This window comes from Lissotriton helveticus, chromosome 11 (assembly GCF_964261635.1).
Source record: "Lissotriton helveticus chromosome 11, aLisHel1.1, whole genome shotgun sequence".
NCBI lineage: Eukaryota > Metazoa > Chordata > Amphibia > Caudata > Salamandridae > Lissotriton > Lissotriton helveticus.
Genome location: NC_136072.1, coordinates 757,674,227 through 757,818,405, shown reverse-complemented (window position 1 = coordinate 757,818,405; position 144,179 = coordinate 757,674,227).

Here is a 144,179-nt window from a genome sequence, read left to right as displayed (position 1 = left end):
TGAAGATGAAGTGAGCCAGTGGTTGGTGTGAGGCGCTGGCCCTGTTTTTTTTTTTTGGTACCGGCACTTGTTTTTTCAATATCTGACATTGACCTAGAGCAAGAAAGAGAACGCAGAAAAGAGGGAGGAAAAGAGAAAGAACAAAGAGAGCTAGCACAAACAACAAGCATTGGCATAGCCAATAGTTCTCGCCTTTGGCACCTTATAAGTATTTAATTCAGCAGCGCAATATCCTTGGTGCAACATCAACTGTTGCACACCTAAACACTTATAATGTCCCAAAGGTGAGACCTCTTGGCTATGCCAATGCTTGTTTACCAAAAGGTGTGAAATCACATCATAAAGCAGAGAAAGAAACTCCTTTAATACTTAAGGCTGGGCGGTCTGGTTTTGTTAAAACCTGCGCACGTACACACAGACGCACACACAACACAACACACATATGCATTAAGAAATTACAGACGAGCGATATCATGCAAAGAAATAACAAATTCCAAAGGAACAAAACATTTTAATTAGTCAAAGGGGGCATTCGTGAACAGCCTGTCATGCGAGCAAGAGTCCTTCTGGGTAAACAGCCAGTGAGAAAGAAGCGCGCTACCCCTCTGTGCAGACAGCCCTGCGCGGAGCCATTCTCCTCACACCTCTCTTGGGGTGAAGGAGGGGATCGGGGGGACGGATGGGAGGGAGGGGGCTCCATTAATGCTTGTTACTGGAGCATACAACAGCAATCACAATAACCACTCACTGATGTGCTGAGTATATTACTGTCCCATTCTCACTGGTATTTTTAAGATAATAAGCGTTAAATTCTTTACCTACCAGTCAAGCGTGTCAGACCCTTTGCTGTAAGACACACCACAATTTGTAATGGTAATAAACCAGGGAACAAGTCCTAAATGAGACATATTGGTTATGCCAATGCTTGTTTGTGGTAGTATGGACAAGCAGTTTAGGCTTATCAAAGGGTAGTGTTAACTATTTGTTGAACACAGGAGTATTAATATGATTACTCACACTTAAAAGAATGATGCTATGCCAAAGAAACCTTGTGACTAAACCATGGATAAAGTTTGCCATCAGAAGTGGCACTGTAAAGCCTGAAATATATCGAATAATGTTCAACAATGAATGGTGCTCTGCAGAGAGCCCCTTGAAAAGAAAAAGAAGAGCAAAAGTGTTTTTGTAATAAAGCAAATGCGGAGAAAGAAACATCGGGTGGGGAGCAGAAAACATTGGGTGTGCTGAGGCGTATCAAAGGGATGCTCATCTTTGCACCTATGTGCCCTTACGTTGCCTCGCGCATAACAATAACTGGTACAACATGGACACTGCAAGCTGAATACAACTACTGAATACTCCCCAAAAATCATGTGAAGGCCGAAATGTGACAGCAGGGTTTCGGGTGGTGCAATACGCAGGACTAAAGGACCGAATATCTGCACTGCGTGCTTGAAAGTGCACAGACTTCCATACTGCTGCGGCATTCTTTCCAGTCTGGCCCCCATTTCATAGCAGGAGAACACCATCACAATGACTGTCCCCTAGCAGCATGTCATGGCAAAACAGAAAGCGATCCGGCGTTTGTAGCAGTGTGTATTAAGGAATGGGATGTTTAAAGCAGACTCTCGGTGTGAGCTACGTCCTTTGTGATAAGAGACTGTTACTCAGCTGAGAGACACCAGACAGAGGGGAGTAGCAGCTGGTCTGTGCGGACATATCCAGCCAGGGGACACGGCTGTTACTGAAGCCAGCTTCTAGCAACAGTCTATAAAAGAAAAATACCATAAAACGAAGCAAAGTAAATTGCACACTGGGGGGCATGGTGGCTAAGTGAAAGCATATGCAGAGTCGCGCGCGCGCCAAAAGTAAAAGCAGATGCAGCATCTGCTTGTAAGCGCGTGCCCGCACGTGTAACAGCAAGCAAGCCATTTTCGGAAGCCCTACTAGAGTCTCGCCAGAGCAGCGCATACACGCTGACTCAGCGAGACCTAAAAAGGAACCTGCAAGTATGATCAAATGGGCACAAAGTTATAATAATATTAATTATATTATTTATAATAATAATAAGAAGAAATGCTGGTGCCCAACCAGAGCCGGTGGTTGCCGAATGGGGGCACTGTCACTTATTTTTGGGTAGTGGCACTTAATTTCGACATCAGACATTTCCTGAGACCAACAGAGGAAAAAATAAACAAAACACAAAGATAGAGGAAAAGAAATGCATTAAATCCGTCACCCAGGGAGCAAGAAGAAATTCGAAAGAGGGCCTGGCAGCGAATTAAAGAGGCCTGAGGCATACTCAGCACTGTGCACCATTGCTGTTCATGCTCTGACATGTCATAGCATCAGCAGTGTATGTCTGAGTAGCACTTTGGGCACCAGCACTTATTATTGTACAAATAAATCACTGTACCCAACATTTTTCTAAAGAGGATACAAGCAAACAAGCTGTCCTCTATCACTCACTCACTCACATTATCCATTCTCTGCTTTTTTGGCTGAACTCTCCCTTTCCAGGTCAAACTACACAATCCATCCCCTGTGGTGTAGGAAGGGGGGTACCCATGGTGTCATCACTGAGGGGTGTGACAAAATGTTAAAAATGTGTGTTTTTAACACACGTTTTTGCCATTTTGTCAAGCCGGGGTGACAAGTGTGATCACTGAGGGGGGTGACAAAATGTCAAAAATATGTGCTTTAAACACATATTTTACCATTTTGTCAAGCTCCGCACCGGGTGCCACCTGACCTTGCTATGCCACTGTCTATCCAGAGTCCCTCGATGACCATCCAGCTACATTAGAAGTCATTTTCACATCATAAAGCTTTTAAAGTCATCAGCATCATTTACAAACCTTGGCTGATGACTTGTGGATGACTTGGAAATAAGTGCATAATTGCTGCACAAGACAGGATTGTTTGTGAAGGTTTGAGGATAATTTAAAACTGACTATTTGTTTACTTCACAAGCACTTACTAGCAAGGGAAAACTTTCCTGGTGATTTGAGGGTGAATTACTGTAAGAGCATGTCCTCATTTTGGTTTCACTTTTGTTAGAAAGGGGGAACTGCTAGGATGATTTCAGCGATTATTTGCGGGATACTGCTGAATGCAAATCTTTAAGATTTAAGATTTCTTACAGAAACCTGGATGAACGCCTCATCAACGCCCGACATCGCCATAGCCATCCCGGACGGCTACAAGATCATCCGAAAGGACCGCATCAACCAAACAGGAGGAGGCATCGCCATCGTCCATAAGAACACCATCCGCATCACAACCAGTTCCGACGATAACCTCGCAGCCGCCGAACACCTTCACTTCCAGATCCACACCGACCCCAAGACCACACTCAGAGGCACCCTCATCTACAGACCACCAGGACCCCGCTCACAATTCAGCGAAGACATCACTGACTTCATCAGCCCACACGCCCTCCCCCCCCAACACTACATTCTACTGGGAGACCTCAACTTCCACCTGGAAAAGAACAACGACAGCAACACCACCACCCTTCTGGACAACCTCGCCAATCTCGGACTCAAACAACTTGTTGACACCCCACCCACTATGCCGGGCACACGCTCGACCCAATCTTCACCTCCAGCAAGCACATCTCCTTCAATCACACCACAGCTCTCCATTGGACGGACCACAGCTGCGTTCACTTCAACTACAAAAAAACTACGCTACCACAACCACCCACAACCAATTCCCCGCAGAAACTGGAACAAAATCACCACCGACCAGCTCTTCACATTGCTCCACCAAAACCCTCCTACCAAATCATCGGACCCAAACCTAGCAGCCACCAACCTCACACAATGGATCACCCACAGCGCTGACGAATTAGCACCCTTGAAAAACCATCAAATCAAGCAAAGTAGCAAAAAAGCCCCCTGGTTCAATGATGACCTTAAGAAATCCAAGAAGATCTGTCGCACCCTCGAGAAAGCCTGGCGAAAAAACCCAACCACTGACAACCTAGCTACCTTCAAGAACGCCACCCGCAAACACCACCAACTGAACCGATCCACCAAGAAATCAGCATTCAAGGATCGACTCGACAACAACGCCCACAACAGCAAGGAATTATTCAACATCGTCAAAGAGCTCATCAACCCCACCGCCGGCACCAACGACATCACTCCCTCCCAAGACCTCTGCGACTCTCTAGCCTCGTTCTTCCACAACAAAATCGCTGACATACATAACAGCTTTGGAGACCAGTCCGGAGACCAGTCCACCCCACCCACCTCCGAACTAAAAACCCCCTCCAACTACCTTTGCGCCTGGAACCCAATCACCTCTGAAGATACCATCCACCTGATGAACTCCATCCACTCAGAATCGCCAACCGACCCATGTCCCCACCACATTTTCAACAAAGCAGACTCCACTATCGCACCCCATCTCCGAGACGCCATCAACTGTTCCCTCAACTCCGCTACCTTCCCGGATAGCTGGAAACATGCCGAACTCAGCGCCCTCCTGAAGAAACCCACAGCAGACCCCACTGAACTTAAAAACTACCGCCCCATTTTGCTCCTCCCATTCCCTGCCAAAGTCATTGAGAAAGCCGTCAACAGTCAGCTCGCCGCCTTCCTCGAATCCAACAAATCCCTCGACCCTTCACAGTCCGGCATCCGAGCCAAACACAGCACAGAGACCGCACTCATCGCAGCAACAGACGACATTCGAATTCTACTAGACAACGGAGAAACAGCTGCCCTCATCCTACTTGACCTCTCCGCAGCCTTCGACACAGTCTGTCATAGCACCCTCATACAACGCCTCAGCAACGTCGGAATACAAAGAAAAGCATTGGACTGGATCATCTCGTTCCTCACGGGAGAACCCAGAGAGTCCGCCTCCCCCCTTTTAAATCGGAAGGCACTGAAGTCATCTGCGGCGTTCCACAAGGATCATCACTCAGTCCCACCCTCTTCAACGTATACATGAGTCCCCTTGCATCCATCGCGCGCCAACACAACCTCAACATTATCTCCTACGCAGACGACACCCAGCTGATCCTCTCCCTCACCAAAGACCCAAACACCGCCAAAACTAACCTACACGAAGGAATGAAAGAAGTAGCTGAGTGGATGAAGAACAGCCGTCTAAAACTGAACTCGGACAAAACGGAGGTCCTCATCTTGGGATTATCCCCCTCTGCCTGGGACGACTCATGGTGGCCACCGGCCCTGGGAACCGCACCCATACCAACAGACCACGCACGTAACCTGGGCTTCATCCTGGACTCCTCCCACTCAATGACCAGACAAGTCAACGCCGTCTCATCATCATGCTTCAACATCCTACGTATGCTCAAAAAAATCTTCAGTTGGATCCCCACCGAAACAAGAAAGACGGTCACCCATGCACTGGTCACAAGCCAACTGGACTACGGAAACACCCTTTACGCCGGAACCACAGCCAAAATACAGAAAAAACTCCAACGCATCCAAAACGCATCAGACAGACTCATCCTAGACATCCCCCGCCAAGCTCACATTTCCGGCCACCTGAAAGATCTCCACTGGCTCCCCGTCAACAAGAGAATAACGTTCCGTCTCCTCACCCATGCACACAAAGCCCTCTACGACCTAGGTCCCGAATACCTCAACACGCGCCTGTCCTTTTACACCCCCACCCGCCAACTACGATCGTCCAATCAAGCCCTCGCCGCAATTCCTCGCATCCAAAGATCCACCATGGGGGGAAGATCCTTCTCCTACTTAGCGGCCAAGACCTGGAATTCTCTCCCCATCCACCTCCGCCTTACACAGAACCACCTCTCCTTCAGAAAACAACTAAAAACTTGGATATTCGATAAGTAAAGTACCTCCCCTCCCTCAAGCGCCTTGAGACCCTCTGGGTGAGTAGTGCGCTATACAAATTCTAAACTTGAACTTGAAGATATTCTATATATTTTCTGCTGTATACAGAAACAGCCTGACCTATGCTTGATACATGTATATGTAAGGTTAATGTTTTGATTGTCTTTTGAGTTTGTAATCATTTTTTAATCGAGCATCCCATGCTAAAATGATCAATACGTAATATTGATGAAATACATTAGGCATTAAAGGCAAGGCTACAGGAATTAATCATCAGCGGAGTATGCATGATATCCTGCAATTGAAAATCCGCTCAGTGTGTAGACTTCAGGTTCGAAAAGTTAGTCTAAGTTTAACTTCGATAGGTGCCATTTGAGGACAAAGGCGCCCTTGACCTGCTCCGAGATGTAAAACACAAGAAATTGGTGAAGAAAACCTCCTAACAGCTTCTAATCAAAATACTATTTACCAACAAGTACTGAACTTGTTTTACAGGAAGAAAAATTAAATTAGTTTGTCTGAATCATATATAAACATGCACTCAACATATAGCAATCCAACACATGCACACATTTGTTTGGGTGCTGGGGTAGTCAGTGGTTAATGTTGGTGCTGTCGTTTGCCACTGGTTTTCCGTGCCCGCAGGTGCTGGGCACTCCAATTGAATAATGTAGTGGGAAATTAATTGCGGAACAGTCATTAAGCTACGTTTTACCTCAAGGTATTATAATTTCGCCACCGTTTAAAATATGCATGCAGAAACCTAGTATACATTCACATTTTGAGTGAAACATGTGATTTCCAAACTGGGTGCCAATAGTGTTTGTGCCCAATTTAAAGCAAGGCTGTAGCTCTTTTTAAATACATCCTTCTGAGTAGCTCAGTAAACTGAATGCCAGCTGCAGAAAACTGTGAGTAACTGCAGACTACTTTGCATCTCAGCATGGTAAGGAGCCTTTTATTTGCTACTGCACAAGGTGGATAAAACCAGAACTTCTTAACTAACCTGGGCCACTGAAATTATACGGCTATGGGGTACTAAACTATGTAGCAGAGTTCAGTGAATCATGCATTATGCATTGTGCAGTGCATTTTTTGGCTGTCACTGTTTTGACATTGAAACTCAAATTGATACAGAAGGGATGCCAACACTACAGTAAACACACAGGAGCATAAATATTTAGCAGACCACATTCAAAATGTTATTTACCAACAAATAATGATTTTGTTTTGAATAGAAGTACCAACACACCCCTTATTTACACCCTGATTTTAACTCCTAGGATACAGGTGTTTCTATAAAACATACAGTGTTGCAGAAAACAAAGTTACAGGTACACGCTGACTGTAAATAAAGGTGCAGATTTTATCCGCATACCCACGTTTCAATAAATTGAAGTTCAATTACTAGTGTATTTGTGTCCATGATATACACCCCTGGAAGCATATTATTTCATTAAGAAAGAATCATGCAGGACAATACTATACAGCACATATGTATAATGTATAATTCTTCTGGAAGCAGAATTCAGATCGCCCCAAACTTTACCTCAGCCTGTTCTTCTCCAGGTTGATCTTGTGTAAACGTCACACGAACAAGCCCTCCTGGTTGACCTGTCAGCCTTAGGGTGGTCTTCCCTCCAAATGTTTTGCCCTACCCCTCCATTTTTGCTGCTCTCGTTTTTGTTTGCTTAGGACACTGCATTTTAACACTGCTAAACAGCACTAACGTGCATGTGCTATCGCCTTTAAACATGGTCACATTGGTTAACACTCAATTGGTACATTTAGTTTACTTTTAAGTCCCTATTAAATTGGTGGTATGTGCACACAGGGCCAGTAAATTAAACACTACTGGGGGGTCGGTGTCACTATTTCTGCCACCCTCTTAAATAGGCTGTCATTGCACCCTATGTTTTCGGTTTTAAGCTGCCATGTTGACATAGCAAAATAAACCTTTCGCCATGCCTAAACCTTCCTTTTTAATACATACTAGGTAACCTAGGGTAGACCCTAAATAGCACATGAGTCCTCCTTCTTCCGTAGGATATCATTGGATTGGCTTGCTACATTTAATAAATGATGACTTTCAATTTGAAGCAGTTACGAATGTCGAGTATGCTGTCTAAAGAATTGGAATTCAAAACAATATTCCTTAGTAGAGTCGGATTTGAAATCACAATTCTAAAAGTGCCACTTTTAAAAAGTTTATGAAAGAACCGAGCACTGTCTTTGTACTCTTGGCCTCGTGCACTGCGGTGAGTGGGAACAGCTCCATCTAATAAATCATATTCCTTCGAGTATTCCACTGTAATCTATTAAACAGTTCGATTTTCTTCCTCCTTATTGCTTTTTAATTCTAAGTTTCCTTTACCACAACGGAGACAGTGAGATACAATCTGTAGTCTTTATTAGACATTTTGAAATATATACTGGTGCCATTCCAAGCTTCGTACAGTAGTACACACAAAGTGATCTGTGTATAAAAATGAGCATGATATAAATTATCACAATGCATTTCGATCCTCTTAGGCCCTACGTCAGGGGAATCTGGAACGTAAACTAAAACAGTGTCACATGATTATGCCGTTCTAATTCATAATGAAATACAACTGCGAACTACTTCATCAATCATGCCCTCTCCCTTCATAAATCAAGCCTCCTCCTATCGTCAATAATTGTGAAAAGAACCATGGTATTAACTATGTGCAACTCAAATAAGATCTCTGGTGTCCTCCCATCTAGTCCTTACATACCCTCTTCTGTTTCAAAGCATCCTGGAAATACTCATCCTAACCACTTCTTTATTCCTACCCTGCTCCCTTCATCAAGTCATTTTTGGAAAAAGAACCGTGTCCTCCCACCTTAACCAAACATTGATTTACTGCCAGTAGAGACTTCATTGCCTTTCCGATGTTCACCCGCTTTCACTCATAGCTAACTCTTACTCTCAACTAGGGGTGGGCGGAGAACTACGCTCCGTTTGCGGAGTTTACGAAGTTTTGGCAACTTCGCGCTTCGTGGGGAGCGCGAAGCTGTCGTCTACTTCGCAATCTACAGCGTCGCGTAGTAGTTTTTCTTCCTCGCGCGCTTAATAGCATTCTCGCGTGCGCGGTAAAGACTTACCGTGGTTCTGCGTTCGCTTTCTCGCTTTTCTCTCCCGGTCGCGTTCGCTACGATGTTTGGAATCCGGCCGCACAATCCAACCCGACTGTGAGAACGCGGTGACGTCATTCGGACGCGCGACCACGTCATTAGGACGCGCGATCTTCTTACAGCGCTATAAACAGGATTTAGGTAGTAGTGATCCAAAAGGAAACGTCCGCACTATTCTTTATAATATTGTTGATCACTACATGTAGTACACGATATGTAACAAGCATTTGTTAGACGAATAAGTCATATAACGGGTGCTACAGAAGCTCAAGACACCTACTACCCCAAGGTGTGATATACATACACAAAAAGTGAATGTCACAAAGTCAATTGAAAATTTGAGATTCTACTTACAGCACTCCAAACAGTCACCCTATATTCAGTCAGGGCCTAAATATGAAGCCCTCAGCCTAAACGTTTTGCCTGTGAATAAATATTGAAGTAAAGAATAACAGACAATATTTCAATCTGTGACAAGGATCCAAACAATCCAAAATGAGTCCAATCAAAGTCCACTGCAATTTTCTTCAAAAAAACTTTTTTTCTTTTATTGATATTCAGATTTCATAAAAAGGCTTTATCCAGCATATACAGTGCCAACACGTGTTTTGTCCTACACAAGGACTTCATCAAGGCTGGAAATATTAAATAGATGCAAAAAATAGAATTACAATAACATATATACATATTTCATGATTCATACATTTATACAGTGCACGTGAACCCAAGTGACAATATAGACATACAAAAAACAGACTCAAATCAAATGTGTGTAGTAAAAACACTCCATATATAAACTAAAAAGAGGAAAAAGAAACATAACATGGAAATTAATCTGGCGATATCCCTAATATCCAACAATGGGGACATAGTCATAATAATAGTGTATATACATTAATGTGCTCACAGAATACATCAGGCTATTTACACACAGTACAGTTGACATTATTTACATAATAAAGGAAGTTTACCCACCACGGGTATCGTGGAAGGATATCTTGGTCATTAGCCGAATTAGCCGACAGTAATTCGCAATCTATACAAAGCACAACTAGGAGGAAGAGACACAGTTTTACTGATTAATTCATAGTCAATTACATAGAAATGTTAAAAAGACAATGTACTAAGGCGGTACTCATAATATGTGGATCGCATTTATCAAAGCAGTGTTGTAACCATCAAAACCTGACAGGTGGATAGGTATGCTATAGGTGTTATTCACAACCGAAAACCATACTAGATGCCCCTAGTTGGAGTAACTAAATGGCCAAAGGATATTATATCAAATAGATCGAGTAACAGTATAGTCGTATTATGCTTAAAAAATCTCATAGTCAAGGGGACAAAGAACTCACCACTAATATGTGCAGAAACATGAAGATCAGCGTACAAAGCATCCGGGTTTTAATGTAATGAATTAGTGACGTCACAAGCTGTTCTAATATGGTGATGTGATCACACTGATAACAAGTAATAGAATAAAATAAAAGTAATATCAATAAAGGGTCATACTAATGTGTGTGACATGACATAGCAAATAGCACTGCACTTAAATTAAAAGTGCTCGACAAATTATCACCATGGTAATAAGTATAATGGTGCTATCAAGAGTAAGCAACATAGTTTAGATATACATTAGTTCCATGTTATCATAATGTAATGTGGAAGGACTCACCCATAATATTTATGATGAGTGTAGATCAATAAATATACCAAGTCGGTTAACAGCGTGAGAGCACCCGACAGCACAGAATTGATTCAGTGTCGTGACCAACTAACAAAGTAAAGGCAGAGGGAAAAACAGAAAGGACGAATCCTCTTACAGCGCTATGTTAGTAAGATCGCGTTTCCGAACACGCAGAAACTGCAATCTGGCACAGAATATCTCTCGACCATGTTAAAATTTTCTCTAAAATGTTCATTTAACCCCTCAGATTGTGATTTGGCTGTTTTTTTTGGGCTAGGAGTCCTCTTTTTGTTTCTATTCTTTTTTTCAAGAGAAAGGAAGTGCCCCTGAATCTCCAACTTCCTGTTCCTGTCCACCAGGCTCCTCCCTGTGCTTTGTCCATGTGGTTTTCACTTTCATTTGGAATTGGAGCTGGAAGGATCACTCTTTGTGTCTGCTGCATCATAGCATTTAATTGGATGTATTGAGGAATTTTGGATTTGAACTTTTCTTTCACAAGTAAGTTTGAGAATTGGTGTACTGTATAAATGTTTTTTTTTTAACTACAGTTTTCTGTGCTTCTTAATCTTTCCTAAATATTATGATTGGGGGAGGCCTGTACTGTTTTGGTATGTTTGCACAGTGCTGCAACGCGACCTTATAGTTTTTGTCATCTTCGCGCTCTCAATGTGCGTGCTCGGGGGCGCGATCACGACGTTTTGTTCAGTTCGCGCCGCCGAACATGCCGAATTTGCATTCTCGCGAGCAATATCTCTCGAGTTGCCTAAAAAGTTCCCGAAAATGTAGATGCTGTTCATTTTTCTAATAGAAACTCCTCAGGTTGTCATTTGCTCGTAGTTTTTGGAGCATGGACCACTCACTTTTTCTGTCCTCTATGTACCTTGTTGTTTGAGGGTGGCCTGACCATGTGGGCGGCTTGGTGGCGGCCATGTTGTCAAGTCAAGCATTGTCCTTTTGCCATAGGAATGTATTGTCTATTTGTCTGTCTTCTTTTTCTTTTCCTGTTTTTGGGGGTGGCACTGGCCCGGCCATTCGGGGGCGGCCATTTTGTGTGACCTTCCATCCTGGTTGCCGCAGGCCTCCAAAGTTGTGTGATTTTTTTCTGCCAGTAGGCCTAGAGTCCCAGAGATAGTCAGCTGGGATGCTTGGTGTAGCGGTTTCCATTTTGTCTGTTGAATTTAACATCATTTAGGGCATGGGTGGCAATGCATTGAATTTTCAGATGTGGTGTTTGGGGTGTAGTTAACTAGTTAACTCTTTGGGGGAAAACTCCAAAATGCCTTTGTTGTTTGTGTTGATGTGTAACTTTCAAACCTTGTAGCCATGGGGATTTTTTTTTGCATTAAGCTGTGATGTATGCATCCTCCTTTTTCTGGCCATATAGGGAGGGATATAGGCCTGGTTGAGTTTATTTTTTTTGGCCTTTGCCCTTTGCCCTTTACCCATGTACCTGTGATGTGATGAGTGCCCAATGTGGAGCTGTTGTGGTAGTAGTAGTAGTAGTGTGCCGTTTTGTTTTTGAGAAATTGGCCTGTGTCTTGCCATTGTTCCTGTTGGCTTACTACTGTTCACATCCCCATTGCTATCTGCTGCAGGTCACTGATGCTGCATCCTTGATGCACAAATTATGGATAAACAAGTTCCACTTCCACTACATTTGCATTTTAATTCTTTTCTATTCTTACTCTTACTGGATGTACTAATACTTCTAGTAGTAATTAAAGCTAAAATAAATCCATATTCGACTGATGTTGTTCTGCCTTCTTTGCTTGTAGGTGCACAAAAGACTGGAGGAGGTGTCTGTCATCATTCATCGCCTGTTCTACTGCCAGACGGACGTCCTTTTGTACTACGTCACGTGTGGTGTGAGTGACTAACCTGACCAGACATCATTCTGAGCAACTTGTGCAACTGAGTGCTGCTGCTGACATCTGAAGAAGATGGGCCCAAAGAAAGCAGGTACCAGGTCCTCCAAAATAGTTGCTGAGAAGAAGGAAGAGCAGAAGAAGGAAGTGACACTTAAGTCTGGTGTTGACTCAAAAACCTTTTTTGGGAAAAAAAAGTACGCCTGCAGCAGCAGTGACCGGGGTCCAAGCTGGGGCCAGCACCTCCGCATCAGTGGGCCCAAGCCACCACCCCAGACCCAAGCAGATGAGTGGGGAAGAGGTAGCCAGCCTAATCTTGGAAAGCAGTGATACTGAGCATCACCTGAACTTATTGCAAAGTAGTACACATTCCACGCAAGAGGGAACACAGCAGAAAAGTGGTGAACAACAACTAGCGCCTGCAATAGTAGATGCTCAACGAAAAGAACAACCACCACCTGTAATAGTAGTTCCACAACCACCAGCCGCAATAGTAGATGTTCAACAAAAACAACTACCACAGCCACCGCCTGCAATAGTTTTTCAAGAACCACCACTGGCAATAGTAGTTGTTGTTCCTCCCGAAGTCGGGGCAGTTCAGGAAATTGAGCCTGATGCAGAGCAAGAAGAGGTAGCACATCCTGCAGGAGATCTATTGGGTTCCAAATCCCCACTAAGGAAAAGGAGGGTTAGTCCATTGAGTTCTTCGCCAAGCATCCCTTCTGATGATCTTGATCTCAATTGGGAGCCAGAACGATCTGAGCATGAGAGGGAGAGACATCCCAAGAAGACCAGGCTAGGGAAAAGGAAGGTTCCAGGAAGCCTACCACTTATGGAGTGCAATGTTCAGCAGCCGGATAATGATAATGATGGTGATGATGAGTCAGACCCAGACATCACAAGCATTACGCCTGGCCCTGAGGACATGGAGACCAACATTTTTACCCTATCAAGAATGGCTGCGACTAGGGATGTAGTAGCACGCATACCACCAACACAGGCCACACCAAAACTACCTCCAGCTTCCATTTTTACATTTGCACACAGCCGGCAGCGTCCTACATCCAGCACAAGTTCCACCTCAGCAGTAGGAGGTAGTAGTACTACTGCGCAGCCACATAGTGCAGTTCATCACACAAACTCCAGTTCATCCGGCATTGGAAGTGGCACCTCTAGCAGGAGACAAAAATTAAGCTCCCCAGTGTGGGACTTCTTTACAGTTAGCGCAAATGAGGACAACATTGCTATATGCTCCATTTGTCATTCCTCTGTTCGTCGTGGTAAGCTTGGCACAAACTATGGTACCGGAGGCCAAATGACCCATTTGAAAAAACACCACGCAATCAAGTGGGAGGACCACCTACGTATCATGAAAACTGGAACCATTAATGTTGGTGGGGAAGCAGTAGAAGGTCCACGGAACACACAGGAAGGAGAGGGAGACATTCTATCGGTTAGTGGTACACTAAGTACCCCTGTCCCACTCCCCAGCACTGCAGTGGTAGAACCCAGATCCTCCGGATCAGCAATATCTCTGTGGCACCAGAGTACGAGTAGCCCGGAGACACCAAGGAGTACGGGTGCGAAGTCTGCGACACGAAGTACTGCATTGGGCATATCTGAAAGAAATACCAAGCAGCAGCGTACCATTCTTAGCATGTTTAGGCAGGAGGGAAAGTACGAGCGCAACCACCCAATAGCACGTTTATACAATGCTAAGCTTGCTAAAATGCTAGCACTGGACCTTCTCCCATTTTCTTTTGTTGAAGGGATGGGTTTCCTGGAATTTGTGTCAACCCTCTGCCCAAAATGGAATGTTCCCAGCCGCTACTATTTTGCCAGAGTTGCTGTTCCAGCACTACATCACGACGTGCTGGAATTGCTTGGAAAAACCTTGCAGCAGAGTGCAGTGCATAGTATCCACCTGACAACAGACATGTGGAGCAGTACCCAAGCCACAGATTACATGTGCATCACTGCACACTGGATCTCTTTTTCAGGTGTTAGAGACAAGATATCTACAGGCATTGACATTAATGAAATTTTTAATGATACTCGCAAACATGCAACTGTAGCCATGTTTGCTATGGAGAAATCGCATACTGCTGCAAACATGTTGGATGAGTTCAACAGCAAGGTCTTTGAATGGCTGCGACCAAGAGGCCTCAATATTGGTTTTGTTGCCACCGACAATGGCAGTAATGTACTTAAGGCCATGGAAGATGGTGGCTATTTCAGGGTCCCGTGTTTGGCACACTGCATCAACATTGTGGTTCAAGACTTTCTGAAAAGTGAAAGCAAAGTCAGCAACTTACTGACCATTTGCAGAAGAATCTGCACGCATTTCAATCATTCTTTTAAAGCCCGGAAGCAGCTACGGGTCATTCAACGTGATTATAAAATGCCAGTCAAAGCACTCATTCAGTAGGTACCAACACGTTGGAACTCGACGTATTACATGCTCGAACGGCTGTTTGAGCAGTACATACCACTCAATGCATATGTCATGACAAGATCAGGGGACAATGCTGTTAAAAACATGACCGTTGAGATGTGGCAATGGGACCTCATTAAATGCCTGACTGAGATGCTACTTCCTTTTGAGGTCTTCACACGTGCAGTCAGCAGGGAGGACTGTACTATGAGCCAAGCAATCCCACTGTTGTACATGCTTGAGCAAGAGCTGAAGGAGGTGTCTGAAACGTACGAAGGTATGGAAGGAAAACGTGAAGCATTTAATTTTGCGAAGTCCTTAGCAAGGCGCTTATCTCAGAATACAAGGATTCAAAATAAGATTTTGTCACATGAACATTACATTACTGCCACAATTTTGGATCCAGGGTACAAATTATTTGTGAATAGTAATGCATTAATTCCTTTTTCTAAAGAGGATGTTTCCAAGTACAAAACTGTAATAGCCAAGGAAGCCACTGATTTAGAAAACGAACAGCTCTCAATTAGAGGCCTGCCAGTGCCAGCCCAGGACAGTGCAAGTACTACTGAGCATCCTACAGAGTCAAGGTCTTCTTCACAGCATGCGAGCATTGCGTTTGCTTCTCAGCAGTCACCAACACAAACAATAACACCAACCACACCAACAGGATCTGATTCATCAGACACAAGCAAAAAAATAGCTGCTTGGTTTCTACAGAAAGGGATGGGGAAGTCCGTTGCTGCCGCAAAGCAAAAAGAGGACGAGCAAACCAGAGCACCAATGAACATTGAGCGGATGGTCCAGGCCTATCTGGATGACACAACAGAGGTGTTCATGGAGCAAAGCCCATTGGTGTATTGGTATAGAACAAGAAGCCAATGCCACTGCTTAGCAGGCTGGCGATAAAGTATCTAGCTTGCCCTGTTGCAAGTGTCTCTTCTGAGCGTGTGTTCAGTGCTGCTGGTGCCATTGTGACTGTGAGAAGGACCAGTCTCTCGCCCAAAAGCATGGAGCGGTTAACCATGATAAAAATGAACCAGCACTTGATACCACCAGACTACAAAGTCCGTGAATCAGAGCTGGAAGAGGAGAGCGAGTTGGAAGAAATAAGTATTGGGTTACAGGACCTACTTCTGTCAGAAGAACCACCAGGGTTTGAGGACGAGCTCCTCTTCCCTGACAACTAGCCCTTGCGGTGCCAAACGTCATCAACATCAACCACAGGTAAGAAGAGAAGTTTGCTGGGAGGTATACTGGAGGAGACGCTGGTAGTACTAATAGGACAAATATAGCTTTCAGTGAGGGGCACAGCATCTATCTGTTTGCATGTTACACATGTGGTCAGTTAATAAAGTATTTAAATCAAACACTGGCCGCTGCCCTGCATCTAGAGTAAACCTTGTGACGTACAACAGTAACCCCACCACAAAACAACATCATATCATATCTGTATAAGTTGAAAATAAATAACTTTTATTCATGTATAAAAATAATATCCTCCTATCCCCACCCTAACCCCAACCAATGTCCAAGTCCAAAGAATGTCCCACAAAAATAACCCCAACACCCAATTCCCACCCACCCACAAAAGTATTAAAAAAGGGGCAAATCAACAGGGTCCGGGTCCATTACAGTTGGCGGGCTTTAAGGTGATTTTTACGCGCTCCTATAATTGGTCCTCCAGCTGGGCCATCCGGAGGAGAGGTTTTTGCCGAAAAGCACGGCACCTGCATTTGCATCCATTGTGTGTTGGGATGGCAGATGTTACAAACCGGCGGTGAGCGGCTGCCTGGCCATGGCGCCGTACTCCTGCAGGTGGAGCCTTGCTGGGGCCAGACGCATTGCAAGAGGCAGCAGCTGCTGCTGCCGCCGCCTCCTCCTCCTCCTCAGCCTCAGCCACCAGCTTGCGGTACTCCTCCACAATGGCCTGCAGTTTCCTTTGCCGGGCCCTGGCTGCCAACTCCTTCCGCGATGGTTTTGAGGAAGGAGTATGAGTATCTATAAAAAAAGAATCAGAATTGTAACTGAAACTCTTCATAATTAATTCAACAGAACATTGTGGCATAGTAGCACTACCAAGCGCAGTACATACAATTGGTGTCTACTTTTAGTATCTATCTAATCTGTCCTCCTGCTTCCCCTGCCTGTAGCATTTGTTGAAGTTTTTTCCAGCATTATACTTGCCCTAGTACTGGGTGGCCTTGAGTACACATAAGAAGAACAAAAGTCTTTTTTGTATCCTTTTGTTATGTTATGTTATGTTAAGGCCGTACTTTTAGAGCGCACGGCTACCCCAGGGGGTGTCCCGGCGCTTTGGCAAAGGGGCCTGAAGTCCAAAAAACACAAAGGCAGAACCGCTACCGTCACAGTGATTACACGGAAAAGAGCATGGTCTTCAGCTCTTTCCTAAAAGCTAGGAGGCTATTAGCTTTGCGGAGGGAAAGAGGGAGTTCATTCCAAAGGCACGCTGCCATATATTGGAAGGACCGTCCTCCCATCCGAACTCGTTTGACAGTGGGCACCTCCATTTTAGCCAAATCGGCTGACCGCAACATCCTCCGTGGCGCATAGAAAGCAATACGCTTTCTAATATAGTTAGGGCCCACATAGTGAAGGGCTTTGAACGCCAACGTAAGAATTTTAAACCTAATTCTTTTAGAAATAGGTAGTCAGTGCAACTTGTTTAAAAGCAGAGAAGCACTGGCTCTCCTTGGCAGGCCAAATATGGCTCTGGCCGCCGAGTTTTGGACAATTTGCAGTCTAGCCAGAAGATACTTGGGCAGACCTGCAAAAAGCGCGTTTGCGTAATCTAACCGTGACCCTACTAGCGCCTGGACTACAGTCTTTCGATATTGCAGGGAAAGCAGTGGAAGAAATTTCCTCAGCATTTTAAGAATGCCGAAGCATTTCCCTGCTAGCCCCACAATATGGGGTCGGAAGGATAGGTCTTCATCAAATATCACTCCAAGATTTTTCACTTGGGAGGATGACCTCTCAGGAGGGAACATGTCCTGGGGCCACCACGACTTCCAGCTCGGATCGGGAGCACAGCCAAAGAAAAGCAACTCAGACTTATCCGAGTTGCATTTCAGGCTGTGCTGCTGAAACCACGCAAAGACTGCACTCAGACAGTCTTTGATCCTGTCGCCGTCGAAGACCTCTCCTTTGCTGCACGTGAACAAGAGCTGGGTGTCATCAGCGTATGAGATGACCCGGGCCCCATAAGCCTCCGCTACCATCGCCAGAGGGGCCATATATTTATTTATTTATTTATATTATGCGATTTTTAGAGCGCGCAAATACCCGTGAGGGTGTCTCTGCGCTAGTGCTACTGAACTCACTCTAGAGGTAAAGGACGGGTTTAGGATGTAAACAGCCAAGTTTTAAGGTTCTTTCTGAAATATAGTAGCGAAGGGGCAGTTTTAATGTGGAATGGTAGTGTGTTCCACAGTTTAGCAGTTCCTATGGTAAAACATCTGTCTATATAGATGTTAAAAATGGTGGGGCTCAGGATGGACCCTTGAGGAACCCCTACCTCTAGCGATGGCATTTCCGCGGAGAACGGTGGAGCCCAGATCACCTGTCGGCAGCCCGATAGAAAGGATTGAAACCAATCCAACACCGTCCCCCGCAGTCCGATCTCCCTGAGTCTTAAAAGGAGACCATCATGAGGGACGGTTTTTCAAAGTAAGACTCTGCTTCCAGTGACAGTCTTCACCTATGATGAATGTACAAATACATTTAGGTGGCATCCACCCATTAAAAGTCAATGTCTATCATTCTTTATTATCGGCTTACCTGGTTTCATTTTCACCAGCAACCACCCATGCGTCCACTCCTTCCTTGCCTTGGGTTTCATTGACAAAAACTCCGCTCTTGATTGTTGCTATCCACTGTATCCATGCACCCATATTCTTTTGCCCAACCAGGCCTGCATTTTCTTTGACCTTGCAGTTCTACCCATCCTTTAACAACCCATGTATCCGATTTATATCAGCCATGTGAATGAACCTTACAAAGTATCCTTCTATGGTAGTTTGTCTTATTATTACATCTCTTTAGTCCTTCCTCCTTCCACCCTAGTTCACTTATTTCCCTTTTTGTTCAACACATCCCTCAGGTCATCTGATCTGACTTTTAGTCTACTCCAAAAGTTACACAGCTGAGTTGGAGTCTGATGGAAGAGGCCTTGTTTACTCAACTCAAACTGGAAATGCTACAAAGGGTGTCTTCTTCAACCATTGTATTTTGTCCAGTACAACTTCAAATTCATAGTTTCCTAATAAGTCTCATAGCACAGTGAGGAAAAAAATGTCCCCCATCCACCTAGTAATGCAAATAAGTTATGAATATAACTTACCACCGCCCACCGCTGAACTTTCCTCCCCCACTGATGCTCCTGCAGGTGCCGCGTCCTCTGTCCCCTCCTGGATGGCAATCTCTTCGCTGCTGGCCCCGTCAGCACTGGTGGTTAGTATTGATTGTGCACCTGTAAAAACAAGTACACCTTTTTAGATGCCTGCACACCTCCCCCTATTTTACTAGTTGTCCTTTTTTCACCAGGAAGGAAGATTGAAAAAACAGTTACGTACAACAACAATCGTTGTGACAGTGTAACTTGTCCAAATTGCGTCCAATGTACAGCAGTCACATTAGACAGAGTTTTGTTTTAATTTATTAGATGGTCCCTAGGGTCATCTAATCTACTCCTACTATAGTCTTTGGAAAGTTAGCCTGAGCCATATAACCAATTTTTGATCCGCGTCTACTGCTTTGCCCATGTTACCTTGCAGCTTGTTGCACAGTAAGAAAGACACCATTGAGGCCACATGAGTCTGGCATACAATTGACAAACCAGTATTGTTAGTCCATAATGTTACACTTGTTGCCATGTGATGACTGCTAAAAACTGGTATAGTTGTATTCACTGTCTAACGTGCAACATTTTTCTTATAGGCAGATGAGAAGAGAAGATTGCCTTCTACGAAACAAGGGATTTGCAGAGCTTTCGAAAGATGTCTCCCACAATTCACACATTTCTCTATCGTGCACTAGATGTACAAAATGTACAGTATTTAATCTTCTTCATTTTGCATGGTGGAGCAGGATGTTTCTCATTGAAATACTTCCAAGTTACAACAATACAAAGCTTGTTAATTATTACAAAAAATAAAGTTTTTGAACTTGCACGTAGACTCTGTGGTATATTTTCAGTGTCTGGGGTGCTGGGGACTGAAACGAGTGAGTGAGCGAAAGGGTCTTCTACTCTTCTTCTTCTGTTCTGGCGTGGGTTGTGTATTAAAATCATTGGGTATATCTAACTATCTTCGTGTGGGGGTCGGGAGTGGGACAATTGGCTATGACCGAGACACTTAGGTAGGTAGACTAGACGGTCATTGGATTATGGGTTCTTCTGACTGAGTTCTGTGACCAGGGTGTAAGGTCCAACCTCCCTATCACCAACATCAACAACATCCTATTTTCTTCTTGTACATAGTTGTGTATGTGCAGAGAGAGAATAATAATAACCACAACAGTAGTAAAAGTATACTAACTGAACAAAAATTAGTAGGCAAACATCTGGTTGTGCATTTTTGTTGGTGGGAATTGAGAGACTGGAGATTACAGAGGACAACGCAAAAGACAGGAGTGGACCCAATGGCTACAGCTATTCTATCACAGCTTTATTCAAAAGAATACCTTAACTAAAGAGTGGCCAACAGGGCAAGCTTATCTACACACAGTCTAATAATAGTAGCACAGAGACTCTAGGGGCAGAGGCAGTTTGAAGGAACTGAAAGTCAGGGATGGCATTGCATAGTTACGCAAAATTTGGAAAACAAATGTAAGACTAAAGAAGGTTTTGCTAACATTGAATTACGAAGGAGGATTAATAGGTTGAAATAAATAAGGTGCGTTAAAAAGTTAGGGAAATATAATTGTTAATAATATAAGCACTGTAGGACTGACTGGGGCCAGCAGTAGGATCCGCGGTAGAGGAGCGCTCCTCCTGTGGTTGTCCCGCCAACTCGGACCCCGTCTTCTTGCCCTTGGGTGGTGCTGATCATCATGTAAGAAATAATAAAGAAAGAGAAGCATTAAGTGCTGTGAAACAAAGACCTCATTCAAAAATCCTCTCAAACATTTTAGGGAACAGCAATTCCAATAAAATTGACTTCGAAGTATAAATGACTACTGGCTTGCAAGATCCACAGACCGTCTACTTATAGAACACTAATCAAATGTGCCATAAACATTCTGATTGCAGAATACTAACGAAGCCAGTACCACCTGGCCTACACCACCTATTCAAGAATCTAGATGGGCCAATTGGTCAGTAAGTCGGCATTTCAATTTTATTTTTACCCGCAAACATGCATAGATGATGAGATGGAGGACACATGCATAAATTTGTACATACACATAATTGTTGGTTGCTTGCGTCAGAACTGCTACTGACTCACCTGACCATGCTATTGCTGTGCTAAGCCTACCACTCAGTAAACAAACTCAAACCGGTTCTATGGAGGGGTGGGGTAAATAAGAACTAACTAAGCATTCAGTGACAGAGGAGGCGTCATGCAGACCGTTAAAAAATATGAAGCAAGTAATACTATCCATCCACCACTATTTCACTAAAGGACAATGGGACTCACTAGACTCTAGCAATAGCATCAACTAACTTCAGTTCTCTAAAAACTCTAACATCAATAATCAGCAGCCCAAGCTAGCACTAAGTTACAAACCAGTAAGAGAAGTGGCGAGCAGCACCTGTGTCATACAATAACAGAAGAATTTGAGACTGAATTCATCGGCAATGTAAAAAAGCGCACCAGTAACCGTGTTACTTATTCATCCAAGAATTATACACAATACTTGTACTACTATAATATATATTAAATTATTATTATTACTAGCTACTCACCAATCCCCACGACTTCAACACCTATCAGGTCCAACAGGTCCTGCTCCCTGTCTAGAATGTCTGCCCACCGGTGGGCCAGCTGCTGGTGGGTGCGCCGGATTTCTGAGCGACGGTAGACTGCCCGGCGCACCTTCGCCCACCGGCGGTGACGCTCCTCTGGCAGGTAACCAGACCCTGGCCTGCCGCCTGCTGCCAAGGTCAAGGGGAGGTGGCGCTGGATGAAAAAAACCAGGGCGGCCACCTCCGCCTCCCCGAAAAGATTCCGGGCCTTCACCCCTGAAGGGCGCATTCTGCCGCAAGGCAGCCGGCTCTTGGGCGCAGGCGCCTTGCCCTTCGAGCCGGTTCTGCTGCTCCCCTTTGCCATGGTTCTGGGGTGGAGGTGGAGGTGGAAAAGAAAGTTAGGGGGAAGAAGTAGGAGCTTAAATAAAGAAATAAAATAAAACAGTAAAAAAGTGGAAAAGTAGAAATAAAATGCAAAATATAAACTTAGGGACAGAGAGAGATAGATGATAAGTAAAAAAAGTAAGAAAAACTGTGAAAAGAGGTAAGGATTGAAGAGATATAAAGTGGATAGAAAACTAGGCCCAGAACCATAGCATAGAGTGTGAAAAACAAGATGGCCGCGCCCATCGCGACCACGTGGGTAAGTTCGCGCGAGATTTCACGCGAACACGCACTTTGTCAGTGTAAACAAGTAGTTGTGTTCCCGAACAAGACGTGCACCGCGCGAACGCGTTATTCGCAACCCGGAAGAGGAAATAGGGGGTGCGGGCGGGCGGGACAATTGAGAAAACAAGATGGCCGCGCCCATAGCCCAACCACATGGGTAAGGTCGCACGCTACAATCCCCCGAACACACAGACAGCGCCCCGACCACGCACTACGCGCTCCCGAGCAAGAAACACGGCTCGCGAACGGGACCAGCAAGCTACTACGCATGCTCGCGAAGCTACGCGAAGCTCGCGTAGTGCGAGAACGTCTTCGCGTAGTTTCGCGTAGCATGACTACGCCTACTACGCCCACTCCTACTCTCAACCAACCTTTGCAGCACTCCTTTCCATCCGGTCATACTGGCTTGCCGATTGTTCCTCACTCATAATTTCAAAGTGGTGCCTTTCTTCCTTCTTATCCCTCGCTGTACAGTTTAAGTGCCCTTATTCCATGCCTCACCCTGTTTTTTTCTATTCACGATCTGCATCTAGTCACTTGAAACAGCCTGCACCTGCTTTCTCTCCTTTCCGTGAAAGAGGAACGTCCTCATGCTTGCTGTTAGTTTAATCAATTCATGCACTCTCGCGTCCTCTTAAATAGCTATAAAAACCTTTACCTAATTGCATGCCCATGACTCCCGCCCACATCCTTCACTCGATGTTATCACAAACTACTCCTCTACTCTCCACCTTAACAACTGCAACTCCCAAAATGCTCTCTTCTTCCTTCAAAAAGGACCTAACACGCTACGTGTCATTAGGTTGCTAACTCCCAAATGTCGTGCTTAAAGTATAAAGTGAAATAAACATTAAAACAAATAATTTGGTGACATACTATACTTTCTTGCATAGCCTTTGAGTCACTATAACTAAAGTCGAAATAAATATGCCTAAACAGATGAAAAAATATTTTCCAGGAAAAATTGAAATTACAGGGTCATGTCCATAAAAATACAATTTTTACCAAACACTTTTTTGAACCCAAAAGGTGGTATACAAACAAATTGTGATAAGATGCTGCATTAATCAAAATGGCCTGTTCATATCAACTGTCAATGATGTTACTGTTCCACTCTGTCCATTTGTACGCTGTCTCCGTGGTGACAAACACAATTCATGATAATCTCATTTTTTCTCACATGTGCTTAATACCCGGGGTGCAAGGCTCGTTGAGGCGATAAATTCAGAGCAGAAAAGACATAAAGAGTCTGCACTCATTCTCTTGTTTGAATAACTCCATCCTTAAATGTTCTCGTGTGATTGCGTACCACCAGTAGTATGCGGATCGCCCCGAACCAAAAAGGTAACATATTTATGAAAGAACCGAGCACTGTCCTTGTACTCTTGGCCTGGTGCACTGTGCTGAGTGGGAACAACTCCCTCCAATAGATCATATTCCTCCGAGTACTCCACTGTAACCTATTAAACAAATATGCCAATCATGGATAACCAATCATGATAACAATTTACACAGAGAGCATATGCACTTAGCATTGAATAGCAGTGGTAAAGTGCCCAGAGTCCTATAGCCAAAAAGCACAGGTCAGGAAGAAATAAAAGGAAGAAGCAAAACGTTTGGGGATAACCCTGCAAAAAGGTCCAAATCCAACAGTGATGGAATAGAAGGTGCACACCCAGTTTGCCAAAGCCAACATTTTAGAGGGAGACATATATTGAGGACAAAATATTGAAACCAAAATATTGAAAGTTAAGTAAGTATAGATTTTCTATATTAACTCCTCATACATCTATATACCCCCATGATATATATATATCTTCAAGGTTCAATAGAAGTGGAGTTAGGAACAGTTAATCTATACTTCTGCAACGTGCACTTACCTTTCAATATTTTGATCTTCAATATCAAGTTCACAATATTTTGTACCATGATATTCAACGGCTTATTATTCAATAGTACAATCATTTAGATATGTACTAAAAGCATATTAAAATCATCCAGGTGCAATCCTTAATCATCCTGGAGTTGGTATAGTTTCATCCCAGGGTAGACCCATCCTAAAGTTGTCATATCATCATCCTACAGCAATCAAGGTTCTCCTTTAAGTTGTCCTAGAATCAACTTGAAGTAATCAACACTCCTCCTGAATTGGTGATAAGATTATCCTGGAGGTTTCTGTGCTCTTCTAAAGTTTTCATTTATTCATCCCGGAGCAGTCTGCACTCATCCTGAAGTTTTCATAAAGTCATTGAAGAGTAGTCAACACTCATGCTCAAGTTGTCTTAGAATTATTGTGTATTAACCCCTCCCATGCTGATGACGAGCTGAGCTCGTCATCAGCCATGGTGCTTGTGTGCTGATGACGAGCTGAGCTCGTCATGGTCGTTAGAATGCTCACACGCGGGGACAATTCCCCTACTGTGCTGAGCGTTCTAAGGAACGGGCGTGGCCGTGACGAGCTCAGCTCGCCATCAGCACATGAGCACTGTGACTGATGACGAGCTGAACTCGTCATCAGCACCGGGCGCTGTGCACGCCCCCCGGCCTCCCAGCACAGCGGGGGAATTACCGCCGCAGAGAAGGGGTTAATCTGAACTCATCCTACAGTTTCTGATTGGCTAGGTCATGCGCCTAAGCCAGGCTGAACCCACCACTCTAGTCACGGCAAGGGAGTAACATGCTGAAGATAACCCCTGCTCACCCCCTAGGTAGCTTGGCAGTTTGAAAGAGCAGTCAGGGTTATCCCAGAGGCAATGTGTACAGCGTCTGTGCAGCACACTCACACAGCAGCAACACACTAGGTACACCACAAAAGAAACTCCACATAAGGTTATAAAAAAAATATCCTTTGTATTACGCACAAAAACACATTTGAACACAATTACATATACATCGCTGTGCACTAGGCACTTGTCATGACTTCACAGGGATTACATGGAACTGGTGATAGGTAACCCCCCTCATCCACAAGACACAGTACTATATGCATACTACTCCTCCCTCCTCTGGTGATAGGGCATCTCACTTCAGTGCCTCCATTAGGGAACATGGTACTTTTCATTAGGGGCCTCTGTCGAGGTCTCACTTTCCTCTCGTGCTCAACACTGCCAGCAAGGGGGGTGGGGTGCAACTCACCCTGTCTCCTTCAATGAGGAATGCCCCCAGTGCCGTAGATGAGAATGCAGCTGCCTGCGACTATGTGGTGCAGCTGCGACAATGCCAGGGAAGTAAACAAGGATCCTCGGGCTGGACTGTTCCCATGAGGCACAGGGTCAAGACTGATTTGCATATGGCCAGGTCTAAACTGGGGTGGCATGGTGAGCAAAAGAATGATGGTTTTAACCCAGAACTCTTGATGAGGCTGATTGTTTTGATTTGTTCCGCATTCCGTCCTTCAATTGTGTGTCTTTTGCTTTCTCGTCCTAAATGTGCCAGGTATACGCAGACGTGGGTCCTGGGCTCACTGTGCCATTGAAATCAAGCTTTCCTGGCTGAAGAGGAACAAAACCCTGAAACCGGTCCTAGGATGCTTGTTTCCAGTTCCGGGAGGACCTGGCTTGGCAGTTCGGGCTGGACTGTTCCCATGAGACACAGGGTCAAGACTGATTTGCATATGGCCATGTCTAAACTGGGGTGGCATGGTGAGCAAAAGAATGATGGAATTAACCCGGATCGCTTGACTGGGGGCGAATGTTTTGATTTGTTCTGCATTCCCTCCATCAATTGTGTGCTAATATTTCTAGTTAGAAATCATGTGATTTACATGTATCTAAATGTAATACATCAATTACTAGCAGGGGCATAACTTTAGGGACGGTTTTTGGGGTGTTAACCCTCCTACTAAATGTATTTTGTGATATATAGTTGGGTACAGGTACTTTCAATTGGGTAGGGTGAGGTGTCTGTTGGATTTCACCAGGAATTTTTACACACTCAGCACACCCAGAGATAGACACACTGACACTCTCTCCCTTTCTCTGTTTGGAAACAGTTAAAAAATGTTGGTTTGTTAGTTCACAAAATAACGTGCTTCTCTCACTTTCTACCCCTACCAATCTGCATCTCTCTCCCATACCTCCACCCCTTAAGCCTCTCTCGTGCACCATGCTCATTGGATAATGTTTTTTAACATCATGTGTCAGCGTGATTCTTGGGTATTCTGAAGCTCACACACCAACAGTCACACTGCCCAACCTATGCCCCGATTACGATCGCATAATTAAAACCGGAAAGGGAATAGTACCAACTAGGTTCATTAGTCAGAATGCCCACAAACTGATGGGTACCTGCATCATTTTGAAATACTATTAAACATAAGAAAATAGAAAAACTTCTAATTATGCACATCACAGGCACAGAAAAGTTCTCATCAGTAGAAGTTTCCACATGAGCAGTAGCACAGTATATTGATCTTCAGTGTGAAATCCAGACAAGTAAAACAGCTGGTGGGATTTCTTTGAACTCCATGCATCCAGGGCCGGACTGGGAACCGAAACCTGCCCTTGCAAACTGCTTGGCCCAGCCCGGCTTGGGGGCGTTTTGATTTGAGGGGGTGCGGCTGAGCTGTTTGCGAGATCCGATTTTGGTAATTTGTTTTAAAGGGGGCCTATATTGCCGGCCCTGTAACAAAAACTGCCTCCCAGCGGCCCAAAACAGGCCCCCATCCTGACTGCCCACCGGGAAAACACCCTGTGCCCGCTACGGCCAGTCCAGCCCTGCATGCAACTTGCAGACCTCATGAAGAAGTTTTAACAAGTTATACTCAGTCTTTCACTCTTATGAGGTACCTATCAGCAGGGTGAAAGTACTAGTAATATCTGCAATCATTGCTTTAATATTTGAGTTACCACGCCATAAGTCAATTGCTCTTGCATCGCTTCGGATTAAGCAAATGTGCAACTGCATAATTATTTCACTGATAGGTCTCCAAGTCAGTTTCTGCTAATTGTCAGTATGGGGTTCATGCTGACAGTCCAACAGAAGAAAAACTGAAGACAAGCTAACATAACCATTTGCACAGTCAACAGGCCTGACATTGGCTGCCAGCCTTTTGTATTTGTCAGTGCTTATGGAGTCATAGTTTTTGCAAAACGTTATTTCTGGGGAAGTTTCCAGGCTCAATTTTAATGCTAATGTAAAAAAAAATTGTCTCAAAGCAAAAATATTTGTATTCTCAAAAAGTACACATTCATAGAATTGAAGTGAACTACTTCGTATGTGGATGTAAAATTGTCAAAATAATATCACTCACAGTGAAGTAAATGAATGAAGGGTACTGACCCACTCCCCCATTCTGCATGCTGTATTCGGTGGGAAAAATGTGAATGACACATTAGCAACCTAATGGAGGAAGATAGCTAGCTGAATGTAAGTATGTTTATTATACATACAATTTAAGTGGCATTAAAATGGTTGTATAGCGCTGAATAAAATATCGCCGACTTTTGTGTCCCGGCCATGCAATTTCATACCTGCCAACTCACACGGTGGCACCGTGTGACACACGATATTGAGTCCCATTACACGGTCACCCAGTGAGGAGCTGATATCACACAGTGGCAAGGAAAACGAGCTGAAAACCACTGTAAGTAGTAGTTTTTCAACTCAATTTACGAGGTTTTTAACTGCTGACATGCATTAAGGGATATGCAAACACCCCAGGATAATGGCACCAGCCTTAGCATGATTTTTTTTTTGGGGGGGGGCTTTGGTGTGGGGTGGGGTTCAAGAGTGCCTCAAAGGTACTTCTCAGCACGAGGCTGCCCCCTCCCCTCACACACAGTGAGTTTGTTCTGCAAGTTAGCAGGTATGCAATTTGTCCTCTTCCTCCTGGGCTGTGTGCAGCCAATGATCGAGTGCAGATTCAGCCTTCGACATCCTGTTACCTTGGTGTTGAATTTCTTAAAAGTGTTGCTTTTAATACTGTTTAACTGGTATAAAGCTACCAGTGATGCTTCAAGCAATAGATTTATTGCTGAAAACACATGAGATTGGTCTTTAAATTAACTGCACAGGAACAGTAATTAACCCAAGTATCCTCTGTTTAACAATCTTCCTGGAGCTAATTTGGATGTTAAAAGTTCCTTGAAAACGGTTGCTCACACAAATTCTTTGTAAAACATTAAAATGCATGAATCCATTCAGCACATGACTGTAAGAAACAGGAAAAAATATTGACTATGTCAAAAAGGCATTACGCTTTGAACTAAACTGCTTTTGTTCCGGCAGCATGGTGTCAGTAAGAGCCTTATTTTCTTCTCTTAGCAGCCTTGTTAATCCACAGGGTGCTGACTGCTGTATATTTTTCCAGTCCACTAAACCCTCGACAAGCAACAGTCAAGAACAAATATAACCCTCAATCTCATTCAATAATGTCTCTAAACCATTTTAGGTTTGGCCTAGAGACAGTTCTAGCTGTCTGCCAAACTCTTGTAATGTACAAATATAAAACATACATCAACAGATAATAATCATCCGCATTATTTAAGAGCAAGCCAGGCTTTACAGCTGCAGCCCCTGGTTGCCTTTTGCGATCCTGGCACTGCCTTTACGACCCCTGGACTCAAAGTTGGCAAAGTTGGCAAAATCAGCTCCAAGGTTGGGGCAGCTATCCTTGGGAATGTCGGTGCACTGTTTTCCTTGTATTCAATGCAGTTCCATATTTTACTAACCCCAGAATAAATTTTAATTCCACAAGCAGATTAGGAGAATTTTGGCAATTCCAAGTTACTCTGGTAGCACGGAGTTCCTGCCAAAATCCGTCAATCTCTGCTTGGGGGTATTATTCCCATTTGAGCAACGCGATGACAGCGTCACATTGCGAGTCTTCAGGATGTCAACTGGAATTCCCTGAGCACGATTTCCCCTAGTGTGATATTCAGTCACTTGTGGGACTTCCAGCGAGTGTTTTATGAACTCCAGCAGTGGCGATCGGTTGCGGTCAGAGGGCTGCTTCCCAAGTAGATTTTCTACTCGAACGGCAGCTAAATCAACTCAAAAATAGTTTTTGGAGTAGGTAATCTACCTGAACGGATGGTTCAGGAAGATTTGTTTAGTTCAAAATGCATTTTTTTCTTAATTTTTTGAACAAGAAGGAAGTGCTACTGAGACGCCAACTTCCTGTCCAGAAGGCTCCTGCCACTACTTTGCCTATTCCTTGGTCACTTTTCATTTTGATTTGGAGGAAAAGGATCACTGTATATATGCCATTGGATTTTAAGTGTTTTTGTGAAACATCTAGTAGATTAAAGAACTTTTGAATAAGTTTGTTGTTTGATGGAGGGCATGCACTAGTATTTTATTTACCTTTTTTGCTTTTTCTTACATTTTTAAATTTGATTGTGGGTGACCTGGAATTGCAGTAGGCGCCTATTTGCATTAACATTTTGGGTTTTTTAAGGACAAAATGTGCACATTTTTGGGAGGGCTGGAGGCCTGGTTTCAAAATACTTTTTCTCCATTTTTCTGTGTGGTGTTCAGAGCACGAGCAGCGCAACATACATTTTTCGCCTGGTGGTGGAGCTCCACTGAATCTCGCCAAGCTTGATTATGTGGAGTGAAATTCAGCTAGTTCCACCCAGGCCTACTACTAGTGACTAATACTCTATTATTCACTGCCAGTGTAATTAAACAATGAATCACAATTAAATAGAATAATACCTTTGCTAGCATCTTAGGAAAGTAAAAAAAGATATTTTGAAATGCACATTTTGGGGCCAATTCCGATCCGGTAAAATCCCCTACGAATCGCAGTACGGTCCGTTTTTCCCATACGATTCGTACACCTACACCATCCACATACGTACGATGAAGTACAATCATAACCCAAAGCATTTCAACATACGATTTGTACCAAACACCGTACGAATCAAAAATACATACGATACATATCCGAGTTACGCTGTATGTGCCGTCCGTATGTAAACAGGCAGCAGTTTCCGGCCCAGCAAGTACGATTCGTCTCGGCGACACTCCGTACGACCCTATTGCTACGGGAGCTGAAAACTACCGTAAAAGCTGAGTCCGGTCAAAACCGCACCCCGGTACGCGACAGACACGCCACGAACCCTATCGGCCGTGTCATCCTAGTCCTGTACGCCTACAACCTGGTGCACAGAAACCGACGACGGCGCAGACGGTGAGTACAACGTTCCGCAACAACGGAAGTGTACATGTACGGTGCGTCACACACTCGTGTATATCACCATTGCAATAGTGATACGAGCCGCACACACGCCATTAATGTTGGGGGACGGTGCGTCACACGCTCACGTATGTCACCATTGCAATAGTGATACGAGTCGCACAGATGCCGTTAAATTTGGGGTACGGTGCGTCACATGCTGGCGTATATCACCATTGCAATAGTGATATGAGCCACACACACACCATTAAAGTTGGGGTACGGTGCGTTACACGCTCACGTATATCACTATTGCAATAGTGATACGAGCCGCACACACGCCATTAAAGTTGAAGTACGGTGCGTTACATGCTCGCGTATGTCACCATTGCAATAGTGATACGAACCGCACACACGCCATTAATGTTGGGGTACGTTGCTCACATCTGAGGGATGTGTAGATAGGGTTCCCAGCAGTGCCCAGACATAGGAGGGGTGGCTAGATAGGACTCCCAGCAGTGACCAGACATAGGAGGAAGGTGTTTGTAGGACTCCCAGCAGTGCCCAGACATAGGAGGGGGGTGTAGATAGGACTCCCAGCAGTGCCCAGACATTGGAGGAGGGTGTGTGTAGATCTCCCAGCAGTGCCCAGACATAGGAGGAGGGTGTGCGTAGGACTCCCAGCAGTGCCCAGACATAGGAGGGGGGTGTAGATAGGACTCCCAGCAGTGGGCAGACAAAGGAGGGGTGGCTGGATAGGACTCCCAGCAGTGCCCAGACATAGGAGGAGGGTGTGCTTAGCACTCCCAGCAGTGCCCAGACATAGGAGGAGGGTGTGCGTAGGACTCCCAGCAGTGACCAGACATAGGAGGGGCGTGTGCATAGGACTCCCAGCAGTGCCCAGACATAGGAGGGGTGGCTGGATAGGACTCCCAGCAGTGCCTAGACATAGGAGGATTGTGTGTGTAGGACTCCCAGCAGTGCCCAGACATAGGAGGGGGTGTAGATAGGACTCCCAGCAGTGCCCAGACATAGGAGGAGGGTGTGCGTAGGACTCCCAGCAGTGCCCAGACATAGGAAGGGGGTATGCGTAGGACTCCCAGCAGTGCCCAGACATAGGAGGGGGATGTGCACAGGACTCCCAGCAGTGGCCAGACATTGGAGGAGGGTGTAGATAGGACTCCCAGCAGTGCCCAGACATAGGACGGGGGTATAGATAGGACTCCCAGCAGTGCCCAGACATAGGAGGAGGGTGTGCGTAGGACTCCCAGCAGTGCCCAGACATAGGAAGGGGGTGTAGATAGGACTCCCAGCAGTGCCCAGATATAGGAGGGGGGTGTAGATAGGATTCCCAGCAGTGCCCAGACATAGGAGGAGGGTGTGCGTAGGACTCCCAGCAGTGCCTATACATAGGAGGGGGTGTAGATAGGACTCCCAGCAGTGCCCAGACATAGGAGGGGGGTGTGCGTAGGACTCCCAGCATTGCCCAGACATAGGAGGGGGTGTGCGTAGGACTCCCAGCAGTACCCAGACATAGGAGGGATGGCTGGATAGGACTCCCAGCAGTGCCCAGACTTAGGAGAAGGGTGTGCGTAGGACTCCCAGCAGTGCCCAGACATAGGAGGGAGGTGTAGATAGGACTCCCAGCAGTGCCCAGACATAGGAGGAGGATGTGCGTAGGACTCCCCGCAGTCCCCAGACATAGGAGGGGGGTGTGCGTAGGACTCCCAGCATTGCCCAGACATAGGAGGGGGGTGTGCGTAGGACTCCCAGCATTGCCCAGACATAGGAGGGGTGTGTGCGCAGGATTCCCAGCAGTGCCCAGATATAGGAGGGGGGTGTGCGTAGGACTCCCAGTAGTGCCCAGACATAAGAGGGGGGTGTAGATAGGACTCCCAGCAGTGCCCAGACATAGGAAGGGGGTGTAGATAGGACTTCCAGCAGTGCTCAGTCATAGGGGTGTGCATTTCCACCATCATCCAACAACTACATGCCTGTATGTGTACATCCCCAACCTGTTACACTCATGATAGTTGCACATCAACACATCACTCACAGCACTGACCTACTCCACGGAGGGTGGTATCCTGTCACACACTGCGTGACACCATATGTGGGTGTTTTGTCAGATCCCACATGCATATCCACCCATGGAGGTTTCAGGCACCCACACACCCCTCCATCATTACTCAATTGTGTCTCGTCATGTAACAGCCCGCCAAACAAATAAAGCACAAATGGACTAATGAAGTGTCATGTACATCCCGGCCATGATGTGAATGTCCAGGTGATGAAACATGTACTCCCTCATGGAAGGAACAGGGTTGAAAACCCTTAGATACAAAGCACCTAAATATGAGGCGTGTGCACAAATTCCCGGCATTACAATTAGAAACATAAAGTCAAGGCTGACAACATTTTCATGCATAGTGTGAAAAAGTATGATTGTTTCCCTGAAGGCATTACTACATACTACAAACCCAAGCACAGTGAGTAGCATGGATGGCACAGACCAATGATCAGAACTCATTTGTGAGCAGGCAGGGCCATGGCTGAAGGGAATGTACAAATATATAGGAAATCTACACAAAAGTCACCACAACAATTGTGCAACTGTCTGTAGTGAAGATCTCATGTGTCACTGAGGAAGGGACACTCTTTGGGACTATGTCTGTACACAAACTGAACACACACAAACAAAGAGTTATTGCTGCAACATTGTGATGGCATAGATACCATGGTCCAAATCATCACCATCATGAAATTGACATATTTCACAATCCATACACATTAACGTGACAACAACTCCTAGACACCCAGCACCTAAAGCAAGTACCTGAAATGCAAATTTTCTGAAAGAAAAATAAAATGCTTTATTCAGCTCCAAAGCAAAAAGATGATGCAAATTAGTCCCGGATGTAACAAGGCCAATGGCCAGTCCACCAATGAAATCTTGTTTGGGGACATAGTGGAGTATCACAACCCCAAACTTGCCTGCACACGGATGAATCAAAGGGTTGGTGACCCATGGGGGGCATCATCAGGGACAGTGTCCAGCACCACAGGGACAGTAGAGGGAAGGGTAGGTGTTGTGGGTGCAAGGGGGGAGGAATCATCCTCAGTGGGGAGTACGAAGGTTTTAGGTGTTGTCCCCTGACACCGCTGGGCCTTAAATACCCCAGTCCTTCAGTTGGCGCCCAACGTGGGGCGACATCGGCGGTACCGGTCCAAAGCCTGACGATTGTGAGGAACTTCGTGTGAAATCTCCGAGGAAAAGGTGCACCCCGCTTTATCGATCCTGTTGTCGAAATAAGTGGTCCGAAGATTTTTCCCGCGAAGATTCCCGCCTCCTGTCGGCTGCGACGGACCGATGCCCTGACTGTCGACCTGTTTTCGACGCCTGGCGTAGACCTTTCGTACAGCGAGATGATAGATGGGCCTTCCTGGTGACGCCATTGAAGCCCTCAGTTAAGTATTTGTGGGTCGCTCCCAGTCCTTAGTTGTTGTTACAGCTTGTTGAAGCTTTGTTGTCTGCATAATTCCAGTGCATTTGTGGTTCTTAGTTGTTGGTTCTTAGTTGTTATTTGACAATTGCAATTGCCAAAAACCGAGGGTTTTGTCTTTCACGAAGATTCAGTACTTCGGTAACCCTTGAAGTTTGATACTAGGTTAGTGTGCACGATGCCTAGCCATAGTGGTTTTCTTGGTTTCTTTAAATGTTGCAACAAGGATTCCCGTTTGGAGGACTCGTGTCCGATACCTCCAGTTGGAACTCCGATATATGAGCTCTATAGTCGACATGGTGTGGGCCCTATTATATATAATAAATATTGGGTCCGTTACACGAAAAAAGATGGTATCCTTAGTTGGCCACCGCACGGAAGTTTTGAACTTGCGATTTTAGATAATCTTGAAGCGAAATTGTTTAAAAAGAAAGCTAGGCCAGCTATGTTTGATTCCTTTCGGTTGTGGCGTAAAGAGGCCAAGCAGAAAGAAATCAAACAGTCTAAAAAGAATCGAAGAGACGGTATGGTCCCGATAATGCAAGTTGTACAACAATGTCAGCGAGATAAAGAAGAAAAAGAAATAGAAGTTTCTACTAGATTACATCATATGAGGATAGACAAATGTTATCCGGTTTTACCAACTAGTCAGGATAAGAAAGAAGAGGATTCAAAGGAGGATCCCTTGTTAGCATATTGGATGAAATCGCCGCCCCCTTATGCACAGGGTGCTACGGCCCCTGTAGTTCCTCCTGTAGTTCCGCCTGTTGTTCCTCCTGTTGTCCCTCCCGTTGTTCCAGCGGCTGCGGGTCAGCCCGTTGTTGGTCCTACGTTTGTCCCACCACCTGTCTCTATTCCTACTGCTCCTTTGCCTGTACCTTCTCAGCCTCTTGTCCCTGCCACCCCGACTATCTTGCCTGCTTCTGCTGTGTCTGCCTTCACTTCTAACGTTGTGGCTCCTGCTCTTCTTTCTCCTTCTGTTCGTAATCGTATCCCTAACACTGTTGCTACCCTTTATTCACCGCTTTCTGGTCAGTTATTTCCATCCGATACTTCTGAAACTCCCCAAAGACGGTGTCAGATCCCTAGTGGAAGGGAGAAAGAGACGTTAGTGACAATGGCACATAGATGGATAAGACATCCTGCCAACTACCCTCCACGCATGGTTTTTGAGACGTTTTCTCAGTTTAATGAGCCGACACAGAGATTAGTGTTCGAAGAAATGTGTAACTTTTTGAGGGAACAATGGTATAATGACACGGTATGATTGTAGGTGGCGATGTACGACGTGCCTTAGGGCGATTGTTATCCTTTAGATCCACAGTGCCTTCTCGTGTGTCATTTAATGATGACGACTTAGAAACTTGGAAAGCGGCTCCTGGTCAGTATCCTATGAGAGAAGTTCCGCCAATATGGATGCCAGGTGATCCTAATGCTAATCCTGTGATTCTTCCACATTTCCAAAGAGTTTGGATACACCTCCCATGGAAGCGATCAGAAGTCTTGCAGGTGAAACAATCTTTGCCTGATCCGCGTAAGAATCCAGCAGGTTATTATAAGGAGTTGCCCCAATTGGTAGATGCTACTATTATGAACCTTGCCGACATTGACATGCTGTTCGGTAATGTTGTACCGCAACCGGTTTGGGCGAAAATTCGCCAGGAAAATCATGCGAATGAGTTAGGTGGTGACTGGGCTGCACTAATAGCAGCTGATGGCCGACAAGTTGGTGGGGCTAAGCCTGAGCAGTTAATTATGGATCTACCTCAGAGAATAGTTACACTTATGAAAACTCTCATGCCAGCGATGAGGGTGAACTGGGATAAATTAGCAGCTTGTAAGCAAAAGAAAGACGAGAGTGTCTCGGACTTCTTTACTAGGTTCGAGGAAGCATTTGTCGATCATAGTGGTCAGGATATGAGCACTGAGGGAGGTCAGCGGTTATTTGTTGATAAGTTCGTGTTAAATTTGTTACCTGAACTATGCAACAAATTGAAGAATTCAGAAAGTGCATGGGCTGTTTCAACCACTGCACAGATATTAGCGACGGCTCAATATTATGAGAATAGGGAAAAAGAAGAAAGTGATCGTGTAGATAAGAAAACGAAGGAGCTGAAAATGAAGGTTTTGTTGCAGCAAGCGTATCCTCCGCGTTCAAATAACACTGATTTGCAACAGCAATATAGACCACAATCACAATCCTCCAGAATACAGTCACGTCCTGACTCCTCTGACTTTAGATCTATGCTTGGGTATAACCAGTGTGCATATTGTAGAAGAGAGGAACATATAAAATATGATTGTCCCGCTTTGCGTGACCGCCTTAATGGTGTGTCGGCACGAGGGGGTCGTGGTGGTCCTCAACAAGCATCTCAAGGTAGAGGTCGCGGTGCCTTTCAAAATCAGGCTGAGCACCCTAGTACGTCCTCGGACGCGAATAATTGTTTTGACCAGCGAAATGTAAGGTCCGATAAATCAGCGCAGTATTACGCGGACGACTATTACGTTGAACATGAGACTGTTGTAAACGATCGTTACTAGGACAGCCACCGACAGAGAGAGGGAGTAGTATCAGTTCCGGTTGATCAGCGTGGGCCTTACGTCGCAGTTGCTACATATGGCGTAGTTGAGCCTTTTCTGCTAGACACTGGTGCGACGAAAAGTTCCATCATGCATTCGAAACTCCCTGGCGCACCTTTGTCCGGCTTAACAAATGTTTCCTTTGGATTCTCTGGCGCCCCTGTTAGCAATCCTGTTTCTAGCCCTTTGCCCCTTGCCATTGGCCCTCGTGAGCTAGAGGCTCCATTGATTCTATCTACTGGTTGTGGTGAGAATCTTTTGGGTCTGGATTTGCTGAAACGGTTATACGCGACTTTGTATTGCTCTCCTGAAGGAGTGGAGCTTACATTAGGCCGGAGAGTAATCTCTCCTATGTACTTGTCGATCGATAAACTCCCACCGGAATTGAGCTCCCTTCCTGCGTCTCTATGGGCCACAGGTCCCAATGATGTGGGTCTCTTGGACATCCCACCTTATATGATCAAGCTGAAACCAAATGTGCGATTGCCACGTATACCACAGTATCGTATCTCCATTGAGTGAGAACGGGCGCTATTAACGATTGTACACGATCTGATCGAAAAGGATGTCGTTGAAGAAACTCGGGGAAATGTGTGTAATAGTCCTGTGTTACCCATTTTAAAACGAACTGATCCATCAAACCCTCCTGTGTACCGTTTCATAATCGATTTGAGAGAAGTGAATAAAATCGTGATCCCACAGTTCCCCGTGGTCCCTGATATCACGACTTTGTTGACCTGATTCCAGCGTCTGCCTCCTGGTTCACAGTAATTGACCTAAAGAATGCTTTCTTTAGTATCCCGATTGCTGAGGAAAGCAGAGACCTATTCGGATTCTCATTAGGTGGTCGCAGTTTTAGACTGAAACGCGCACCACAGGGCTATTGTGAGAGCCGTCGATCTACAGTCAAGCCCTTAAAAGTCAACTTGATTCATTTGCATTACCGGCAGGTGCAGCCTTGATTCAGTACGTTGACGACCTGTTGGTAGCTGCTGATACCGAAGATATTTGTAGAACTGCTACAGTATCGTTGTTGCGGCATTTATGTGACTTACATCACAAGGTGTCACCTTCCAAGCTGCAATATTGTTGCCAAGAAGTAACCTACTTAGGTCACTTATTGTCAAAAGAAGGGAGAAGGTTGACCCCAGAGAGAATTGCAGGGATTACCCGAATGACTGTGCCAAAAACTCAGAGAGATGTACGTGCCTTTCTAGGTATCACGTCATACTGCAGACAATGGATCCCAAATTTTTCACTATTGGCAAAACCACTGTTAGCTCTCACGTGCAAGAATGTTCCGACTCCTTTGCCATGGACTGAAGAGTGTCAAAAAGGTTTTTCTGAATTACGTGATGCGTTGTGTTCGGCTCCCGTGTTAGGTACTCCTGATTACAGTAAGCCGTTTACACTGTACGTTCACGAGAGGGATGGTTGTGCGTTGAGTGTTCTGGCGCAACAATTTGGTGACAAACAGCGTCCCTGCGCATATTTTTCTTCGACCTTAGACCCAGTAGCTAGAGCTTTGCCGAGTTGTTTAAGAGCAACAGCGGCAGCTGCGGCGTCCATTCGACAGTCCGCAGGTCTGGTCATGGATAATATGCTTACGGTGATGGTTCCGCATGCAGTTGACACTCTCTTGAACCGAACGAAAACTCAACATTTGACGAGCGCAAGGTTGTCTGGGTATGAGCTGACGTTACTGGCTAGTCACATACGGATAAAAAGGTGTAATGTGTTGAATCCAGCAACATTATTGCCGATCAACACGGAGTCAAGTGATGTAGCACCACATGACTGTTATCTGAGAACTGAAGAAGAAACGAAGGGTCGTATTGACCTAAAAGATACTCCATTGGTAGATCCCGATGGTACTTTGTATGTTGACGGTTCCTGTTTTAAGTTACCGAATGGTGATGTGACGACTGCGTATGCTGTAGTGACGTTGAGTACGATTGTGGAAACTGCGAGATTGAGTCAGAATTCGGCTCAGGCAGCTGAATTGATTGCCTTGTCGAGAGCGTGTGTGTTGTCTAGAGGAAAGCGGGTGAATGTGTTTACAGACAGTCAGTATGCTTTTGGTGTGGCGCATAGTTTTGGGCAATTGTGGAGAGAAAGAGGATTTTTTACGTCGCATGGTACAAAGATTCAACATGGACAGCTTGTGAATGACCTTTTAGATGCACTTACATTGCCTAAGCAGGTGGCCATAATTAAATGTAGTGCGCATCGAAAAGTGACAGATGATGTTGGTCATGGTAATGTGTTTGCAGACGAAACTGCTAAAGAGACAGCTAGAGATCTGACAAATCGAATGTACGTTGCGAATTCAGTAATATGGCCAGCAGAGACTAGCATGTGTGAGGACACGGTTGAAAGTGTGAAGGAAATACAGAGTGAAGCTACTGAAATGGAAAAGACGCAGTGGAAAGAAAGCATGGGAAAGTTAGACGAGAATGGATGTTGGGTTGACTTGTCAGAGAAACAGAGATGGATGTTACCGGATGCATATGTGCTTGCTGTTGTTACAATGGCCCATGGCACAGCACATATTAACTCGAAGGGCATATGCAAGTTGTTGTCTCCTGTATGGAAGAATGATGAGATTACTAAATGTGCAGAGAGAGTGGTTAAGAATTGCATGGTATGTTTGATGCATAATCCCGGTAAGGGCACCCCCACTCCACCTGGTCATTTTGCCCCTCCTACATGTCCTTTCGAAGTTATCCAATTGGACTTCATCCATATGGAGAGATGCAACAATTTGAAGTATGTTTTGGTCGTAGTATGCGCATTCTCCAGATGGATTGAGGCTTACCCTCTTAAGGATGATACTGCCCTATCCACAGCTAAAATTCTGCTCAAAGAGTATTTCCCCAGGTACGGCATGCCTCGGATTGTATGGTCGGACAACCGAAGTGAGTTTGTGGGAAGCGTGATGAAGAGTGTGTGTCGTGGTTTAGGAATATCCCAGAAAATCCATAGTGCTAATCATCCTCAGTCAGCGGGTTTGGTGGAAGGATACAATGGCACCCTGAAACTAAAACTTGCTAAAATTCAGGCAACAACTGGTTTATCATGGCCCGACGCTTTGCCTCTAGCTCTCTTATCGACCAGGGCTACTGTACACTCACGAGTAGGGCTTAGCCCCTATGAGATTGTGTTTGGCCGTCCTGCGAACATTTGGGGGGTTCCGAGGCCTAAAGAGTTTAACAGACTTGAATATCCAATGTTGATTGATTATCTATATGATCTGACTGCTAAATTGAGTTTGATTCATCAACAGGTCTTGAGGCTCTGCCGTCACAAACAGAGGGTCCTGGTCATCGGCTCCAACCAGGGGACTGGGTCCTCACCCGTAATTTCGGACGAAAACGTCACCTTGAGCCAAGATTTGTGGGACCCTTCCAGGTGCTACTAGCCACGAGGACGGCGGTTCGGCTGGAGGGACGAAAACACTGGGTGCATGCCACCCACACCAAGAAGGTTCCGCTTCCTCTGCCGGCAGACACATGGATACGTAAAGGTTTTTCCTCGTCTGAAACTGACGTTCCCCAGCGCTTTGTCCCATTTAGCGAAGCTCAGCCCATAGGGAACACTTCAGTTTTATCTGACACCCCTGTTGATTCCTCTCAAACAACTTCCTTTCCTTCAACATTGGAGAATTCAAGTGCTGAACAATTGCCTGAACGATCGAACACTCTTTCGCCATCCAATCCACTGTTTGAAGATCAGACTCGACCCGGAAGAAGCCGATACTTTCTTCGTACACGCAATAAAGATGAATACATTTTTATTATTTTTGGATTTCAAAATACCCCCTCACAATTTGCCTTGACCATTGTGGACATTTTATTATGTATGTATTTCTTTTCCAGAACAGCTAGAAGACGTATATAAAATTGATTATTTAACTGATTAAAACCCGCCATCTGGGTTGGCCGTAGGGCCGCGCGGGTACTTCTTTCTGTTTAGCAGTTATTGACATTAGGTCAATTTCTTTTGTCGATTTCTGGGAACTCCTGGGAATTGATAATCGCTACTCAGAACGAAGTGCGTCAAGAACGTTGCGGACGGTTGTTAGAGGATGGAGTTCTCCAAGCTGTCGAAGCTAGAGGAAAAGACGGCGCAAAGATCTAAATTGTACAGCACATTTCGAACAAAATGTTTTTTATTACAGGTTTTCATGTTGTTCCTAACTGTTTCTATGCTGCTGGTGGGTGGAGTATATTTTGGTTTTCAATCATTACTGCCTTCTGCCTTACCTACCTCTCCTTCTCATGATCTAAATTTCGTCTCCACTGTTTCTCCACATTCTTTTCACCTACTGCCTCAACATGAACAAGTCAGACGTGCGGAATTTAGAAACAATTCCTTTGTGCAACTTTTGCATCAGCATCAGTTGGTGGTAAATACTACAAACTGTTGGGTGTGTGGGCTAATGCCGCATACCATGGACAGGGGTATCCCATATTCGGTTCTTCCGTACAGCCCTCAAGGGTCAGCTCGGGCATTCCAAATCATGTTCCGTAGTGCACTAGATTCCTACCCCTGTGGAAAAGTAAATTTTGCCATGTTCTGTGTCCCTACGTGTCATCCATCATATGTTATGTGTGCATGATTAAATATGCATATGCATTCCCCATGTTCGATTAATGACGCAATTATAGTTGTGTCCATCTCTAATATGCCAGTTTCTAGTCCTCGTGAATACTACGGATATCAGGCCTATGTAAAGTTACGTTGCCACGTTTCTCAGTGTGCACGTTATTTCATTGTAAAGTCCCCGTTTCTAGGCCTCAAAAGGGCCCGGACATCAGATTCAGCTCCTGTCTCCTAAAGCCTCGCTGAGGAGCGATACAGCCCCCACCTGTATCCTCGACCCTTCACTTACTTCCTGCCTCACAGTGCCCGGTTCAGCCTGGCTCTGCCTCTGAGTCTGCCAAAAGTATGTTATAGTTCCAGTTATCAGTTCAGTCCTCCTTCTCTGCATTCCTAAGCTACTGAATCGCATCAATAGTTTCCGTCATTGTCTAGCCTTCACGTCTCCACGTTAGAGAAATACTGCATTTAATGGTCATTTAATATTCTTCATCACATACTACATGTAGAATAATGCATGGTCCAGTCTTAGAATCAAGTCAGCCTTTCCCCTCCTGACTTCTAGTTTATATCAACATGTTCTCTAAACATCAGATACTAGATACTGCTTAGGTACATGTCGCCCTGACTCTCCAGACTTCAGTCTCTGCTCCTAGCACAGAGTTCATAGCCCCCAGCTTCTCCTAGTAACACGTCATTGCTAGTTTGCGCGCACCATCAGGTTAGAGGTCCCGGCTCCTCAGGTAGCCCCCTCCATGGTTCCCGCCCCATTCATGACATATTCTGTTACGTTTGCATCACATGTCTATGTATACGCCCTGTTACACCTCTTTTCACCCTTATCTTTCGCGTCACACCTTCTGCTCCACCCACTGCTACGCCTATTGCAATGTAATGCTATGTGTTTGCGTTATGTATATATGCTCATGCACTGTTATTAAAAAAAAGTCATCCTTTTCCTTGTCCCGATCCTGACACCAGCAGCGCTGCTGGGCCCTGCCATCCTATTCCTATGCAGGTTGTCCTGTTCCTGTCCTTTATGCTGTAATAAACCTGCGAAACTCCTACTACCTCGAATTTTGACTCTTATTTATTGAGCTATCTGTTATTCATTTATACATTCAAAAATAGGGTATTATTTATTTATTTACCACATAATGGTGCCCGAATAGGGACTTGCCCTTTCCCCACGCGTCGGTGAAGCCACGCCGACCCCCTGACCCTCTGCAGTCGTGACGGAACTCTTCTGCGCACCGGCAGATATTTCTGCTTCAAGTATCCCTCAGGCCCACGGAGGAGACGGAGGAGGCGGTCCAGCATCCAGACGAGACGGTGGAGGAACGCGGCGAGTCCCGACCAGAGCCCAAGCCGAGAGTCCAAGGTCCGAGGTATCCGGAGGCCCACCCGTAACTGAAGTCCGAAGTTCGTCGTCCGTCGTCCAAGCAGTCCAGTCCAGTCTGAGGCTTTCCGTTCTTGCTGCCCGGTGAGTACCGTTACTGGGGTAGTATCTAGACAGGGTCAATCTAATTGACTCTGGTCCGTGGGTTGGTGGTACACAGACCCACAAACTAAGTGTCCACTTCGGTGGATGCGGGTCCTGACGTGTCTCTTTATGGGACCGGTAAGTCTCGTACTGTTTCAGCAGTGCATCTAGTTCCTGTTCTAGTCAGTTCTGTTCTCGAGAAAATTCATGTATTCTGTGTTCCGTATTCCAGGTAGTATTCTGTTCGAACTGTTATTTTTAAATGTTCTTCATGTATTTTAATGTCGTGGTATGAATGGGGAATAAGTATCGTGTTCATTGTGTATTGTATTGTGTCTAGATTACAGTCCAGTCATGCCCTTGTTTTCGAAATTACGTCAGTTAAAAACCAGAAAGGGTCTGCTGGAAGCAGCAGTTCCAGTTCCGCCTAGGGACAGTCCAGGTCATTTTATGTATCAGAAGCATGGCATAAGCGCCATATTGTATCTAGATTTATGGGTAGAGTATACCAAACAGTTAGAAGAAAAGTATAGATGGCCCGTATCGGGTACATGGGATGCCGAATGCATCATGCGAGTAGAAGAAGCATTATGGAAAAAGAAAGCCAGACAGTCACAGAAAGATGCCATCGAGTTATGGCGCAAAGAAGCTCATAAAAGAACTGAAAAGGAAATCAGAAAGTCAGAATTAAGTAGAGAATCCTTAGAACGAGCACAAGAAAAAGAACTAATCGAGATAGGTGAACAAGTCAAAGCCGAACAGTCAGACAGACAGAGGCATGCCCTTATTAGGGGTATGTATCCTCTCCTTGCCGAGGGCTTGCCAAAAGCGACCCCAGAGGCATCCAGTAATTTCCCGCCACCATTAGTTCCGACCAAGCTACGTCACAAACAGACCGCAGCTGATATTTTTATGTCGTCCTATTTGGACGACACAGTCCCAGAATATGCAAATCCTGTTCGCGCTCCGCCAGTCCCTGTAAATCAGGCACTTCCCGCTCCTCCAGACACCGGAGTACCTGTTACGGTACCCCCGGTCCAGCCCGCCATACAAGTCCAGCCTGCATTTCCATTTCCCACTCTGCCAGGACGAAGAGCCTCGGTAGACGACTCTAGTTTAGGGGCCGCAGGGGGAGGTACCCCTCAAACCCCGCCGCCACACAAGCGTTTAACGACAGCCGAATTACATGCACAAGCGTCACAGCGTACGCCCAGACATCAGACTGTAGCAGAAATAAGAAAATCCCTTGCCGAATGCGGCTATGATCCAGTCCCAGGCGAGGATAATATGGTTTTATATTCATTCCGCGTAAGAAAGGTGGCCGAGTATCTAGTCACCTTACCGAATATGAAAGAAGATCTAGACAGAATATATCGTTTCATCCGTACAGGGGATGATCCAGAAAGCATTAGCGAGGCCATGTCTCAAAGGAAAGCCGAGATCCAGCTCATGATATTAAAGTTTCTGATTAACTGTCTAATAAGAGAACAAGATTACCCGTCTAAAGATCAAGCCGAAATGAAAACCCTGACAAGGTGGAGTGATAATATAGCCGAGGGTAAGCACAAGACCGTCGGTGCTATGGAGAGTATGTACAAGAAAATCCGTAAGGAAATAATAAGGATACACGAACAACGTAAAGCAGCACAAGTAAGCGAGAAAGAAAGTAACTCTGATCCTGAAGAGGTAGAGGACGAGAATCCCGCCAGAATAGCGTATGTAGGAAAATCTAGATTTCCAGATCGCCATTTACGCCTAGAACACAAGTCTATTTTTCATTCTCCAGCACCAGAACAAGGTTCTCTAGAACAAGTATTCCAAGCTACCGATCACATTCTGAAATCACGAATCGGTTACAGTGAGTTAAGTACCATGCATGAACAAGAACTAGCCCGATCAGCAGTCCGATGGATTACTGATTCTACCACTTTTCCAGACGAAATAGTGGCACAGATGTTTCTGAAAATGCCCCCAGCCGAACAACGACTGGCGGGTATGTATATGATTCAGCACCTCATTACATTGTATGAGGGTCAGCACTCTGATCCAGGCCCGTTACATGATGTCCTGAACGAGTTACTCCAGTATAGATGGAAAGGTCTAGGTACCGATTTAATTAGTGTCATTCTAGAACAGCGTCACAAATATAGAACGTTTTTGAATCCGCATTTTGTTCCTGCCTCACCCCCAGAAGGTAAACCATTTTACATGGAGAGACAGAATCCGTTACGAGAAGTCCACCCAGTCAGAGGAACGGGTGGCGAACTAGAACGAGTGTTTGTTTACACTCCGATTACAAAGATGGAACTCCTCGAGATGAAGAAATTAATTCCCTGTCATGACAAAGATCCAGCAGGGTTCCATAGAGAATTAAAAGACATGCTCCGTATGGGAGAATACACGTATCCAGATATAATTAAAATGTTAAAGGTTCTGCTGCCCGCAGGGGTGTATGAAAAGCTCAAGGAAAAAGAATGGGAGGTGGGGGAGAAAAAGATCGATTGGGCAGTTCTAGAAGCTGAAGATAAGGCACGAGTACCAGGTACCGGTCTTGGAGATAAATGTAAAGAATTACCGGAATTATTAATACAAGTTTTACCCAGATTATTGACAACTAGAAAAGAAGACTGGGATGCAATCTCAGCCTGTAAACAGAAACAAGACGAAGATATTAGTGATTTTTATTCTAGATTTGAAAAATGTTTTAGCATCAACAGTGGCCTCAAGACAAGTAGTGAGTCATACCCTCACCTTTTTGTTACTAAATTAGTCGAGAATTCAAGCCCACAAATTAAAAATCGAGTTTTGAAAGTCGAAAGTACCTGGCAAGCTAATACCCCGTCCCAGATGTTGCAGATGCTTCAATACCACCAGAATAGAATCAGAGAAGAACAAGAACACGAAAGAAAACGTATGAAAGACACGAAAATGAAAGTACTAGTTGCACAATCTGTTCCTCAAGACAGTCAGAAGAGGGGTCCGAATCAAGTCAGTCATCCTGCAGCTCCCGTTAAAGGGAACTGCAATTATTGTAAACAGCCAGGTCATTTTATAAACGAGTGTGCAGTTCTGAAACACAACATAGCTACTGGTAAGACTAAAGAAAGACCACGTCCGCCTAGACAAGAACAAGTTTCACAGACTTCTCAGCCACAGAATGCACAACAGACAGTTACAACACCGCAGCCTATTGCTGCAACACAGCACGTTACACAGCAGATGTACCAGTATGCACAGTCTGAGTATCCAGAGTACCAGCAGTATTCATGAAACAGCCTAGAGAGGGAGGTAGGCTTGCCTCTCATCGAGATACCTGTAGATCAAGAAGGTCCCTATGTTCACAGTCAAGTATTAGGGAAAGACAGAAAGTTTTTGATTGATACAGGGGCAAGTAGGACCACAATTAGTCACGCCGAAGTTCCAGGGGCTCCGCTCTCAGGCTCAAGAAATGTTTCCCTTGGATTTTCAGGAAAGCCTATCGTAAATGAGATTTCAAAGCCAGTTGCTCTAGAAGTAGGTCCATTGTCCCGCACTACTGATCTGTTACTTACTAAGTCATGTCCAGAAAATCTATTAGGCATTAAGACACTGAAAGAGTTAGGTGCAGTTATATGCTGTTCCCCAGAGGGAATACGATTGTTCCTACGTGACTTTAAGGGTCACTATGTATTACGAGATTTTGATCCAAGACTGTCTAATGTCCCGCAGCACTTATGGGCGCAAGGTCCAACTGATGTAGGTTACATGCAAATCACACCCTATCGTGTGACTCTCAAGCCAGGTGTAGTGTTACCACGAATCAGACAGTACAGATTGCCACCTGAGGCTGTAGCAGCCTTATCCAAAATTATTGACGAGCTCATGGCTCAAGGAGTGGTTGTAGAAACTGACTCCAATGTATGTAATTCTCCGATCATTCCAGTCATGAAACGTACTGATCCAAATGCACCCCCAGTATATCGATTAGTGATTGACCTACGAGAGCTTAATAAGTGTATTATTCCTCAGTACCCAGTTGTCCCAGACATCTCTTCCCTATTAACGGCCATTGATTCCGAAGCCACGTTCTTCACTGTCATAGACCTCAAGAACGCATTTTTCAGTGTCCCTATTCATCCAGACAGCCAGTTCCTTTTCGGATTTTGTTTAAATGGAAGGAGCTATATGTTCACACGCGCTCCTCAAGGTTTCACAGAAAGTCCTAGTATTTACAGTCAAGCACTCAAGAGACAACTAGACAACATTCACATGCCAACTGACACTGCCCTGCTCCAGTATGTCGATGATCTACTGATCACAGCCCGTTCTGAACGTGCTTGCGAGCGAGCATCACTGACAGTTCTGTATTTCCTAGCCGAGATGGGGCACAAGGTGTCCCCTTCTAAGCTTCAATTCTGTGTCCAGCAAGTGGTCTACTTAGGACACTTACTGTCCAAGAGGGGTAGACAGTTGACACCAGACCGTATCCAGTTAATAGCGAGTCTTCCTCAGCCCAAGACCCAGAAGGAGGTACGTGCTTTTATTGGCCTTACTTCTTATTGCAGACAATGGATTCCTCAGTATGCATTTCTAGCCAAGCCACTGATACAGTTAACGACACAGGAGGCAGCCGTATCGACTGTCCTCCCTTGGACATCTGAACATACACTTAGTTTCAATGAGCTAAAGAAAGCCCTATGCCAAGCTCCAGTTCTAGCGACACCGGACTACAGTAAGCCTTTTACACTTTTCGTTACTGAACGCGAAGGTACAGCATTATCTGTTCTCACACAAGATCAAGCAGGACAATACAAGCCCTGTGCTTATTTTTCGAGCACATTAGATCCTGTAGCCCAGGCTCTGCCTGCGTGCCTCAAGTCAGTTGCAGCCACAGCACTAGCTATCAGACAAAGTGATTCCATAGTCTTAGGACACTCCTTGACAGTACAAGTTCCACATTCCGTGGAAATTCTTTTAAACCGAACACAAACTCAGCACTTGACAATTGCACGTTTAACAGGTTATGAATTGACACTGTTCCAGCCACACATAGAAATCAGACGCTGCAACGTTTTAAATCCTGCTACACTGTTACCATCAGTTAATTCAAATCCAGCCACACATGATTGCGTGGAAGTAGTTAACATTACGACAAAGCCAAGACAAGATCTGACAGATACTCCGTTACCAGACCCCGACCTGACACTTTATGTGGATGGTTCATGTATGAGAACAAGTACAGGAGAACTAGTCGCCGCGTATGCAGTGACTACTGACACTGAAGTTATTGAAACACACCGTATTGATACCCTGTCCGCTCAAGCAGCAGAGCTAGTTGCTCTGACACAAGCCTGCATACACGCCAAGAACTTGAAAGTTAATGTTTACACAGATTCACGTTACGCATTTGGAGTTGTACACGACTTCGGAGTGCTCTGGCAGGAGAGAGGTTTCATGACTTCTCATGGAACCAAGATTCAGCATGGTCTCCTTATTCAAGCTCTGTTAGATGCCATACATTTACCGACATCTATCGCTATCATGAAGTGCAAAGCACATACGAAAGTTACTGACCCCATTTCTCAAGGTAACGATCTAGCAGATCGCACAGCCAAGCTTACAGCACAGACTCTAGACATTCCAGTTAACATGACACACACTCCAGATCCGATTACATGTATGACAGTTAAAGACCCTACACAAGATGTCATAGACATACAGTTACACGCTACTCCCGAAGAAATCAAGAAATGGTCCGAACAAGGAGGGGTCCAGACAGATCAAGGATGGTTAACAAAGGGTAGAGCCACATGGTTTCTCCCCGACTCTATGGTTCAAGTCATTATTAATACCGCACATAGTCCAGCACATTTAGGAGAAAAACCTATGTTAGACAGTATCCAGAACATTTGGTTCAACAAGCATTTACGAGCTGCAGCCAAGCAGAAAGTCCGTACCTGTATGATATGTTGTCAGTTTAATCCAGGTAAAAGTGTCCCGGTGGAACAAGGTGGATTCCAGCCCCCTGACCACCCTTTTGAAGTCCTCCAGATGGATTATATTCAGATGGAGCGATGTCGAGGTTTCAAGTATGTCCTTGTAGTTGTATGCGCTTTGTCCAGGTGGACAGAAGCATATCCAGTCCCAGATTACACAGCCGCGACCACTGCCAAGCAGTTGGTTCGTGAGTTCTTCCCCCGTTATGGACTCCCTAGAGTCGTATATTCTGACAATGGCCAGCCATTCTCATCTGAACTCATGAAGCATGTTTCCCTGTTGTTAGGGTACCAGTGGAAGTTTCATTGTGTACGCCATCCTGAAGCAGCCGGTCTTGTAGAGAGACATAATCAGACTCTGAAAATCCGTATCGCCAAAGTATGCAAAGAAAAAGGTGTGGACTGGCTAGTAGCTCTGCCAGTCGCTTTATTTTATATGCGCATGGTCGCACATTCCAGATCAGGTCTGTCCCCGTATGAGGTCGTTTTCGGCCGCCCCCCTAACATGTGGGGTACTCCTAGACCCCGAAGTATTACCGATGTTTCAAGTAATATGCTGACAGATTACCTAGCTTCCTTGATGTCTGCCCTCAACTCATGTCGTTCACAGGTTGCCGCCGCATTTCCAGACAATACCGAGGTGGCACCGCATGAAATCGTTCCAGGATCCATGGTATTGGTGAGGAATTTCGACAGATCAAGTCCGCTGGAGCCTCGCTGGAAAGAGCCCCGACAGGTCCTCCTCACCACCCGTACAGCCGTGAAGTTGGAAGGTCGCAAAGGCTTGGTGCACCTTTCTCATGTAAAACAATTTAATGGACTGAAACCCGTCTTAAAGAACATTTCCCAGGATTTGAAGGATTGCCAAAATATTGTTCTCAAGGACTGTCCCGCAAAAGACATTGCTACAAACCCTCCCCTGTTAGAGAAAACTCCGCAACAGGAGTATAAGTTAAAACTCCGGTCTAGTAAAATAAGTCAGTCAGTTTGATTGTCTAAGTCCTCCCCTAGGTGAAACGGTTAGACTGTTTCTGACATGTATAAAATAGACCCCCATAGTGAGAGAGTTAGTCAAAACTCAATTCGATGTATCGTTTTTCTATGTTTCATATTGTTTCTCAGCATTATGATTTCCTGCACCAGTTATGCATTTTTCTTGTATCTCCCAGTTCTTCATGTAAATAAGTCTGCTAATGCTACAGTAGAGCACACGTTTAGTGATCTGCCTCCTCATGAACTCTCTTACCGCCTCGCTATGCGAAATAACTCATTCATCCGCATGTTACATTACTCACACCAGTCCAGCAATGCCACTAATTGTTGGGTGTGTGGTCGACTCCCCCCTTTCCAGACACCGAAGGGAGTTCTGCCACTTTTTCCTTATCCATTCTCACATAATGGTTCGTGTGGAGCATGGTCCACGTTAACGTCATCCTCAACAGATATGTCTTTTCTTAACAATACATGTTTTCCAGACAAGCAAGGTCTTCCCCACAGAACAGGGTTAGATCTAGAAAATGAAGTGTATAATTTAGGTAATTATTCTTCGAATTTCATGGTCCTGAATGTTCAGTCTGATACTACTCCAGACTTACCTGCTATTTCAGTACTACCAGTCAAAGGCGAATTATGTGTCCGAAATAATGGTTCCGTACATGTAGGACATAGTGATTGTACTACTATTGTCAAGTATAGTGACAGTGGGAAATCTATTTTTAAAGCTTCACGTCATTCTTATTTTATTTGTGGTCAAACTGCATATGTTCGTCTGCCCCTCGATTGGGAGGGAACCTGTTACATTGCCTTCCTACTGCCACCAGTTTTCCTAGCCCCATCTGATTATCACAGGAATACACATCTAGTACACATTAGACATAGAAGGGAGTCCCCAATTGTCGATTATACTGAAACTGCTCTAGAACAGTATACAGATTTCAACAGAGGTTTCTTCTTCTTTATCGGACCTATCCAGAATAGTAAGCTAATCCGTAGGTTAACCAGAACCCTTGAAGCAGTAGTCAATGAGACTGCTTCTGCTCTAGGTAATTTAACTGAAGAGCAATCTGCTATGAGATTTGTCGTTTTACAGAATCGTCTCGTCCTTGACGTCATACTGGCCGATAGGGGCGGGGCCTGTAGAGTCATCGGATCTAGTTGCTGCATTTTCATTCCAAATAACGCGCCGTCTGTTTATTCAGCTATAACCAGACTCCATAAAATTGCCCATCTGTTACACCAAGATCCAGGCACCTGGACATGGTCCGGTTGGTTCTGGAATATAATTTCCGCATGGGGATGGAAAATATTGTCCTTCCTAGGTATTGCAGTAGCGATCATATTCAGCTGCTGTCTCTGTATACAATGTGGCCCTGCGATTTGCGGCATTTGTGCTACCTCTTGTATTCCTAGTCCCAAGCCCCGTTCTAAATCCCGTTCCAGGATAATTCGAGACGAGCAAATGATACTGTATGAAATGATAGATGGTATCATGAATATTGATGTTTCCTGATGGAAACGTAGTGACAAAGAGGGAATGTGGAAAAGTAAATTTTGCCATGTTCTGTGTCCCTACGTGTCATCCATCATATGTTATGTGTGCATGATTAAATATGCATATGCATTCCCCATGTTCGATTAATGACGCAATTATAGTTGTGTCCATCTCTAATATGCCAGTTTCTAGTCCTCGTGAATACTACGGATATCAGGCCTATGTAAAGTTACGTTGCCACGTTTCTCAGTGTGCACGTTATTTCATTGTAAAGTCCCCGTTTCTAGGCCTCAAAAGGGCCCGGACATCAGATTCAGCTCCTGTCTCCTAAAGCCTCGCTGAGGAGCGATACAGCCCCCACCTGTATCCTCGACCCTTCACTTACTTCCTGCCTCACAGTGCCCGGTTCAGCCTGGCTCTGCCTCTGAGTCTGCCAAAAGTATGTTATAGTTCCAGTTATCAGTTCAGTCCTCCTTCTCTGCATTCCTAAGCTACTGAATCGCATCAATAGTTTCCGTCATTGTCTAGCCTTCACGTCTCCACGTTAGAGAAATACTGCATTTAATGGTCATTTAATATTCTTCATCACGTACTACATGTAGAATAATGCATGGTCCAGTCTTAGAATCAAGTCAGCCTTTCCCCTCCTGACTTCTAGTTTATATCAACATGTTCTCTAAACATCAGATACTAGATACTGCTTAGGTACATGTCGCCCTGACTCTCCAGACTTCAGTCTCTGCTCCTAGCACAGAGTTCATAGCCCCCAGCTTCTCCTAGTAACACGTCATTGCTAGTTTGCGCGCACCATCAGGTTAGAGGTCCCGGCTCCTCAGGTAGCCCCCTCCATGGTTCCCGCCCCATTCATGACATATTCTGTTACGTTTGCATCACATGTCTATGTATACGCCCTGTTACACCTCTTTTCACCCTTATCTTTCGCGACTGCTACGCGTCACACCTTCTGCTCCACCCACTGCTACGCCTATTGCAATGTAATGCTATGTGTTTGCGTTATGTATATATGCTCATGCACTGTTATTAAAAAAAAGTCATCCTTTTCCTTGTCCCGATCCTGACACCAGCAGCGCTGCTGGGCCCTGCCATCCTATTCCTATGCAGGTTGTCCTGTTCCTGTCCTTTATGCTGTAATAAACCTGCGAAACTCCTACTACCTCGAATTTTGACTCTTATTTATTGAGCTATCTGTTATTCATTTATACATTCAAAAATAGGGTATTATTTATTTATTTACCACACCCCCATCGAGAGCCACGCTCAGCAAGTTTTGGTCCTGGCCCGTACCATAAGTCTCTGGCGACAGCGATTGCTGATCTAGATAGAGACATTTTTGATGCTTCACTTATCCCAGAGGAGGAAGTGCAGGCCTATAAGTACCTTAGTGAGGCTGAGTATAGTATATCAGTGGGTGATAGGCAGCTTAAAAGCTCATCTCCAATCTGGATTGTACCTCACCTAGGCCACTTTTGTCTGCAAGGTCGTGGCCGAAATCCAAGAGCCCAGCTTGGGAAGAGTGCTTGTGTGGATACTTACGTTCTACCGATGCTCTCTTCCCCTGTCTTTCTGACTGCCAAGGGTACCTATTTTGTATGTTATGACCGAGCATATACGTGGTTACCTCATGACTTCTCAGGTACCTGCTATATTGCAAATCTCTTGCCCCCGACTTTCACTGTTGCTGCCGACTATCACAAAACCAGAGTTGTGAGAGGTGTCATTAGTAAAGAGGATACTTCCGGTCAAGAAGCAGGGGACTTCTTCAAGGGTTTTCTACCGTTTTGGGGCCCTATGGTCAATAGCAGAAATCTGAGACAGTTAACTCGTGTAGTAGAGTCAACTGCTAACATAACTGCAAACGCCCTTGGTAATCTGACAGCAGAGCTTCAAGCGGATAGGCTTATGACGTTACAGAACCGTATGGTTCTAGACATTGTTCTTGCAGATAGAGGTGGTGTGTGTAAGGTCATCCATTCGAGCTGCTGCATATTCATACCTGATAACGCTCCAACGGTTTATCAAGCCATCTCCAAGTTGCACAAAATCTCGGAGTCCATACACGTGGACGAGGGAGATTGGACGCTTCTAGGATGGTTTTGGGGTCTAATGTCGACTTGGGGTTGGAAGATTCTGATGGTTATAGGGGTTGTTATGACGTTTCTGTTCACATGCTGTCTTTGTGTACAGTGTGGTCCTGCCTTATGTGGCCTTTGTGCTACAACGTGTATAAGAAGGCCATCTGTTACCAAAGAGGCATTGATGGATAGAATTATGTTCCAACAACATCTGAATGATCTGATGAGAATCGAGATTGACTCCGACTTCGACTAGTTATTGCCTACATGAGGGCAAAAGGAGCGTCTGAGGTTCCGTGAAAATCGTTACGACGTTTTGGGCATCGCCGAATATGGACGAGTGTGGTATCTATGAACCGTAAATGACGAGTTTAGTAAGTGTACGCGGTTTCGTCATGCTACTCAGAAGAGTTTGTCTCATTTACAGGTTTCTCCAATGAACCCTCGGGTTCCATTTTAGATACGGCATCCATTTTGTTCCTTGCCCTCACGTAGTCAGCGAACAGGCAACTGCCCGCATCGTGACCCTCTAGTTCCCAAGCTTTACGGTAGAAGCATATTCCTTTCATGCGTCTTTTATGAATAGGGGGAGGACACTGCTAAGGCAGTTGCCTCCGCTCGAAGGTGATTCTGCCGTGCCGGTCTATTGTTTCAGCCTCGCACGTGCTGGGACCAAGCCCTTTCAAGCTACGATTACGCATCCAATATTATCCTCACATTTTCTGTTCCCTGTTGTCTGACTTCCTTGCAGCTGTTCTCGTCTCTTTCTCTTGCCTATTTACAACTCAAGTGGAATGTACCTAATGGTGGGAAGATGTGCTTTCACAGTTGGAACTGGTGATGTTAATGTAATTATGTTCCGGGGTTCTGAATACATGAAAGCGATCCTTTTGAATTTTACTGTGGGAACTGAGCTGTAACCTTTTGCTTACATATTGTGCAATGACAAAATCTTGTATAAAAGAGAGCGACTCACAAATGCAATTTGAAGCAGACTCTCAGAACCTACACTCCGTTGTACTTCGCGTGACTTTTGCTTCCCTGCAGTAATAAACTCTGATCTTTGACGCCGAAGGAAGTCTCCCGTGTCTCTGTCTTTAGTGCGCCAGAACAGGTATCCCACGAAGGTTTTAGGTGTTGTCCCCTGGCACCGCTGGGCCTTAAATACCCCAGTCCTTCAGGGAGTGCAGCAGCAAAGGTGGTTTCATATAAGCTGCTGCACACAGCTGCCAGGTCCGACAGACTACCACCTGCACCCGGGGACGAAATGGGAGTGGAGGTAGAGGGCTCTGCGTCTCGTGGAATATGTGTGTGGCTGCGTGCGTGATGTCTGTCCCCTCTCCTTGTGGGTGTGCCTACATCCCCCTGAGATTGGGTACCTGGAGCTCTGCGCTTTGACTTCCGTGTGGGTGTGCTGGGTGTCTCTGTTGGGGTGTGTGATCTGGTGCGTCTGCGTGTATGGTGGACAGGTATGGGAGAGGGGGATGTGGATGGGCCTGAAGGAGGGGGGGGACGCTGCAGGAGGGCAAGTGCTGCCGTCAGTGAAGAGTCTATGGACGACAAACTCCGACGTTGATCAGACTTGTCAGATGACATGCCCTCCACGAATGACAAAAACTCTGTCAAGAAATGTGTTTGTCCATGGAGGACAGTCAGTATGGACGTCTGACCAACGTGAATCTGCCGGAGTCGGTCCACAGACTCCGCACTGAGGGCAGCAGGGGAGACAGGGGCAGGGGCTGCGGTGCCGGGGACGAAGGAGACACGGGGGGCAGCACCGACCAAAGGGACCCTAGAAACTGGGAGGGTGGAGATGGGTGTGGAGGAGGAGGGGACAGACATAGTGGTGGCAGATGCAGTTGCTGCGTATTCCCCCTCCTCCTGAGAGTCTGAAGCGGAGCCGTCTGCATGATAGGAAGTGTCTTGCTCCATGGGTCCGGCCGCCTGACTCCCCTCACCCTCTGTGCCACTGCCTCCCTCTGACTCCTCAAAGCAGGTGGCACTGTGGATGGGTCCCTCTGCTTGGTCTGTGCTTGTGTCTCATCCCGTTTCGGTTGATGATGCTGTCGGCAAGGAGAAAGGAAACAAATATATCAGTTACCTGTACACATCAGACACATGAGCACAAATTCATTTGGGCACATTTCAATTCATGGCATGCATCATGAGTAACATTCCACATAACTCAGCACATATTTAAGAGACTAGTACTGCGCAGTTGTAATAGACACAACGCTCCTTGGATACAAAGATACAAGTAACAGACCAGGCCACAACTTGAATGAGAGTCACAATGATGAGCCACTGTATGTCAACAGATCTGGTTTTTATCCATCACCGTTATGTTGCTGACTCTACCACCCCAGTACAGACATGGTCATGTGCAAATCAGTCTGACCCTGTGCCACATGGGAACAGTCCTGTCCGAACTGCCAAGTAATGCCATCCCAGGACTGGAAACAAGCTTTCTAGGACTGGTCACTGGCATCACAGCCGTCTTCAGTCAGGCTTGGGTGAAACCTAGATCTGTATTCAAGCAAGCATGGCTTAAGACGGCTGTAATGCCAGAAAGCGGTCCCTGGAAGCTTGTTTCCAGTCCAGGGTAGGCATGGATTGGCATATCTGGCTGGACTGTTCCCATGACGCACATGGTCAGAGTGATTTGCACATGACCATGTTTGAACTTGGGGTGCAGAGTGGGCAACAGAACGGTGATGGATAAAACCCTGACCTGTTGACTGGGTGTGAGTGTATGATTGGTACAGATGCTGCCTCCATCACCACCCCCTTTTGTGACACTCCTCACAGGGGCATCTATCACCAGATCATACAGTTGCTAGTACATAACACACACTGGCTGTCAAGTGAAGTGGCCCACATGTCTAAAATCCAGACAATGCCTAAGTTAATGTGCCTGCAATTGTGAATATAAAAATAGTTACTGCATTGTTGACACACCCTCAACAACATGGGAAATGTGAACACAGTAGTGTGCACACCAAGACAAAACAGCGTTGCACCACCAATACATACATGTTGCACAAATCTATGAGGAACAAATATCTCTGTGAGCAAACAACATGGCCTATAAAGCCCCCAATGACAGCATTGCCCAGCATCACAGGGTAAGTGCATAGTGATGAATTCACATCAGAAATTACATACACAGCTCACCACTGTCAAGGCTAAACAGGCAGGCCCATCACAGCTCTCCTGCACAACACCCCCATCACTCCGTCAATGTCAGTGATACAGCTCAAGAAGTGTAAACTCAGAATCAGGTTATCAATAACTGAGCAGCAATTTAAATAAACCCAAAGTCACCTTGTGTGGCTGGCCATACATATTAGTCACAAACCACCAGCAACATATTCTTGTGAATAGGCACACAGGCACTGCCCAGTGTGAGTATGGACAAGCCAAATTTTGTTTACATGGTCAGTGTGCACATGTAGTAGACACATGAGTAATACAAAGTATGGCAGGGACAAATGCCACTGAGGGAGACCCATGCTGAACTCCATGTTGAGACTCATTATCAGTGCCAAAAATCATGAAGGCCAAACACAGCGCACAGGTCGTGGAACAGCTAAGTTACCAACACGTGTCGCAGACCTCCCTCCAACATGATGATGTGCTAAGCAATGTGCATACTCATACCTTGCACCCTAGGAGTACATGTGCAAAGTAAAAATACACAAAGCAGGGGACACATGTTGATGACTGGAAGGGATGTAAAAGAGCATCAGCCGAATATGGGGAATTGAAACTACAATGCATAAATTGCCTGTCTGACCAGACCCCCCAAATGTGGGAGTGTTACCAGGCTTCAGAGCACCGCAGGTAGCATGTGACACACAAGACAACAAACAGACATGTACCTACCCCTCCTTGCTGCTGTCCCTCCTGCAACTGCCTGTGGAGGTCAGGAAAAACCACTTCCAGGACCCGGAGCATGTGGGGGGTGAGGTGACGGCTGCCGCCATGCCGGGGTGGAGCTTCAAGCTTGAGCTGGACCCGGGCGATACGCCGGGTCCAGCACCGGATGTCATGCCACCTCTTCCTGATGTTCATCAGCTTTCGCCAAGGGCCCCCCACAGACCTGACAGCCCTGGCAATGTCCAACCAGATCTCCCCCTTCTCATAGGCAGTTACCTGTCAGGAAGACAAAGTGAAACAACATCACTACACCTGCTCGATGTCCCAAAGACATACACTTGCACCACATTGACGATGAGAACAGGGCATAGGATGCTGACGGGACTTGCATCATTGTCCATGTGAAAGTGGCCTGTGAGCAAACACGAATGCACTTCATGCCTTTGAAAGGCAACAGATGCCATAAGGGGTGCAAACCACTCACTGAGCATTGCACACACTGAACGAGACATGCAACTGCAGGGTGGTGGACAGCACGTGACATGCTGTCACATTTCCCACGACACCTAAGAGCCCTCAGCAGACCACACATACACACCCTGGCACTGATCATTTGCTTGTCAGTGTCAACAGTGTATACAACCCTCACTTTGCACATGTCACACTTGACAAAGATGTGACACATGCGTCATGATAACTGTCCAAGTCATGCACACGACACTGCATACTTGTCACATCAGATGGCTATAGCTGTGGCATACGCCATGCAGCTGTGTTGCAAGATATCACATACACACTTTGCAAGATATCACATTTACACTCTTCAATGTCCATGAGTTCAAACCATGCATTTGTCCAACATCCACACAGGACAACAAAAACCATTAACAACAGTGAGTACATTCATCTGTCACTCTGGGGGAACACTGTTACACCTCAGTAAATCATGGCAATAAAACATGCAAGGTGTGGCACAGCAGAATGTGTGATTCACATTGCATTGAATGTCACAGTTAGCACAATGCAGGTAAGCAGTGAACACTATTTAACTACATCATTCACTGCATGGGAGATAACACAATGTACACACCCGGCACTCAATGCCAAACCGGTCCCAAACCACATTGCATGCCTGTTCCACAAATACCAAATGGCTGTAGTGACACACACACACCAGGTGCACAGTCCAAGCTAGTGCAGCCATCACTCACCTGCTCCCCTGGTCTCCCATACATCTTGCTGTAGTTTGGTAGGAGGGTATCCAGCAGGGCCTGGTTATCCTCCTCACTGAATGCAGGTGCCCTCTCCATGGTCAGCAAAATCAGAGTCCAGGGAATGCAGAGACAGCAGCAGTGTGGTCCACTCCAATGTTGTGCCGGCAAGTGCCCTGTCCCAGACACATGCAGCCTTAAATCAGTGCTGCTGAGGGACTTTCAGTATCATGAGTACAGTGTGATAGGCCAGATTACTTAGCATCCTATGTTTCATCCAATCCCATTGCATATAAGGCCCTGACACACATTTGCATGGTTTAAAAATTGAGCTTTAGCTCAACAACACATTTTGCACCATTGTATAGTTTTGCCCAACTGAATGTTGCAGGACACCTGTAGCGCACACTCCAATTTCAGTTTCCTTGACGACTAGCCTGCATTCTGGGAATTCTACTCGTCCCCTAGGTGTTCCCTATGTATTTTCTGGGATCCCCACACAAGTACGGTGCGTTTTACGTCGCGAATGCCACATATTCAATAGTGAAATGATGCGCACACACACACGCAATGACGTGGTACGGTCCACTCGCGTATGGCACCATTACAATGGTAAAACATCCCGCACACATGCACGCACTCTGGGGGTACGCCTCGCTTGCGTATGGCACCATTACAATGGTGAAACGTCCCACACACACGCACGCACTCTGGGGGTACGCCTCGCTCTTGTATGGCACCATTACAATGGTGAAAGTCCCGCACACACGCACACACTCTGGGGGTACGCCTCGCTCGCGTGTGGCACCATTACAATGGTGAAACGTCCCGCACACACGCACGCACCATTACAATGGTGAAAGGTCCCGCACACATGCATGCACTCTAGGGGTACGCCTCGCTCGTGTATGGCACCATTACAATGGTGAAACGTCCCGCACACACTAACGCACTCTGGGGGTATGCCTCGCTCGCGTATGGCACCATTACAATGGTGAAACGTTCTGCATACACGCACGCACTCTGGGAGTACGCCTCGCTCACGTATGGCACCATTACAATGGTGAAACGTCCCGCAAACACGCGCGCACTCTGGGGGTACGCCTCACTCGCATATGGCACCATTACAATGGTGAAACGTCCCACACACACACACGCACTCTGGGGGTACGATGCGTAATACACAGTGCGTTTCACACGCCCATGTGAATGCAGGTATACAGTGCGTTTTACACAGTGCGTTTCACACGCTGGAGTCAAAGCAGGGGGATGGTACGTTTCACACGTTCACTTATGGCTAGTGATACGAGGCGCACACATGGCAGGGATGTAGAATTATGGTTAACACAAGGATGTCTATCAAGTTCTTGTCATTGCATACTGACATGAGCTAGGCCCTAGGTGTGGCAGGCACTGATGTAGCACAGCATATCATTTCATGTTGCACAATTGATGTGTGATGACCTGGTGACACATGTGATGTGTGATGGGGCACTATGTGGTACACATCAACTTTCCAATTGTCCCCTGTGTATCATCATGCACATGTTGTCATGCACATAAGCACTGGGATTGCACATTCATCACTTCCGGAACCTTTCACATGATGGCAGTGATCGTGGCAATTTCTCAGTTGTCATTTTGACTCTAATCACGTCCCTATGTAACAATGTACTGTGTGTGTAATTCTTAATGCAGAATTTTCATTTTGGGGTCCGTAAATATTGCATCTGCTGCGGGTGCATCTCTAAAGGATCTGTGTTGTGACTGAAATGGTTTTGCATGTACGCACACCATGGCACATGTGCCTTTTCAAGGTCTTTTGTGTGTGATGGCATCATACATCAATGATCCACATGCATACATGTCTGCATCTTGACAATTGCTGTGGTCTTGCATTGTCACACACACACCTCATTAGCAAGTTGTATGATATGTCCAATAAATATTACATGTGACCTGGGTCTGTACCTTGCAGTCAGCTGTCTGTATGGGATGACAACCTTCTAATGCAGGTCTGGTGATGTGTGTCACTCCAGTGATATCTTGCTCTGCTCACTCAGAGCAGCCCTGCACTTTTTTTGTGTGCATGTAAAGTGTATTACTCTTACTACAGATGTATCTTGGTAATTTTTAAAGTGCCATGAAGCTGCCACATGTGTCCAGGATGTTTTGCTTACACCAAACCCCATAGTACCTTGATGTGTAGTAGCAAGGTTGCATGTGCTATGTACATTGGAATTGTATTTGGATGACAGTTGTTGTGCATTCTTCCCAAATATGTCCTGCAGGGCGCCGCCTCTACCAAGGCCTTTTCCTGAATTGGAGAGCATGAGGGAACGTGATTGCATCCGACGATACAGATTCACTCGAGATTTGATTCAGGACTTGACGGAAAGGCTGGAACCACATCTCCAACCGCGACACAGGTATCCAACTGCGCTGACACCAAAGCTAAAGGTGGTGGCATCCCTACATTTTTTTGCCACAGGTACATTTCAATTTACCATTGCAGATGTGGGGGGTATTTCCCAGACCATGTTCAGACGTGTCCTACCTGATGTCTTAGCTGTCATGTTAGAGCATATTGATGAATTCATCAAATTTCCTTCTCCTGAAGAGTTGAGATATGTCAAGGGTGAATTCTATGCCCTGGGAGGGATGTCACATGTAATTGCATCCATTGATGGTACACATGTGGCTTTGGTGCCACCACAGGCTCAGGAGCAGGCTTACCACAATAGGAAGCATTACCACTCAATAAATGCCCTTGTGGTGTGTCTTGCTAACATGCTGATTTCCCATGTTTGTGCACGTTTTCCAGGATCGTGCCATGATGCATTCATCATGAGGCGTAGCAGGGTACCACAAATGATGCTGCAGCTGCGCAACAAATTGGGCATGTCTTGTTGGTGGGTATACTCTGTTTGCCCTCTATGTTTAACATTTTAAATTGCTCTGACAAAATTGCTTTACTCTACATTTCAACACGCTGTATATTTTTAGGAGATGCAGGATATCCCAAAATGCCGTGGCTCATGACACCGTTCCGCAACCCAAGGACAGCTGCAGACCATCGGTACAACAATGCACACGGGCAGACCAGGCGTGTGATTGAGCGAATATTTGGACTCATGAAGAGCAGATTCCTGTACCTTGATAAGACCGGCGGATCCCTCCCATACGCTCCGGTCAAGGTGTGTAACATCTTCATTGTGTGCTGCATGCTGCACAACGTGGCAGTTGAGAAGGCCGTGCCACTCATCCTGGATCCTGATGAGCTGGAACATCCACCTGTTAAGGATGAAGGGCACGATGCAAGTGATGAGGAGGAGGAGGGGGATATCCGGAGTCAGCTCATACACAACTTCTTCTCTTAATGGTGAGTCACTGGGTAGTCGTGTGCAAGCTTGTGGCATGGAGTGGCATGTGTTGCATACTGTGTGTCCAGCTGACTGTATGTGAATACACTTTGATGTTTGTTGTGGTGTGTCACACAAGTGATGATGTAATGGCACACGCATATGTGCAATGAGTGATTTTGTAATGTACATATGTGTCACATTGTGATGTATTTTCACATGTCCATGTCTGTATGCAATTATTATTAATGTGCCCCCTTGTGTGCCTGTCTTTCCCAGGTCGCTCTGCCTGTTGTCTGCTTGGTACTCCTGCTATTGATCATGATGATTGCAACGTGGGTCGAATCACCGTTCCATGCACAGACCTGTTGAAATGTCAATTTTGGTAAGATATCTTAACGTTTTTTTGGGTTGGGATGCTATGGGAATGTGTGGGAGCTGTTACTGTGCTTGTTGTTGAAGCATCCATACATGTGTCATTAACATGGATCAAGATGCTTGTTGCAACACACCCATTACTGGACACTCAACCTTCTTCTCAGTCATCTGTTGTTGATTGATGACTCTGGGGAATGCATCAATGTGTGCAAGCCATGGTCCTGAGACATTGCAGATGTGACCGGTTTAAATTGTGTGTGACATCACAACCACAGGCTCTGTGTGGATTTGCAAACTCACTGGGTGCAGCAGGATGTGTTTGGCTCATCACATCGATGTTGTTGGCCAGTTCAATTCGGTTTACCTATTAAAATGTTGTGAAGGTGTGGACCACTGTAGGTCCCACATGTTCTGACAATTGTCCAGTGAGTGTGTTCGTATGGATTCATTGCCCCCTGTGCCAGTATGTAATGTCACTGTCAGGTCACAACATCTGTGCCGGTGGAAACCACTGCTTTGCAAGCATTCTTGGTAACTTTATGTCAACTTTCTATTCCCATTATTCCAGGAATGTTGCACTGATGACTTAGGAACGTAGAGGTGTTGGTAATGTAAACACTTCCGTTACACCAGTCGGTTGCCGATAATTGCAGACAAGTCTTGTGCCGTGCTGCATATCATGGTCACGGTAGGGGTGGTTTACTGGGTTTGTTCCTCATTACTCTCTGTAGAGTTTGCTCACACCTGCTTGTCATGTTTGGCATTGTAAGGCACAGTTTGATGAGCCAATGCTTGGCTCTTGCTAGGCTTCCTTGTGTTTAGATAATCCCCTTTCTCGTTGCATCAGCTAAGTACGGCTCTAGCAGGTGATGTGTATCTTACAATCATGAGCCTCAGTGATTCCCATGGCTGACTACAGTAATTTGATTTTTGTGAGTAGCACTGCTACACATTCAATTCACGGTATTATTTTGAGCCAGATTCATACACTGTGAGTAAGTTTGGGAACACCTGGTTCTAACTGCATTGAAGCAGCCTGGTGAGCGTTAGACCCCCTTCATTTTGGAGAAAAAATCTGCTACCTTTTATGTGTCCGTGTTAAAAACTGTGATGTACTATCATTTCTAAACATGTGCAGACAAATTGGATACAGTGGCTGTGGTTAATGTACACAGGTGTAACAGTTACAGAATGGCCTCACAACAAAATTGCACCATTTATGTATGAAATCTTTTCCAAAGTGTACATTATGCCCCATTACAATCACCGCAGATCTCTTGCCAGTCTGCATGCGTCATCTATGGTATACTTTACAATGTTTCTGCATATGTGGTTATGTGTACGGGTTCAACATGTATGGTGTTTGTAATAGGTCATGGTCCATATTGTGATTGACATACATGGTTGTGTATGTATTCTTTGAGCTTAATACCCACAACGGAAATGCAACACTTGCTCACACTGTTTGTCCTGTGCCCGGCTTGGCCTTTTGGTGCCTGGTCCTGTGGCCATCATATTTGGTGATTGTTTTCACAATTTCTAGCAGTGACCCATGAGTAACCAGCCACTCCTTCCTTTCCATACACATGTAACATGCTGCTATGCAAATATCCTTGTCTTTGTGTGCCACTTTTGCATGGTGTCTCACACCTTCAGCCATCCTCTGTTCAGACATTCCTGATGCTGCATCCCCAGTGACACCGCAAAAGCCAGTGGCCAGATTCCGTAACATACACGCCTCCAATATGCTCCACCACCCAGCAATCCATTCTTAAGGCAGACAGCAGATTGTCTGTGCCACAGTTGCACCACATGCATGACAAAGGGAGGCCCGTCAGCGCCTGCAACGTGCACAGTGCAAGGCCCAGTGGTCATTGATTGACACAGGTTACACTACCGACTCATCCTCCTGCCACCCTCCACACAGTGAACACCAGATAATCATGCACCTGGTATCAGGCAACCCCTAAGAGCACACATCACAGCTTCGCAGGCTGTGTGTACAACTCATACTGCCAAATCCACACTGCCACACATGTAAATGTAAATGTACAGGAATTTATATAGCGCAAATCACCAAGCGGTTTCTAAGCGCTTGCTTAGGGAACCCGTCCTGGTATTCCCCTGTGAGATAACCCCGGCAGGGTATCCGCAAGGTGAAAGCCAGGCATCCCGCCGCGAGGGGCCGTTGTGGAGATTAAGCAAGCTATTGTCCAGAGTCGCAGAGTGTGAACCCGTGAATCGAGTAGGCACCGGAGCGAGAATTGCCGAGTCCATGGACATTTTAGGACTCAAGACCCCGCCGAGCCGGGAATTGAACCCTGGTCCCGGGCTGACCTCTGCTTCCAGGTCTGCCTCCTCTAACCAGTGAGCCACACTTCTCCACATAACAGTGCATGTCCGTACAAGCAGCTCATGTGCGTTGTTCTGCACACATGCTACTTACAGCAGCACAACATTGGACTCTGTTACCTCATCAACACAACAGCACAACACAAAACCATCATTACTGTGACCTGGCTGTAAGTAAGGCCCAAACACTACTTCTACATTGCCATCACAGATAGATACTATACCACCCACAAGGACAACACCAACTTCCTAGGAGTATGATTGCTAAAGGTTTGTGAGGTACACCCCCAGAGTGACATACTACACCAAGTACCAATTGTGGTGATGCTCTAAATGTGCAGCTCTGACAGAATTTTAGTTGATTAGAATCAGAAGATCCTCTGCATATGATATAATTTAGACTTTAGACATGGCAATCGATTCAGCCTGCGTGGTAATCAAAATTTTGCCAAAGTATGCATACTCTGAGCAGAGCCCTGCAGCATACCCTACTTGTCTGTTTTGACAAAGGAGTCGATGTTGTAGGTGCAGACCTGATGTGTGCAGTCAGATAGTTATGACAATATCCAGTTCAGCACTGAGGAACACACACCTATGGTCTTCATGTGGGTCTGAAGATTGTGATGGTGTACGGTGTCAAATGCTGTAGACATGTCAGACAGCACAAACGCCGCCTTGGAACCTCCATCTACCTCCCAGCGTATAGAGTCTGCCATTTGTATGAGGGCCACCTGTGTAGTATGGGTTAGATGGAGGCTGGATAGTGAGTAATGAAGGAGGCTATTAGCTTCAAAAAAGGCCATCAGTTGCGTACAAGGAAATTTTACATAAATCTTTGCGAGGACTGATAGATGGATCTTGGTGTATGATTGGAATCTTTAACAGGATCTATGTTACCTTAAGTAAAGATGTACAGGATGAACGTGTGTCTCCACACATCTGGGTTGCAGACCAATCTGACCTAAGGGTTCCACATGACGTTTCAGTGTTCATAGTGTATCTTAGCAAGGATGTTGTAGTGGTTTGTGGTCAGGGGTCAGTAGGGGAAGTGGATTAACATATGCTAATTGAGCTGAGAGGCTTCAACATTAATTGAGTTCTAATCGTAAACCACTGGGCTGCAACACAACGTTCCTGATTGCTCCTCAGACATTGTAGTAGTACTTCAGCACGCAGGCCCACAGCTAAACAGCCACAAATGTTTCAGTGGTAGAGCTACTCCTGACTGGAGAATAGACACACCACCATCCAGCTTTGCTACATCAATGTTTGCATCAAGTTCACCAAATCCACATGATCACTAACTCATGATGCAAGTCCCTACACATGCTGGTAATGACTCCTGCTACGGGGCTGCCCCAATAAACACCCAAGGGACCTTCACCTGCTGTAACTGCAGCTTCTACTGCATCTGGCCCCCCAAAACCATCTAAAATAGTACCCACCACCTGCAATGCATCCTCCTCAACACCCACTATGCTCGCAAGGACACCATCGTACTCTGGGACCTCTTACACTCAACCACCCCTGACCTCTCCTTCCAGGTGGAGACCTGACTGAAAGTCACCTCAGCACACGACATCGCCATTGCCATCCAAGAGGGCTACCAAATCTACCGCAGAGAGCCCACCAACAGAGTGGGAGGGGGAATCACCATCATCCACAAGGACTCCCTCAGAGTCACAAACAACACCAACGACACCCTCAGCACCGCCAAGCATATGCACTTCCAGATCCACACCGTACCCAAAACCAGCCTCAGAGTGACTCTCATATACAGACCACACAGACCCCCACCACACTTCAGCAACACCATCACCAACCTCATCAGCACACACGCCCTCGCATCCATGGACTTCATCCTCCTCAGGGACCTTAGCAACCTCAGACTGAAACAGCTTGTGACAATACCCACACACTACTGGACACACACTGGACCCCATGTTGTCCGCAAGTCCCCTCGTCTCTGTCAACCACACTATCAAACATTATTGGGTTGACCACAAATGCGTCCACTTCACCTTCAGGAAGCACACCAAACACCACACCACCCAACAGTTTCCAGGCCACTGCTGGGGCAAGGGCAGCAAGGACCAAGGGACTACCACCCTCGCCCTGGGACCACCCACCGCCACCACCAACCCCAACACCACCATCATCAACATCATACAGTGGATCGACAACTGCGCACACACCCTTGCCCCACACAAGACCTCCGCAACCAATCACAACAACAAGAAAGCCACTTGGTTCAACAAAGACCTTCAGCCTTCAAAACACACCTGTTGGAAACTGGAGGAGAACTGGCTCTGCAACTGAACACCAGACAGCTACACAGCCCACAAGAATGCCACCCACAAACAACACCAACTGATCAGGACTAGCAAGAGGCCCGCCTTAAAGCACTGCCTACACAACAACACACACAACACCAAAGAGATCTTGAACATTGGGTAAGACCTCTACAACCCCAGCTCCAACACCAATGACATTCCACCATCACAAGACCAGTGCTAATCAGTGGCCTCCTTCTTTCACTGCAAGATCAACAACATCCACGACAGCTTCAACAACGATACCCCCTCATCCACCACCAAGCCCACCACCCCTGCCACCCCCACATGCACCAGTCGCCTGACCACCTGGTCCAACATCAGTTACAAACACACCATCAAGCCCATGAACTCCATCCACTCTGGATCCCCATCCGACCCATGGCCCCACCATGTTTTAAATAAAGCAAACACAGCCATCGCACAGCATCTCCAAAAAACTATCAACATCTCCTTTAAGACAGCAACCTTTACGGAGAGCTGTCAGCACACCGAGATCAACACCCTACTGAAGTAACACAAGGCAGACCCAAATGACTTAAATAACTTTCGGTCCATCTCCTTGCTCACTTTCCCGGCAAAAGTCACGGCGAAGATTGTAAACAGACAGCTGACCCGTTACCTAGTAGACAACGACATCCTGGACCCATCACAGTTCGGCTTTTGCAGCAACCACAGCACCGAGACGGCCCTCATCACCACCACCAACGACATCTGGATCCTAATGGACAAAGGAGGACCAGCCACACTCATCCTTCTGGACCTATCAGCAGCCTCCAACACGGCCTGCCGCTGCACCCTAACAGCAGGCCTCCATGACGCTAGAATACAAGAGATGGCCCTGGCCTGGACCACATCTTTCCTCTCGGGCAGTACCCCGAATGCACGCCTCACACACTTCTGCTCCAAGACCACCAAGATCTTCTGCAGCATCCCGCAGGGATCATCCCTCAGCCCAGTACAGTTCTATATCTACAAGGCACCACTCAGCCACGTTGCTCAACAACACATCCTCAACATCATCTCCGCCAACAACACCCAAATGATCATATCACTCACCAGAGACACCCACACCACCAAACCCAACCTCCACAGGGGAATGAAGGCCTTAGCAGAATGGATTATGGACAGCAGTCTGGAGCAGAATTCCGACAAGACGGAGGTCCTCATCCTCAACAACACCCATCAGCCTGGGACGACTCATGTTGGGCAACATCGCTAGGAACAGGCCCAGCACCCACCAACCACGCACACAACCTGGGGTTTATCCTCAAATCCGCCCTCTCCATGACCAAGCAAGTCAACACTGTCTCCACATCACGCTTCTACACCCTACGATAGCTCCGCCAGATCTTCAAAAGTATCCCCTCCAACACAATACCGTATACTGGACTGCGGGAACACCCTCTATGCAGGAACATCAACCAAGCTCCGGAGACACCTGCAACACATCCTGAATGCCTCGCCAAGACTGATCCTCAACACCCCCAACACAGTGACATCACACACCACCTGAGAGGCCTGCATTGACTCCCCGTCAACAAGAGGATCACCTTCAAACTCCACATCCACGCCCACGCTCAAAAAGCCCTACACAACGCCGTACCAACATACCTCAATGACCGACTCAGCTTCTACACCCCTTCCCGCAGCTTCTGGTCTGCTAACCTCGCCACTGTTGAATGCATTCTGAAATCCACCGCTGGAGCTGATCCTTCTCCCACCTCGCCACCAAGACCTGGAACACTCTCCCAAACAACCTACATCAGACCCAGGAGCTGTTACCTTTCGCAAGACTCCTCAATACCTGGCTCTTCGATCAGTAGCATCCCCCTCACCTCCACCCAGCGCCTTCAAACCATCACAGGTATGTAGCGCACTTTACAAATATCCTGTTTGAATGATTGTTTGAGAGTGCCACTGTCAAGTACGGGCAGACCTTCATACTCCTCAGCCACACTCAGTTGGCACTCCACAACCACAAGCAAAAAGATACTAATATGGACGTCTCCCATCCAACACCACGTTGCCTGTAGTCCATCCAGCCACCCTTGCCCTGGACAACATTCATCACTTCCACAGTACAACTGCATGAGGCTGATAGATTTCCCACATCAAGAAAAAGACCTGGTTGTCACTCCCTGGACACCAACGCATTACCCATGACCTGAACACCTTCATGAGACTCTTATGTAACTGTCAGTCAGAGCAGTATGTCAACCCCCCCTCAGCAGATAGTAACTATTAAGTGTGAGTATTTAACACAATGGATGTAGTTAATCATACATTGTGACCTATGTGTGTCCCCAACCAGACTCAGATCCCAGTGTATGTGTGGCTTGTGTTTGTTCAACACTGTGGCATACTTTGACATATCCCAACACGTATATTGTTGACTCTGGGGGGAAAATACTTCAACATCAATACCTATTGTGTTACAATTATTTTATTCTACATCTTGTGAGTGAAATGTGAGTAGGTGTTAGGTGCTGTACAAAAATGTGGGGAATCCAAAGTTCACAGAAGGAGATGTGATGCCTTGCAGTTTCAGTCAACAGAGTCCAGAACACAGTGTATGGCATAATTGGTGAGACTGCGACCAGCAAGTCCATGTGTGACAGTCAATAGGGTGTTGCTGTTGCACAGAAAGGCAAGATGCCATACCAGGTGACATGGGAGATGTGCATGGCCCTCTGCCTCTCAACTTCTTTTCTGTGGACAACCTGCCTTCTTTGGGGGACCCTCATATGCAGGCCTTGACGATGCGTGAGACTCTCCGTCAAATGTATCCACCTCCTCCTCCCTCCCTGTGCCGGTTTCCAGTGTTTGCATGGATGTTTGTGGCCTAGTGACACAGGGAGGGTGCTGCATGTTGTCAGCAATCCGACGGAGTGAATGGCTGATGTCCCTCTGCACCGCCAAGAGCTCATCCAGTCTTGCCTCCATCCGCCCTTGGTGTAGTAGTTGACTGGCGTGTTGCTCGGCCTGCTGGTTTTTCAAAGCAATGAGGGCCCCCACTCCCTGGCTGAACTCCCTGGTATCCCGCCAGTATCCCTGCATGATGTTTCTGTGTTCAGACATACTGGGCCCGTCAGCTTGCTGGTCAGGTTCTCGCCTCCGCCTTGAGCTACTCCCACCACCCCTGCCCACACGAGCCTGGCCTGCTGTTGTGGGCACATCGGGTCGACGTGACCCCTGAGGGTTGACAGTGGTGGTGTTGTCTGCCTCCTCTTGGATGTCCGCCGAAACTTGTCCCTCATTGTCAGACTGGCTCAGTTGTGAATTGTGTGCAGGTCTCCAAGCGGTCTGCTGGGATGTGGCAGGAGTGGGTGTGGTGGTTGGCGCAGATGCCCCTGATCCAGCTGCTGCACGGGTTTGGGATCCAGAGGTGCCTGGTTGGTCTGTGTCATCCATGGAGTGATGAGAGGCATCGCTGTTGGTGGGATCAGGGTCCTGTGGAGCCTGGGACTGTGATCCTTCTCCCCCCTGGTTGGGGGTACATTGTGCATGTTGCCCTGTGTGTGAGAGACAGAAGATGTTAATGGCATTCAATGCAAAAATAATATGTTTCATGTACATTTTCGTTGTCACTGTTACACCTGTTTTAGATTTTTCACACTGTTCAATGGTGGTGTCAGATTGATCTGGGATCAGGACACATTTTAATGTGAGGGTCTATTTACATTGAATGGCACTGACATGCATTTCAGCAGTGATTTGAGAGCACTGCTGGGAGTCCTATCCAGCCACCCCTCCTGTGCACCACACCTATGCCAACATGGATGCAACACTTTCACACTGTGGATTCCCATAGTGTGATAACAGTACAGGTGTTTCCCGCATATTTGCCATGGAAGTGCCACATTGCTTGAGTTGTTTCGCTGTTGCAACGCTGATCCAGCAATGCTCTGTGCAGCCCTATCTGCACAATGCTGTGTCAATCCTTACGTCTGCTTCAGGCATGCACATGTTTTTGAGGCAGAATGCGCATGAAAGTGGCTGAGTGAAATTGTTAATATTTCATTCATCCACTTTTGTGAGGTGTTGCTGTGCTGTGACATGCAGCCAATGCACACCACACCACACCCACACCATGACCAGTCCACATATCACTGCCACAGGGCTTTAGAACGTGACACATCTCCCATGCGCATCACCTTGTCAATACCCAACACCATTGCAGTAATATTTGTGCTTCCGCTGCCTGAGTAACGTGTAGATATGACATTGTAGTTTAAGTGCAAGTGACTTGTGAATCAGGCCTGTGCATGTTTTGATTAGATGCTTCATCAAATCTGTATTTGTGATGTTACATGAGGGTGGTGACAGTGGAACACTACATTGCCTGTCCCAGCTGGCTCTGTTTATGTAAGGGGTGTGTGTGACAGACTGTGCTGGTAGTTTGAGTGTACATTGGAACTGTGCCTCACTCATGGTGTGGCTGTCCCCCCATGGACCATGGTGCCATTACCATGTTTGTGAGTACAGGTTTAAGATATCTGACCTTGTTGTCCTGATGTTACTGTTTGCACTGGTCACAGGATGACCTTTTGCAGCATACACCATTGCCCAGTGTCAACTATGTTATAGGTACTTTCTCACTCCCTGTACATTGAGCATGGTCCATGGGTGTGTACCTGGTCCATATGGGATGCTTGAAATTGGGCTTGTGCGTACACAGTAGTGGTGATAGGTTTGTCCTTAGTTTAAGCTTCTACACCACCCCCCTTGCAGCTTTCTGGCCCTGAGCCTTGCACCCACCCCATGCTGTTGACCAGTGGTAGGAGTCATATCCACACCACCCTCCTATGTCTGGCCACTGCTGGGAGTCCTATGCACACCTGCCTCCTATGTCTGGGCACTGCTGGGAGTCATACGCACACCACCCTCCTATGTCTGGGCACTGCTGGGAGTCCTATCCAGCCACCTCTCCTATGTCTGGGCACTGCTGGGAGTCCTACGCACACCACCCTCCTATGTCTGGGCACTGCTGGGAGTCCTATCTAGACCCCCCTCCTATGTCTGGGCACTGCTGGGAGTCCTACGCACACCCTCCTCCTATGTCTGGGCACTGCTGGGAGTCCTATCCAGCCACCCCTCCTATGTCTGGGCACTGCTGGAAGTCCTACGCACACCACCCTCCTATGTCCGGGCACTGCTGGGAGTCCTATCCAGCCACCCCTTCTATGTCTGGACACTGCTGGGAGTCCTATCTACACCCTCTCCTATGTCTGGGCACTAATGGGAGTCCTACGCACACCCTCCTCCTATGTCTGGGCACTGCTGGGAGTCCTATCCAGCCACCCCTCTTATGTCTGGGCATTGCTGTAAGTCTTACGCACACCCTTCTCCTATGTCTGGGCACTGCTGGGAGTCCTACTCACACCACCATCCTATGTCTGGGCACTGCTTGGAGTCCTATCCAGCCACCCCTCCTATGTCTGGGCACTGCTGGGAGTCCTATCCAGCCACCCCTCCTATGTCTGGGCACTGCAGGGTGTCCTATCCGGGCACCCCTCCTATGTCTGGGCACTGCTGGGAGTCCTATCTAGACCCCCCTCCTATGTCTGGGCACTGCTGGGAGTCCTATGCACACCCTCCTCCTATGTCTGGGCACTGCTGGGAGTCCTATCCAGCCACCCCTCCTATGTCTGGGCACTGCTGGGAGTCCTTCGCACACCCCCCTCCTATGTCTGGGCACTGCTGGGAGTCCTATCCAGCCACCCCTCCTATGTCTGGACACTGCTGGGAGACCTATCTACACCCCCTCCTATGTCTGGGCACTAATGGGAGTCCTACGCACACCCTCCTCCTATGTCTGGGCACTGCTGGGAGTCCTATCCAGCCACCCCTCCTATGTCTGGGCACTGCTGGGAGTCCTACGCACACCCTCCTTGTAGGTCTGGGCACTACTGGGATTCCTGTACACACCCCCCTTCTATGTCTGGGCACTGCTAGGAGTCCTCTCCAGCTACCCCTCCTATGTCTGGGCACTGCTGTGAGTCCTACGCACACACTCCTCCTATGTCTGGGCACTGCTGGGAGTCCTACGCACACCACCCTCCTATGTCTGGGCACTGCTGGAAGTCCTATCTATACCCCCCTCCTATGTCTGGGCACTGCTGGGAGTCCTACGCACACCCTCCTCCTATGTCTGGGCACTGCTGGGAGTCCTATCCAGCCACCCCTCATGTGTCTGGCCAATGCTGGTGGTCCACCCATGTTACAGGAGTTGTTTGTATACTCACCAGGCTCCACGACTCCTGAATTTCCATGTACTCTCACCGGTGGTAGCAGGGCCATGACCTTCTCCTCCCAGGGCTGGAACTGTACTGGTCTGCGGGGACCTCCACCTCCAGTGTGATTAGCGTTGGCGTAGTCCTCATCCATCTTGCGCTTGACCATCCTCCATCGCACATCGTACCACCTGGCCTGGCAATCCTTCCCGGTGCACCTGATGGGTGCAACAGCATTCACCCTATCGACGATCCTCTCCCATATGCGTGTTTTCTCCGCTATGCTGGTCTGTCTGACCAATGTACCAAACAGCTGTGGTGTGTTGTCCATCTCTATCAGAAAATGGTTATGTTGCAAAGGCTGTGGGTGTGGGCCCTTTTTATTGGTCCATTTGTGGGTGTGTTTTTTTTTTAAATATTTGGGTGGGAGTGTCATAAGGGGTGGGTCTGAGTTGGGCCCTCTGTTTGCCATTTTTGATCTGGCCAGGACATTGCTTTGTACACAGGAGATATGTTTAGTGGTGTTGTGTGACTGTTTTGAACACTCCTTGTGCTTTTTTTGGGTACTTGTCTGTTTTTTTGAGGGGGGTACTTTATTGTGTAGTTCTCTCATACGCGACGTATTTAAGGGGTACGCCTGCGCTTCTATGAGACGGGCTTAAAATCCTACTTTATTGTGTAACTCTCCCATACGCAATGTATTTACGGGGTACGCATGCGCTTGGTTGAGGGGGGGTTTGATTCTTACTTTATTGTGTGGCTCTCTCATACACGACATATTGGCGGGGTACACGTGCGCTTGGTTGAGGGGGGTTTGAATCTTACTTTATTGTGTGGCTCTCTCAAATCCAACATATTTGCGGGGTATGCGTGCGCTTGGTTGAGGGGCGGTTCGATTCTTACTTTATTGTGTGGCTCTCTCATACGCAACATATTGGCGGGGTATGCGTGTGCTTGGTTGAGGGGCGGTTTGAATCTTACTTTATTGTGTGGCTCTCTCATACACGACGTATTGGCGGGGTACACGTGCACTTCGTTGATGGGGGTACGATTCGTACTTTATTGTTTGACTCTCTCATAAGCGACGTATTGGCGGGGTAAGCATGTGCTTCGTTGATGGGGGTTAACTTTCCATTTGATTGTGCGGCTCGCTCATATGCAATGTTTTCCATACAAATCGCAACTTATACGCAACGGCGTTTTCCCGTACGAATCACGGTTAAGTTCTCCGGTCATAATCGTACTTGGCGGGTCGCACGCCATTTTTACAAATCGTACAGTTCACTAGCCGAGTCCGTGTCGTACGGTTCTTCGCTTGTTTTTCGTACGGTTTGTAAACATTCGTATGGAATCCTTGGAAATTGATCGTACTACGCAATTCGGACGTTTTTTTACGAATCGTACAGAAACGGCTACAAATACGAATCGTAAGACTTTTTTTTCCCGAATCGGAATCGACCCCTTTGTGTATGCTTGAGGGTGAGTGTGTGTTTATGCGAGAGTGTCTGTATGTGTCAGCATGTGTGTTTGTAGGTGCACAGTCTAAATATCGAGTCTGCAATATCGACCTACAAAAATATCGAGTAGTAAATATTGAAGGTTAAGAATATCGAGGTCAAGAATATCGTTGGACAGAATATTGACCCTAAGGTAAGTAATATCATTTTTTTTATATCGATGTAAGTAATATCAAAATCAGTAATATCGATATCAAATATATCGATGTTATTAATCTCGATGTTACTAATATCGATATATGTATTAATGTTATGTCTTTTATTATATATTTAATATGTATGTGTTATATGTTTTTTGTTAAGTATTTTACTTATTTTAAATTATATGTGTACTGTTTTTATATGTTATTAATGTTATTTTTAAGCACATGTTATGTTTTAGTACTGGAGCGAGTTGTGGGTTTATAGGGGAATAGGGTGGGAAGTAATTTATTAATAGTAAATTAATTATACATTTTTAGGAGTTATAAATTAATTTTCATTAATTTTTGCATTTAATTTCTGTAGCGGGTAGTGGGTTTATAGGGGAAATGGGAGGAAGTATTTTAATTGTAATTAAGTAATGATTTATTTTTATTTATTGGTATTCATAATTAAATTATTTTTAATTAATTAATATTTGGCAATTAAATATTTTGATTATTAAATTTTTTAATTGCCAATTAATGTTTTTAATTGGCAATTAATTATTTTAATTGGTAATTAATGTTTGTAATTGGTAATTAATGTTTTTAAATTGGTAATTTATTTTTTTAATTGGTAATTATTTTTTATTTGGAAATTAGTTTTTAATAATTTATAATACATTTTTTATAAAAAGTATTTTTGGGTATAAAACATACATTTATTGTTTAATTTTAAAAGCTGATAATACATTTTTATTCATTATTATGTTGTTTTTTTAGAAACATCTTTTATTTTTAATATTTTTTGTTTGGTAACTAATAGTTATTAATTAATATTTATTGGTATTTTTTGTTAATTTTTTGATTATTAATTGTTCAATTGTAATTATGTTTTTAATAATTATTAATGGGTATTTGTAAATGATGTTGAGTTGTTTAAAATTTAAATTATTATTTATTTTTAATACAAAAGTTATTTATAAGTATGTGATATTTAATTTCTATGCTATCCAACGTTTTCCCTACTGTTGCACTCTCTGGAGTGGGAATAGTAATTTTTACCTCTACGCTATCCAACTCTTTCCCTACTGTTTCACTCTCTGGAGTTGGAATAGTAATTTTTACCCACCCGCTATCCAACGCTTTCCCTACTGTTGCACTCACTGGAGTGGGAATAGTAATTTTTACCCACCCGCTATCCAACGCTTTCCCTACTGTTTCACAGTCTGGAGTGGGAATAGTAATTTTTACCAACCCGCTATCCAATGCTTTCCCTACTGTTGCACTCTCTGGAGTGGAAATAGTAATTTTTACCCCTAAGCTATCCAACACCTTCCCTACTGTTGCACTCTCTGGAGTGCGAATAGTAATTTTTACCCACCCGCTATCCAATGCTACAAAAGTTATTTATAAGTATGTAATATTTAATTTCTATGCTATCCAACGTTTTCTCTACTGTTGCACTCTATGGAGTGGGAATACTAATTTTTACCTCTACGCTATCCAACACTTTCCTTAGTGTTTCACTCTCTGGAGTGGAAATAATAATTTTTACCCCTACGCTATCCAACCCTTTCCCTACTGTTGCACTCTCTGGAGTGGGAATAGTAATTTTTTACCCCTACGCTATCGAACGCTTTCCCTACTGTTTATCTCTCTGGAGTTGGAATAGTAATTTTTACCCACGCGCTATCCAATGCTTTCCCTAATGTTTCACTCACTGGAGTGGGAATAGTAATTTTTACCTCTACGCTATCCAACGCTTTCCCTACTGTTGCACTCACTGGAGTTGGAATAGTAATTTTTACCCACCCACTATCCAACGTTTTCCCTACTGTTACGCTCTTTGGAGTGGGAATAGTAATTTTTACCCCTACGCTATTTAACGCTTTCTTTACTGATGAATTTTCCGGAGTGGGAATAGTAATTTTACGTTCTACGCTATCCATTGTTTTCATTACTGTAGTTTTTTTGGGACTTTAAATAGTAGTTTTATTTATTAATGTATTTAATATTTTTTGTATTATTTTAGATAATGTATTTAATTATTTTTAAAAATATTGAAAGTATATTTAATTTTTTTAATGTATTAAATATAATTACTTATTTTTATTTATGTTATTATTTTATGTGTGTAGATGTATTTGTAATTTACAGTATTTTTTAATAATTCATAAGTAAATAAAAAAATTATTAAAAATTATTAATTACGTATATATTATATATTTTATGTATATGTTTAATTAAAGTTTTATTATTATATGTATTATTTATTAATTTTAAACATTATTAAATATGTTTAACTATGTTCATTTTATTTATATGTATTATTTACTTTACATTTTTACAGAAAAAAACGATATTTTTAATTACGATATTTTTAACATCTATATTTTGGTTTTGATATTTTTGTACTTATCATGTTGTAGATAGGGTGTCGATATACTTACCTTCGATATTCCAGCGTGGATGTTTCTGTAGGTCGATATTCTTTGCGTCGATATTCTGTCAGTGATTCGTGTTTGTATGTGTAAGCATGCAAGTATGAGCGAGTGAGACTCAGTGAATGAGAATTTGTGAGATTTAGGCCCTCATTAGGATGACGGGTGGACTTTGTCTGCCCGCCATCCCATCGGAAAAAGGGACCACCCGCCATAAGGGCGAGGGTCCCGATGGTGGCATTAGGATGCGCCCACCACAGTGGCGGGCGCATCCTGTATTTTTACCGTTGCGGCGGGCGATGCTGAAAGCGCCACCCGCCGCAATGGTAAAAATGCACGTCGTGCATTTCAAAGCACAACATGACAGGCACCGTGCGGTGCCTGCCATGTTGCACTTTGAAATGCACCCCCCACCCCCCGGAGTCCCTGGGGGCCCGCAACGGGCCCCCGCAGGGATTCTCCGCATGCCTTTCCGTGGCAGTATTGCCACCACGGAAAGGCATTCACATTGGCCCATCATAATATGGCTGGCGGTGTCTCATAGACACCGCCACCATATTATACCTTTTCCGCCCCAGTCGCTTTGCGACCGAGGTGGAAAAGCGGCGGACGGTCTTACCGTTGGCCGCGGTCCCCCCCGCCATCCTAATATTGCGGGGGGTTTTCAGAGCAAGGATGGCGGGCGGATCGCCCCCGCCAGGCCGGCGGTGGCTACCGGCAGCCTGGCTGGGGCGATCCACCCTCCATCCTAATGAGCCCCTAAGTGTGAATTTTTATCAGCGAGACAGAGTGAAGGAATGAGTAAGAGTAACTAAGTGAGTGAGAATAGGTAATTGAGAATGAATGATTATGAATGAGTGTGAGGGAGTGTAGAGAGTGTGAGTGAGAATAAGAAAGAATGAGTGGGAATATAAGAGAATGAACACATAAATGGAGGTGAGCGAGTCTAAGTAATTAGGAGTAAGAGTGAATGCTGTTGAGAGTGAGTGGGTGTAAAGGAATGAACTTGTGAGAACTAGTGGATCATAGTGAGCTAAAATAAGTTAGAGATGAGTGAGAAAGAGGAAGTCGGAGTAAGTGCGAGTGATTGAAAAAGTATTGATGAGTTAACATAATAATAAGTGACAGTGAGTGAGTTTGCATGAGAGCCAAGAAGAAGAGTGAGCATGAGTAAGCGCAAGAGAGTGAGTAAGAATGAATAAGTGAGTGTAAGGGAGTGAGAAAGAATGAGTGAGTGTGAGTGAGTGAATATAAGAAAGCATGATACAAATGTAGTTTCATACTTGCAAGAATGCTATTGGCTCTAGTAATCTGAAGGTAAATCGTGGCTTATAGAGGCACCCAAGGCAAAATACAGGCAATAGCTTACTGGAGGCAATTTTGTATCATGAAAGGCACCTGTGGAAAAGTTATTTGACTAATGAGTAGCCCTGGTAAAAATCTGGTACTCTTCTTTTAAAGGTAATTCTAGGGTGAGGTTGTAGCCTTACGGCTAGAGCAGTCGACCTCGAAGCTGGGGAACCAGTTTCAAATCTAGGCAACAGGGCGCAACATCCTGTGATTCTGGGCAAATCACTTAATCTCCCCGCGCCTAACAAAAATTAATGTGCCCTTCTGTAGTGAAACTGGTGTTCATGTAAAGTGCTCTGATACCCAATGTCTCAGGTCCAGTTCACGCTATATAAAACTCTAAAGAAAAAAAAATATTGGCATGGTGACTCCCATTGAAAAATAGTGGCATGAAAGTGGAAATTCCTGGCATAGAGGGAAACTGTGGAAATAATTGGTGATAGCAGGTTGGAAGTAAATATTGCCATAAGGTAGGAGAACAGAAGCACACTGGAAGAGGACAAGCATGACCAATGTCAACACTGACACTAAAGTTAGTTCTTGATATAAAAATAACCCATGGAATATGAATACCATACATGGCAAGTTTCTATCACTGACACGAAGAACAACACTTTTGAGATAAGGAGGCACCCACAGTATATGGGGCCACCCATGACAAAATAACTGACCTGGCGCAATGAAGGTCATTTTTGAAATATGGAAACACCCACTGCACATTTTGAATAAAATTAGTCAACTCCAGCATCAGGTTTTTATTTTCTTGGCACACTTGAATTACTAATGAGTGCTGTTTCAGAGTCAATAGATTCTTAACAAATGTATTTTAAATTGTGCTTAAAAACCCACCATTTTACCTCAAATTCTTTAAATTTTTTCTTGGAGAAAGAAACCACCCCTACCCTGAAAACCTCTAGAACAAGCCTGGCTCATTTGCTTTTCTCACTCTCTACCATTGAGGACCAGTGTCATAATAGCGAAGATATCTAAAATAAACATTAGTCTGTGAAGTGTTGTTATATTAATCATGCAGTAAATATGGAACTTCAGCAATGCCAATTATTGCAATGTCATCAGTATTAAGGAAATCTGACATGACTTCCTGGTAAGATTCATGGTCAAGGCTATATGATATAAACACAAAGGAGGGGTCAGGGTCAAGACCATTTATACTCTACCACCCCGGACCCCCAGGAAACTCTAATGTATGCGCAAGAGGGGTGTATAGAGTGAGTTATATCAACAAAATAACCAAACAGAGAAAGCCCCAATAGGGTGCACTCTGCGCGGTGTCACGGGCTGCAGGTGACATAACCGTGACTCGCCTGCGGAACGATTGTGTTCCTATGCGTCCCCCTCACCGGACACCATTTCGAGTTTGTAATTATTATAAACTCGTAAATGTTTTCCCGCACTTGAGGGAACTGTCTCCACACTCACTATGGGAGGTGTACGGATCCAGTGGACCTACCTCACCGCAAGGGTATTATTATCCGAAGTACGGAAAAACCCAGAGAGACACTGAGTGCGACGGTCCTGAAGAAGACCGGAGTGACCCCTTGGGCACACACAGAGCGGTCGAAACATGTTGACTCTGGCAGTGGTAGGAGGGAAGCCTTAAGATTCCTAATTATCTCGTAGTGGCTTTTTCCCATCCTCTTCTTTCTTTTTAATCCTGATAGGGGTGGCAAGAAAAGCTTAATAAAGGTTGTGTTCTGGTTGACACCCTTAATCAGTTTTAAATCACTTTTCCTAACTGCACCCTTCGTCGCACTTTTTCAGTGGTGATCACTTGGAGTTTGCACTACTTTCACCAAGATTTATGTTATATGTTGTTTATGTCTACTTGTCTTGACTGTATGTATTGTTAAGAGAAGTTTATTATTTTCTTCCCCCTCCCTTATGCTCCGCCCTGTGTGTGGCTACACAAGGGCGTTTTGCAAGCAGGCCCGATGATGAAGCATGTCACATACTTCGGTATGTGAGTGAGGGCACTTTTTTCAAATAGAGTAATTTGCCTTATTGGGGCTTTCCCTGTTTGGTTATTTTGTTGATATAACTCACTCTATACACCCCTCTTGTGCATACAAGGCTATATGAAGCCACTTCCTGTCATTTCATGAAGGTCAACATTTGTGATTTCACTTCCAATACACCTGGCATGTTCTATAATCGACTTCCATGATACTAATACTAAAACTGACTTTTGGTCAGCCTCCTTCAGCCATTGTGGTGTGGCCCAGCCTCAGCAATTACTTCAGTTGACAGTGTGATACAAATTTTCAGGCAGTTTGCAGGGTGAGCACTGTGTGTTTCAATTTCAGTCTTTGTAAGTGATGGCATTCTCTATGCCACGGCATAGTATGCTGCACACTGCCCTCTATGATGCCTCAGTCTCAGTGAGGAGAGACGCCTGAGGTGCTCTCCAGCACCCTGTGCCACACAAATTATATTTGTATCATACACTGCTTTTTGGGAACTTTCAACCACTGCAGAGTCCGTAGAATCAGTGTATCAATTTGTGTCATGAATAAGACAACGTTTTTGTTTTCTTTTTAATTGCAAATAATGTATCCATCAACACTGCATGCACACATTTTCTACCCATGTTACAAAAAACAATAGAACCCCCATGTGTAATACACATGACAGTAGATACCGGTTATTCACGCAGAAAAGACCAAAAGGGAGCATCCTAACTATAATCAAAACACACACAAGATTCTGGGGATCTGAGTCAATCACACAACTAATAGGTTACATTAATTCTCTATAATGATATTCAGAAACTGAAAAAATCCCTATCTTAAGGACGGAAAACCCTCACCCACCATCCTGGTGGCCTGTTTTATCATCGGGTTCTTCATCACACCTGTAACTGCTAGGTTAGTGGTGTGGGCTGAAACTCTAAAAAAAATAGAGAGGAGCTCTTGGGGAATGCGTGAGCTCTGTTGGTGTGGATGAAAATTAGCAGAGTGTAAAGATGAAGGAAGAAGAAGAAAAAATGGTTAAAATGTCTTCTGGGGAGAGAATTTTTACTTAAATGAATGTCTCCAAGGTGCACAATAAAAACAGAGAAAATGGAGGGGGAACAACTTCACTCTAATAGGGATGAGGGGTCAACATGTTTCTGCCATTCTTACTAACCCTACTAACAGGTGTATGGCATTCATCAGGACCTAAATGCTAACGCAAATAACTCTGCAAACAAATACGAATATAAAGATAATGAAAACGGAGTATAAACAATGGGCCACAATCACTTTGGCTTGACCAAGTTTGTCAACATCTGTAAAACTAAATTTCAAAACATAGACTCGTGTAGTAATGAGGCAAAAACCATATAGAACGATTGGTGTTATGAATTTAACATAGTTGACTGAAACCATAAAGACAACAGCAGTGAGGCACATAAGTGATATTATAAACAGAGAGTAATCACCCGTAATGTTTCATTAGTCTCACATCCCCATTCAATTAACCTACATGGAGGGGTAGGGCTTTCGATGAAAGGGATTACCATCAATATACAGAAAAGAGAATAGTGTATTCACATGTCTGTATAGAATATATAGGTACTCAAAAGCCTCTAATATGTGCGAGTAAGGAGTAGTGTGTGTAACCAAGAAGAAAAACTCGATTCCAAGGTACACAGGAACAATTTTGACAAGCAAGGAGTAAACGCTAAAAAGTAAACAACTACAGAAGTGCCATTAATCTCACACAGATAGAGGCAATTTGAAATGCTAGAGACAGATTAGAAAGTGCATACCTTGCCACGAGTCCTCTGCCTACTCATTCAGGGGCTTATTTATAAAAACTGTTGCATTGCTGCCTGAAAACAGTGACGCAACAGTTTTCACTGTGCCCTCCTTCCTCCTTTTTACATGATGGATGCGCTGTTTTCACTGTACGGTGATCCATGTCGCAAGGAGCAACAGATGCGTCAGGAATCCTGACGTACCTGTCGGCGCAAAAGTCAAGCATTGCTGGAGTTGTGTCGCAAGCAAGACACAACTTCAGGAATGCATCGGGTAGGCCTATCCTTAATGCACTGCGTCACCCTAACGCCTGCCATTAGGCAGGCATTTCTGTTTTGATGCAGTGGCGTCCTAGAAGAGGCGCAGTGAAATCTGTTAGATTTCACTGCACCTTTCCTACTAGGCTTTGTTGCGTGGGAATGCTCACCCTGCATACATTATAGCTGACGCAGGTATAATGTGTTGTAAGGTTCTAGCAAGGTGAAGCATCTGCCTAGATGCGTCACCTTGTAAATATGCGACAAAATGGCGCATTGTTTACGCTGTTGCTGCATCAGGAAAAGTGACGCAACAGTGGCGCAAAAGTGTTGCAAGAGGCTCATTAATAAGCCCCTCAGTTTGTACGAGACAAGCGGCCTCCAACTCGGGGAATCGTCCGTCTTTGAATGAATCGACAGGGAACCAAAATAACTTCATCAGAATAGAACATAAAAAAGAGAGCTAGCAAATTAAATGCTGGCTCTGCGGTCATTGATAGTAGCCACAGAACAAATCCCCTTAGTAATGAAGTGATAGAGCCCATGGTAAATACCAGCCGATATATAACCACGTTCACCTTCAAATGTAAAATATTAGTAAAAAAACATTTAAAACCTTGGAATTGCAACGGAAGACACATGACTCACTTTAGAATGATATGAATTGTAGTGCAAAACCGAGCTAAGACGAGGCCCAGGACTGCCCATCACGGCAATGCAAATCATGCATGTCAGAAATCCTCAAACATAGTCAGCAGATGGGAACAAATCTTTGGAAAAACATTTGGAAAAACAGAACAGTTAATTCTCTAAATAAAAATGGAAAGTAGAGTTTTAAACTTGACAGCTTTAGGGTGGTCTTACGCCCAACTTTTTTAATTCCTCCTCCACTTTTTTGGGCCTCGTTTTTCCTGGCTTTAGGGCTCTGATCACTTTAGCACTGCTTACCAGTGCTAAAGTGCATGCATTCTCTCACTAAAACAAGGTAATATTGGCCCATCCCCAATAGGCATATTTAATTTACTTTTAAGTTCCTAGTTAAGTGCACTACATGTGACCAGGGCCTGTAAATGTAATGCTACTAGTCCATCAATTGTTCTTTTTGCATTTGTTGCCCTGTAGGAAGAGTATACCCAGCTGTAGGTCCCACGCTCTCCATGCCACTGGAATCAAGTTAACCTGGCTGATGAGGTGTGATACCCCCAAACCTGTCCCAGAGCACTTGTTTCTGGTCAAGGGAGATACCAACCTGACAGTTCGGGCTGAACTTTTCACATGGGGAGGAGGGTCAAGACTGATTTACATATGGCTGGGTCCAAATTTGATTGGCATGGTGAGAAGAAAAATAGGGATTTAGGCCTGATCTCTGTGCTGGGGTGAATGTTTGACATTGTTCTGCATTTCGTCTGTCAATTTTGTTTTTAGATTTGTCACCTTAAGTAGGATTGGTATGCCCAGACATGGGTCCCATGCGCTCCATGCCACTGGAGTCAAGCTAGCATGGCTTTTATGGGGTGATACCTTTAAAGCAGCCCTAGTATGCTTGTTTCCGATCAAGGGAGAACCTTGGCCTGGCAGTTTGGACTGGACTGTTCCCATGGGGAACAGGGTCAAGACTGATTTGCATATGGCTGGGCCCAAACTGAAATAGCATAGTGATCAAACTATAGATTTAGGCCCAGATCTCTGTACTGAGGTTAAATGTTTGACATTGTTCAGCACTTTGTCCGTATTTTTTTTTTAGAGTTCCAGCCCTAAGTTAGACGGGTGTGCCCAGACGTTGGTCCTGTACTTGCCATGCCACTGGAGTCAAGCTAGCCTGGCTGAAATGGGGTGATACCTGAACTCAGGTCCAAGATGCTTGTTTTTGGTCCAGGGAGGACCAGACCTGGCAGTTTGGGCTGGACTATTCCCATGGGGAGCGGGGTCAAGGACGATTTGCATATGGCTATGTCCAAACTGGAATAACATCGAAGGCAACAATTCTGTCCGCCAATTGGTCTTTTTTCAATAGTGGGCCTGTTGCACTTATTTTACAACCCACTTACGTTTCCCTCATGCCATGGCTAAGGCCTGTCATTGCAGAACTTGTGTGAGCAGTTTGAACTGCCTTTTTGACCTGGCAATATAAACCTCTTGACAGGCCCTAAACTCCCCTTTTTAAACATATATGTTACCCCTAAAGTAGGCCCTAAACAATATAGAGAGCATGGTGCAATGTATGGAAAAGTCAAGCCATTGACTTTTAAGTTCTCTCTGGTCGCTCCTAATTTCCCTCAGATTCTCAGTGCAAGTTTTTAGGTAGTCAGGACTTCTTCACAGTCCAGTCCACTCTAGTCAGCAAGTTTCACTTAGAGTCAATAGACGTTCTGCTTTCTTTTTCCATTGAGCTGGCAAAAGACCTGACCCTTGAAGAGCAGTTTCCAGTCCATGTGTGCCAGCAGAGACTAGGTGTCCTTGAGACTTCTGTCTTCCAGAAGGTCATGCTTCTTCAGGTGCAGTCTTCAGAAAAGGTGGTGGAGAGATGGTAATCTCACCCTGTGCACTACCAAGTGATTGAAGACTTGTTCTCACCAATGCTGTCTGTTTTATCCAGTTAGTCACTGTATAAGCACCTCCTTCGGCAGCACTCTTCACTTTATTGTAAACAAATCCAAAAGACCTAAATAAAAAATGGGCAAACCTTTTCCTATCAGAATGGGGATCTGGCTCTTCCTCTGCCACTCTCTTATTAAGATGAGGTATTCATCCTCCCTCAAGGTCAAGAACCGTATTTTCCTCTTGATGGGACTAGAGCCTGAGAGTTTAGGAGGGTATTTGATCCTGTCAGTCCGAATTAGCATCTCCATATCTGAAAAGGTAGTGTTGAGGATGTCCTTAGTTCTGGCAACTGGGCCAGTCTCCCTTATAGATTGTTAATCCATATTAAGCGGCCACTAGTAGGACTTTCTGGGACAAGCGGCCAAGCCTTTGTCTGCAGAATTTTTTTTCAGAAGAGCAGAGTCCTGAGCTTCTGCCAGTAATGTGTATTGGGGCTCTGGAGGTGAGATGAGTGGCAAAACGGATACTTAACCAGTTTTGGCTGAGGCTACACAATGTTCACTTCTTTAAAGCTAGTTTTCCACTCAAGATATGAAACCTCTATTCTAACCTTGAAATTAGATGATTACAAGTAATGAAAAATATTTTTTTATCATTTTGCTATCATTTTCACAAATAAAGATATGAATGAAAGACTTAATTATACATAGGTTTGTTCATGGGGAATCTAGCTGACCCTATAAAGCAAATAACAGCATTTGCCATTTAGGAGCAAAGTTATTAAGAATTCACTCAATAAAGGGCAGCAAAGCGTTGCATAAATGAGAGTAAGCTGAAAAGCACCATATCTACTACTATATTGTGTTTTTCAGCTCTCTCCCTGCACTGGCACACTTGAGGCTGCTTAGCACCAATGCAGGCAACCTTGCACCATGGTGCAGGATTGTTTTTGTGCTGGAAGGGGTACCTTCCTGCAATAAAAAAACAATCCGAAAATACATTTTCCTCTTTCTATAAATGATGCAGAATGCTACATACATAGAAAGCGAAAATAACAAGAAAAAAATGTTTTCTTCTCATTGCGCTTCTCTGTGGTAGCTGAACCAACTGCATGCAATGGTGGATGCACAGCACAGGCACACCCATGATCAACCCATGGAATGCCTAATAAATGTAATGCAATGGTGTGCAAGGTGTTGCACTGCCTTACATTTCTTTACAAAGCCATGCAAGGCCATACAAATCAGGCCTTGCATTTCTTTGTAAATCACAAATAATCCTTTGTGGTGTCCTGCTTTGCCTTACACGATGAAAGGGCAATGCAAAAGCTGAGGACATCTGCTCCTCAGTCACTGTGAGGCATACTTTGCCAACATATAACGGACATTACTTTTGCATATTAATCACACAGCCCTGTGGGGTTACAAAACACACTTTAGAGGTTATGTAGTGTTACACATATAGTAGGATTTTCTGAATGGCTAAGATATTTTTTCTTTCTCTGTGTCACTGTATTGCTTTTACACCTCAGCCCAGGCTGAGCAAAGTTGTGTTCCTGGCAGCCATACATTTTCCATGACAATGGTGTAATATCTGCACCATTAGAGCAATTTGGTGAGTGCATATTACAGTACGATTTTTGTGGCAGAGCAAAATCACTAATTGACAGTATCACAGTGCACAAAGACTCGATAACTTAAAAAAGGGCCCAAAAAACAGAAATAATCTGCGAGGATTACGCATAAAAAATTACTCTGCTACAATAGTTTGGAAGGAAAAACTAGTATGTGAAAGCAAAATGATTTACAAGTGCTATATTTACAAATAGATGGTTCTGCTAATGATGAAGTTGAGGCCTCCATCTGAATAGGACTGAGAACATCTTATCTTCTTGGAAAAAAGTATATTGTGCTTTACAGGGGATAGATTAGACATGATTGTGGGGTCGACCTAAAGAATACATCTCTTTATTCCAGTTTATTGTGCTCAAATGCTGAAAAGAATTTCAATATGGCCACCATGTATGATTGTGGAAAAGCTGTGTGTGAGCTTTTATAGTGGATACAGCTGCAACTTCAAGAGTTTGCCTCTGTTTCACAGCCGTGAGTGGAAACGCATCACTCAAAGATTTTCAGAAACTTTTAAGCCTTTGTGCATTTTTTTCTCCCATCAGTCATACCAGGATCCCTAACAAAAGCAAGCAAATGCACTCTGGGGCCTGAGTGACAACAAAGACAGAGAACATAATGGGTTTGCTAGCAGGTGCTTGTGCTGCGGCTCTGGCAGTATTCACAGTAGGGAGAAATGAAGCGCGCGACCGGCGCTCTCCTTTGTGTCAGTAGCTGCAGCTCTGGGTTTCATGGTATAGTGCTTGTCTCCCACCGCAGTGCGGTCCAACCTCCTGGGGGTAGTACGGCTTTGGTGATAGAGCTAGTGTACAGTAAGAGCAACACTTAGAGTACATGTTAGTAAAAAAAAGCATACCAGGTGCCTGCTGCAGTCCTGTAACAATAACCGAGATGGATATATCAGCAGGAAACAGAGGGAGTCGAGGGAACAAAACCAGTTTACAAGTACTGCCGGCAAACGATCCTCAAGCTAACTGTAACAATGGCAGGAGAAAGAGGGAACTGTGCATATCTAGCAGTGTTGGGTGTTCCCCAGGGGTTGATTGGCATTTGCTGCAGCCATGCTTTTTAGGATCTCATACTAGGACAGTTGGTACACTGTGACTTATGATTCCGACAAGACAGGGTTTGCGTTGGGGAGTAGGAAGAAGTGGCGCTCTGCGTGGTATGATGCTGTAGTAGAGAGATGCGTGCAGTCCGCACACGGTGCGACAGGAGAGGGGAACACAAACCCTTCGGAAAGAAGCCCCTGAGTGTGATCTAGAGAATTCCAGATCAATTGTATTTGTGAAATGGTTCCTGTGCACACGCACAAATGTTAGACGGTCCGACTGTGCGGCCTTTATTGCCTACTCGTGTGAAGTGAGCATTGACAAAGATAAGGCGTAAACATTCGTGTTTCTTGTAAAAAGTTTTTATAGGTTGAAAAGTGGACAGTACAGTGAGGGAGTAGCCAGCCGACACGTGTCGGTAGGTATCGGTAGAATGGAGGGTAGAGGAAAAAGGAGCTGTCCGTCTGAGTTGCTCGCACCGGCGAGACGCACGGACCCTGTGCTCAGCCCGTTCAAACCTTCAGAAACCCAACACTTAGGACGCCTTTGGCCCTTTGAAGAATTGCCTTTGGCAACATTCCATGTGTATGCTCCACTCGAGCAACTCAGACGGACAACTCCTTTTTCCTCTACCCTCCATTCTACCGATACCCTCACCTTGTAGCCCTACAGCCCTGATGAGTCACATCTCCTTCACGGTGTGACGAAACACGTGTCGGCTGGCTACTCCCTCACTGTACTGTCCACTTTTCAACCTATAAAAACTTTTTAGAAGAAACACGAATGTTTACGCCTTATCTTTTGTAAATGCTCACTTCACACGAGTAGGCAATAAAGGCCGCACAGTCGGACCGTCTAACATTTGTGCGTGTGCACAGGAACCATTTCACAGGTACACCGTGACTTACTTCATCATCAGATATTTTGAATTAGGCCTGGTATTAATGTGTTAGTGTATGCCAACACAGTCATGCACATATGCTGTTTGCATACATTAGCAAAGTTATTCTCGAGTTATGGGCTTTAACAATGCTTTTTTTAAGGGTTGTGATGGCCAGGAGGGCAGATTTTCAATGGCAATATATGCATCAATGTTAATGTGAGCCTTTGGTACAGAAGGGAGCCAATCTAGCGTATCCCTCTGCCATTTAAAAAAAAAAAATGTATACGCTTTATTGAAATTATAAGCATTCACAAAACACAAGCCATGAACTTAACAAGTTACGTATGAATTAGCACAAGGGATAAAACAGCAGAAAGCTGTTTACATTTTAAAGATATCATAGGGAAAAAGAGGTGGGGGAGGAAAAATAGAATATACTTTGGAACTGAAGATCAAGTAACAATAAATACTCTTAGATGATAAAGAAACAATTAAAAACAAATAAAGGAAATATTACAATACTGAATTTCAATGAAGAGAAAAAGGCAAAGATGAGAGAAATCATGGAGGTTGGAAGTTTTCCCAACGAATATGAGAAACATAAATTATTGAAACCTTACTCAAATAAGTAGTTAGCTGTAACCAAAATAGGTCTCTATTTACATGTGGTTTACAAGAGGAGGCAAAAGCTATATCCAATCTGTGGTAATGGCAAACAGTATTCCACCAGGACTTAACTGAGAGTTTAGTTGAGCTTTTCATAAGTCAATATTCTGATAAACTTCCAGCAAAAAAAGCTAAGGCTAGCATCGGGTCAAACATCCTTTCATAAGTCAATATTCTGATAAACTTCCAGCAAAAAGAAGAAAACTTGATATAGGGATATGTAAAATAAAAATAATTGAAATACAAGACCAAATTTGTACCCAAAAGAAGGCTACCCGGGGGCAGAAAAACAGGAGGTGCATCAGATCAGCCAAAGGATAACCACAGGACCAACAAGTCTTATTATTGTTGTGTTCAAAATCATCTATGGAGATAGGAGTAAACATTAGTCTGTGGTATGGAAAAAACAAAGATTGAGTGTTGGATGCAGATCTAGAGATTTTTAAAGATCGAGCCCAAATCTTGTTCCAGAGATCGATGCTTCAGTCACAGCCCAAATCCATCTCCCAAGTAAGTTCCAACTTAGACTTAGCGCGCTCCGGATCTGTGGAATGAAAGAATGATTAGACTAGGTACGCCTTTGGAAGTACCGCCTAGATACTGAGAAGTAGATACTGTGTGGACAAGGAATCTTCTGGAGGAAAGGAATAAGAACTGTCTAGAATTACTTCCATAAGTCTTGAGAAGTTGTGCTAAAACGAGCAAGGACATTTAAAAGTAGCCTGGAATTGGGGAAAAGAACAGGGAGTCATGCCATCAAACAGATGCTGGACCTAAACAATGCCCTTAATCCTCCAAGAACTCCAATACAGCGGTCTATTGTTAATTGTGATGAGACGATTATACCAAAGAGGAGAGTGCAGAAAAGTATTTGTAGAGATTATCGCAGGCTGACAGTGAGGCCTTAATAATGAACATGTATGCTTAAACAATGGAAGACATGTGAGATAAGTCTTTGCAGTAAAGGCAAGAATTTCTGGTATAGAAAAAGGAGCAAGTACGTGACATTCAGTGGTAACCCTTAAAGGAGTAAGAGGAGAGATGTCCACAAGAAGCCAATGATAAGCTTGTATAAGACAAAAGGCTTAGTGATACAGCTGGAAATCCGGAAAATTCACTCCTCCATTAGATTTTAACTTTCTGAGATGTGATTAGGAAATTCTAGAATTTTATTATTAAATAAAAATTTGGAAAGAAGGAAATCATTTTTTTTTTTTAAATGGAGGGAACGTGTATTGGGATCATTGAAAAAATATATAACAGAGCATCATCTTGATAGAACCAAGGCGCCCCCAACATGAAAGAGAAGAGGGTTCCAGGAGGAAGAAATTTGGAGATACAATCAAGACTTTCCTTCGTATTTATTTTGACCAAATCCAATATGGAATTAGTAAACCATATACCTCAGTATTTGATTCTAGAGCTATTCCAATGAAATCCAGTCAAGTCAAAATGTTGCTTGAGGCAAACTTTGGTAATGGGAAGGATTTTCATCTTGTTAGAGTTCATTTTTTAGCCTGAACTTGCTGAAAAATCCAAGAATTCTTGTAATAATGGAGGAATAAAGATTCTGGGTTGGATATGAAAAGGAAGATATCATCTGTGTATGCAGATAGCTTCAAATGATGATCACCATAAAGAAACCCATAGATAATGGTATTGTGGTGAATATGAGATAGAAAGGGTTCAAGAGATAAGATTAATAGAAGAGGGGATAGGGGGGAATCTTGCCGGACACCACGCTGAAGTGAAATTTTTTTTATGAAATAAGTCCATTACTATATTAGAAGCTCTAGGTGTCATGTAAAGTAAAGAGATAAGGGAAAATAATGTAGGACCAAAGCCATGCCAACAAAGTGCTTTAAATAAAAAAAGACCAGTCTACCCTATTGAAAGCTTTCTCCGCATCAACAGATACCGAAGCTAAAGAATATGAAAAAGTAAAGCCTTTATTTAAAACATTAAAAAATAACCAAGAATTATCGGAAGTTAATCTGCCTTTAACAAAACCACTCTGTTCCGGACCAATTAAATTTGGTAAAAGAGGTTCAAGACGTAATGTCAGTAGTTTAGGGAAACTTTTTTAGTCTACATTCACAAGGGATCTAGGGCAATAATTCTTTCAAAGCTTAGGATATCTGCCTTCCTCATAGATATGAGATTTAGTGGAATCCAGGAAAGTAAAACATGCCTTGCTGGTGGTGCTAACATTGAAAAAGTTTGAAAATGTTTTTGGGAGCAACAGATTCAAAAATATAAGTAGAATTCTACCATAAATCCATCAAGACCTGGGGACTTATGTTTCCTTAAGGAACGCCGAGATTTAGAGATCTCCTCGATCGATAGATCAGAATCAAGGGAAGCTAAATAAAGATCTACAGAAGAAGGGAGGGGAGGGGTGCTACTAAAGTAAGTATCCTTAAGGGGACAGGTGTAAGGATTTCTGGAGTATATACATTTTTGTAGAAATTTGTCAATTCATCTAAAATGTTCTGATCTTTGAAGAGATGCTTCCCATCTGTTTATTGGATGAAGTCTATCAACACCCTCTCCTTCCTGGATTTGAGATAATTAGCTAAGAGTGAACCAACTTTGTTTTGTCCACTCTAATAATGGCCACAGCTTCGAAGGAGAATTGAGGAGGTATTATCAGTAGATAATTTGTTAAACTCTAGCTTTGCACAGACAAGCTTCTGCAAAGTGGAATCCAATGAAGAAGAATAACATTGGTGTTCTAAGTGTTTAATGTTGGCTAACAGGTCTTCATCTTGACTAAGGGAGTGTTTCCTTTTCCTGGACACAAGATCAATATTAAAGCCACATGCAGTGACCTTAAAAGTATCCCACGCTAATGCACTTGAAGTAGAAGGATTCTCATTTAAAGGAAAGAATTTCTCAGCAAAGGAAGTGAAGGAGGAAGAAAAAACTGGATCCTGTAGAAGAAAGTTGTTAAATCTCCATCGTGAAGAGTTAGGCAGCAAACAGAGCAGATCAAAATCAGCAACTACCGGGGCATGATCTGAAATCACAATGGTTTCAATCGAAGATTGAATTAGATTTTGAGCCAAAGACTTAGAAAGGAAAATATAGTCTAATCAGGTCAGGTAACCATGTGGAGGGGAGGAAAAGGAAAATTATATTAGATCTGGGTTACATAGTCTCCAGGAATCTACAAGATGTGTCTGTGTGATTGTATTATGGAATTGTTTATGAGTTTTGTGAAGAATAAAGTGCACATGGGACTTGCAATCAATAAATTGGGTCAATAACCTGGTTACAATTACCTCCAAGGATAGAAAATTCATCTTTGTGTTGGATACACTTATTTGTGATAGCAGGCCAGAAAGTATAATCCGGTTGAGTCGCACCATGTACATTAAATACAGTTATTAATAAGTAGTTTAACCAATAACTATCTACCCTCCGAGTCCATTTCTTGAAAAATAACATAGCATTTCAATTTTTTATGACATAAAATAATGACACCATTCTTTGTGTTTGTAGGGGAAACTAGAAATGAACCAACCCAATTTTGTTTAAGCTTGAGAGTCTCAGTCTCTAACAATGAGTTTCTTGTAGTAAAACTAAGGGCCCGATTAGTATCGCGGTGAATCCGCATCCTCCGGGCCGGCGGAAGCCACCACCGGCTCGGAGGATGCGGATTCACCGCGGCGGACACAGAAAAGACCCCCTGCCAGATTAGGATGGCTGGAGGGTCATTTTTCCGTCCGCCTCTTTTCCGCCACGGTCGCCTTCCGACCGCAGCGGAAACGCTCTAATATGGTGGCGTTGTCTATCAGACACCGCCAGCCATATTAGGATGCCGGTGGAGACATGCTTTTCCACGGCGGGTTTTCCGCCGTAGAAAAGCATGTGGAGTTTGAGTATGGGGGCCCGTTGTGGTCCCCCTGGGGTGTTGGGGGGTGGGGGGTGCACATGGGGGGGTACCTATGGTACCCCCCTGCCTTTGCATGCACGAAGCGGCAGGCACCACGCGGTGCCTGCCGCTTCGTGCATGCAAAGGAAAAATATGCACATTTAACCTTGCAGCGGGTGCTGCTTGAAGCAGCATCCGCCGCAATGTTAAATATAGGGGATGTGACCGCCAGGGTGGCGGTCACATCCTAATTCCGAGGGAGGGAACACCGCAGCCCCTGCGGACAGTCCCTCCACCTCGGGGTGGCGGATGGACCAGTGTCCGTCCGCCATCCTAATCGGGCCCATAATCTGGATTATAGTAGGCTAAGTGTGAAATAATTCTTTGCCTCCTAGTAGGGTTAATAAAACCTTTTACATTCTAGGAAATAACTCTGAATGTAGGAAAATAACACTATATATGAAACAACATGATAAACAGTAGTAAATGAATATGAGAAGAATAATAGACAAAGGAAGGTCGAGAAGAAGAGATATTATAAAAACATTAATAAACAAGTTAGAAAAGGAGAGTGGAAAGGGAGAGAGGGTGAAAAAGAGACAATAAGAGAGGACAGTACACGTCAAAAGGAATCTGATGACTGTAATACATACCTTTCGAGGAATACAAAAAAGAACAATGACTGGTGACAGACACTAAAGACTGCACGACCAGTGGAGGGACACGCACCACATCAGGAAGCCTTACAAACAGAGGACAGGAGAGTAAAGTCAATCAGATGGCCTGTAATAATAATAGGATGAAAAATAGATGGTTTACTAAGAGAGATCCATCAGAATACAACCTGCAAACGAAGTAAAAGTAATGATTAGAAGAAAATTAGCATCGACTGTCAGATAAAAAGTTAAGTAGTAAAGGAAGGACCTGCAGTCTCCATGGAAGTCATAGAGTGTGAATGGATGAAGGTCTGCCGGTTCATCAAAACTAGTAGTATGGTTCCGAAAAATCACCTTGAACAAGCACGGATGGAATAAGCCATGTAGTGAATCTAAGGTTCACAGTGCTGGTTGAAGCTCAAGGAATTCCTTTTGTCGCTTGGCAGTTGCTGTGAAAACGTTTGGGGACAGAAACATTCTAGCTTCAGACCAAGATAGCTCTTTATTAAGCTTGCCTGCATCTAGAACTTATTGAAGGTCAGTAGATATTCAAAAAAAGAAGGATCACACCATTGTGCTTCGAAGGTGTAGATGAGGAAGATAGGAAAGGGCCCAGCCTACGTGCCCTTTGGATATTCAAAGACTTTGATGCAGGTAGGTCCAGACGTTATGGGAGAAAAGAAGTGGAGGACACAGGGTCTCCTCCCTCAATGCCCTTCGAAAGACCATATAAATGAAGGATATTGAATCTTTTCCTCTTTTCAAGGTCTTCAGCAGATTTACCTAACAGCAGAGCATCTTTCTCCAAAGATCAAATTCTTGCAGAGTAGTCCTGCATATCACTAACATGTTATTCGACTACGAATATTCTGGAATCAAGTGAAAACCATTTAGTGTCCAGAACCTGTAGACGAGTGTAAGTTTCCTCTACAAATGGTCTCAAAACCTTTATTTCCTCCAAGACAGTGCCCAAAGGTACAGGCAAAGCAGTCTTTGTTGGAGAAGGAGGATCCTGCTTGAGCCTTTTTTTTTACAGAAGAAGATGACTGCAGCTTGGATGGAGCAATGGGCGAAGGAAATGATTTAGAAGTGTTAGCATGAGCCATATTAACAGGGATATGCAAACAATCCACAGGAGACTCAAGGGAAGTAGACTCTGACACAGGCAAACCAGGAGTAAGTCTCTTGTTTGAGTGCAATAGTTGTTTACTTCTGCCCATTTGCCAGAAAAAACACACAAGCTAGACTGAGCATAAAAACCCAATAAAGTCTCTCCAATAATCATAGTTCCTCCAATAAATACAATGAATATAGATAAAATACGTCTTTAAATGCAAATGGAGAAGACCAAAAGCATTGGGGAAAAAGTCTAGTCAGCCTTGAGAATAAGGATGAAGAAGTTAGAAAATAAGTACCAGAAGAAATATCTGAAGTTGGAGAAAAAAATATTAAGTCAGGAAGCATTTAAAAACTGTGGCCGAAAGGTAACAGCAGAGGTCCCATGACGTCTCACAAAGCCACGAGTCCCTAGAAAAAATTGAGGGACAATCTTGTGGTCAGCAGGTGTTTTGCATCAGAAGCATCTGGTTTTCAAGTCTTATAGCAGGTGTAAACCACCGAAAAACAGAACGGCATCTCTGATGCGGCACAGATCTCCGTGCTAGACGGCCAACTTGAATCGTGCCCGCCTCTGCCATCTTTTTAACTCCTTATTGCACTGCTGTGTATGATGATGATATGGCTATTGCTGTTGGCAAGGCCAAGTGATGTTTATTATACCAATCGATACACGCTCTGGTCAGTAACACTCAAAATTATCTCCATTGCAGAAAAGGAATACCTGCTATTGGCTGGCTTCTTCTTCTTTCTCTGCACCTAGGTCTGATACTAGCTCTAACTGCGATTGGGATTTTGGTCACTGGCAGTGAAGACTAGCTGTTATATCTCAGATAATAATAGAGGCTATAATAGCTGCTCAAAGCAACCAATGAGGCTACATGGCAGGCCTAACTTCTGAGCATGATGCTGCCACAGTAAGTGGGCACCTAGTGGTCTGTTTTCTGCAAGGGGTAGTGGCAGGACCTCCTAACCCGCTAGCTCGCTAGAGGATATAATTTTGAGCCCACGTTCCAATGTAAAATTGTGATATGCTTGAATGTATTTTTTAACTCTGTGACTGAAACAGAAAATATTCGTCTTTTAAAAATGATCTGCTGCTCGCATTCTGGCACGCATCACACCATACTTCAGATCGGTGTACCTTTGCTTAGGAACCGTATCTAGGACCGCTGATTCGTCCCCCCTCTGATTGCAAGGGGGAGGACACCACTTCCTGTTTGGAACTGCTTGGCGGTTAGCGCTCTAGCAGTTGGTTCTACCGGGGCTATTTAGGCTTAGCCTGACTCTTAGACGCTGCGGTAAGGGGTAGTGGCAGGACCTCCTAACCCGCTAGCTCGCTAGAGGATATAATTTTGAGCCCACGTTCCAATGTAAAATTGTGATATGCTTGAATGTATTTTTTAACTCTGTGACTGAAACGGAAAATATTCGTCTTTTAAAAATTATCTGCTGCTCGCATTCTGGCACGCATCACACCATACTTCAGATCGGTGTACCTTTGCTTAGGAACCGTATCTAGGACCGCTGATTCGTCCCCCCTCTGATTGCAAGGGGGAGGACACCACTTCCTGTTTGGAACTGCTTGGCGGTTAGCGCTCTAGCAGTTGGTTCTACCGGGGCTATTTAGGCTGAGCCTGACTCTTAGACGCTGCGGTAAGGGGTAGTGGCAGGACCTCCTAACCCGCTAGCTCGCTAGAGGATATAATTTTGAGCCCACGTTCCAATGTAAAATTGTGATATGCTTGAATGTATTTTTTAACTCTGTGACTGAAACGGAAAATATTCGTCTTTTAAAAATTATCTGCTGCTCGCATTCTGGCACGCATCACACCATACTTCAGATCGGTGTACCTTTGCTTAGGAACCGTATCTAGGACCGCTGATTCGTCCCCCCTCTGATTGCAAGGGGGAGGACACCACTTCCTGTTTGGAACTGCTTGGCGGTTAGCGCTCTAGCAGTTGGTTCTACCGGGGCTATTTAGGCTGAGCCTGACTCTTAGACGCTGCGGTAAGGGGTAGTGGCAGGACCTCCTAACCCGCTAGCTCGCTAGAGGATATAATTTTGAGCCCACGTTCCAATGTAAAATTGTGATATGCTTGAATGTATTTTTTAACTCTGTGACTGAAACGGAAAATATTCGTCTTTTAAAAATTATCTGCTGCTCGCATTCTGGCACGCATCACACCATACTTCAGATCGGTGTACCTTTGCTTAGGAACCGTATCTAGGACCGCTGAATCGTCCCCCCTCTGATTGCAAGGGGGAGGACACCACTTCCTGTTTGGAACTGCTTGGCGGTTAGCGCTCTAGCAGTTGGTTCTACCGGGGCTATTTAGGCTGAGCCTGACTCTTAGACGCTGCGGTAAGGGGTAGTGGCAGGACCTCCTAACCCGCTAGCTCGCTAGAGGATATAATTTTGAGCCCACGTTCCAATGTAAAATTGTGATATGCTTGAATGTATTTTTTAACTCTGTGACTGAAACGGAAAATATTCGTCTTTTAAAAATTATCTGCTGCTCGCATTCTGGCACGCATCACACCATACTTCAGATCGGTGTACCTTTGCTTAGGAACCGTATCTAGGACCGCTGATTCGTCCCCCCTCTGATTGCAAGGGGGAGGACACCACTTCCTGTTTGGAACTGCTTGGCGGTTAGCGCTCTAGCAGTTGGTTCTACCGGGGCTATTTAGGCTGAGCCTGACTCTTAGACGCTGCGGTAAGGGGTAGTGGCAGGACCTCCTAACCCGCTAGCTCGCTAGAGGATATAATTTTGAGCCCACGTTCCAATGTAAAATTGTGATATGCTTGAATGTATTTTTTAACTCTGTGACTGAAACGGAAAATATTCGTCTTTTAAAAATTATCTGCTGCTCGCATTCTGGCACGCATCACACCATACTTCAGATCGGTGTACCTTTGCTTAGGAACCGTATCTAGGACCGCTGAATCGTCCCCCCTCTGATTGCAAGGGGGAGGACACCACTTCCTGTTTGGAACTGCTTGGCGGTTAGCGCTCTAGCAGTTGGTTCTACCGGGGCTATTTAGCCCTCGCCCCCCAGTGAGCGCGCAGTGATCGCGCGCAGTGGAGCCATAGAGGAGCCAAAGAGTTGCCCGTCTGAGCCCGTCCGCGACAGGACGGGGCCGGGGGCCACCTTTCTTGCCTCCTTCCGTGCTACTCCCCTGTTCACAATGGCTACTTCTTCTGACCTCCCACTCAGGTACTCCTCACAATCTTTATTAGCTCTCCGTCCTCCAGGTCCTAGGGAATGTGCCCACAACACCTGGCTATGTTCAGAAGGCCCTTTTTCCTGCTCTTTCTGTGGTTTCCAAGCCACCTCTGATACTATTACAACAGGTTCCTTACAAAACATTACGCCAGGAATAATAGACTGGAAAAGTTTCCTCCTAAATGTACGATCATTTCCGCGCCATTGCACTGAAATATGGGACACTATCCTTAGCATTGATCCGGAAATATGCTTTCTCACGGAAACTTGGCTAAAGCCACACACTGTACCAACTGCCACGGTAGGAATCCCCTTAGGGTATAAAATAGCGCGACAAGATCGCCCGGTAAAAACAGGTGGCGGTACTGCCATAATATATAAAGACAGCCTCCACATTACAATAATAGAACAAACTTTAACCCCCTCTATGGAGATTATGATCTTTAAAATTAACACCGGAACTAAGAACAATTGGAAGGGAGCCTTAGTATATCGTCCCCCTGGCCCCTATACCAGCTTCTCACTAACCTTGACTGAAACACTTGCCCCACATATGAAGGATGGAGAACGCTTTATATTACTTGGGGACTTCAATTTCCATGTTGATGAACCAGAGGATCCTGATACTAAGCTCCTTCTAGCTGACCTTGCTCTTTTAGGCCTACATATGCGGAATAGTGGCCCTACCAACAGGGGAGGACACACCCTTGATCTTATTTTTACTAACGCCCCATTCATTCACTGCCACTCTCCCAGACCTGTACACTGGTCTGACCATAGCATGCTGGAATTCTCCATTATGCAACCCACCAAACTTTCTGGCCCTTCTGCCAATCTGAGTACCAAACGAAGACCATGGCATAAGATCACCCCAGAGGCATTCGCTGAAACGTGGAGTACCCCGATTTTTACCGACTCTGATAACTCCGAGTCGGCCCTAGCCAAATTCAATAACACTCTGCTTGACACTATAAACCTTCTAGCCCCTCAAAAACAGGTCAAACAATCACTGACTAGGAAAAAAGAAATCTGGTATACTGAAACGTTAAAACTAGAGAAACAACAATGCAGAAAGCTAGAAAAACAATGGAGAAAGAATCATTCCAGTGAAAGTAAAGAGCTCTACCTACAGGCTGCCTCCTCCTATTATAAAAATATCAAAAAGGCAAGGAAAACCAGCCTTCAATCTCAAATAGATGAGGCCGATAATTCGACTAAAGAATTATATAAAATCCTTCGAAATTTTACTAATCCTCTAGCATGTGAAAGTCCTGACACCTTTTCTCAGGAATTGTGTAATGAGATCTCACAATTCTTTGAAGAAAAAATTGACACCATCTATAATAAAATTTTGGACAACCATCCCAACATCGTTGAGATTTCTAGTGCCTCCGGCACACAGCCTAACTCCGAGACTTTCACCCACATCCCGGAAACCACGGTAGATGACATAAGATCACTCCTCAACAATATAAAAACCGGATCCCCCCTTGACCTTCTCCCTCCCCGAGTAATGTACACTCTAAGCACAGCTCTCTGCCCTCTTATTCAACAAGTTTTGAATCTCTCCTTCAAAGAAGGCAAACTCCCGCAGCAATGGAAAGAGGCAGTAGTGAATCCCATCCGAAAAAATTCCAGCCACCCATGGACAGAGCTCCCCAATCTCCGCCCTATCTCTCTTCTGCCCCTCCTTAGTAAACTGGCAGAGAAACATGTTAACACCCACATGTCCAGTTTCATAGAGGCGACAGGGGGCCTGGACCATTCACAATCTGGGTTCAGGCCCAACCACAGCACCGAATCAGCACTCCTCTCCGTGACCGATAACATCAAGATGGCACAGGATAGAGGAGGCTCAATGATTCTGGTGCTGTTGGACCTGTCAGCTGCCTTTGACACTGTGTCCCACAAGATTCTCATGAGCCGTCTAAAGGGAGTGGGCATTGGAGGACAGGCCTTTTCTTGGTTGGAGAGCTTTCTGTCCGGGCGCTCACAATCCGTCAGCTTGGGACCCTATCGTTCCTCTTCAAGGGTGCTCACGAAAGGGGTGCCACAGGGTTCATGCCTAAGCCCCACATTGTTTAATGTGTACGTGGCCCCCTTGCAGAGATCGTGAGGAAATATGGATTCACTCCGGTGTCCTATGCTGACGACACCCAGCTCCTCTACCCTTTCCATTCTCTCAGTGCCAATGTAAGGGAAAACTTTGCCGAAGGAATGAGGGCCATTTCCAATTGGATGGCGTCTAACCGGCTCCAATGTAACGTCGGTAAGACGGAAGTAATGCTTTTTGGAAAATCCTCCATACTGTGGTCCCCTGACTGGTGGCCTCTGGACCTAGGTCCTGTACCTTCTCCCAAATCCATAGTAAAAAACCTGGGAGTTAAGTTAGATCAAAATCTAACTCTGAAAGAGCATGCGAATGCAATCGCAGGGGCATGCTTCCACACCATCGGACTGCTGAGGTGAGTATTCCCCTACCTCCCAGACAACTACAGAAAGACCCTTGTACAAACTATGGTAATAAGTCGCCTCGATTACTGTAACGGGCTCCTGATACAAGCTAACGAGGATGCCATAAACCGTCTACAGGTGGTACAGAACACGGCGGCAAGACTGATTCTGAATGCCCCTCCACGAACCCCCTCCAAGCCTTTACTGAGAGAACTCCACTGGCTGCCAATATGGCAACGTGTCAAATTCAAAACCTGTTGCACCGTTCACAAATGCTTGTTCGGAAACGGCCCCAAATATCTGAGTCAAATACTGCATCCCTACAAACCTGAAAGATCCTTGCGCTCAAGTAACCAACTGCTGGTGAAAACCCCTCTTGTAAAAAAGACCAGACAAGGTGGACGTGCCTTCTCCTTAGTGGGGCCTACCCACTGGAACAACTTGCCCTTTAGCTTAAGGCAAACCTTGAACCACTCCACCTTCAGGAAAAAGTTAAAAACCTTACTATTCCTAGAAGAATAATTGGATCGCTTCTGCTTACCAGACTACAGCTCAGCCATTACACCTCCTCTCTATATACATTCTACGAGCATAGCGCGGAGATACTCCGTAAGGAGTCTATTCCTGCGCTATATAAGAAATTAAATAAATAAATAAATAAATCCTGCTACATCTAAAGTCATAGCAACATTCCTAATCCTAGGACAAGTGCCAGGGTGTGCGCATTGCTGATTTGGTCAATCTTATTTTTTTGTTGTGTGCTGAATAAAAGTGCATTTATAAAACAACAGTTAGCCATCTGCACGGCCTTCATTTGACACTTCTGCATATGATCACTTCTACCTAAGCTTCCTCTTGTACATGCCAACTTTCTTTATCCCACCTCATATATGTACCTCATTCTGTTTTGTGATTGTTAAAGACTCTTGCACTCCTGCTGGCTTCTTGCTGTATCTTTTTTGATTGTGTGAAAGAGGTTTGCACTCCTCCTCCTGCAATGTAGATATGGTGGCCACTTCAATCCAGGTCTTTAAGGACCCAGTCTCCAGCACCTGCAAATCATTGTGCTCAGCCGTTTTATTGTCAATAGTTTGATGGAAGTAAATTAAGACTACAACACCCAGGATGCATTAGATTATCAGTTAAATGTCCAAGATTGAAAGCACTGATTGAAATGAAATGGAGGGAGATGGTCACCCTAAATGATTTCACTCAGGTTAGGAATCTTTGCACTGCTTCATGCCATACTGAACTTTTTCTGTATGTGTGGGAGATGGGGCAGAGTATGCACTGTTGCTGTTGTGTGTCTGGTGGTGTGTAAATTTCCCTGCTGCATTCCATCCACCTCCGGAGAATGAAGAAGCTTATTGTGCTCGTGCGGTAGGGGCTATAGCTCATGCTCCGGTGTGAGTAATAGAATGTTATAAGTTCTAGGTTGTAAAAGGTCCATGGATTTGAAGGGAGGAGGTTAGTTGGCTCAAAGCTGTAGATGGGGCAAGAATAAAGCTACATAGACAGTTCTTCCATGCCAGTCTCACCTTATTTCAGCTTATTTTTTGTGTGAGGATGGCTTTCATGGCTTGGCCGATGATATTCTTATTTTCAGCAAGGAACCAGTATTGTCACTTCCTGGCCCAGCATTGTCTTGGGAAACAACTCTTTTGCTATAGCTGGTTGTGATGTATATATTATACTAAAACTACATTTATGACCTGTGAGAAGCAGAGCTCCTGTGTGGTATTTTGCACCACACATTCATAAAGGGTCTTGTGTTCTAGCAGCCATAATTTCTGAGTATGGGGAAAGTGGACCTGATTTTACTAGCTGGATAATCCAAACATCAATGTGTTATTTCCACCTGGTAATTTCCTGTCCACATTTTGGTCACATTCTAGAGGGTTTAGATCACAACTGCAGGACTTTTGAGTAGAGATTCTGGACAGTATCAGTAATTCTCCTCTTCAAATTCTGTAATACTAGTTATCAGGGCCTATGCGGTAATCTTCTCCTGATCTACCTATACTGTGTCTAATCCTTGTGGGCGAGGTAACATTGTATGCCTTCCTTTCTGAGCTGTATTCTGTTATGTGTGTCTATCCAAATGGGAAGCTTGCACTTCTTCTACTAGTGTTCTGATACAGTATTATTGGAAAAATACCCTACTTTTTGCTAGCGGCGGCTCTTCCACTATGTCAGAAGAGGATGGCTCCCCTGCCATTCTCAAAACTTGAAAAATAAAACAATAATAAAACTGGTTTACTATCATTTTATTTTTCAAGTTCTAAGGGCTGGGCCAAGTCCTCAGGGTGGGGCCATCATGGGGGCAGTCATGAGGTCGGTCGGGGGGCACTCCAATCAGTGTGCATGTTGGTTTGGCCGGCACTCTCAGGATGGCCAAACTGACATATGCATTGAGTTGTCTTCAACACAAGCTGCGTTAGCAGGTTGGAAACAGCAAGCACAGGCTCCCAGTCTCTCTAGGAGCACAAATTCAGGGTGCTCAGGCCAGCACGAGAGCAGCATCAGGATTGGCTGCACAGGAGTCTGTAAGCCTGTGCTGCAGTGAGGACATGGAGCAGAAGAGCAGAAGACAAGTTATTTTTTCCCCTTTTATTGTGTTTTGTTCAACATTTGTACCCCCCTTCTCGCCACTCAGCCCACTTACCAGTTGCTACTGCTTCTTGCGATACGAATCCTGTTTTGTGTGTCTGGAAGATTAAACTGATGCCGGGTGTACTGTAACTGTCCAGTGTAGTTAGTGACGACTTCGAAAAATATCTAAATATTGGTAAAATAGTTGACTTTTTTTTAAGGCTTGTCAATCTTTGCCAGGATTAGACCTGGCACTGATCAACTTAAAACACTTAACCTATCAATATTTATCAGTGAGTAGTGCTCTCTGACAATAGACATTAATATCAATGGCCCTTTACCCACTCAGACAATCCCTATTTGACCCAGAACATGCTGGTGTAGGGAACTTCAGCTTATCGGATAGACTTTACCAGTCTGCTCACTTGAAGTGCCTAATCTCGTCCCACAAGCAACAGTAGCGAGAAAGGTCTCTCATCCTAGCTCTCTGCAGGCTATAACATTTGAAACAAGGCACTGTACAAAGGGCTGTAAGAACCACAGAGATGATGAAAAAGAGGAGGAAAAGTTCTCACACCCATGTCCACAAAGGCACCAAAGCCTAACTGTGCAGACAACAATGGCCTCTGGTATAGTGAATTGAGAATTGAGAACACTATTCAACAGCATCATTTAGGACATAGAGACTGATTTAGAGTTTGCCATACATGTACTCTATCACAAACAAGGTGTACATCCCATCCACATCATTATGAATACATTAGGATATAATGCATTTGTAATAAGGCGGCTGGAATATTTATCACATGTGATGGAGTACCAGCCCTTCTAACTCTGAATCACACACATAATCTTGAGGCTGCCGGAATTACTGCAACAAAGCAGAGCAGATTATGTGGGCAAAATGACTTTCAAGTGGCCTATATTTGTCACAAATGTATTCAGTTTTTTTATTCAATATATCGTGTGCTCATGGTCATAGTTAATGTGTAAGAGACTACGACCAATTATCATTTACCAAGAAAACCGTAGCATTCTTTTACTATCATGATGCTATTTTTGATAATTATTTCACTTCAGGGTTCAGTTTTTTTAAGATGTTTTTTCTTGCTCAATCGTTACAAATTTCCTGGTGGGAATTAAGAACACTTGGAATAATGTTTAGAATTTCCAACGTTTCTTTTGTGCAGCAATCCATGTTGTTTTAGTTGGCATTTTTAGTGCATTTCTTTCCTGCCATAATCGTGTTCAATTTGAGCTTCAAGTTTTCATATTAGCAGATATGGTATCGACAAAACAAATATACTAGTTGAAATATCATACTAATTTAAAGGTTGCTCTTCAAACCAGTTTCTAAGCATATCAAAATTAACCAATTTGAGTGGTTTGATTTATATCTATGGTTCGTTTATTCCACTATTTCACCGGGAGACCATGGGCTAGATACATGAATGTATTTACTAGTTGCAAACCTTACAATTCGGTAAATTGCATGGTTTGCATCCAGTAAATGTGTTTTTGAAAATGGCAAACCCATTTAGTAAGTTGGTAACAGGTTACCGAATCATGGTATTTGGAAGGGGTCTGTTTAGGTCATACCTTCCAAAACACAACCACTTATGTTATATATTTATGTTTTGCAACCAAAATACAGTTGAAAAACAGTAACATTTTACTGGCTATTGAAAGGTACTGGCAATCCATTTGTAAAAGCAAAGTGGTCCCTAATGGAAAGAAATAAAAAATAAAATGTTCGCAAAAGCTGTGGACAAAGGTAGCACCGCCTATCCTTAAAAAAGTTTAACAAACAGTTTTATCTTTTGAAACACAGCTGTGGAACTGGCACCTTCTGGTTGGCTAAGGCGATGCCCAAGCCTGACAGAACTTACCATTCCCATTAGAGACAGGTGATTACCTACACTGTATAACCTGCACTCACCCTTGGGTAGCTTGGCACTGAGTAATGGGTAAAGCATTGGCACAACACTCATTCACGAATAATACATTGAGAGTCACAAAATAGACTTCACACTTGATGAATGTAAATACATTTTGTATTCAACACACATAATAATCAACACAACATGACCATTATGTTTTCCTGGGCATAAATCACAGTTTGAAATATTACTAGCAGTACTAGGTGCAGCCGTGTTCAAATGACGTCAGTAATATGCACACTTGGGAAAGATCCAAATCTACACCCCTCCCAACACCCTTATGTGGAGCAACACATTATCCTCCTCAGGCCCACCCTAACAATTCTTATAATTATAATAGCAACACAGTTATATGGTGCACCCTGGATCACAACAATATCAGTAATATGTACGTACAACAAATTATAACACTGTTAACAGCACTCCAGGCCGAGGCAACGTGGAGAAAACCATTGTCAAATGTAATGCTTTTCTGGCAAGACATCAACGTATTGGGCAAACTGCCGTCCAGTGTGGTAAATCAAAGGTGGTTTACCCACTGTCACTCCCACACACACACTCATTCCGCACTGCTACACAACGGGTATCAGACAAGTTGGAACAGACGCAATCACGCACATACGTACTCTGCACCCTAGTACAGTGCAACTAATACCCAGCAGATCAATTGGTTACACTCTGCAGACCCATGGCCCTAAGCCTCCCTCTGCCCTCCAACTCATCCGACTATCCTACTCCCACAGATTGGGAACACCCCTGTCCTCCTCCTTGGCCCTAGGCCACATGTGGCCAAATTAACTCTTTCATTAACATCTCCAGTACACAGATTACAGCTGCTCAAACCCAAGTCTAGGAGATGGGAATCTCATTTGTTCCCACTTACCATTCTAATGAACTAGAAACTCTTGTTTACTTTTACAGGTTCATGAGATCTTTACGACTGAAACACTTTTTTCAAAATGTCTGCAATTCACAGCCATCAGAGGACATTGGAACTTTGTTGGACCTTCGTCCTTAGAGCAACTTTCAGGCACCTGTGAGCCATAAGATACTAGACACTTTCGTATTGCTCGTACAGCAGGATCTCCACACCATCTATCAAGGTTCCATCAAACATCGTTCTAATCTATCACGCCATGATCGTCTTGTTAATACACAATTGGCGAACAACCCGAACATTACAATTTGTAAAGCAGATAAAGGTGGTGCTCTGGTTATACTAGACACCAGCTTTTGCCTCAATAACATCTCACAACACCTCAGTGACAACAACATTTACATGGAAATACAGTCGGATCCCACCCCAGAATTCAACCGGGTGCTAGAAAACTTCATCAACAATGCCGTCATGGCAGGGTCATTTACCGAAAGAGACAAACGCTCCCTGACGAAGGATCATCCTCATGTGTCATACCTGTACATGGTGCCTAAGGTCCATAAAAATGCCACAAGACCTCTGTTCCGGCCTATAGTCAGCACACGTAACTCCATTCATGAACCCATTGGAGTGTACATTGACAGACATCTTCAATTGAGTGTGAGAAAAATGCCCAGCTACATTCAGGATACTACTGACTTCTTAAACAAACTTAACAACATCACCCTAAACTCAGACAAACCCATCTACTTATGCACCATTGACGTGTGTTCCCAATACACTTCCATTCCCCACAACCTAGGACTATAGGCTATGGAAGCTGCATTACTTGCTACAGACAAGCCCCTGGGCCTTCAAGTGTTGCTCATGGAACTTATACAGTTTACCTTGCACCACAGTTACTTCACATGCCTTGAGAAATTTTTCATACAACTATCCGGTGTAGCCATGGGCAATTGCGCTGCACCATCATATGCAAACCTGTTTATGCACCAATTTGAATCAGAACATATTACAACCAACCAAGAATGGAGCAACCATCTAACTTGCTATTATCGATATATCACTGACATTTTCTTGATGTGGAAAGGTTCTGAACTTCAATTGAAAACAGCCATCAACAACCTCAACCAAATTGACACCAGGCTGCAGTTTACTTACACAATTAACCGTACCCAAATTTCATTTTTGGACGTCAATATCCAGATTGAGAACAACAAGCTCTTAACATCCATTTTCATAAATCCCACAGATCGGAATAACTATTTACATTTCACCAGTTTCCACCAAATGAGTCACACCTACCTTATTCTCAACTCCTCAGAGCTAAACGCATAGCATCTACCATGGACTCACTCAAGGCTGACAGTTCGACTATAGTCAAAAAATTCTATCAAAGAGGATATCCAGAGAACATCATTAAATCGGCTGAATCATGAGTATCAAAGAAAACCAGAACAGAACTATTGACTGTTAAACAACGTACAGAAAACAAGGAGAGTCGTCCTTGTTTTGTGTCAAAGTTTTCTACCACCAGAACTCGAATCAAAGCTTCCATTAAAAAACATTGTCAGCTTCAACAACTGGAATCCGATTTTAATAAAATGTTTCAATCTCAACATATCTTTGCGTACCAACGCACAAAGAATATCCAGCAACCATTGAAAGCGAAGAAACAGACCACAGATGTTAACTACAAAGGCCCTACTCCGTGCCATAATTGTGGAAATTGCACCAGTATCATTAAAGGAACGGTCATAAAACACCCCACACAGGGTACTACCATTCAACTCAAAGTGAACGACACATGTGATACCACCAATGTGGTATATCTTCTTAAATGCCCGTGTGGCTTACCCTATGTAGGGAAAACAGAGAGGAAAATCAAGATTAGACTCACTGAACACCGCAGTAATATCCGGACTAAGAATGTTAAGTCCTGCGTAGCAGCACACCTCATTAACCATTCCCATCATGTCAGCCAGTTACGTTTCCTGATTCTGGAAGTCTTGAACAAAGTCGCAGGCAGAGACAATAAGAAATTCCTTTTACAAAGAAAACTTTATTGGATGCACAAATTAAATTCTATTTACCCGAAGGGTCTCAATGAAAGACTCGAATACAGCTGCTACTTATAAGATACCATCATGTACTTGTTGGGACCACTGTGTTTTGACCCCTCTGCTACCCATTGTCTACCCTTGCAGGTTTGTTTTGTACTTCGTCTTATCCATGTTCAGTTCACCTTTACTTGCCTTACTCTCATTAGTTCTGAGAATCACGTTTTCACTCTCCTTTATGCACATGCTCGCCGTTCTCTTGGTTCTTCGTTTACTCCTTTTGGTCATGGTCACTTGCATACATATTGTTTATTTATTTTTTCCTTTTTCCTTTTTCCGTGTTACTTTATTATGTTCTACTGTCCATCATTCTCTGTTATATTTTTTTGATGCCTCATTAACGTTTGTTGACACACACTGCTCGTTCTCTTCAGCTCTTTTCTTATATATCTCACCCACACACACTCATTGTTATAGAATTGCACTTCCCACACACATTCTGTCACTTTATTTTATAGTTTACACTCATTTGGTGCTCTTTCTCCCTTCCAAGATTCCCCAGAGTTTGGTTGCCACTGTATAAAAAATGTTTTACATTGTTGGCATTTTTACTGTTCATTGCTCTATCCTCATTTTCATGCCCACGGTTTTCTTTTTTCTTTTTTATAACTTTATTCACTTGCGCCGGGCTTAACATCCACTTGGTTCACCATCCAGTCTCCTTTCTATGTCATTCGTTTTGACCCGTCGTCCATGTTTATTACCCTGCAAGTGCCGCTTCCGGGTACGGCAGACACCAATGCTTCACTCGCGTTTGGGACTCGCTTACGAGCACGTCACTTTCATTCTTGCGGTAAGCTTCTCGTACCACGCTAGATTCATCTGGCATCACCCGCTTTTCACAGCCTTCAGGCATTTGGATTCGTCTAGTTACATTCAAGCTTCTTTACTCTATTTTATGCACGCTTTTTTAACACGCAATTCAATCCGCTTCACAGCCAAGTGGCTTTCCACGGTTTTGCACTTGGGGTTGCGGTTACCTTCAACGTTTTTAAACTCATTGAGTGAGTTTATTCACCCATTCTTCTTTGTAAGCACGTGTCGTTCTCTGGCATGCAGCACAAGTATTTGGCATGTTCACTGCACTATCAGATGCACGTTATTAACCCACTCAGGTAGCAGTATGCTGTAATTTACACAGCATAGTTTCCCCTTCTTTCAGAGCAGCATGCAATTTTATTTTGATATTTTTGACATTGCCACCCCCATCTCGCGCTACATCCTCTGTATCTTTCCCATTTTTTCACAGATACTCCCCTGATGAAGAGCACCGCTCGAAATGCATAGGGGATGCATTTTTGAATGACGTGTATATATTGAAGTTGATTAAGAAATTGCAACGATGCAGTAACTTTATTTTGAAGTTATCCAATGTTTATTTAAGCTTTTGAAGCTTGTGAAGATTGTTTCAAATTAAACCATTGACTTCATGAAAAACATTGTAAGTTGCTTGATTTCACATCATTAAACACGCTTTTGCATTTTGGGAGGATTCGAGATTCATCTTACACTGCGTAAGATTTTTTGAGATTTCAAATTAACTCTTAGTCAGGTACCAGGAAGCAGGTGGGGGTGGGCAACAATGTCAGTTAGGAGGCAGTTGGCAAAAGGGGTTTGGCAGCCACTCGAGGAGTACACCAACAGAATGAGGAGCAGACACAGGCTGAGGGCAATAGATGGTCACAACCAAGGGGTCCCCAAGGCCTTACGGCATGAGCCCAGTTCTGTGAAAGCACAGGGGTGGTCACGCAGTCTCTTGACCTGCTTCCAATCATTCTCAGAAGCGTTTCTCCTGCCCAGTCAGTCACTCCCACCACCCAGGCCTTAGCTGACCAATACTACCTGGCAACACGGTGTCAACAGTGCAGGTCGGGTGAGCAGAGGGCAGTTGGTCTGCCACGCTGAGGGCCAAGTACGGGAGCAGTAGATGATTGTAAAATGAAGCAAGTGAGCCTCTCAGAAGGAGAAGGCACCCCGTCAGGTACAAGTTGATCATAGTTGCACCCAGGTAATCACGGGCATAACGTTGGGTGTGTGATGATATGGGTTCCATCAGACCATTCCAGTCACATAAATAACGAAGAGTTGTACAATCCATATCTTCCTGAAAATTAGGCACAAAGTCCAGTGCACATAGATTTTGGCCACATCAGACAGCTCTAGTCAATCACACAATCGAAGAGTTACAAAGTCCGTACCTCCTGGAAATGAGGCACAACATTCGGTGCAGATCTATATTGGTCACACGAGACAGTTCCATTCACACACATATAAAAGTTCAGCAATGCCTCAGAAGGTAGATTGAGGCACTACTTTGGTTATAGCCCCCACCTCCAAGGGTCGCAACCTGTGAATCAGATACATCTCACAATTAGCATACAGGTGGCATGTAGCACGAGAAGATGCAGCACGATAGATGCAGCGGGGCACTCTGGGTCCTGCAACCGGTGTGTCCGCTCATCACCAACTAGATGCTTATGCGTGCAAAGGTCCCCACAATGTGGGGGCCAGACACCTTAGATGTGGGCCAGATTTTGGGGGCTCTGAACAAAGCGGTCCGATCTCCAGGTGCAATTCTTAGTTCCACACCCATACCATGCTACCAGCAGGAATCCAGCAGACAATATGGGCATGCGAGAGGGCACCGCACTTCAGGTATCACAAGTAGAAGGTCTTAATGAACAGGGAGCAAGCTCAAAAAGCCATAGGAGACCATGCTTCAAGGTTCTCCACAGCAGCAGGTTGTCAGCCAAGGCCAGACACTATTCAAGAAGGGCACACAGTCCCTTTCAACGGTGGTAATACTCTTTAAGCTCAACAGAGTCCTCTGGCAATGCCCACCACGCAGTTCCAGGTTCCCTGGTCCCTGTCCCCATGAGCGTATCTCACCCTTTGCTGCAGGATGGCACTAGTAATTATACTAGAGTGTGCCTTTGAAGTACGGGTGCTTCAAAGAGTCTCCCTTTGAACCACAGGTGTCTCCCCTACATTTCAGGCCTGTCTGTCAGGCAGCAGGAAAATGCAGTTCTTAATCTTTAGTGGGGCCAAAATCCAGCTCAGGAGGCCAAGTGTCAAAACCTCCTCCTACAATCTCCACCGCCAGGCCCGCAAATGGCAGAGGACGTTTGTTCCAATTGAATGCCCAGTGTGTTATAACTGTCACTGGGGAATGCCCAGGTGTGTTCTTCTAACCTCCAGTGTGGACCAAAGCCATGCACCAAGGAACATAAAGTGTCTTAGAGCATAGAAATGCCCACAGTCTAGTAGTGGCATTTCTATGTGAATCATGACAAAGCCACCTTTACCACTGGCAAGGGGTTCTCGCTGCGAGTTCAATAATAGGAAACACCATGAGGCTGCTTAACTGCAATCTACTATTGCAGCTTGAAGTAATATCAATCACTTTCCCATGTTAGCTGATAGGAAAAGCAAACCTTATATGTAGCAAAAAGACACATGGTTATTTCTCACTACCCGGGGCAGGGGACACACCTTGCCCTTTCTTTTACCTACCACTCACTTCACCCCTTAGGACATACCCTTGGGGTACTCGGATGGAAGCAAAAGGTGCTCTCAGGATGGCTAGTGACTAAACAGGCCAGTCTGAGTGAATGCGCAATTGCATGCATCAGCCTGCAATGAAAGGCTAGACACATCTTTACGAGCACCATCTGTGTGAGTGCGCATATCAGCCTGCAATGGCAGGCCGGCCACACTTAGCACTCCCTCTGTGCTGGGCGCACACCAGCCTGCACTGGCAGGCTGAACCCAGGTCTTAAAACATACTAGGTGCAAGTGTGCACCCATTGGCCAGCCATGGCAGACCTGACCGATACTTTAGAAACCTTAGGTGAGTACCCCTTCCTGACTTGTGTTGGAGGGCATGTGCACACTTTCACACTGCACTTACAGTGGGAAAGTGCTCCAGACCCTAATGTCTTAACAAGAGAATCGGCCACACTCAAGAAGTGTAACATAGGGAGAGCCTACCACCTAGATAGGGAAGACCCAAATGAGGGTTCATTCCTACCAGGCAGTACACCCCAGATGACTTTCTACCCGCCACTCACCTACCCCAGTTTGGTGGTAGTGAACAGCCGCCTCAGGGTTGGATATGGAGTGAAACCATCCAACCTGAGTATGAGACATTTTTTGACAGGCTATTCTGGTGGGTGGGACAATCAGTGTGGCATCCACCTATTAGTAAGTGCTGCACCCACCCTGGGTATGTGGTGTACCTTTTTACAGAGCACTCATGAGTACGACACTTAACTCAATCAAGTAAGCCTCCTCTCCAGGCATGTGCATGAAGGCTGTATGGACATTTCCACTACAGTACAATTGGAAAGGACCAGAGTCCTAAGGTCAGAAAACCAAAAACCAGGTGGACAAAAAGCTAAACGTTTTAGTTAAATCCCCCTGAGAAGGCTACGTCCACCAACAGCCCTTTTCTTTAAGGAAAATAGACTCAATTGACAAACAAAATGCTTAATTTAAAAGCAATCACAGACATAGTGGTCTTCTGTCCCCAGAAGGCCAACATTCCTGTGTTGGCAACAAATTTTAATTGGTCGCAATTTGACATATACATCATTAACATGCATGAGAAAGGTTGAATTAGTTCCCACTACGATTCAGAATTTTTAAGAACTGACGTATTATTAATTAGATTGGATTGTAAAAATATTTACTGGTCGCAAAAATACTGGTTGCAAATTGCAACCAGTATTTTATGAGTAGTAAATATTACATTTGCCTCCTCTTTTCAAGTAAGTATTATTTCCTTTTATACACCCCTGTAATCTCATTGCTATGATGAGATGGCTTCATTGGAGAGGGCAAAAACATTCTGTAAATGTGAAGTTTGTTGCTCTTGCATTACGCTCAGCATTATATTAGGGAATTTCTAATGCATTCATCATCTGGGCATGCTTTCATACAGACCAAAGATTGCCATCAAAAGATTGTGTGTGCTGTGTTTTGGTCTTTGTGTGCGGGTATTAGAGATGTTGTTCAATATTTATTTTACGTTTAAAAGTGGTTTATGTAGATTAGAGTGCGTGTAAAAGGAGTACAGTCTTGGATCTGGCAAAGCAGACTGTCTTGCAGGCGGAGGAAGCAGCACTAGGCTGGAATTTAAAGGGAAAGGCGAGTCCCAACCAGAAATCAGATTCCTATTCCCAACCCACTTCCAATATAAGGCCAACAACTCCCTAAATGTTATTAAATGACGGCCCAGGACTGGAACATGGTGTTCTTGTGACATGCAGCATACATTTATCCAATTTTAGTAATGCAAGTTGGCATTTGTAAAAACTAAGGGGCATATTAACAAGGAACAGGAAAAATGAACGCTAAGGGAGCTTAGCATTAATTTTTTTAACGCCTGCTATCTCTGGATTATAACGCCTGGTTATCGCATTATTAACAACGCTAACCACCTAGGCGATAACAAATCCAGCGATAGCGGCATTTTGGGAGGTCATTGCTGGTAATGCAGTGATAAAACTACAAGGATAGGGATATCCTTGTTGATAGCCCATGGTGGATTTAGCCATGTAATCCACCTCCCATTAGATCACATGGCTAAGTCTGAAAAATTAGCAGACGTGTAGCAGACGCATCACTTTCCCATGTTAGCTGATAGGAAAAGCAAACCTTATATGTAGCAAAAAGACACATGGTTATTTCTCACTACCCGGGGCAGGGGACACACCATGCCCTTTCTTTTACCTACCACTCACTTCACCCCTTAGGACATACCCTTGGGGTACTCGGATGGAAGCAAAAGGTGCTCTCAGGATGGCTAGTGACTAAACAGGCCAGTCTGAGTGAATGCGCAATTGCATGCATCAGCCTGCAATGAAAGGCTAGACACATCTTTACGAGCACCATCTTTGTGAGTGCGCATATCAGCCTGCAATGGCAGGCCGGCCACACTTAGCACTCCCTCTGTGCTGGGCGCACACCAGCCTGCACTGGCAGGCTGAACCCAGGTCTTAAAACATACTAGGTGCAAGTGTGCACCCATTGGCCAGCCATGGCAGACCTGACCGATACTTTAGAAACCTTAGGTGAGTACCCCTTCCTGACTTGTGTTGGAGGGCATGTGCACACTTTCACACTGCACTTACAGTGGGAAAGTGCTCCAGACCCTAATGTCTTAACAAGAGAATCGGCCACACTCAAGAAGTGTAACATAGGGAGAGCCTACCACCTAGATAGGGAAGACCCAAATGAGGGTTCATTCCTACCAGGCAGTACACCCCAGATGACTTTCTACCCGCCACTCACCTACCCCAGTTTGGTGGTAGTGAACAGCCGCCTCAGGGTTGGATATGGAGTGAAACCATCCAACCTGAGTATGAGACATTTTTTGACAGGCTATTCTGGTGGGTGGGACAATCAGTGTGGCATCCACCTATTAGTAAGTGCTGCACCCACCCTGGGTATGTGGTGTACCTTTTTACAGAGCACTCATGAGTACGACACTTAACTCAATCAAGTAAGCCTCCTCTCCAGGCATGTGCATGAAGGCTGTATGGACATTTCCACTACAGTACAATTGGAAAGGACCAGAGTCCTAAGGTCAGAAAACCAAAAACCAGGTGGACAAAAAGCTAAACGTTTTAGTTAAATCCCCCTGAGAAGGCTACGTCCACCAACAGCCCTTTTCTTTAAGGAAAATAGACTCAATTGACAAACAAAATGCTTAATTTAAAAGCAATCACAGACATAGTGGTCTTCTGTCCCCAGAAGGCCAACATTCCTGTGATGGCAACAAATTTTAATTGGTCGCAATTTGACATATACATCATTAACATGCATGAGAAAGGTTGAATTAGTTCCCACTACGATTCAGAATTTTTAAGAACTGACGTATTATTAATTAGATTGGATTGTAAAAATATTTACTGGTCGCAAAAATACTGGTTGCAAATTGCAACCAGTATTTTATGAGTAGTAAATATTACATTTGCCTCCTCTTTTCAAGTAAGTATTATTTCCTTTTATACACCCCTGTAATCTCATTGCTATGATGAGATGGCTTCATTGGAGAGGGCAAAAACATTCTGTAAATGTGAAGTTTGTTGCTCTTGCATTACGCGCAGCATTATATTAGGGAATTTCTAATGCATTCATCATCTGGGCATGCTTTCATACAGACCAAAGATTGCCATCAAAAGATTGTGTGTGCTGTGTTTTGGTCTTTGTGTGCGGGTATTAGAGATGTTGTTCAATATTTATTTTACGTTTAAAAGTGGTTTATGTAGATTAGAGTGCGTGTAAAAGGAGTACAGTCTTGGATCTGGCAAAGCAGACTGTCTTGCAGGCGGAGGAAGCAGCACTAGGCTGGAATTTAAAGGGAAAGGCGAGTCCCAACCAGAAATCAGATTCCTATTCCCAACCCACTTCCAATATAAGGCCAACAACTCCCTAAATGTTATTAAATGACGGCCCAGGACTGGAACATGGTGTTCTTGTGACATGCAGCATACATTTATCCAATTTTAGTAATGCAAGTTGGCATTTGTAAAAACTAAGGGGCATATTAACAAGGAACAGGAAAAATTAACGCTAAGGGAGCTTAGCATTAATTTTTTTAACGCCTGCTATCTCTGGATTATAACGCCTGGTTATCGCGTTATTAACAACGCTAACCACCTAGGCGATAACAAATCCAGCGATAGCGGCATTTTGGGAGGTCATTGCTGGTAATGCAGTGATAAAACTACAAGGATAGGGATATCCTTGTTGATAGCCCATGGTGGATTTAGCCATGTAATCCACCTCCCATTAGATCACATGGCTAAGTCTGAAAAATTAGCAGACGTAAAAAAGCAGCGTTAACTGTGGTTAGCGATGCTTTTTTTTTATCTCTAACAGGGTTAGCGTGAAGCTTGATAATAGGAGAAATGTTGCTTAGTGACATTTCTCCTATTATTTTGCACTGGAACGCCCACTTTGCATCTCATTAGAGATGCAAAGTGTAGCATTGTGAAAAAGGGTGCTAACATGCGATTTTGCATGTTAGCACCCTGTTGTTAGTAGTGCGATCTTTTTATCTCCACTTCTTTGGCTTTTAAAGCCAAAAAAGCGGAGATGAAGCCCTTGTTAATAGGCCCCTAGATTCGTCAAGTGTGGCAAATGGGTGAAGACCTCTGTTGCCCTCCCATTGAAGTGATGAGACGTTTTAAGTTTTAAGGCTTGGGAAAAGTTGGTAATTGCCCAGGAACCTTACCTTCCAAGGGCCCCCACCTTCCTAGGTTTCCCCTGGAAAATTGAACTTTCCATTTATCTGACCTCTGTCTCTTCTATTTCTCTTTCTAAACCGCTGTCCCTCACTGCTTACCATTACTGCTAACTCTGTCTCTCAAAATCAGCTTTGTGTTAATGATTTTTGAAACACCAGTCAAGAAATATTTAATCTGCTTTTATATGTGATCGTGTTCAAATTTAATATATAATTTAGTATTGTTTATCATCATCTGGGCTTGAAATGGGTAATACCAGTCAAACGTGTTCCCTACAGGGGCCACCAAAATATATTTAGGCCACGGCCCCCAAAATCCTTAAGATGACACTGTTGAAGTGATTGGCTTTTTGGGTGACCCAGATTTGCTTTTCTTTCACCCTCTTCTTCCCAGGCATGGGATAAACCATCAGAGCTGTTAAGTATCTTGCGTATAGTGAGGCACCTTCAACACCACATTGCCTAAACACCAATTTAAAATGGTTCCAGCATTCTCGACGAGACAAAATAAGGTATTAACATATTGCATATTGTATGAGTAGATTAGAGGAAAGGGTAATTAATGTATAAGAAACTGTGGTTCAATTATAAGTACGTTTGAAACTTTATGAGAAATACGCTAACAGCTTCAATCATTTATTGCAACAGATACTTAAACAGACCAAAAATAGCAAAGCACTTATTTATTATTATACCCAATATTAAAATTGGTAAATCAGTGAAAATGAAAAAAAGCTTAGATGGATGTATACCAGTATATCAAAATATGTAACAAATGAGCGTGTCAGCAAAAAGTAGATATGCAGCTAGATTGGTTTTTGTATAGTTCATAAATGTTTGTATTCCAAACAGACAATGTACAATTCATTTGTAGAGATTTAAATGTTGCAGTGTCAACAGCTTTTTGACCCAGGGATATTTTCTGTGCAGACAATTTATGTGGCATAGCATGAACTCCTTAATGTCAGCAGGCATACTGATGGCCATATTTGTATCTATCAAACCTAAAAAAGCATTTGTTCGCATGAGTTGGGCATTTATTGTCTTGATTCTTCAAAAGGTAGGATTAGGCACTAGAATTTTAGGGTGGATGCTGGTGAATTATAAAACACCAGCAGCAAATGCAAGAGTGAATAGGTGCTGATCAGATAGTTTCATGTTATGGATGGCACAGGGACTTCTTGAAACATCTAGTCATAGCAATCCGTACATATTCAAACATTAATATGGATACATTTGGAAGGGAGGTGAATAAGATATTCTTTTTCAGAGAAGAAAGAACACTTATTATACCTAAAGCCAAGTTGTTCATACTGGAGTTGATTGACCTACTGGAGAGATTTGAGAAAACCTCTGCATTTAAAATAAACACAAATGATTAATGTTGAACATCAGTTGTTGTGTAGTTCCTAAAAATACATAGGATCTGACCATTTGTAGGAAATATAATTCTAAGGGATTGGTGTCAAGACCGATTCCGCACCCCCCCCCCCCCCCAAAAGGATGTGTCAGCCAGTAGACCAGCTAGCTCACAGTGCCACCATAAGCCCCCTAACCTTGCCAAGAAGTGAATAGTGTCTGGCAACCAAAAAAGAAAAAGTTGAACATGAACAACCCTTGACTCTTCAGGCATCATGGAAACAGAACAGTACTTTTCGCTCAGTCAATCTTGCTCACTTAGTCTCAGAGAAATACACAGAACAAACGTTTGGGACATTTTCAATAATCATTTATTAAACCTGTTTCATTCTAGTGTAAAACATGTTTGCTGCGAGAATCATTAGACATAAGAAAATGTAAAAGATTAAAAGCACCAATAGAGTAAAATAGAAGGTAGAGTTACACAATGATGCTAAAACAGTGAATATATGCAGGCAGATAAACATGACAGTAATCAAGCATACTCCTATGATGCAGACCCTACCTAAGTGTACCTAGCATGTATGTGGGTGTGAAAACAAGAATCCCATAGCAAAGAGCCAACCCCATTAACTGATGGGAAAGAATGAAGGTCCCCGTCTTGGTCACGAGCTGGACTCCCCGCAAGAGATATCAGACCGCTGCATGTTGAAGCTTCAGCGTGCAGGGACTTCAGCAGCAGAGGCCCGTGCAGGTAAGATTGGTGGGCCGTGGGGCAGGGTAGAAGGGATTTCGACAGACGACAAGGGAAAAAGTATTATTTTTTTAATTTTCTCATCTGTCGAATCTCCCCCCAACCCGGTCCTCACCGTCCGACCGCTCTTACCTGCATGGGCAACTGCTGGACCTCTGTGTCTTGTGTCAGCGTGGAAGCGTCTCCTCTAGTTACCTAGTGAAGGTGCGGTTCTTTTATACCACAAAGATAGCATCAGGTTTCCTACCACAATCGATATGTTGTGAGTACGATTATGGAAATGAGCCTAAATTAATAATTTGAATCATGCAAAGTAGTTCTGTCACCCTAGAATGAAGATAGCAATGACTTTCATACAGAGTATGTTAATCCTGTTATGTACGTCATGTGCATGGGGATGTTACTAAGAATCCTCATGCATAATAAATGAGGCTAGTTTCAAGGAAACCAATCGACATTTATTCAGCTCATAACTGGGTAAAAGGTCAGTGCTAGAACCATTATGCAGAGCAAGGTAGGACAAATGTAGATAAAAGGTTGCTTTTCTACCTAGGCCTAGGTTGAGGAACATAACACAGTTATCCATAGATCGAAAGCCTCCAAAGTAAATACCCATTTCATTGGCCAACCCGAGAAAATATATTTGGGGCTATTCCTGATAAATAGACAGTAGGCAGGCAGTAAACTGCCTGACAATTGTCAGTAAATAATGGAGGATTTAAGGGTAATATTGCTGCACGGTTTCTTTGGGACCAAGCATGCCTTGAAAGCAGAAATAGGTGCAGAAATGTATATTGAGCCACAATAGTGAAAACAACACTGGAGGTTTGGCATACTGTTGCCACTGGGGGCCATTTGACATTATTTCATTCATTCAATTTCACCACCCATGACAAAGCACAATTAGTCCTGTTATTATCAGAAGAACCATTTGAAAGACTGGAAAAGAAGGATTGTAGAAGGATGTCAGTTTTGTAATGATACAAACTACAAGGTTTCTCTATTGTGATGTATTCCTATAGGTTCTGTATCGATCCCCCTATTCCTGACCCTGTTCTGGTTAACAAGTTAACTAGCAGCCATCCCATGATGCAGAAACCGTTATCTGATTAAGCCACACCACGGCACAGGAACGTGTTATCTGATTAGGTCATAACGCTTGCCATCTAATTAGACAAGCAATATTCCTCCAGCCCCTGATAAGGCATACGGAGTTCTCAAAACAAATCAAACCTATGACAACCTGGGAAAAACCCTGCGGCCATTGTTTTGATTTCACCGAGAACTTCAGCAAAAGAATGTGCTAACGACCAGCTCGTATGACATCCTTATTGACGTATCTATGTCCATCCTTACGTCAATCTCGGCACCTTACAGGTATAAATATTACCGGTATTGCCTTAAGCAAACACACGCGGTGGTGACGAGATCGGAGCAGCCAGACTTGCCGAAGCCCAGAGCAGAGCAGACCCCGCTGGCGCAGCCCCGCCTTCCTGACGCGCTGAGAACGAGACGCTGCTTTCTCCTGCCGAGAAATCCAGCTCCGGCGCTTCCGAGCAGCCCTCGCAGGCAGCTTGGAATATCGAGACCAGAGACGAGAGATACCATCCCTCATTCATCCTAAATTCCAGGTACAGAACTGAATAACCCCTTGCAGAGAATTCTTGAGTCAGTCACTTGGCAAAACAAACTTAACTTAAACTGCTACTTTCTATTCCCGCCCACGTATTAGGCTTAGGTCAGGTACACTGGGGTAGGCGTAGTTAGAAACACCAGTTGAGTACGATTAGTCAAATGTATATGTGTATGTATCTATTTTATCCATTTTAAACCACCTTATGGCTTAGAAACCATATAAATGTTTTTACAGTATTATTTTATACTTCTGCTTTTATTGTATGCACTTTACTTAACCATAAGTATTGCGATAATATCGATTCATTTCTCTTGTATGAGAAAAGAGACTGATCAATAAATACCATCTTTTTATTGAACACGCCCGTCTCTTCCTTTTCTCTACAATCTGGTGAGACTAAGAATGCACGTACTGACTGAGTAAAATAAGTTGTCTTTTGTTTTCACACGACTCTAGAGATACACTCTTGATTAGGGGAGAGCAAAGTTGTCATGTTCTATGGTTGTCAGAAACTAAATCCCTTCTTGTCTATCCAGGGAGGTTCAACTCATCCTTGCCTATTCGAGAAAGTTTCTAGTGAACTCTGAGCTAGCTGGCAAACCCAAAACTTTAAGTCTAATATCGACAATAGAAGACCTAGTTAACGTCTGGTCTAGGCCTATACTATTGAAGGTATTATTCCAATGCGCAGAGCCTATTGGGATAATAGGAACTACACTACATGGCGCCCAAACGTTTGGAAAGGCGATAAAACGAATGCAAGACATTAGAGTAACTCAGTCGTGCTTTTTCACTCAGACCCCTTTTTTTCCCATAATACTCCAAAGACGTCTGGAGTGGGTGAAAGGTCATATCCGCCAAACCTCGCAGGAGGAAACTCCTATGTATGGTTCTTGGTTTAGTCAACGTTGAAGGATACACTGTTCCAAAATATTGTGCATCTAATCTTTGTTTCCATAAGAAACCTGATCTGCAAACAAACGGAATAACCTTCCTGACGGTAAAATGGTAGACAGTGATGAAGAAAGAGAAACAGTTAGAATAGCAGCTGAACTCGCAGCAGCTGAAACTACTATGCAAGAAGCAGACCCGGATATAATACTCATCCCGGTCAACATAAGAAAATCTATAACTTTAAAACTTATAGAAAATGGACTGACACCTAGAGGTGGCACAGTCATATTCGTAATAGAGGCACACGAATATCGGCAGACAGAGGTATTCTATTCATGGATACACTTTCCAGCAGCAAACGCTGTAACAAAGCACTTCCACTATTACAAAACAGAGGAACCTCCTGAAGAGTACACTCCTTTCGAGGAGGTGGAAGTACCACTTAAATTTCAAGAGCACCTGCTCTTGTTTAATGGCGCCCTAAAACATAATAATCACATCACCAGGCTCGGTCCACTAGGTAGACCAGTGTAAAAGGGGATGACGCTACCAACCAGAATATAAGGTTCTTAAGTATTGCCCGGCGGTGTCGCCTCTTGAACCCACAATATATTTAACAAATGAAGAGGCAGGCGCTGGAGACTGGAAGGCAGGAAACAAGGTTTTATTTTCTCCGGAGGAGAAACACGTCAGTTGGACAGCAGGTATCGTTCTGAGGTGCTCTGCTCGCATCTCTGAGGCCTGGCCTCTTATACACAAGTTAATCACTTTATTGCATGAAACACATTCTTGTTAATACTTTGATGTACGAAAAAGACATCCTCGGAATCCCCCTTCGGGCCCGTTCCCACACATATCTACAGTAGAAGTCCCCACCCTGGTCACAGCAGGTGATGACTATCGCGCAGCTGGATATTCCGCCAATTCATGGAATGCGGGGTTCGATCGGATCTCATGGGGTGGGGGCTTTGATCAACTCGGGGGTCCTTTGATGCGGGAAGCTTTCTATTGCACGGGGAGGGGCAAGGGATAGTATCGGCAGAGCCGGGTGTCGGCCTGGGAGCCAAGAAGACAAACGGGCACACGGGAAAAGGGTTTGCATCAAAGGGGCCGGGGACCAGGAAAGGGAAGAAGGGAGGTGTTGCGCTGGGAACAGGATGGGGGGTCTGAGGCAGAGCAGCGCTGAAGAGGGGTTTATGACCCGAGACATGTGTGGGCGAGGGGGTTGTCGGCATGTGGGGGCTGCCTGCGAGGCTAGGAGAGGGAGAGACGCGCTGGTTATCAGAAAAGGGCAGGGAAGCCATGGTGTTCAAAATGGCGGCTGTTTACGTGCACGAAAGGGTTCGAGAAGAGCAAGAGGGCGCCGATAATGTTGACGGTTTCAGCCTAACTTTCAACACCAGGAGCAACGTGGCCGGTCCTAGCCGGATACACACCACATCCAGACATCGAAAGAATGTCTGCAGCAGATCTTTTAATACAAATAAAACAATTAATAAAAGTAACATAGACAATTAGTCTAATATGTAATGCGGACTTCAACAATTCAACCAGCAATTAAAATTCCACAGCTGACCCCTCATCAGGGGAACACAAATAAAATTACACCACAGAACATACAGTCCTGCCTAGGTAAAGTACCAGCTAAACGGGAACAAATACCATTCTGGTTAGCACAAAAAATCACCCAAATAGAGGCGGTGTTTCCAGACACCACCTCGTTGGAAAAACACAGGATTCTGACTATCTGTCTTCCAATTGGAATCGCACCCCACGTGGAGGACTGTGACACTTGGGGTACAGTCTTTGCTTCCATTTACACAAAAACGCATGGTGTTCCATCCATCTCGGTAATACCAGATGTGCTAAAACAAATTCAAGATGAATACGGTCCAGAACCCGCTTTAACTCTTGGTATGAAATTACTAAAAGACTTCAAGCAGGTCTCGGCAATACTATTAGCCAACATAAAGGGAGAAGCAGCAAACGTGGCGATCCGCCAAAGGTTAAAAGAAACAGATATAGCAGACCAACCAGCTGAAATTGCCAGAATTATAGAAAAATCCCATGAGGAACTAGGTAGAGATAGTTTAGGTGGAATACCGGTAAAACCCCGACTGATTGAAAGTCCTGAAAAAGTATTTTTTAATAATTTAACATCACAAAAAAAGAGCTGGGATGGAAACAAACAATCCAATCCTAAAGAAAAGAAATTCCAGTCCAGAGGAAGGTCTCCTCGGCGGAGAGAAAGATCTCCAAACCAAGGACACAGGTCTCCCCAAAGTGAGCCCTCTGGGAAAAGATACAATCTTAGAAATAGGGATAATATTAAGAAGCCTGATAGATATCAAGAAATTGATACACGCCCCTCTCAATCTTTTCAGACTTCCTCGCAGAAATCGGAAAGAAGAGGACGATCAGAACAAAGAGAAGAGCACGCCAAGTCCAAAGACAAGGAACCTGCTCATCTAAAAAAGAAATTACAATTTCCAAAAAAGAAGGTAGCCAGTATTAAAGTAGTTAACAATGCCGAGAATACTGAGGACACAACTGAAAAACGGAGAATGGGCTCAGACAATGCTAGACAGCGCAGCAGAAGTGAGCATAGCTCGCAAAGTCCTTATGAATCATCTGGAGACAGTGGACACGAATGAATATCTTCAAGTGGAAACTGCAGACACCAGAGTTAGCAAACCTCACAAAATATATGAAATAACTTTACGTATAGAAGGGGATAAGACTAGAAAAATAAGGGGACTATTTTGGGATAATCTCTACAAGGGCTATGACATCCTTCTAGCTGAAAAAGACTGGCCACCAGAGTTTGTCAGGGACTGCCCTCATGGCGAAGAAATAATTATGCCTGCCTTCTCAAATCATATCCCAATTCATAATAAATACACACTTGCCAGAAAGTGGGCAGTAGCTCAAGCTCCTGCTTTATATAAAAATCACGTAGGATGGGATGAGGACTCTCCTCCTCACAAAATCCAGTTAAAAACACAACCTACTGCACAAAGACAGTACCCAATTAAGCAAGAAGCTAAAAAACAGGTAAAAGAAATCCTAGATCAACTAAAATACCAGGGGGTGATTGAAACTTGCACCTCACAAATGAACAACCCTTTGTTTCCAGTTTCCAAACCAGACAATACATATCGTCTAGTTTTGGATTACAGACACCTTAACTCATGTTGCAAAACTTTTGCAGTGCAAAACTCGCATAGTGCTGCACTAATGAATAACATAGTGCGCAAAAAATACAAAACAACATTAGACATCTCTAATGGATTCTTTTGTCAAAACATAGCACCAGAGAGCAGATATTTGTCCGCGTTCTCAATAAATGGTGCTCAAAAACAATTCTGTCGGTTACCCCATGGGTTTAAGAACAGCCCAGGATTATTCTCAGCGAGAGTAACAGAGTTACTACAAACATATGATGACGAAGCATTATCTTATGTCGACGACATATACCTGACAGATGATGACTTGGATACTCACTTGAAGAGAGTGAACACCATAATACTTGGGTTCGCAGCAGAGGGTTACAAATTCAACTTTAAAAAATCTAGAATTGCCCATCTAACAGTCCTGTTCTTAGGATATGAATTATCAAGTGAAGGCAAAAGCCTGGCTGACAATTTCCTCGAGAAATGTGCCGTACTCCAAGCACCTAGAACACTAAAAGACCTACAGTCAATTCTAGGCTTCCTAAATTTCGGAAGAACATACATTGCAAATTACGCAGAAAGGGTCAAGCCCCTTTATGATCTAATAAAACCAGATTTTAAAAGAACCAATTGGACTCAAATACACACAGAAATTCTGAGATCCTTACAAACAGACATGTTAATAAAAACAAAATTAGAAACACGTGATAACACACGCAATCTTGTGATTCGAGTCATCCCAGGAAGATGCGGATTCACATACCTGACCTCTAATGAGGGAGAAAAGGTACCAATTGCATTCAAATCACACTTGTACACTAAAGCTGAAATGAAATTTAGCCCAACGGAAAAAATTCTAACTGCAACACAGACAGCTATAGCGAAAGAACGAGCCCTGGCACAAGGTAAACGAATAATAATCGTAACACCGATACCAGCCCTAGAGGCTGTAACAAAAGCAAGCATTCCAAATGCTAAAGCGCTCCATCCGAGATGGATACAATGGGCTAATTCTCTTGCTGCAACAGACGTGGTATACGAATTTGATCCCAACTTAAAAACACAAGAATTTCTCCAATACGAGTTCGAATGTCCTCCGCCGACCGAAATTCTGCCTCTAGAACATTACGGCTGTATAATATATACAGACGGATCAGCACAACCCGCAGTGGGGGGTAAACAAGCTTACAGTGCTGCGTGCGCGATTGTTAAAGGTCGCTGGCACGAAGGGAAGTTTAAACCAGCTATCACTAAAACACAATCTCTAGGAGATTGTACAGCTCAGCGAGCTGAACTACTGGCATTCAAGATGGCGCTTGAAAATACCGATCGAAAATTCCCCACACTCATAGTGTGCGATTCGTATTATTGCGTTCAGTCTTACAATGAATACTTGCAGATCTGGCTTCAGAATGGTTTTAAGGATGCAAAAGGAGGCACAATCAAGCATAAAATGCTCTGGGAACAAGTAGTTCTTTTACAAAAAGAACTACCAAAGACTCACGTGATACACTCACTGAGTCATCAACGTGATGGCGTTCACGTTGCAGGGAATTCATTGGCTGAGACAGCCACAGCGGTAGCAACTAAATCGGCTTCCGTAGCTAGAAAAAAGCGTACAGTGAAATACATTGACGGTGAAACAATGCTGGCGGTGAAAACGTCATCAAAAGGCGACTGCTCAGCGCTACCGATCAACTATCCACTCAATTATACATACATAATCGATGCAAACTCCGTCCCTTTTGCTCGAATCCCTGGAGTGGGGGATAGGGTAATTCCAAACAAGGACAGGCGAACGTTGTTAATAGCAGACGCACATATGGGCGAGGGTCTCAGACACCTCAAACTAAAAGATTCTCTGGAAGAATTACAATCAGTGTACTGGTGGCCAGGCATGAGCCTGCAGTATCACATTTTTGTAAAAAATTGCCCGAACTGCAACAGAAATCGCAGTGGCGAGAGAAACGGTATACTACCGTGGTGTTACTCTCCAGAAAGGATCAACAGTAATAAGCCAAGCGTCCGATTAACATATACAGGCTAGTTTCCACTTATAATGTAGATCCCCAGCACTCGGCTGACGTCTGGACTGTTATACAAAGATTTGCGAGTCTAAATGGCATATACGCTAGGAGCATGCTACGTTTGACCAATGTTTTCACTTTAGCCCTCAAGCCTGTGGGGAAACATGGCTAAATGAGCATAGCACAGCGGGATTCTTCTCACTTCCTTCCTGAGGGATACGGGATGGTGTAAAGAAAAAACCAAGGCATAAAGCTATCTATAACGGAAAGGATATTAGGTTCGGGAGCTGGGTGGGTCAAACATCTAATAAGTGTCCAACGTAGTCTAAACAACCTGCCAAGAAATTCTCTGAAGGGATTCAGTCCGTACGAATTATTGTTTGGAACTAGGATGTTAGTCTTAGATCTTGACAGTCAGACTTCAGTGGTGAAGGAAAAATGCTTTGATATCAAAGATCGTTTGGCTATTTTGCAGGACTTAAACAAAACAAGAAAAGACCTGAGCAACATAAAGTTGAAACAGCAGCCAACAACCACTGAAGAACCACCACCTGTCCCAGCAAGACCTGTCTGGATTCCAAAAGTCGGGGATCTAGTCAGAGAAAAGATCGCGGTAAAGAAGGAATTTGGGCCTTCTTACAGAAAAGCAGTTCCTGTCTTGTCTATCAACGGGACAAGATCAGTTGTACTACCGCCGCTTGCTGGTAAAAAGGAGAACCGAGTTGTATCCATCGACCTGGTAAAACCACAATCATGTGGCCGATAACAAACAGTAGGCCAAGTGGACTCCCGATAAGTAGTAGAACACCAAGGTTTGCTACCAATACAGAGGTCCTAACTAAGAGGCTAATCACATTCGAAACGCCTACAGAAGAACAACAAGGACTGTGCAACAATGCAATGGAACTTAAACCTCTGAAAACCCAAATAAAAACATTTAGTAAAGACACACCAACCTACAATGAAGTAACAAACGAATATGCAAGAAACAGTAATCCTGAAGCAATTGGAACAATTGACAGAACTGCATCCGGCTACTTCATAAACTTCGATGATTCCTCTGAAGACCTCAGTGAATCAAAAACACAGCCATCTACAAAAACCTTTAAAGATAAAGCTAAAGAACTTTTGAAACAACTGAAAGAAACCTATCTGATTTCTCCATGGATTGAATTTTGGGTGGGCTTTGGTGCATTTATCCTCATACTTTGGCTCATCATGGTAATAACTTTGGGACGCTTCATTGAGGGAAAATATGCTAAAATGGACACAGCAAGTCAGAAAATCAACTTGATCCTCAAACCACACACATCTTCACACGTCGAGAAAAGAGAACTTTCTTCAGTCAACTTCACAGCCAATCCTATACTGGGTGGGGTAGCATGGGACAATACTGACTACGAAATTTATGGTCCGGTCGAAATCCTGAAATATCCACACCAAATCAAGATCTCATTGAGTGACTTTGTAAAACCAAGCTCATTTGCTGATGATTGGGACTTTGAAAGTATAAATAATATGATGTCTGACCTAGTGATGTCTGCTAAATTTACCAAACATGATTATTTGCAGGGTTCGACTAATTATGATAGTATGTACTGTTACAACCACTATGGTAACCATTTTTTACATAAATCGGCACAACCTAGAAATGTTTTAAATTATAATCAATGGGAACATTGTGCAACCCCTCCAAAAGGAAGCTCAAGAACCTTTTATGACAAATATTCATACTTTTCAGGGTTCAACACAAGTAATGCTGAAACGTTTTATTTCAAATTGTCAAATAAGACAGGGACAAAGACCATGCTTACAAACACGAAATTGATATATTCAGACTCATTTTTTGAACAAATGAATACTTTTGGTTTTGATTATTGGGACAAAAATGTTGAAGTAAAAAGTGTTTGGGGTACAAAAGAATGGCAAATACAAGGTATAGAATCATTGTTTAGAGCCTGCATGATCCCAGAACAAATTATATTTTTAAATGACACTGTTCAACAAACCACCTGTCTTGGCTTAGCCAAAATCAAAGACTTAAATAAACCGTCTATTCCAAAGCCAACAATGAACAGCAATAGCTCTACAGATGAAGAGATAGACGTAAACTATGTATTAAACCAAAACAGAACACATCCTGATTGGAAACAATGGTTGATCTGGCCCACAGATACTAATAACTGTCAAGATAGATTCCTGAACAAAACACAGGGGTTCACATTGACCAGGCCAGACCCTAGATATTCCCAAAGACAACACCCAGGGATAATTACCACCTACAGTGTGGGCAAATTATGCCTTCAATGGCTACAAACTTTCACACTGACAGAAATTAAGCAACACCTAACTTTACTTACTGATGGTGCTGACTTGCGTGATTTCATTATGGGACCGCGCAAACAGCGTCAAAAACGCTTCTTAGCAGCCTCTGTATATGCAGCTTACAACGAGGCCTGGAAGGTAACTCAAATTGAGACAGCGGAAAGTATACGGGAAATTGACCGTATTAATTTGGAAAAATCACTTTCTGTAGTGGACAATGGGTTAATGACTCTGTCCTCCAGAATTTTTTCTTTGGACAGCATTGTGTCTTCAGCAATCGACATAATATCGCAAGACTTACTGTTGTTACAACACGGTCAGTCTCAATTGCGTGCTATTGTACAGCTTGGCTGGACGTTACAAAATCTGCGTTCAGGCTATGTGCCTTGGCGTTTAATCAACACAACGTCACTATTCAATATCTTTAACCTTACTGATAAACAAATCAGTGTGGCCCAGAAGGGTGCTGATTATACAATCCTGAGCATTGAGAAACTTGAGAGATTACCAGTGACAATGTCAGAACGACCTGTCAGTGAATGGATAATACATGGGATAATTAATATTCCAATATCAACCTTCAGGTTTCAATACTGCCAAAAATATATACAGGCTGGCATGTACGAAAAACTGGGAAAGGGGTACATTAAAACAACATGGAACTTGCCCTATTCACATTCATGTGTCAGTAATAAAGGACAGAAAGTGTTTCTTAGTGGCAATAATTGTGCGATGTCACTAAGCGGTACACTTCTGTGTAATGGAATTAGTTTGCATGGAGCGTGTGAAGGGAACTCAAATAACCTTTCATGTCACCAGCTAGGCACACCTGCAACAGAGATAGAACAATTTTTTCAAAGACTCTATAATGGGAGTTACATTCTAATTGTGGACCGCAGATGTTGTAGTCTTATGCCCAGGACTCCTTATCTCGTAACTACGACTGCGAAGGTCAAGTGCTGTGGACGCTTATTGTTCCCCAGCTCCTTTCCAGACAGGGAGGCAAGGGCATGGCCTAACTTGAAAATTACTTCTATTCGAATAGATACTTTAAGCAGAATGAAAACAGTGCTTCTTCAGACGCCGACCAGGCTCACGTCATCAAAAGAAACGTATGATCTCCTAGTCGCAAGGACGACTGCAGGGATTCACTCATTGTTATCAACTAATTCCCCCATACATTTCGCGGAAATCCTGAATGAAATCTTAAATATTTCTGATACCAGTGGAGTCTCAAAAGTATTTAAGACAGTATTTTCAATGGCATTAACACCATTCAAAGCCATACTGGTTATTTTTCCTGATTTCGTCCATTCGATTTTTGGCGGACTTCCCCTCATTTTGGGACTAATTGCAGGAATCCTATTCTTAGTCCTTATATTTCGTTATGGCAAACCATGTCACAGACAAAACACCTGCGACAAGGGAAGAAACAATCTGAGCCATTGGATACCGGGACCGGATATCAAAAATCCTGGGACTTTCCTGACTTAGAGACCTGAACATGACTTGGTTTCTTTCATTTCGACCAATATGGCATCGATGTGTTTTACCTGTATTAAGGTGCTTGCTGTGCGGAGAAGAATGCGTGTTGGACACCTGTCTGACGCTACAATCAGATGCGCCAATGGATGCAGAAACATTGTTGAGTCCAATAACGGCTCATGCTTTGTGCTGCCCTCAACGGCTACCAATCCTGATGACGGCATTCGTGGAAACTTCACCACTACGATTTAGGGGTAGTGAAGTTCAAGATGAAAGCAGCATCGATCAGGTACGACCTTCTGTCAGCAATACTAATCAAAACGTCAATGGAGACAATCATGCGCACGAATGCATGGTTACACCTTTTTCCGAGTTAGTGGTACTCTCCCAGGAAGCTGTTGACAGCTTTTTCGACAGTATAAATGATATGATGTTCTCACCAGAGCAGAAATAGAGACTTTTGAGCAAGCTAGCACACGGCGTTCCAAACACCCTGAATTTGGCCTTCAACTTTAATGATAAAATTACATGAACAATTTTCCCTCCAGTTCACGGACAGCAAATTTTTCGGCAGCCCCAAAATATTTTTACGATTTTTTCGGGACACTAATCATCTGCTTAAAGTAAGAACTATTCTTAGAGAACTAAAATTTCTATTTTTAGAAACTTTATAGACATTAGCTGCCCGCTGGTATGTTCATAATTATGTTTATTCTGTGATGAAATGGTCTCGAACTTTTTTTCTGTATTAAGAGCCATTTCATGTGTAAATTCTCATATACAACTTAGCAATAGTGTATACATATGCGTGATTACTTTAGCATTATTCTACAGCGTGAGTGCATATAATACATATGACTGCTTTTTCCGTATATTAGATAATTTCGAAATGCATTATGTGTATTTTGGGGTGGTAAGGTATACACGATACTCTACAGTATGTTTTACTATGCCTAGATTCGTAAATATGGCCATAGTTAGCGTGGAGTGGGTGTGATGTATTCCTATAGGTTCTGTATCGATCCCCCTATTCCTGACCCTGTTCTGGTTAACAAGTTAACTAGCAGCCATCCCATGATGCAGAAACTGTTATCTGATTAAGCCACACCACGGCACAGGAACGTGTTATCTGATTAGGTCATAACGCTTGCCATCTAATTAGACAAGCAATATTCCTCCAGCCCCTGATAAGGCATACGGAGTTCTCAAAACAAATCAAACCTATGACAACCTGGGAAAAACCCTGCAGCCATTGTTTTGATTTCACCGAGAACTTCAGCAAAAGAATGTGCTAACGACCAGCTCGTATGACATCCTTATTGACGTATCTATGTCCATCCTTACGTCAATCTCGGCACCTTACAGGTATAAATATTACCGGTATTGCCTTAAGCAAACACACGCGGTGGTGACGAGATCGGAGCAGCCAGACTTGCCGAAGCCCAGAGCAGAGCTGACCCCGCTGGCGCAGCCCCGCCTTCCTGACGCGCTGAGAACGAGACGCTGCTTTCTCCTGCCGAGAAATCCAGCTCCGGCGCTTCCGAGCAGCCCTCGCAGGCAGCTTGGAATATCGAGACCAGAGACGAGAGATACCATCCCTCATTCATCCTAAATTCCAGGTACAGAACTGAATAACCCCTTGCAGAGAATTCTTGAGTCAGTCACTTGGCAAAACAAACTTAACTTAAACTTCTACTTTCTATTCCCGCCCACGTATTAGGCTTAGGTCAGGTACACTGGGGTAGGCGTAGTTAGAAACACCAGTTGAGTACGATTAGTCAAATGTATATGTGTATGTATCTATTTTATCCATTTTAAACCACCTTATGGCTTAGAAACCATATAAATGTTTTTACAGTATTATTTTATACTTCTGCTTTTATTGTATGCACTTTACTTAACCATAAGTATTGCGATAATATCGATTCATTTCTCTTGTATGAGAAAAGAGACTGATCAATAAATACCATCTTTTTATTGAACACGCCCGTCTCTTCCTTTTCTCTACAATCTGGTGAGACTAAGAATGCACGTACTGACTGAGTAAAATAAGTTGTCTTTTGTTTTCACACGACTCTAGAGATACACTCTTGATTAGGGGAGAGCAAAGTTGTCATGTTCTATGGTTGTCAGAAACTAAATCCCTTCTTGTCTATCCAGGGAGGTTCAACTCCTCCTTGCCTATTCGAGAAAGTTTCTAGTGAACTCTGAGCTAGCTGGCAAACCCAAAACTTTAAGTCTAATATCGACAATAGAAGACCTAGTTAACGTCTGGTCTAGGCCTATACTATTGAAGGTATTATTCCAATGCGCAGAGCCTATTGGGATAATAGGAACTACACTACACTATAAGTAGTTTATTGGAAAGGTAAACAGCCCCTAATTGTCTTGTCTTTGCTACCGGTTCAACTGCTCTCTACAAACCATTCCAGAACCCCCATCGCTGACGATGAGCTAGTTGCCTAAAAGCAAGGAGCATTCCACAGGAAATAGATACATAAATACAATGTGGTAAATAATAGTAAGATACAACATATCTCCCTTCTTAACAACATTAAATAAGTATAAGAGTTAAGCAACAATGAATGCAAACAATAGGATGTCTATATCCCCCCATCAAAATGTACAAAATGTCAGCAAGACAGGAACCTAAAGAGTGGAGAAATAATGAATTAATCACACGAGTAATCATTAAGAAATTTAGGTCTGACACTGGTGTCCGGAGGAATGAGGTGTTATAACAGGATCAACAGTACATATACTTTGTGAAATTCCCTGATTAAGTATGGAATGAGAATTTCCTGGATTGTGAAGTTTCAACCATGCTTCTTGCTCTGTGGCATTGCAGATTGAAACTTTTCTAGTGTTCCACCAATTCCCATCAACAAGTTTTACACAATTACCTTTAACATGCACAACCTTCTTGGGACATGACCACTTGGAAGCACCCTTTTGGTTTTTGTCACCAACAGAAACTCTTACAAACATACCAGACTTGACAGACTGGCAAGGTTTGTGAATACTTGTGTTATGTGTTTGGCTATAAGTATTTTGATAACTTTTAACTTGGTCTTTCACTCCTTCATGATCTACAATGCACTTGTGCGCTCTGTCCAAGCAGGCAGGCACAGCTACAGTACACTGTATCCTTCCCTTCAGCAAACTGAAAATTATTATCAACAAACTGCCCCATACATTTTGCAGAAATGTTAGGTCGTATCTTAAACATGCCTCATGCCAGCAGTATTGTACATGTATTTAAGACGATTTTTTCGGGACTGTTAGCACCCTTTGAAGCAGTCCTGGGCATTTTCCCTAACTTCGTCCACTTTGTGTTCGGCGGACTGCCTCTCATCTTGGGACTCATTACAGGGATACTATTTTTATTTCTTCTGCTTCGTTATGGCAAGCCCAGTCGCCAGCGATACCCAAATTACCATGGAGAATGCTGTTCTGGCAATGGAGTATTGTGAAAGAATAACACAGATCCTTGGCTTGGCTCGTTTGAGAGATCTGAATACCACATGGTTCCTTTCATTCATATGAATCTGGCAAGATTGTATCTTACCGGTTCTACGATGCCTGCTTTGTGGAGAGGAATGCGTGTTAGATATCTGTCCAACACTTCCATCAGCAATGCCAACGGATATTGACGCTTTACTGGATCCGGTAACGGCTCATGTATTGTGTTGCCCACAACGGCTACCAATCCTGATGACGGCATTCATTGAGATCTCACCGGCAATTCCAGCTGAAGGTGTGATACGCGGACCAACAGGCACACAGGTACCTTCCACTACGAACATTGCTAATGCGACTGACGCTGACGGCGATGCTTCTCATCTCTTTATGATTGATCTACTTAATGAAGTGGTTCAACTTTCATCTACTGTGGTAGACAATTCCTTTGCCAGCCTTGACAAATTAATGTTTTCTCCTGACACTGAGAATAACTTTTGAAGTTAGCACACAGCGTTCTTTCAACTCTGAAATTCGACCTTCACTTTTTTTCAAAACAAAGCTTCTAACTTTGGAAGCACTTTTTGATTTGCTTTTTCCAAACACAATGAACCTTGGCACAAAGCAATCTGCTTAAAGTACAACTATTCTTAGAGAACAATAATTCTTGGAATACTACCTAGCAACAATTTGGACCTAAATCCACAAACCAAAACAGCTTGTATATTCTGCTATGGGATGGTCTCGACTTTTTCTTCTGTAACTGAGAGCCATTTCATAAATATAATTTTGTTATTCATTTTGTTAGCATTCCCGATATGATATTATGTGCTTACGATGAAATCATTGCTTTTTGAATGCGTTCAGTACAAATGCTCATTTTTCCTGTGCAACCATTACAATTGCATTGTATATGTATTTTGGGGTGGGATTGTAAACACATGCTATAGATTATATATTTTAGTGCTTGAATTTAGGTTGAACATAATAGCGTGGAGTGGGTGTTGTATAACATTTTAGGACCCTATTGTAATTTTCCCGATTCATGTCCTTATATAGGTATAAATCACCATATCCTTATATAGGCATAGAAATCATAACCATATTTAGACATAGCTCATGCAGTCCAAATACGGCAGGGCTACTTCCACTAGTTCCGAAAATCCACAACGATTTCTTGGAAAACTCGGCTTCAGCAGTTAGGGACTTCCCCTTGCTCGAATACTGACTTGTCCAAGAACTCATGGAGTTTTCAAAGAACGGAGACTCTTTGATTACGTTATTATGTCCACCTTTACGTCAAACTCAGCACCTTCAAGGTACAAATATGCCCACACTTGCCATAGCAAACACACAGTGGTTTAGAGCAGTTCGACTATCTACTTGCCCGACGCATCCTGCTACAGCAAGTGCCGAAGGAAGCCGACCCTCCAGCAGACGCACTGAGAGAGACGCTGTCTTTTCTCCTGCCGAGAAATTCAGCTCCAGTGTTTCCAAGCTACCCTTGCTGGTTGTTGGGTAAATGTTGTGGGTAAAAGAAGATATAATGTAGAGGTAGCCAGGTAACTTATCCAAGTAAGAAGTTTATTTGAAGTTCATCAAAGGTTCTATAGAAGGTATAGTTGTACTTAAGAAGATTATTTACAGAGTCCCACCAGGAGCTAGATGGTTGTTGCTCAGCCCACTCTCATCAACTGTCATTCTCCACACACAACCAGGCATACTCACATTCTACTCTCTCTGACATCAAGCATTCCAACATTCCACGCAGACATCACACTCCTTCTGGCTGAGCAACTAGGAAGGAGATGATTCTAGGTACAACATATCCCCTTTCCTTCAACAGCAACAAAACACAATAACTTGCAACAAAGAAATATTAAAAAAGATAGAATGATAAAACTTGAAATAAAGCGGACAGTTCATATAAGCAAGGAAGGAAGGAAAGAATAAGTAGAGAAGAATAGCAAGTAGTAAGTGACTAGAATAAGGGAAGAAAGAAACATTGTAAACCAATACAATATGGCACATATCCCCTTCCCTTGGAGAAAACAAACCAGTGAACGTTAAGGAGCACAAAATTCAACAATTGGCCATATTGGAGAAATTGTGAACCACAAACGGATGAGTGACAGGTAGAACCATATCAAGAATATATATAAAAAGTGAAAAGAACAACATTGCCAGTATGAACAATCATGAATTTAACCTTAAAGTCGAAGAAAATCTGGCATAGACAATCAATCAAAAGCAATACATGTAAAGCATTAAAACTTATGTATCACAAATAAAATAATAACTGAACTCCATGTGACGTACGTCTACGCACAGGAAATGTTCAGGAATAATAAAACCTTTGCGCAAAAGGAGAGAATAATATCAATAGAGCTCTAGAATAATTATCAGAAAACAGTACTGTTTTTAAAGAATGACGTAAGAAAATATCATTTGAAAGCGGGAAACATAGACAAATAATGTCCACTCATAAAGCATGCATAAATTTGAATTACTTAAGTAAATAATATCAATCATAACTGCATCATGCATCATAAAATGAAAATTACCTACGAATTTATCATTTAAATTTCGCTAGCGTAACATCAGAACTGGTACCATTTATCCCCATAAAATGAAAATTACCTAAGAATTTAACATTTAAATTTCGCTAGCGTGACATCAGAACTGGTACCATTTATCCCCATAAAATGAAAATTACCTACGAATTTATCATTTAAATTTCGCTATCGTAACATCAGAACTGGTACCATTTATACCTAGAACACATATTCAGAAAATATCATTTGATATCGGTAAACGTAGACAAATAATGTCCACTAATAAAATGAATAACATAAATAAGAAGTTCCAATAACATAACAGCATCATGCACCATAAAATGAAAATTTCACGAAGAATGTGTCATTAAAATTTAACTGGCATAACAAAATAGCTGCAACCACAATCAAAATACATTAAAATCGTAAAAGGCATATATATACTGTACATCCTCAATAATTCATGTTATTATAAGCAATGAACAAAACAATTACCTAAAATAATTAAAGTGGTCACCGTTGTCAATGTAGGAAAATAAAGGACTAAAATAAATAAAGTTGTCACCGTTGTCCTAGCGCTTGAACCAAATTAAAAGAAGATAAAGGTTGTGCGGATTCGTAGTTAAAGATTCACAAAGGAAAGAAATCACGATGCACACTGCATAATCCAACTAAATAAATAGTGTGCATGTCACCGATACATCAAAGAAATGAAAGGCAATTACGTTATGAAAACGTATCAGTTGAAGTAACTATGAAAGTACCTGCGAAGATTTCAAAGAACATCCATGTTGTTGAAGAAAACAAGATCGGTACCTTGAAGATCCTGGAAACCCTAGAACATCTTGAGGAAACAAGAAAAAAAAAGTCGTTGAATCAACTTTATTGTCTCGCAGGGTTGAAACGTAGCTCCAATACGGCGGCACGCACTCGTGACGCCAAGCCGGTTGGTTGAAGGCAAGGAAATGCACCAAGATTTAGTGCGCATCATTATTGACGTTGAATACGCGTCATCACAGACAAAGACATAACTGGAAAACGTCTGGCTACTGCGAGGCTGCACGCGCTTGATGAATACGCTGACTGCACGCACAAGCCGCATTTGAATCAAAAAATGACGGTTGAAGTGCCATGTAAGAAAGGCAAATTGAAAGTCATTATAACTCATGTAAGAATAGCCATAAGATCGTAAAAATTCAAATCCCATATGCTCGCTGAAAGACAACACGATAAAAGATTTGCCAAAGATGTTAAAAACGGTGGAAAGTGTCACTTGTAACATCGCATATCCAAAATTGGCAGACATGAGATTGAATAGAGGCAACCCAATTGATTCTTTAATCATAGCAGAAAAACAACTAGAATTATGATAAAATCACAGTTTTAAATCACTGTGAAACGCATGCAGTTGAACAATCAGTCCAAATCCTCGTTGGAAGGAAGGAAGTTCTTCAGTGTGACATGACTTTAAAAACACACTGTTACATCGGTGATCTCTTCCTTTTCTCTTAAATTAGTAACAAGAAGAATGTAAAGCGCCCGGGTAGGCTGTCACGATGGTAGTGAACACTGGTGAGACTCTTGAGTAACCCTGGGCGTAGTAGACATAAGTGGGGCTAAGCGAAGCTGCGCGAAGTGGGCAAGAAACTACGTCCACTTACGCACTTCGCGTAGCCCCACTACGCGCCACCCGCCGCCCTCCCACCCTCCCTAAATACTACCCGCCTCCCTCCCGCCCTCCCTAAATACTTAAATAAACTTTTAAAAAAGAATAAAAACCACTTACCTTGTCGGCTGCGTCTCTGGGGCTCGCTCTCGTAATCGCGCCGCCATCTTGGATACTAATGCGCATGCGCGGCCGCCCGCGCATGCGCATTTCTCGTGAGAAATGCGCGTGCGCGTGCGGCCGCGCATGCGCATTAGTGTCCGAGATGGCGGCGCGATTAAGAGAGCGAGCCCCGGAGACGCAGCCGACAAGGTAAGTGGTTTTTATTCTTTTTAAAAATGTTATTTAAATATTTAGGGAGGGCGGGAGGGCGGCGGGTGGCGGGCAACTTTGCTACGCCCACAGAGTGGGCGTAGTGTTGCCTGCTATGCCTACTTTGTAAATAGCAAAATAGGCAACACTACGCCCACTCCATGGGCGTAGCAAAGTACTACGCCCAGGGTTACTCTTGAGGGCGTTCTTTACTAGTTTTCCGTTTACTTTAAAAATTGCTTCGTTTCTAGTTACTGGTATAAATAAAGTTCATTGAAAGATAAAGGTTTCCTCACCTTCAGTTTTTCTTGTGGTCAGAGCATGCAGGGTTTCCTTAAAAGCGTCGCCAAAATGTTGTGGGTAAAAGAAGATATAATGTAGAGGTAGCCAGGTAACTTATCCAGGTAAGAAGTTTATTTGAAGTTCATCAAAGGTTCTATAGAAGGTATAGTTGTACTTAAGAAGATTATTTACAGAGTCCCACCAGGAGCTAGATGGTTGTTGCTCAGCCCACTCTCATCAACTGTCATTCTCCACACACAACCAGGCACACTCACATTCTACTCTCTCTGACATCAAGCATTCCAACATTCCACGCAGACATCACACTCATTCTGGCTGAGCAACTAGGAAGGAGATGATTCTAGGTACAACATATCCCCTTTCCTTCAACAGCAACAAAACACAATAACTTGCAACAAAGAAATATTAAAAAAGATAGAATGATAAAACTTGAAATAAAGCGGACAGTTCATATAAGCAAGGAAGGAAGGAAAGAATAAGTAGAGAAGAATAGCTAGTAGTAAGTGACTAGAATAAGGGAAGAAAGAAACATTGTAAACCAATACAATATGGCACATATCCCCTTCCCTTGGAGAAAACAACCCAGTGAGCGTTAAGGAGCACAAAATTCAACAATTGGCCATATTGGAGAAATTGTGAACCACAAAAGGATGAGTGACAGGTAGAACCATATCAAGAATATATATAAAAAGTGAAAAGAACAACATTGCCAGTATGAACAATCATGAATTAAACCTTAAAGTCGAAGAAAATCTGGCATAGACAATCAATCAAAAGCAATACATGTAAAGCATTAAAACTTATGTATCACAAATAATATAATAACTGAACTCCATGTGACGTACGTCTACGCATCATGCATCATAAAATGAAAATTACCTACGAATTTATTATTTAAATTTCGCTAGCGTAACATCAGAACTGGTACCATTTATCCCCATAAAATGAAAATTACCTAAGAATTTAACATTTAAATTTCGCTAGCGTAACATCAGAACCGGTACCATTTATCCCCATAAAATGAAAATTAATACGAATTTATCATTTAAATTTAGCTAGTGTAACATCAGAACTGGTACCATTTATACCTAGAACACATCATTTGAAACCGGTAAACGTAGACAAATAATGTCCACTAATAAAATGAATAACATAACAGCATCATGCACCATAAAATAAAAATTTCACGAAGAATGTGTCATTAAAATTTAACTAGCATAACAAAATAGCTGCAACCACAATCAAAATACATTAAAATCGTAAAAAGCATACATATACTGTACATCCTCAATAATTCATGTTATTATAAGCAATGAACAAAACAATTACCTAAAATAATTAAAGTGGTCACCGTTGTCAATGTAGGAAAATAAAGGACTAAAATAAATAAAGTTGTCACCGTTGTCCTTGCGCTTGAACCAAATTAAAAGAAGATAAGGGTTGTGCGGATTCGTAGTTAAAGATTCACAAAGGAAAGCAATCAAGATGCACACTCTAGTTCTATAGAACCTTTGATGAACTTCAAATAAACTTCTTACTTGGATAAGTTACCTGGCTATCTCTACATTATATCTTCTTTTACCCACAACACCCATCTATCTATTTCTCTGCACCTCTGGTCAAACGAAGCATGAGCGAATGAGTAAAATATTTATCTATTCTTTCCACGCCTCTGAAGATCAGTTTTATCTTGGGGAAACAAAGTTGTCATGTTTATGCGGTTGTAAGAAACTAAATCCCTTCTTGTGAACTCGAGAAAGTTTATAGTGACCTCTGAGCTAGCTGGTACTCACAATTAAGTCTAATATATTTCGATAGAGACCTAGTTGACATAAGTCCTACGTCACATCTATAGGATATATTATTCCAATGCACAGAGTCTATTGGGAATATAGGAACTACATTTCACTACCTAGTCTTAAAGAGCCTGCAGACTATTCAGAACACAGCTGCCAGACTCATCCTCGACCTCACCAAATGGACCCACATCACCCCCCTAAACCAAGATGCTTCACTGGCTCCCCATCCAGAAGAAATGGCAATTTGAGATGTTGATCCACACCTACAAAGCCCAGCATGATCAAGGACCTGCTTGTATCAACCTACACCTGAACTTCCACCTACGCTCCAGACACAGACGCTATGCCTTCCTCTCCCTCACTCACAATCCCCGCATCGGCCAATAGCAGTGGAGGGCACTTCTTCTCCTACCTCGCTGCCATGGAATGGAAGCCTCCCCCTTCACCTCCGGACATCACACTCTCTCCCAGAGAGCCACCTGCAGTAGCAGACCTTAGCACCTTGATACCATCATGGGTGACTAGCCGAACTTACAAATCCAGTTTGATTATGATGATGATTGATAATGTCACAACCTGCTTCTTTATACATTTTTGAAAGATTTCACTTTGTGATTTTTCCATTAATTACGTTCTCTTTATCATTATCACCATCAATGGTTTCTACATTGTCTGCAAAGTTACATAAATATCTTGAATGATATCCCGGTAATATCAGGAAAGAAGGCAGTTTTTCTGTGCTTTCAGTTCTGAGGTCGTCCAACACAAATTTTACATGAGTTCCCTTTAGCTTTATCCCTCTTTTTGAAATCCGTAGTGACTGGCTGGTCTCATTCTAGTGTTTATAAGTGATGTGCTTCCACCAGCCACTCCTAGAGGGCTTGCTTCCACACTCACCCCACACCAATCCATCACAGGTGTCACAGGACATGTGACCCTGCCAATAGAAGGGGCCGGGCACACCTGCCCTGGGCCTGTTTCATATACTATGCCACTGTGTCTGTGTGGTCATTTGTATTGCATGGGGGCCTAGACCAGACCCTTATATCGCCCCTTTCTTCCTGTTCTTACTTTGTAAATTTACATTACTCCCAGGATGTGAAACTAACCTCTCCATAATGCATTTCATCTTTCTGTTATTCTCAGTCGAAGTTTCGCGATTGATAGCGGATGTAATAATAAAACACAGGTTGTATGGCCCTTAAACAAACAGTACGTAATTTATTTAAAAAATTAAGACGGGTATGCAAAACGGGCAGCTGAATTGGAGAGCACTCGTGTTTTTCATGCAATTATTGGTTTGAAAAACTATCAAACAACAAGAACTCGCGAGATGTGGCAGTTAAACCTAAAGCAGTGAAAAGCGATGCTGGGTAAGGGTAAAACCAATCTCATTTTCTGGGGCACATTCAAGTCACCACAAATACTTGCAATGAAAACAATCTATGCAAGCCATTGAGAATATGCTATCGGGTATGACCTTGTATTGATATAATTACTTGCACATATTATTGTGTTTTTTGGAATGATAGTACCACTTATTTATGTCTTAGTGGGGATGCTTTTTGTGTTAGTTCATTGTTTTGCAAAGCCATTTTACTATACCTAGTTAGTAAAACTCCATTCACTCTTCCACCGTGCCACTTCTACCGGACAGTACCTGATCTTTTAAATAAGAATCGAGGATTATTTGTGATGGTGTACGATATGGTCATCCCAAGACTAAACACCTAAAACATGCCCACATACATCTTCCTCTTGTCTGTCATTGCTTGCCATTATAACCCTAATATGTCATGAATATGGGGTCTAAACTTTCAAGGTAAATGTTAGATACAGTAAACTGGGTCTCACACCACAATTTCTTTTAATGTAGCTCTGAAATTTTAGAATATACTTCTCTTGAATCTTTCATTATTTCACTTCAACCTAAGTAATCTCCTTGCCTTTGCCACTGCTACCCAATATGTCATATAATCTCCCACACTTTCTCTTCCATCCTTAACACAGCTACTGTAACTTCGTCCATGCAACACAACGGCGCTCACAGTTTTCAACGAAGGAGGACAGCAGAGCAGCCCCTCGAACATTCAAATTGCCCCCTTTTACGGCAGCAAAGTTTTTTTGTTCTTTACAGATCTGTCTCCTGTTTACTGTCCAAACGTTTCCTTGAGTTGCTTTTGCTCACCACCAACATTATTCTTAGCTCTTCCCATTCGCACATCACTTTCTTCATTTCGCCTGATTTCTCTCACACCCCCTTGCAAATGCTCTAAATTACAGATGCTCGTTGATCTGCAAGGTAAACTCACATCCCGCGCACATCTCGTTACTGCGAAAATTGATTGATTTTTGATTTCTCAGTATCGGTCCTATTTAATATATTCACAGTCATTTTATATGCTGTCACTGACTATACTACAGCAAACCAGTCATCTATTCTCCCGGATTTTGACTATGCAAACAAAGCCTCTCTTTTTAAAAATAACTCTTTTTTTGTTTCCCTTGTCTGTCTTTCAGTTGTCACAGAGCATGCATGAATAGGTAAAGATTCTTACCTTTTTAATATCAACTATATGGTTGTAGTTTGAGCGCCTTCAAACCCTCCTAAGCCCTCAAATTACCTTTAAGAAGAACCACCTTTCGTTTAGATGAAATGTTCCTATCAGTGAAATTCTCACTATGCATCGGACTGGCCTCCCACATGGTCTGCTGAATATACCTGGCTTACTCTGGACTTTCTAAAAGGCTGGTGTTAGCAGTACGCCTGCATGCTATGACAAAGTATCATTCTCCCACCAGGACAGTGCCACACGTCGCAGTCATTTATTTCTGACCTTCAAGTGTTAATTTACCTGCTGCAAATGCTCAGCAACACTTACGCTTCAATATACAAACACTCAGCTTGCACCTAGTATTTTTGACAATTGGGCATCAGTGGGTTCATTCCTACCTATTGACTTGGTTTGGTAACCTAGGGAACATTTCATTCTATTTTTACATTCTGGTTTCTAGGGCACAGACATTAGCACACCAGCACATGCATTTTACACAGTCATTTTGTACATCAACAAGACACAGCTGTGCCTATGCAGCCTTCTTCACACCAGACACTGGCCAATGCACACAAGAGCATGCATGAGTTAGCACACCGGAGCATATCTCGAGACCTAAGTCAAGACAAATGATGCTTCTTGCTCATGCTCTCACCCAGGTGTGGAAGCTTACAAACAGCACAGGACTTGCGGTGAACAACCTTTACAACGCAACTTTTACAACGCACTACCATTACAACAAAACTTTACAATGCAAGATCCATTACAACGCATGCAATTACAATGCAACCATTACAACGCATGACACTACAATGCACACCACTACAACGCATGTCATTACAATGCAGTCATTACAACGTATACCATTACAACCCATAACATTACCATCCAACACTTACCCTACTGTTGCACCCCCTGGAGTTAGAATAGTAATTTTTACCCCTACACTATCCAACACTTACCCTACTGTTGCACCCCCTGGAGTTAGAATAGTAATTTTTACCCCTACACTATCCCACACTTACCCTACTGTTGCACCCCCTGGAGTTAGAATAGTAATTTTTACCCCTACACTATCCAATACTTACCAAACATGCAATGTAATGTTATGCGTTGTAATGGTATGCGTTCTAAAGGTATTATGCGTTGTAATGGAATGCGTTGTAAATGTAGTTTTTAAAATTTCGTTGTAATGGCATGCGTTGTAATGGAATGCGTTGCAATGGATGTTGCCTTGTAAAAAATGCGGTGTAAAGGTATGCGTTGTAAAAGTGTGCGTTGTAACGTCATACATCCGGACTTGCTCTTCCCTCACTTGATCCAGCACGTGCTCCAACAGTCCTCATGTAATGCAAATGC